At 39.0% G+C, this 144,179-nt stretch overlaps 3 protein-coding genes and 1 long non-coding RNA gene across 12 annotated transcripts in view; all 4 read right to left on the bottom strand.

Moving 5' to 3' along the window:
• Nucleotides 1-38,279: 38,279 nt before the first annotated feature.
• Nucleotides 38,280-57,985, bottom strand: LOC131538394 (uncharacterized). 2 transcript variants are annotated; one of them, XM_058772262.1, is made up of 7 exons: nt 57,885-57,974; nt 52,880-53,002; nt 49,100-49,493; nt 44,501-44,657; nt 44,074-44,143; nt 38,910-39,064; nt 38,280-38,651 (listed from the first exon to the last, which is right to left on the bottom strand). In XM_058772262.1, exons 3-7 carry the CDS (start codon nt 49,443-49,445, stop codon nt 38,489-38,491), a joined length of 891 nt encoding a protein of 296 aa, XP_058628245.1. In that variant the 5' UTR covers nt 49,446-49,493; nt 52,880-53,002; nt 57,885-57,974; the 3' UTR covers nt 38,280-38,488. The 2 variants fall into 2 exon arrangements, with proteins under 2 accessions (XP_058628245.1, XP_058628244.1); XM_058772261.1 differs by lacking the exon at nt 52,880-53,002 and having other exon boundaries at nt 38,282-38,651; nt 57,885-57,985.
• A 14,506-nt stretch (nt 57,986-72,491) lies between these two features.
• On the bottom strand, nt 72,492-83,300 carry LOC131538412 (uncharacterized). Of its 6 annotated transcripts, XR_009270568.1 has the most exons (6): nt 82,063-83,295; nt 76,972-77,250; nt 73,699-76,249; nt 73,574-73,606; nt 73,300-73,483; nt 72,492-73,220 (listed from the first exon to the last, which is right to left on the bottom strand). It is a non-coding gene; the product is annotated as an uncharacterized LOC131538412 (long non-coding RNA). The 6 variants fall into 6 exon arrangements; XR_009270571.1 differs by adding an exon at nt 81,175-81,349 and having other exon boundaries at nt 73,300-76,249; nt 82,063-83,300; XR_009270570.1 differs by having other exon boundaries at nt 72,492-72,888; nt 72,982-73,220; nt 73,300-76,249; nt 82,063-83,296.
• A 10,798-nt stretch (nt 83,301-94,098) lies between these two features.
• Nucleotides 94,099-111,205, bottom strand: LOC131538375 (gastrula zinc finger protein XlCGF57.1-like). Of its 3 annotated transcripts, none has more exons than XM_058772234.1 (3): nt 111,141-111,205; nt 110,586-110,726; nt 94,099-95,738 (listed from the first exon to the last, which is right to left on the bottom strand). In XM_058772234.1, the coding sequence occupies exons 2-3, from the start codon at nt 110,692-110,694 to the stop codon at nt 94,492-94,494; spliced, it is 1,356 nt and encodes a 451-aa protein (XP_058628217.1). In that variant the 5' UTR covers nt 110,695-110,726; nt 111,141-111,205; the 3' UTR covers nt 94,099-94,491. The 3 variants fall into 3 exon arrangements, with proteins under 3 accessions (XP_058628217.1, XP_058628216.1, XP_058628218.1); XM_058772233.1 differs by having other exon boundaries at nt 111,047-111,165; XM_058772235.1 differs by lacking the exon at nt 111,141-111,205 and adding an exon at nt 110,947-111,021.
• Nucleotides 111,206-132,511: 21,306 nt separating this feature from the next.
• The window catches only part of LOC131538384 (gastrula zinc finger protein XlCGF8.2DB-like), a 13,455-nt gene continuing 1,787 nt past the window's right edge, over nt 132,512-144,179 (bottom strand). The window contains exon 3 of the mRNA XM_058772247.1: nt 132,512-135,006. Coding sequence (XP_058628230.1) covers nt 134,093-135,006 — 914 coding nt within the window. The 3' untranslated portion in view covers nt 132,512-134,092. The remainder of the gene's footprint in view (nt 135,007-144,179) is intronic.

Genomic DNA, 144,179 nt, shown 5'->3' with positions numbered 1-144,179 from the left:
CCTGGATTCGTCCAGAAGACTCAGCAACCCCAGCTGCTCTCTACTAATTTCTCTTTCTCTCATACTTCGGCGTCAAGTTGGCGGGGTGGGGTACTGACCTGCTCGTTTCACACAATTGGAAATACTCAACCCACTCTACCCTTTGCAATTACAACTCATTTGAATGTCATGCCATTACTGTATCAGCTCCGATAAAACTCCAGATTGTGGTAATCTACCGTCCCCCTGGACAAATTCTAGCCACCTTCCTAGAGGAGCTGGACGGGTTGTTGTCCTCTTTTTTGGAGGATGGCACTCCACTCTTAGTCTTTGGTGATTTCAACATTCACCTAGACAAGCCTTATGCTACAGACTTCCACTCACTCCTAGCTTCATTTGATCTCAATCGCCTTACCACTGCATGCACAAATCAGGCAACCAACTTGATTTAATTTACACACGCAATTGTACTGCAGATAACATTCTGGTACAACCGCAACATATCTCGGACCATTTCTTCATTACATTTACACTACATTTTGCTACCCGTGTGCCACCAACCCCCCTACCGGTTACTTTTAGACGAAACCTGCGCTCCCTTTCTCCTTCCCATCTTTCCTCTGTAGTATCCTCCTCTCTTCCCTCATCTACCCATTTCTCATCTCTGGATGTAAACGCAGCTACTGAAACTTTATGCTCTACCTTAACTTCTTGTCTAGACGACATTTGTCCTCTCTCCTCTAGGTCAGCATGGACTGCCCCTTCTAACTCCTGGTTATCTGATGTTCTTCGTGAACATCGGACTAAACTCAGAGCGGCAGAGAGAAAATGGCACAAATCAAACAACCCGTCGGACCTGAGTAGGTATCAGTCTCTGCTCTCATCTTTCTCTGCTGATGTCCACACTGCCAAATCCTCACATTTCCACAACAAGATCAACAGCGCTCCAGACATGCGTAATCTCTTCAGAACATTTAATTCTCTCCTCTGTCCCCCTCCACCACCTCCCACCACTTCTATTACAGCTGATGACTTTGCTACTTTTTTTACAGACAAAACTAGATCGATCAGTGATCAGTTCTCACCTCCACGCACACAGGACCCCCAACCAACCACATCCACTGCTAAACCTCCCATTTTCTCCTTCTGTCCCCTGACGGAGGCTGAAGTATCCAAACTTCTCCTCTCCAATCATCCTACAACATGTCCTCTTGACCCAATCCCCTCACACCTTCTGCAAGCAATCTCTCCCACGCTCTTACCGACACTCACACACATCATCAACACATCCCTCCTCACAGGCATCTTCCCCACTGCGTTCAAGCAGGCTCGGGTAACCCCACTGCTCAAAAAACCTACATTAAACACTTCTCTTATAGAAAACTATAGACCTGTCTCTCTCCTTCCATTCATAGCGAAAACACTTGAACGTGTTGTCTTCAACCAGGTCTCATTGTTTCTTTCACAGAACAACAAACTGGACGCTAAACAGTCAGGTTTCAGGAGTGGCCATTCAACTGAGACTGCACTTCTCTCGGTCACTGAAGCCCTGCGAATTGCAAAAGCCTATTCCAAATCATCAGTCCTCATTCTGCTGGATCTATCTGCCGCATTTGACACTGTCAATCATCAGATACTCCTCTCCACTCTCTCATCACTGGGCATCGCTGGAATTCCACTTCGCTGGTTTGAATCCTATCTCACTGGTAGGTCTTTCAGGGTGGCCTGGGGAGGGGAGGTATCCAAAGCACATACACTGGTCACTGGGGTTCCTCAGGGATCGGTTCTTGGACCCTTCCTCTTCTCCACATACACTACATCACTGGGTCCCATCATACAGGCACATGGATTCTCCTACCACTGCTATGCTGATGACACACAGCTCTATCTCTCTTTTCAACCAGATGATCCAACGGTAGCTGCAAGGATCTCAGGTTGCCTGGCGGACATCTCGGCATGGATGAAAGAACATCACCTCCAGCTCAACCTGGCAAAGACTGAGCTTCTTGTCTTTCCTGCCGCTCCAACTCTACAGCATGACATCACAATCCAGTTAGGTTCATCAACAATTACCCCATCAACTTCGGTCAGAAATCTTGGTGTAATCTTTGATGACCAGCTGACCTTCAAAGACCACATTGCAAAGACTGCTCGATCTTGCAGGTTTGCACTACACAACATCAGAAAGATCAGGCCCTTTCTGACGGAGCATGCTGCACAACTTCTTGTCCAGGCCCTTGTCATTTCTAGGCTGGACTACTGCAATGCTCTTCTGGCTGGACTTCCATCAAACACAGTCAAACCTCTACAAATGATTCAGAATGCGGCACGACTGGTCTTCAAGGAACCCAAAAGAACCCATGTTACACCTCTCTTTATCTCATTGCATTGGCTACCAATCGCAGCTCGCATCAAGTTCAAGACACTGATGCTTGCTCATAGAACAACCACAGGCTCAGCACCCGCCTACATGCACTCACTATTAAGAATCTACATCCCCTCCAGAAGTCTGAGATCTGCTAGTGAGCGGCGCCTCGTGGTACCATCACAAAGAGGCTCAAAATCACTCTCCAGAACATTCTCGTTCACCATTCCTTGCTGGTGGAATGATCTTCCCACCCATATTCGGAGTACTGGATCCCTGTCAATCTTCAAACAACAGCTGAAAACTCATCTCTTTCGACACTACTTGACTTCAACCTACACATAAAAAAAAAACAAAACAAAAAAACAACTCTTTCTCCTTATTTATTCCTTCCCTTGCTAGCTTGTACTTATTTAAACAATGCCTGAGACTTGGTGTTACAAGCACTTCGTTTGTCGGATTGCCTCTTCAAGATGAATCGCTTCATGTGTTCCCCAAATTGTAAGTCGCTTTGGATAAAAGCGTCTGCAAAATGACTAAATGTAAATGTAAAGGCTAAAAAGTCAGCTTTGATTCTTCCTAATAAACTGTTTAACTGCACTCGCAAGTGAATCTCAAGTTATTTTGTGATAGCTTTATGATAGCTAAATATATTCTAAATAAACTACAAACAAAAAATATATTACTTTATTTTGTCCTCACATTCTTTCTTGTAACTCTTCTCTCTCAGTCACACACCTGACTAAATGGCTCATTATGGAGCTCATTATGTGGGCCTTTGTCTTTTTCAGGTGAGAATCACAGTATTATCCAGGATAGTTCACGCCCTCTCGCATAGACCCTACTCGAAAAGTGACTAAGAAAATTTAAATCAATATATTGTTTTCTGTGCGCAAGTAAACAAGATGATTTTCACATCATTTTGAAGCAAAAACTCTAGACTACAAGGTCCAGTTTTCAAAAGTCTTGTGAACAAATGTTCTGTATGTTTTTTTAATGGCCTTATTTCAGTGACTTCAAAATTTTAGTTTTTCACTAACTACGCATAAACGTTGCTTTCTCAAAAACACAATCATGTACATAAATGCTGCTAACACATTACTGTAGCCCAGTTTGTGCTGATTACAGTGTTATTAGCCATTTATATGTTTATAAGCAACTGAAAAAAGCACAAATGTCAGGGCATGTCAAAACTTCTCCAGGCCCCCAAAACACCCTCAGACCCCAGAGGGTTAAGGTTATAGGGTTATACGAGCCTGTCTAAATGGCTGAGGGAAAAACACCAGTGTGAAGGGATGAGTTAATGATGTGAGTGAGTGCAGGTGCAACTGAAGGAGAAATGGCTTGAAGGGAGATGAAATGGAATAGGATCAAGCGGACAAGTAGTAGGATGATTAGAAAGGATTAGTTTGGAGACTTCTGCCTCAGAGAGTGAAGAGAAGGATGTGAATGAATGTATGTTTGCTGGTAAGATGTGCTTGACAGATTGTGGTGTGGAAAATTGTGCACTGATGGTTTTAGTTAATGAAGAATTTAATTTTATTAATCGTCAGCTGTTAGAGTTGATGAAGGGGGTGGGGGGACACAGGAGCGAGGAAAATGTTTTAAAGAGCATGTGAGATTTAGACGAATTGTTAATTTTGTTATGATAGTATGTCCTTTTAGCAGTGGAAACATTAGCAGAGAAGGGAGAGAGGAGTGACTGATACACATTAAGGTCAGTAGGATTTTTTTTATATGCGCCACACCCTTTCAGCAGCCCTGAGTTTAGCATGATGTTCACAGAGAACATAAGACAGCCAAGGGGCAGAAGGGGTGGTACGGGCTGGCCTGGAAGACAAGGGGCAGACAGTGTCTAAACAAGATGTAAGAGTGGAGCAGAAAGTATCAGTAGCACTGTTAGCATCAAGAGATGCAAACTGTTTAGGGGGTGGAAGTGAAGACCATCGGCATGATTCTGTCATTGACATTACTAAATGGGCCCAGGAATACTTCCAGAAACCACTGTAGAAAAACACAATCCGCCATGCCATCTGCAGATGCCAACTAAAGCTCTATCATGCAAAAAGGAAGCCATATGTGAACATGGTCCAGAAGCGCCGTCGTGTCCTGTGGGCCAAGGCTCATTTAAAATGGACTGTTTCAAAGTGGACTGTCTGCAGTCCAGATCTTTCACCTATAGAGAACGTTTGGCGCATCATTAAACGAAAAATACGTCAAAGTCGACCACGAACTCTTCAGCAGCTGGAAGCCTATATCAGGCAAGAATAGGACCAAATTCCAACACCAAAACTCCAGAAACTCATAACCTCGATGCCCAGACATCTTCAAACTGTTTTGAAAAGAAGAGGAGATGCTACACCATAGTAAACATGCCCCCATCCCAACTATTTTGAGACCTTTAGCAGGCATCACATTTGAAATGAGCTCATTTTGTGCATAAAATTTCTCAGTTTAAACATTTGTTATGTTCTCTATGTTCTATTGTGAATAAAATATTGGCTCATGTGATTTGAAATTCTTTCAGTTTTCATTTTACTCAAATTTAAAAAATGTCCCAACAATTCCGGAATTCAGGTTGTAGTTATTATTTTAGGGAGTAAATGTGTTTTAGTCAGTATCTATTTATTGTTTTTCGTAATTTAATTTGTGACGTCATTCATTTTGTCGCATGTTGTGTGTAGTAAATAAAGAGATTGATGATGCAGAAGACTTTGAAAATGAAACCAACCTGTTTGTTGCTCAGTATCTTCATGTTTGACTCTGAAAGCTTCTTTAGTCGTCACATCTTCACTCTCCTCTTTAATAAGCGCCATATCTGTTTGTTCCTCAGTATCTTCTTGTTTGACAGTAAAAGCTTCTTCTATCTTCATCTCTTCACTCTCGACTTTAATAAACGCCATCTTTATAACAGTGACACGTGGATCTCAGTTGCTTCAGCAGGAGTTTTTCTGTGTGTTTAAGATGAGAATAATTAACAGACAGATCTCTGTGTGCGTCTCAATCAGCTCTAGTTCAGCAGCACACTAGTAAGGGAGTCAGTCAGACAGAGTTAATGGACTTAAATGACCTGATGAGACAAAAACACTCAAAACTAGCACATCAAAATAAAAATTAAAAACGAACACAGACCATACAGACATTTCATGTATAGGCATTTATGATTTACATTTATCATGCATTGATTTGTAGATTATGTTTAATAGATTGAACTTTCATGAAAACGGTCAGTTGATTTGTAGAAGCTGTCATGACACACAGGGGCGGATCTAGAGGATTATTGATAGGGTGGCAACACCAAAGCAAGTGCAGTTTTGGGAATTTATGGCCTGACATACACCACTGTGTTAAAAAATATAAAAAGCAATTAAAAATAACGTCTTTCTCATTAAATCTCATTTAAATAAATGAATATTCGTTTTTTATGAATGCAATATATTTGGAAAATGCCCATCCCTAGTTATTACAGTTATTCTTGATTGCTAACACACAATTCATGAAATAATAGCTTGTTTGCAATCACGTGATTCTGTTGAGGCACAAAATGCAGCTGGAGGTCAGGAAGTGATTTTTCTCTATAGCAGTGGTTCTCAACCTTTTTTACTCCAAGGCCCCTCTCTTCTCTGAATCCCCCCCCCTCACAAACCACTCCAAAACACACCTCTTCGGTGAGCATCCGATATAAAACTTGAGCTGCTCCCAAACACAGAATATCAACTCAGAACACGCACAAGAGCAGTGGTGCTGTTATGTTTAGAATTGTTTTAAATCTTCGTACACAATAAAAGCTCCTTGTGGTTTCTTGGTTTGACCGATTTCAGCATCCATAAACAACGCAAAACAGGCATTTTGAGTTTCTGCTAGCGATTCCTATAGAGAAAAATGACTTCCTGCCCGCCAGCTGGGTCATTCCGTGTCAACTCAACCAGAGGTCCCCAGCTCCAATTTTTGATTTTGCTAATATTTTTTCTGAAGAAAGTTGAACATGTTTAGTGATGAAAGCTAAAATATTAAATGTCATAGATGAATATTTATTGAGTAAACACGCTTTTTTGTAGCGGAGGGTCAAAATGGCAATTTTCTCCTGAGATTCAGAGCCAAATTACAGGAGGGTAAAAATGACTTCAGAAAGATGGCAGCATCATAATGTTAGTTTTACACAGAGATTGGTATGGCTGTTAGTAAAATCTGTTGACTGTAGCAGTCTTTGTTGCATTATGTGCCAATGGTGACCATTCAAAAATGGGGAAAAAGCTCAAGTTTTTCTCCAAAGTTTGCAGGCCTGTAACTCAAAAAGTATGGTAACACTTGACAATAAGGTTCATTAGTAAACATGAACTAAGAATGAACAATACTTCTACAGCATTTATTAACCTTACTTAATGTTAATTTCAGCATTTACTAATGCATTATTCAAATCACAAGTTGTGTTTGTTAACATTAGTTAATGCACTGTGAACTAATATGAATAAACAATGAACAACTGTATTTTCATTAACATTAACGAAGATTAATAAATAGTGTAATAAATGCATTGTTCATTGTTTGTGCATGTTAGTTAATACATTACCTAATGTTAACAAATGACACCTTATTGTAAAGTGTTACAAAATGTATCTTTAAGCACTTTTCGATTTTGGGTCTTAAACTTTTCTTTTGATGTCTTCATTTTAATATTAACCAATATGAAGCCTCATTGAGACCCCCCTATCTTTGGGACTGAATGATGTAGGGGCTTGAAAATAAAGATTCCAAAAGAAAAAGTTTATTAAGAACTAGAATCTAAAATCATATTGCGATATCTTTAATACTTCTTGAGTTATAAGCACGCAACCTTTGGAAAAAGAATATTTATGGCACTCGGACAGGTGTGTTCAATGCAGTTGTTTTGACAGAAGTAATAGAGATGCATCTCTAGTTTCAACATTATTTGTTCTTCAGACATTCCTCTTTAAAAGAAAAGTATCATCATTTTTGAAAAGTTACCCACAGTTGGTTTTTGACCACTGAAAATGTGTACAATTTAATGATTTACTCCTGGAGCCATATTGAGATCTCAATATCTCTGGAACCAAGCTATATAGGGCCTTAAAAATGACGATGCCAAAAGAAAAGTTTAAGACCCAAAATTTAAAAGGGCATTTGGATATCTTTAATACTTCTCGAGTTACAGACATGCAAACTTTGGAGAAAAAACTTGAAACGGACCATTTTTGAATGATCACCATTGGCACATAATGCAACAAAGATTTTACTAATAGTCCTACCAATCTCAAAAGTTTGTTGCATATTTGTGTATTTTAGTTTCCATGGTCTTCCTAATAAAGTTAATATTACTACTATTATTAAAATTGTTTTTTTGTTGCTTTGGCTCTTTTGGAAAAATGCATTAACCAGAAATAAAAAATGGGCTCTTTGGTCAAAAACGGTTCCGAGCCCTGCTCTTATAGGATTGCTAAAATCATGCAGTGTGTTTTGGGCTTACAACGTCATCAGCATGTTACATCAGATGACACACAAAACCTATCAAATAATACACAGACTACTTTCTGACAAGCAATCACGGGATTGAATCTCAGACACATCCAGACAAATCCCTCAGGACTTCTTAGCTGAGAAGCTGTAATTCTCCGATTCACGAACAAATGTGAACTTGACTCTCAAAGAACCAGTTCATTTGTCAGCGCATTTGATTTAACTGAATCTCATCTGGTTTTTAAAAAGTTCTGTTGCTCTGTCATTCCTTACAGGCCAGAGATCAGACAGTGTGTTCATGATGCACTGCTGCACTGCACAGGGAGCGAGATGAGACATCTTTACTGTTACTCATGTGTGATGTGCTTCACTATAAATAAAAAAGACATGTTCATTAGATGGATTATAATACTACATTAAAACGTGTTTAATTCATTTAAAAGTTCTCTATAAGACTGTCTGAACGGGTAGTATTGATTTAAATACTTTAAAAGATTAAAATAACAAACCTTTCTTCAGCAGAAACACAGATGCAGGAGCGCGGCGCAGACTTATGACGTCATGACGCCACACCAAAATAAAAGTCCTGTTCCCACAAAACAGAAATTCACATACAGAAAACACATTAAAACTACAAGATAAACCACAGATTTAGAAAGCTATGGATATTGATATTTTTTTCAAAAGCTTCTGGCTCATATCTAAAGGTAAGCAAGTGTGTGGTGATCGCAATTATAACAACAACAACAGAGCATTTGTGATGTTCTCAATCACAACAAAGTCAGATCTTGATCTTCATGTTTCAAAGGACTGTATTCAAACTCATGAAGAATTTACAGTTTAATTTAAAGAATTTAAACATTTTAAGTTAAATATTAAGCTTATGGTTGAAGAGAGATCTACTATTTAATTGACTAACTAAAACTTATCATGATGTAGACCTATTATACGAGTAGTGGAAAATATAGTATAACTATTGGATTTAGTGGGCCCTTTGGGCAATGGGGCCCCTATAATAGCGACGGCCCTGCAATACATCATTCCAATCTGTAAAGGGCCTACTTTTATTTGAAGAATTTGGTTCCAAAACGCTATAAATGCATTTTGATTAATTTGAGTAAAAATGTGTTTTCTTTACCAAGAAAGTGGCAAGATGAAAACCACTATTTTCTGTTTCAAACTTTCACATAGCATCTTTAGGTTATAATTACATTAAAAATTCAAATCCAGATTTTGATTTTCAAAGATTTATTATAAAAATTATTTTTTTTCCCCAAAATGCAATAAATCCATAACTCGTTTTTTTTTTTTTTTTTTCAAAATCCAATAAATCCATTGAATCAAGATAAGTTATTTGTCATATTGAAACTGTTGAAAATACACAACAAAGTAAGCTGATCCACATATGACAGCCTCTGAACTTCATCATCACTCCCAAAATGAATTCAACGGGTTATCTCACTAATGCTATAAATTAAATTACAACAATAAAAGAAAATTTCATCATGAACAAGAACAACATTATCACATTAGACCACAGAAATTTCAAAATGACATTTCCCTTTTATTCAACTTCCAAAAGTGCATTCATCTTTGCCACGCTACATTCATTCAGTAGAGTAGTGCTATACGCTGTATTAACAAAAACATCAATGGCATTAATAAAAACACTTACTTTGTCATATTTAGAACACTGTAAAGAAGAAAGATTCACATAGTATCAATTTTATATCACTTGTAGGCCTAAAAGATTCTTTTTAAAGATTTTATTCAACCCATATCCCTGTTGAGCAAGGTCACCACGAGTTATTGACAGGTAAAGGAAAAGCATTATTAATGAATCAAAATCACATTCATTTTTAACACACTGAATTTGATGTCTTGTGTAAATCCACTCCATTAATATAATATCTTTGTAAAACTGTGCAAAATAGAACTGTAAAGAAGATTGAAAACTGATTTGCACATGACACCTCTTGTATTAGACTACAGAAAACTACATTGATATTTAAGACATCTTTGTTGTGCTGAATTGATTGTCTTGTGCATACTATAAATCCATTGCATTAATATAATATATCAATGTAAACACATTCAACTTTGTCATTTCAGGAGTTAGCAGCACTACCACTTTTCTTCCCCTTTTTCCTTTGAGCTCAACCCGCTCAAAATACATGCACAATTTCTGTTCATACTCAGACAAATTCATTTCTCGTTCCAGGAAATTTTTCAGTTTTATTTTTTAAACTTCTCCAACACATCTTCTATTGAAAAGCACTATCTTCTGTGGTATATAGTTCTGTGGTGTTGCCGCTTCCTCCAGTGCTGCAGTTGCTGACTTTGCTTTTTCATCAAGATGCTTGTTAAGCTTCATGTTGTCTTCGGTGAGTGGTAGTTTCGTTGGCTTGTTATATTTTAAATCACTAATGGTGTTTAAGGCACTGTGTGAAATGTACTCAGACCACTTGTCTCGATAAAGCTTCTGGAAAGCATCTGAGGACTTGATTAGGTTTTCTTCTCCAGCCATGAGGGCATGGCAATGAATTATATCACTTACTTTCAACAGTGAGTGGCCAAATTTTAATGCAAGACTTGGAGTCTTGTAGCTGTTCTGATTCTTATCAAACCCTGCAGTCTCTTTTACAGCCTCAATCACATTCAGGAAATTTGATGGTTTAACCGCATCCTCTAAAGTTAGGACTGGAGACCTCTTGAGCATGGTCTGTAGAAATCTGCCAAGCTGGCGGATTTTTTGCCGAATGTAGTCGTGTTTTGAGGGGTCATGTCCGTGTTTACTGTAAAGGGACTCCGCAAATCTTTAACAGACAAAAGTCATTGCGAACGACACTTGCAATTTCATCATCTTAAGCACCTCTTCTTCAACAGCGGTTGAACATGTTGATTTGACCAGTGCTGCTAAGCCAAGTACTCTCTTCCTGCCTTGGTGGTCCGTCGGTTTGGAAGGGCACCTTCTCATGTGTCTCCACAGCTCTGCTCTCAAAAACATGCCCTTACAATGGAGACAATATTCATATTTTTTATAGTCACCCTTGGCTGTTCTTTTGACTTTAGGCAAACCAGCTCCGTCTTTTAGCACCTCACAGTTATTCATGAAGTTTCCTTATCATTCATTAAGAAATGAATGGATGGTCACTCTCAAAAGGCTGACACAATGGGCAGCTACTCTTCATGACTGTCAAAGTCAACATCGTTTGTCTGTGACTGAGAGAGTGCATTATCAGGCACGCACATTGGCACTCACACCAACTTCAGAGAGTAAGTTCAGCACATCCTTCCTTTTTGCATCTGTCACTGTGATTTCATTGGGAAGCTTGAAGTTTGCCCACTTCTTTCCTCTCTTCAGTATTGAGTGATAGCAGTATTCACTGCTATACACAGCCTTGAATCCCAGTTTGTCGTTCCTCAATTCCAGCATTCTTGCATCACTCTGTGTGCCTTTACAAAAACCTGTGTTTCCGCCTTGAAATCATAAGCCTTCCAGTGTTGCCCGTAGATGTGAACATTTCTATGGTTGCACAAAATTTCGTAATATTCCTCCGGCATAAGAATGGTATCCTTCTTTCGAACCTGTTGCTCAATCCTTCCAAATACACGGTCCACGGGCAGAAAACTGTGCCCCCTTATAGGAAACACATACTCGGCACTATGTATGTATGTATGTATTTATTTATTTTTTATTCATCTACCTATTCATTCATTTTCTGCTTCATTTAAATACGTCATATATTTTAACAAGCAAACAAACTAGCAACAAACATAAAACATTAAAGATTCAACAGAAAAGCTTATGTCTCATCTTGCAGGGCTGATGGCCAGCATAAGCGTATGCCTACATCTTCACAATAATGTTACTATGATGACAACTAAGAGCAGGATGTGATATAGTAGGGTAAGCTTCTATTGATAATTTTCAGTGACGGGCGCATGCGGAGGGAACGCCCCCTTTCGCTGCATCTCTATAGCTATCAATAAGCTATCTCAGAGAACTATCAATAAGCTGAAATCAAAGCATGATGCTCCCGAGTGCCTCATCTTCTTAATCTCTTCACCTAAATGATTTTTTCCCCACCGCAGAAACCATTTAAAAAAAAAAAAAAAAACTACCTCACGTTGTGTCAATCACCTCCAAAATTTTCATCCGTCATAAAAAAATTCGGATCGGGTTTGATTTTTTGCGTTTTTCGCATCCGTAGCAAGCATTTTGAGATGCTTTGAGAAGGTGTTTTAACAATTCAGAGCCACCGTACAAGCGTAAGCCAAAATCCAAAATGGCATCTGACAAATGAATCCACTTCGTCTCTCAGCACACAGCACTTTATGACAAACAAAGTGCGGAATACAAAGATACAGAATATAAAGACAGATGATTGCGGAACAGCTTGGAAAACAGGATGGTAGGTACTGATTTCAAAACAAAGGGTGTGTGCAATAGATTATACAGCATTGTGCTAATCAATAGCTTGTTGTTAATGTTATTCATCCATTCGTAGTGAGCAGTGCTAACGTTAGTTCCAACCAGGGTTTATTAATTCAGTTGCTAGCATGTTTGGACTATTAATAGAATGCATGCAACCCTGGTCACCTGAATGATTGCTTACATGTAATAATTTGCCTTGTTTATATGATGTTAGTTGAAGCAGTGAAGAAAATGTGGCATAACCTGCGGGACACATACGTCCGCTACAGGAAAGAGGGACAGGGCAGAAGTGGACGGGGGGCCAGCAAAAAGAAGAAGTGGATCCATATGGACGCAATGTCCTTCTTGCAAAATTCCTTGGCAAGGAGAACGTAATGTTAGCTTATCCAGAAATGCACCACAGAAAGAGGACACTTGCAGAGTGCAATGTAGCCTATCATTTCATTACTCAGATAGCCAGATAGTAGGATATTAGGTCAGATAGTAATATCCACATGGACAGTACCGCCACTCCCTATACGCAGAGTACGCAGTTTGCGTAGGGCACCATCTCCCAAGGGGGCACCATCCCAGTTGCTCAAAAAAAAAAAAAAATCGTTCTATATTAATATTAAAATTAACATATACATAAATAAAAATATAGATATAAACATGAACATATATATCATTTTAAAAAATGCATTTTACAGTGAACACAGTTGTCACATTACACGTAGGCACGGGAACCAGGAACGAGGAGACGAGGAATACACGAAATGAGTCTTTTAATAATCCAACAGGTAACACAGAGAACAGGCAGGGTAGACACTTGAAGACCGACCAACACTAACTGAAAGGACTGGGGCTTATAAAGACAAGACAATCAAGGGACTAAGGAGACACACCTGGAATCAAATTAAACAATCAAAGGGAGACAGAAACTGGGTCACAGGGCACACATGGGGAGCAAAACACACACAAGACAGTCCAGGGGCGTGACAACAGTAGGCAGCAGGCTAAGCACACGTGATATTTTTTTGTGGTTATAAAAACAGACCTAAGCCAACATCAGCCGTTAAATTACTTAAAATGCATTATATAAAAACAATGAGGCAATAATGATTGGTTAATTAATAATTATATGGTAATAACACTGTTAAAACACATAATGTAATAGAAAATAAACAATTTATGTACATTACATGTTATTACAAATGCCTGTAAAGGGCGCCAAATGGATCAAGTCCTTGTTTAATACTGACCAAACACACTGTAAAAAGTGAAAGTTGACTTAACTTAAAACCTTGCCTTAACCGTTGCCTTAAAATTATTATGTACATAATAATTAAAAGAAAAAAAGTTAAGTGAACTTGACTTTTTAATTATAATATACTTAAAATTTATAAGGCAGCGGTTTTGATTTATGGTTTTATCATAGTAAAACTGCTTAATTTTCTTTTGTGTGATTTCTGAATGCTTGAGACTGTAAAATCAATCAGACTACTGTAAATTGTAGCGGTAGGTAACTGTCTAGAGCTACAACTGTAATTTGTAAATAATGTAATTTAATTACAATTTATTTACTTTTATATTTTATTAAAGTTCTATTTTGATCCCTATATGCTTTTTTTTTTTACTCCCATAATATTTGACAGAGGGGGCACAACAATACAATTCTACTTAGGGCACCCATTTGGCCAGCAGCGGCCCTGCACATGGAGGAGGAGGAGTTTGGAATAGAGGAAGATGAGAGAACGCAGACAGAGAAGGAGTGTGACAGTGTAGTGATGGAGACAGAGAGTGAGCGCAGCACAACTCCTTCAGGTAACTGTGGTGCCAAACGCAAGATGCAGGCAGAGAGTGAGGATAGCCTAGCAAGGTACTGTCAATGGAAAGAAGCAAGGGATGAAAGGAGAGAGAAGGAAAGAGAGGCAGAGCGACAGCAGCTGCAAACTGATGAGGTGTCCACCCTTCTCTCCAGCATGGCCCCCTGCATGAGGAGACTCACCACAGAGAAACTGTCCTATCTAAAAATCAAAATGCAGCAATTGATTCATGATGTTGCCTTTGGAGGGGTTTATTCCCAGGATCCAACCTATAGTTCTCTGTGATTATAGTTTTTGTACAGTATAATGTTTGAATAATCTTTTCATAATCTTTTCATGAATAAACCATTTAAGATCACCAGTTTTAATTAAATTATGAATTATTCCAGTTTAACTAGGGCTTAAGGGGTTAATGTAAAATTACAGTTTAACTTTTTTTTAACTTTTATTATTTTTGATATGCAGAAGCAATTTTTTTATTTTGTTTACATAAATTCAGGTACTGCTCTTTTTAATGCAGAATAAACAAGAAACAAGTCATTCATTGGTCTTTTTGTCTTTCTTTATATGTATAATATATAAATTTTGTATAACAATACTAAAAAAAAATACAATGATACAAAAATATTACAAAAATTAATACATATTGTGTGTACAAAATATAACAATGTATAAACTATATACAACGTTGTGTTGTATAATGTGTATCTAACAATTTATGTTTCAGTGTTGAATTGAATCTAACAATAAGATAATAATAGTTATCGTAAAAATGGTAACTGATTGTATATATTTGGTTGTGTTTACAAGATATAACAGCTAATAACTCAATTGTATGTTTATGTGTGTGTGTGTGTGTGTGTGTGTATGGACATCCTTGCCTCGTAAATCTGAAGACGACAGCCAATTTGATCCTGAACAGGGCTGGCAGTATGTTTAGGTATGGAGACAGACGTTAATTGCCATTCCAAATTGTTGCATGTTAAAGCAAAGACTACAGAATACCCAAGACATGTCACTCATATAGTTCTGAATGGGGAAAAATGCAACGCTCAATATGGCCGCTCAATCTCAGTAAGCCCCGCCTTCTGAATGAAAGAGCCAACCACTAATATGTAAAGTCAGCGCGTCACTGCAGCTGCCGTTAGAAACCCCGGTTGCTATAGAAACAGTCAGCATTCTGAGACATGCGTTTAGGACTGCGCATGCGCACTGGCTGATCTAGCCTGAAAAAGCTTTTTATAATGCTATTTGAGCAAAAGAAACAACAGTTGTTGTCAGATTTCTTTGGTGATTTCAAATATGAAATTTAATCGTAAGCTTAGTGAACAGATTTGGAGAATTTGATGTTTCCCCATTCAAAGAGATGCACTTGGATGCCCGAGAGGCGTTTCAAAGATGGCCGCCGAGTGACATGATTAGTCTTAAAGAGACTTTGGTTAAAGGCCATGCTGGGTACCTCAGTCGTGCATGATGGCTGAGCTGCCTCATTGTGTAGTTCACACTTGCAGTGCTTGACACACCTTGACACACACACACACCAATAGTGTACACAATACATGAATGCAGCTCAGCCATTACGCACAACTGAGGTCTATACAGTCCACAGTTTAAACAGTCTATACAGGCGCACACAGTCGTACTGCCATGGTACCTCACCAGCAGGTATTTTCAATATTTTCTGAATGTGTCTCTAATGTGGAGAGCCTCTTCAGATGCACGGTTGCCCCTTGGCCTCTCGAACTCCTGTAGACACGCGGTGCCAGTCTCGTCAAAGTAAAAGCTGTCACCCTGGCCAGCTTGTTCCACTACATCATGGCGCAGATAACTGCATAAGATGCAGGTTGCCTTGACGATGCTGTCTTCCAGGTCAGGGTTCACCGCCATTGGTCTTTTGCAAACCCTGAATCTTTGGGTCAGAAAGGCAAACACATTTTCTGAGATGCGACGTGCTCTTGACAGGCGGAGGTTGAAGATGCGCTTGTCTTCTTCTAGGTGCTTTCCACCATAGGGTCAGAGCAGATATGGCTTCATGGGAAAGGCCTCATCTGCCATGATAACATGATTGATTCATTCAGGGTCCCACGCTGGAGGGCCCGTCCCTGTTTGTTAAAGTTGACCTTAACATACTTTTAAGTCATTCAAATTGTAAAGAATATCTGCAGTGACATTATAGCAAAGTGTGTTTGCAAAAAAAGAACAGTGAATGCTTAAATCTATCTTGAATTTAACTGTTCATAAGTTGGATTGCCTGGGGGAAGAAACTGTTCTTGTGCCTGGCTGTCCTGGTAATTGGGGCTCTGTAGTGCGAGCCAGATGGCAAAAGTTCAAAAAGGGGACGACTTGGATGTGAGAGATCCAGAGTGATTTTCTGAGCCCTTTTCCTCACTCTGGATGTATACAGTTCTTGAAGGATGGGCAGGGGGGCACCGATAATCCATTCAACAGTCCGAACTGTTCTCTGTAGTCTTCTGATCCCTGATTTTGTAGCTGAGCCAAACCAGACAGTTATTGAAGAGCACAGGACAGACTCAATGACGGCTGAGTAGAACTGTTTCAGCAGCTCCTGTGGCAGGTTAAACTTCCTCAGCTGGCGAAGGAAGTACAACCTTTGTTGTTGTTGTTTTTGTTTTTTTTACTATTGAGTTGATGTGAGTGTCCAAATTCAGGTCCTGAGAGATGATGGATCCCAGAACCTTGAATGTCTCCACTGCAGTCACAGTGCTGTCTATGATGGTGAGTAGGGAGAGTGCAGGGGGGTTTCTCCTGAAGTCCACGATCATCTCCACTGTTTTGAGCGTGTTGAGCTCCAGGTTGTTAAGACTGCACCAGACAGCCAGCTCTTTAACCTCCTGTCTGTAGGCAGACTCGTCACCGTCCTGGATGAGGCCAATGAGTGTGGTGTCGTCTGCAAACTTCAGGAGCTTGACAGAGGGGTCTTTAGAGGTGCAGTTTTTGGTGTACAGGGAGAAGAACAGTGGGGAGAGAACACATCCCTGAGGGGCACCAGTGTTGGTGGAGCAGCTGTTTGACATGAATTTCCCCAGTCTCCCTAGCTTCTGCCTATCTGTCAGAAAGCTTGTGATCCACTGACAGATAGAGCTAGGGACAGAGAGCTGGGTTAGTTTGGTCTGGAGGAGTGTAAGGATGATGGTGTTGAAGGCCGAACTAAAGTCCACAAACAGGATCCTCACATAAGTCCCTGATTTGTCCAGGTGCTGCAGGATGAAGTGCAGTCCCATGCTGACTGGATTATCCACGGATCTGTTTGCTGGGTAAGTAAACTGCAGGGGGTCCAGTAAGGGTCCAGTGATGTCCTTCAGATAAGCCAGTACCAGTTTTTCAAATGACTTCATGACAACAGAAGTTAGAGCCACAGTCATTAAGTCCTGTTATCTTGGGTTTCTTTGGAACAGGGATAATGGTGAAGCGTTTGAAGCAGGAAGGGACTTCACACAACTCCAGAGGTCTATTGAAGATCTGTGTGAAGACAGCTGGTCAGCACGGGTTTTCAAGCAGGATGGTGTCACACCGTCTGGGCCTGGTGCCTTCCTTCTCTTGCTCTTCCTGAAGACCTGGCGCACATCTTCACTGATCTGAAGTCCTGAAGTTGGGGAGAGGGGGGTTTCTGGAGGTGTTAACGGTTGTGTAAAGAGATGGTCAGGATTTATCTACAATAAAACTAATTCAAGTCTTCAGCAAGTTGTTGATTCACCTCAGTGCTGGGGGATGGTGTCCTATACTTGGTGATGGCTTTCAGGCCTTTCCACACTGAAGCGGAGTCATTGGAAGTGAACTGATCTTCCAGCTTTTTAGCGTAGGTCCTTTTAGCCGCTCTAATCTCCTTATTCAGTGTGTGATTGTACAAGACTCTGTCCCCATTTCTGTAGGCGTCCTCTTTGGCCTGACGAAGGTGTGACAAAGTTTTGCTGTAAACCATGGCTTATCATTGTTGAATGTTACATAAGTCCTGGTGGGAATGCATATATCCTCGCAGTAACTGATATATGAAGTTACAGTCTCTGTGAGCTCGTCTAGATTGGTGGCAGCAGTTTCAAAAACACTCCAATCAGCAAGGTCGAGAAAAGCTTGTAAAACCCACTCTGTCTCGTTGGTCCATCTCTTTACAGTCATTTCCAAAGGTTTAGCAGATTTAAGTAAGATCGAGTAAGATCGCGTGCGCTTGCGGAGAAATGTAAACACTCACGAGCAGAAAGGCCTACAGTTAATGAAGAGAGCTTCTAGATCTGAACAGCACATCTTTTAACACTGTTACATCTGTACACCACCTCTCATTGATGTAGAAGCATGTCCTGCCGCCGCGCGATTTCCCCATTGATTCTGTGTCGCGATCTGCTCTGATCAGCTGAAAGCCCGGCAGATAAAGCGCGCTGTCTGGAATGGCGTCATTCAGCCAGGTTTCCATGAAACACAGAGCAGTTTATTTGTCTTATTTGTCCAGGAGAGCAGTAGGAGTTTGTCCGTTTTGTTGGGTAGAGAGCGGAGATTCGCCTGATGGATGCAAGGCAACGCCATAATAGATCCACTGTGTCTGAGCTTCACGAGCGCGCCGGATCGCTTCCCCCGTCTGCGCATTACAGTGTAAATGCCAGGATCAAGACTGATATTATATATAACAGAAATTATAGAAACATTTAACCTAAATAATTTTTTTTAAAACATGGTAATGTTTAAATTAGGGCTTGAAAACGAAAAAAAAAAGTCAATGGGTTCACTCTGAGCAGAAATGATATTTTAACGTTTCTGTTCCTGCGTTCCTCTGTGTTATTACTGTTCCAAAACCAGTTTGAGTAGAAAAAATAATGGTTAATAAAGGAAAAAAACATAGGCGTCCATAAGTCGCGTCCCATTTTATTAGGCTACATTCAGAAATTATGTAGGTTAAAATGCCGGTAAATCCAAATGAAACAGTTATTAGTTTCTCTCCACAACAAATCCTCTAAACTTAAGGATATAGGCTATAAAAATGTCAATCCAAAAACAAATTAAAGGTGAAACTGAAGCCTACCTCTCTCATTTGGCACAAATCCAAAAATTTTCCATATTCGCGACGTATCTGGATGCTAAAATATTATTTATTGTAGGCTTTGTACTTTCATCTATGTAAAACATCATCCTCGGCTAGCCTATATTAGCACAGTGAGGCGGTAGTCACGTTGAATGCAACAGATTGGACAACGGAGCACTATAACTTTTTATACATTTCTTTAACTGTATTTTATTTTGATAATGAACTGGCTACAATTTCGCAACAATATGTTGTGTCTGAGTGCGCGTGAGGCTAGCGCGATATGGCCATACCAACGCTGGTTGGTTATACAGATGCAAGACATCATTCAAAACTGTCAAGCTTTTGCAAAACAAATAAAACTGTAAAATAAATAAAACTGTAAAGCTTTTGCAAAATAAAGAAAACTAATTTCTGCCATCAAGATTCATCACATTTGCATAGGCCGTACTATTTGAATTCCTGATTGGCTGACAGCAAATTTCAAATATTATATGGAACGATAAAAATAACATTATTAACCAGTTAATGGCCATTTCAAATGTTTGATTCTGTTCAGAACTATAAAATTTGATTTTGTTTCTGTTTCCGGTTCTGTTCCAGTCAAAATTTCGTTCGTTACTGAAAAAAAAAACACAAATATCAGAGCATATCAAAACTTCTCCACGGCCCCAAAACCCCCTCTGGAGGGTTAATAGAAAACACAATCAGGTTCTCACATTTACATGATTTGTCACATGAATGTGTTAATGAGATGTTTTAATTAGACTGATCACAACTGAATTGTCTTTCTTCAGAGGGAATGTGCAGATAACTGTTGAAATTAACATTTTCCTCAGTGTGACATGAGGTTTGGAATTTCTTTCCAGAATGAGTTTGCAAGTGCCGTTTCAGGTCTGTGTGATATGTGAAACTCATGTCACACTGGAGACACTTGTAAGGCTTCTCTCCAGTGTGAACTCTCATGTGAATCTTAAGGTTTCCTTTAGCTGTGAAGCTCTTTCCACACTGAGGGCAGGTGAAAGGCTTCTCTCCAGTGTGAACTCTCATGTGATTCTCAAAGTTTCCTCTGTGAGAAACTCTTTCCACACTGCTGACATATAAAACAGTTCTCTCCTGAGTGACTCCTCATGTGAAGATCAAGCTGTGCTTTATACCTGAAACTCTTTTCACACTGATCACAAACAAACAGCTTCTTTCCAGTGTGAATTGTCATGTGGCCATTGAGGTACTTTTTCTGTTTAAAACTCTTTCCACACTGAGAACATTTGAATGGCTTCTCTCCAGTGTGAATTCCTGTGTGAATTTTAAGATTTTCTTTTTGTGTAAAGTTCTTCCCACACAGTTTGCAGGTGTAAGGCCTCTCTCCAGTGTGAATTCTCATATGAATTTTAAGATTTTCATTTCTTTTGTAGCTCTTCCCACACAGTTTGCATGTGTAAGGTTTCTCCAGTGTGAACTCTCATCTGGAATTCAAGGTATCTAGCTTCTGCTTTTTGAGTCGGTGAGTAAGTAAAAGATTTTTCCCCAATCATGAAATCATGATGTATGTCATAGTGATTTTTCTCTTCCATTTCATTCAGTTCTTGACTCTCCTCTTTCAGCAGTATCAAGTCTAAGGTGAAAGGAAACAAAAACAATTTAGCACCAGTTTAACAGCACCAATACATGAAAGCTTTTAGACAGTAAAACATCAAATTTAACCACTAGATTCTATACCCACTAAACAAATAAAGGTAATCTCAGAAACTCTTGTCAATATTGTTAATTCTTTGCTTTCTTTAGGACACGTCCCAAATACTTTCAAGCTGGCAGTTATCAAAGCCCATATAAAAACCGACAGTAGAGCACTGGATTGGGATCCCGCGGGTCCCAACACAAATCAGGATCAGGTGGTTTTACATTTGCTCCGGATGGGAGTGGGGGATCGAAAATATACAGCAGTTACTGGGACTTAAAGAATGCAGTAAACAATAGTGATTTGTGTTTTGTGATCAAAAATAATTTTTTTGAACCAGTTGTTTTTAGTCAACCAGTTGAACCAGTTCACCAAATCGGATTGAATCGTTCAAAACGGTTCACGACTCGAGTCAGCACAATTTTCTAAAGTTATTTACTCAAATCACCAGTATACTGCTGCTAGAACTTTCTTTCGGACACGTTCGATACTGAGAACTGATGAACTGATGATACTAAGCATGCCTGTAATTTTCTCAGAGGGACAAAAAGCATTTTTCTGAAGTGTTTTGTTGAACATCAGAAAGTGTGACAAAATAAAACATGTTGGAAACATGTTTAACACAATTACCGTTGCATCAATGTATTTTTAAAGATAGGAAACACAATAAAAGGATCAGAAAACTGTCAAACTAAACATTTATTTGTTTCAACAACTATATATTTTTTCAGTCAAAAACATATAAATGAATTTTACTATTTACAATTGTATATGCACATTATATTTTAAGCTTTATGAACTGGATCCTGGTTTCTATAAAAAGCTGATGAAGGCAAGTTTATTCATGTTATATTTTTAGATATATTGTGTGCAGTTCTCTCTCTCTCACTCAGGCAGTGCTTAATTACATTTACATTTAGGCATTTAGCAGACGCTTTTATCCAAAGGTGACTTACAAACTTAAATTATTCCATTGCACAAGTATTCAAACAGTTGACAGATGAAATTTAACTCAGGAGCATTCAAATTGCTTGTAGATGTTCAAGTGAAGTTAACCTGTGGCAAATTCAATTGAATGGGTATGATTTGGAAAGTCACACACACCTTATTAAAAGGTCTAACAGCTTAAAATGCATTTCAAAGCAAAAACCAAGCCCTGAGCTCAAAAGAACTGCCTGTAGAGCTCAGAGACAGGATTGTGTCAAGGCACACATATTGCGAAGACTTTAGAAAAATTATGCTGCATTGAAGGTTTACAGAAGCATGTAGCCTCTATCCATAACAGAAGATGATTGGAACAATCAGGACTCTTCCAATAGCTGGCCTTTTGGCCAAACTGAGCAATTGATAGAGAAGGGCCTTGTCTTAGAGGTCTGCATTCCCGCGGCTGTCCTGCGGGAATCGCGGGACCCGACCAGATTTCTTGCGACGCGGGATTAAATTCCCGAATAAAACGCGGTTGCAGTCGGTAACTCTGGTGCAATTTGAACAGGAGCGGGCGGTCTAACAATATCCCGTTCCCGACGTCTTTTCAGAACAGCATATCTGCGCTTTATTCAAGCACCGGTACAGCCTGCACTGGACTGTTCTGCAGGTGCTGCACGCATGAACCAGTGCTTCGTTTTATTTGCGAGGTCTGTGCACAGCATACGCATAATGATGCTCAGAGCAGGCTACCAGTGGTGAATATGCGGCCCACAGACAGAACAGGCAGGTTGTCGATGAGTGACAGAGCAGAATAAAGATGGAGCAAAGTGTGGATGCGCTGTCCTTGAAGAACGCTCAACTAGGTTTTGTTTATATTTTGCTTAGCCTATAATTTTAAATGACAGATGTCGAATTTATTTATTTATTTTTCTTCCGCGACACTTTTCCTAGGCTACTGTGTTTAGAGCAAGATGTTAAACGAATTTAGTATTTTGACAAGACGAATAAAATTATAATAGGCCATTTTTGTACAACCTACATTTTTTTCCCTCTGCGACACTTGTTCCTATTGTGTTGTAAAGGTTAAATGAATTGTATCCTGACAAGACGAATAAAAATAAGGAATACAATTTTTGTACATTTTTATTTTCTCTGACACTTTTTTTTCCTACTGTGTTGGCAGCAAAATGTTAAACGAATTTCGTTTCTTAAGACACAAAATTCGTTTAACATTTTGCTGTCAATAAAAAGACGAATAAAATGAATACAATTTTGTGCAGACTACACTTTTATTTGTTAGCCTATCTGTCATTCTTTCAGTAGAGGAAATTTAAATGTGTGATTCTGGAAACGAGATCTAAATTTAGCGGGAACGGTCGGGTCGGGAAGAAAATTATTCAAAGCGGACAGCGGGTGAACAAAGAGTGAATATATCGCGGGAGCGGGTGGGTGCGGGATATAACCTCGCGGGAGCTGGACTTAAAAAAACAGTTCCGCGCAGACCTCTACCTTGTCTAGACTGGTGACCAAGAAGCTGATGGTCACTCTAGTTGAGCTCCACGATCATACATAGAGACAGGAGAAACCTACAGAAGGACAAACATCACTGCAACACTACTGGTGTGGCCAGACTCAATCCTCTCCTCAGTGAAGTCACATGACAACCCAACAAGACTCTCTTGTCTGATGAACCTCAATTCCAAGCATCATGTTTGGAGGAAAGCAGGCACTGCTCATCACCTGCAGAGTACCATCTCAACAGTAAAGTGTGCTGGTAGCAGCCTCATGCTGAGTGGCTGTTTTTCAGCGGCAGGGACTGAGGGACTCAGCGTAGAAGACAAGCTCAATGCACCAAAATATTAAGATAGCATTAATGAAAACCCAGTCCAGAGCATTCAGAACCTCAGACTGGGCAGAAGGTTCACCTTGCAACAGGATAAAGACTCTAAGCACACAGCAAGAGTGGCTTATAGACAACTCTGTGAATGTCCTTGAGTGGTCCAGCCACAGTCTGGGATTGAAGCCAATCAAACATTTCTGGAGAAACCTGAAAATGTGCGTCTTCCCCAACCAACTTGACAGAGCTTGAGACATGAAGAGAAGAATGGCAGATAATTGCCAAATACTGATGTGCACAGCTTGTCGCATAATATTCAAAAAGACTTGAGGCTGTAAAGGTGCTTCAAGTCAAGTCAAGTCAAGTTGAGCTTTATTGTCATTCCGCTACATGCGGGGCATACAGTGGAACGAAATGTCGTGCCTCACAGGACCACGGTGCTACATAAATACAGGCATACAACAATGGAGTAAGACAATAGAAACCTATACACAACTATCCTACTGATAGATTTTGACTATAAATATACTATCTATAAAAAGTACCTATACAAACTAAAAAATACAAACTATACAAACTATACGAATGCTTCAGATAAATACTGTACATGTGCAAGGAGAAACATTGAGTTCAAGCAGCTGGCTGGGGAACAGTGCAGGATGATTTGTAGTGCATGAGCATGTAAACATACATATATTACTGAGTTCTTTTTGTGGGATTTGTGTACACACAGCAGTGTGTGTGAAAAGTGACTAGTGCGCATAGAGGAGGAGAGTGAGCTACTACAGGTGGTTTGTACAGGCCCACTCACCTGCGTGTAGCACACTTCGAGTTACATGTTACAGGAGGTAGGGGGTTTGTATGGGGGTTCAGAGAGGGGCAGGGTGATTTGAGTTCAGGGCTCTCACAGCCTGGGGGAAAAAGCTGTTGAGCAGTCTGGCAGAGCGGGCTCTGATGCTCTGGTACCGTCTTCCTGATGGTAGGAGCTGGAAGAGACTGTGGGAGGGGTGTGTGGAGTCCTTCACGATACTATTGGCTTTGCTGGAGCATCGTGTGAGGAAAATATCCAGGATGGAGGGGAGAGGGGCACCGATGATCCTTGCAGCGGTGTTCACTGTCCGCTGGAGGGTCTTGCGGTCTGCTGCAGTACAGTTCCCGTACCAGACAGTGATGCAGCTGGTCAGCACACTCTCAATGGTGCCCCTGTAGAAAGTGGTGAGGATGGGTAGAGGGAGACTTGCTCTTTTCAGCCGGCGGAGGAAGTGTAGGCGCTGTTGTGCCTTCTTGGAGAATGACATGGTGTTGGTGGTCCAGGTGAGATCCTCTGTGATGTGCACCCCCAGGAATTTAGTGCTGCTGACTCTCTCCACAGTCGAGCTGTCGATGGTCAGTGGGGGATGATCAGCGGAGTTTCTCCTGAAGTCCATCACAACCTCCTTTGTCTTACTCACATTGAGGGACAGGTTGTTAGTGCCACACCATTCAGCCAGCTGTGCCTCTTCCTCTCTGTAGTGTGTTTCATCGTTGTTGCTGATGAGACCTACCACTGTTGTGTCGTCAGCAAACTTGATGATGTGGTTGGAGCTGGACTTGGCAGTGCAGTCGTGGGTCAGCAGCGTGAAGAGCAGCGGGCTGAGCACACGGCCTTGTGGGGCACCTGTGTTCAGTGTGGTAGTGCTCGAGGTGTTGTGGCCGACACGGACTGACTGAGGTCTTCCAGTTAGAAAGTCCAGGATCCATTTGCAGAGGGAATTGTTAAGGCCCAGCAGGTTGAGTTTATTTATGAGCTGTTGTGGGATTATTGTGTTGAATGCTGAGCTGAAGTCAATGAACAGCATTCTAACGTAGGAGTCTTTATTTTCTAGGTGGGTAAGAACCAGGTGGAGAGTGGAGGAAATTGCATCGTCCGTAGAGCGGTTCGGACGGTATGCAAACTGGAGCGGGTCAAGTGTGTTGGGGAGGCTGGTTTTGATGTTGTGAAAACCTTCAACTAAGTAATGAAGGATTTGCATACTTAGGCTCTGACTGATGTCACTTCCTGTTTGTTGCTGCCGCATGTTTTGTGTTGGATCAAGTTAATTCTTTATCGTCTATCTTTGAAAAATCTAAAATTTATTTTACACACCATCATTTTCATTTCTATAAAGTGTGAATATATCTCTTACTGTATTGTACAACAAAAACAATCAGAGCGCCTTATCACTAGTTTTTATTTTGATTTCCCTTAGCTTGTAGCCCGTTAGCATCGCCAGCATTGTTGCCGCTAATCTTGCTTAAATTGGAGGCCATGGAGAAGCAGATCCGTGAGCTGCTGGAGAAGCAGGACCAGTTGAGGGAATGGAGAGCTGTGCTGAAGACATCCCGGGCTGATGCTCACAAGACCGGGGTAAGTATAAAGCGTGCTGCTAACACTCCCACCACCTCTACTCTGTGTGTTTCTCTGCACAGGCCCTGTGCACCTAGGACGCGATCTTCCAAGATGTCCTTCACTCCGGCGCCGGGACACCACAGACCCTGGGTGCACCAGCAGCGGAAGATGCGAGCAAGGCCCCAGGCGCCGACCTCTCCCCCTCCGCCTTGAGATTTCCACCCGGAACCGCTTCGTTCCCCTCTGCGAGACTGAACGCGATGCTGTGAACTTCGGAGACTCCATCGTCCAGCACGTCCGTGCTACATTAGCTGAAGGTAAATTGCACACTCACTGTTTTTCCTGATGCTTGTGTTCTCAATGTTTCCGCAGCTGGAGTCTCTGAAGAGGGACTTCAGGAGCCTGATCGAGACGGTACGCAGAACATCGCCCATGACGTGGATAATCGTGTCAGGACCGCTTCCCACGTATCGTCAAGGACACGAAAGGTTCAGTACACTTTTTGCTTTAAATGAATGATTATTGTCATGGTGTAAAGTACAGAAAATGCTCTTTGTTACTAATTGGAATATTTTCTGGGAGCGTCCTAGGCTTTTTCATGCTGATGGCCTGCATCCCAGCAGAGTTGGAGCGGAACTCTTGTCGGACAACATCTCCAGGACGCTAGAATATCAAAATCAACTGCGGGTGGCAGATCCTTTTCCTATTTAGCGCCCGAACTCTGGAATAATCTACCTAACACTGTTCGGGAGGCAGACACACTCTGTCAGTTTAAATCTAGATTAAAAACCTATCTCTTTAACCTGGCTTACACATAACACACTAACACATTTCTATTATTCGAATCCATTAAAGGATTCTTAGGCTGCATTAATTAGGTCAACAGGAACTTCTTTTCTTATTCCGAGATCACCGTAGCCACCAGATCCAGTCTGTATCCAGATCAGATGGTCACTGTAGTCACCCGGATCCAGTCTGTATCCAAGCCGGATGGTGGATCAGCACCTTGAGATGACCTCTACAGCCCTGAATGTCAGCGGAGATCGGGACACCTAGATGAGCCCCAGAGACAGAGCCCCAGAGACAGATCCCCAGTGAAGACCTTGTCTCCTAGACGGCCACTGGGACAAGAGCTCGGGAGCCAGATGAGTCCTCAGCACAAACTGCTGGTTCGTCTGGTCGGAGGAGAACTGGCCCCCCCGACTGAGCCTGGTTTCTCCCAAGGTTTTTTTCTCCATTCTGTCACCGATGGAGTTTTGGTTCCTTGCTGCTCTCGCCTCTGGCTTGCTTAGTTGGGGACACCTAATTTCCAGCGATATCGTCGACTTGATTGCACAGATACTATTTAAACTGAACTGAGCTGGATGATGACATCACTGAATTCAATGATGAACTGCCTTTAACTGAAAATTGAGTGTTTACTATTGTACTTTTGCATTACTGACACACTATTTTCCTATTTGATAGGGTAAAGCTGTAGTTTTAAATGCTGATAAAACAAAATGTATGTTGTTTTCTAAATCAAAATCAATCCCTCTTAATCTTCTTTCTATTACGACTTCTCAAGATTTGGAGATTGAATTTGTCTCAGTATAGGTATCTCGGAATTTTAATTGATGACACTCTCTCCTTTGGCCCTCACGTCTAGCACCTGGTAAGAAGATTGAAAGTGAACTTGGGCTTCTATTTTAGAATTAAATCCTGCCTTTCCTTTGAGGCAAAAAAGAAGTTTGTTTCTGCCACTTTTATGTCTTTACTGGACTATGGTGATGTTATATATATGTATGCATCTTCTCAGAGTTGACATGCTATAGACACTGTTTATCATGGTGCACTGAGGTTTATAACAAATCTTAAGCTCCGCACTCATCATAGTAGGCTGTATGCCCGGGTTGGATGGTCTGCTTTGTCCATCCGTAGGTTAAAACACTGGCATGTTTTTATTTATTAATCTATCCTGGGTTTACTTCCCTCATATCTTAATACTTACATCTGTAAAACTTACGTCTGTTCCAGTGGTACGTACTGAATTAGGGAAAAAGTCATTTAAATTTGCTGCTCCCTTTGTCTGGAATAATGTGCAAATTAAATTACAGCTTAAGGAGCTGGTTTCACTAGACGTTTTTAAAGTGATTTTAAATAACTTGGAGATGGAAACATTGGGCTGTAGATGTTTTGACTAGTTATGTATTGATATTCTTTTTTGTGTGTGTGTGTATGCATGGATGTTATCTGTTAAACCCATGTGAGCTGTGTTACTGTCAATCTTGACCAGGACGCTCTTGTAAAAGAGATTTTTAATCTCAATGTGCTTCTTTTCCTGGTAAAATAAAGGTTATTATAATAATACTAATAATAAAAGCTGCTTTGACACAATCTGTATTGTTAAAAGCGCTATATAAATTCTCAAATAACTGCTATGATGGCTTTTGTTCTACCCACTTAAATGATAGAAGTACTTGCATTGTCCAGTCTATAAAGACTGTGTCTGTTCCCCGAATAATGAGGTCAACATATAGATTTGAAGGGAAAAAGATCATTATTTTAAAGATTGTTATTTTGTGCATTTGGTGTAACAGAATGTGTTGACATGCTTTAATGTTCAAAAAACACATTATTTTTCAAATACTGTACATTATTATAGTTCCTCTATGCCCCGCCTCTCTCAAACGCATCGTTTTCTACAAAGCCCTACCTTTCGACAAGTGCAGTCTGCTCTGATTGGCCAGCTGACACAGTGCATTGTGATTGGCCAAACACCACAAGAGCACATTGGAAATGTAACGCCCCTTACCATAATTGCAAACTTCAGTTTTCAAAATAAATATAAAGACAGTTAATAATGGCCTTTTACCATCAGTTCAAGCCCTAGAGGGGAACAGAGTCACGCGACAGACACAGTGCCGATGCTCGCATGTATTTGCAGTACACAAGCCGCGGTTAAGACAGCTGACTCCACTGTGATGTGACCCTGTCTCTCTCTCTCTCTTACGCCGGTTTCACACCGCAAGCGTGAGCGGCGCATATTTTTTCGGCGCCCATGTTAACAAGTGAGTGTATTCACACCGGGAGCAGGAGCAGCGCGTGAGCAGCGCTGCAGCGATGGTTTCGGTGCAGAGTCTATTTTTGCTGCGCCGCTCACGCTCAATTAAAGTGACAGCACACTTTTGATGGACAAAATAAATGATTTTCACACAAAACGTGCTAAAATGCACAGAATAAGCATGTCTAGTGTGTTTTAAGATGAATTGGAGTATGTCAGGAAAGAAAATGAACAATCAAAAATATGTATAGAAGATTTACCCATTTTAACTTGTTTTTCATTTTTAATCGCCGTAAGAAAATTATAATTAGTTTCTCAGATATAAAATATCATTTTTATAGTACAAAGTACATCCTTTTATTGTACAAAGCGTGTTTGAGTCTGTGGCTACAGAATCATATCATAGGCTACTATAAAATCATACATACTAGACTATATGACTGCAAAATCATAGTTGGGGTTTTCTAAGTATGTTTAGTACATGTTTATTATTAATAGCCTACTCTGTTCAGAAATAGATTTTAATAACGTGCTAAACAATTAGTTTCTCAGATATAAGATTTCTTTCTCTTTTTATGATAGTACAAAGCATGTGTGAGTCTATGGCTACAAAACACACACACACATATATATATATATATATATATATATATATATATATATATATATATATATATATATATACAGATGTTCCTGATATTAACATGCTCACAAATGTTTTTTGTTTGTATTTTATTAAATCAGATACCAGCACCAGATGAATCCTGATGTCTCTTCAAACTGTTTTCCTCTGAGAGCGCTGCACCAACATCAGATGTTCAACTACACTGATATTCTATGTTAAAACAAGCTCCTTCTCTACTGATTATGTTTTTTCTTCTTGAATCCATGGAAAGAAGTAGAAACATAAATAACACACGTAAATATCAGGTATGATTTACTTGTTTCACTTGTTGAACAGAATCTGTTGCAGGAATGACTCAAAGTCTGTTCACATCTCTGTGGTTAGATCAGTGTGCACAATAATGTGTCTTTGACCTTCATTATGTATGTTTTGATTATACTGTGTTGTAAATAAAATACAAATAATTTAAAAAACCCTTTTTTTCAATCTCCTCACATTCTGTCTTACCTGCCTCACAGTCACACTGATGGGCCATTAGGGGCCATTAGGGGAGGGCCCTTTGTCTCTCAGGTGAGACTCACTTAATATTCATGGCCATTGCCACTCCCTCGCATATAGACCCTCGATGACAAAACATGTCTTGAAAATTTTAAATCAATATATTGTTTTCTGTGAATGAGTAAGCAGAATGATTTTCACATAATTTTGAAGTAAAAATTCTAGGCTACAAGACTGATTACTCAAAAGTCTTGGTCAGGACTATTTAGTGTGGGTTTTAAGGCCTTATTTCAGCTAAATTTTTTTTCCCAAAACTTACTAACCACGCATAATATTTTTTTTCTAAAAAATGCAAACATGTACATCCATCTTGGTCACATATTATTGTAGCACAGTTTGTGCTGAATACAAAAAAAATTACATGTTGGTCAATAGTATGTTTTAAGTAGCTGAAATAAGCACAAATATCAGGACATGTCAAAACATCCCAAGGGCCCCAAAATGACCTCGGACCCCAGAGGGTTAAGCTCCGCACTCATCATAGTAGGCTGTATGCCCGGGTTGGATGGTCTGCTTTGTCCATCCGTAGGTTAAAACACTGGCATGTTTTTATTTATTAATCTATCCTGGGTTTACTTCCCTCATATCTTAATACTTACATCTGTAAAACTTACGTCTGTTCCAGTGGTACGTACTGAATTAGGGAAAAAGTCATTTAAATTTGCTGCTCCCTTTATCTGGAATAATGTGCAAATTAAATTACAGCTTAAGGAGCTGGTTTCACTAGACGTTTTTAAAGTGATTTTAAATAACTTGGAGATGGAAACATTGGGCTGTAGATGTTTTGACTAGTTATGTATTGATATTCTTTTTTGTGTGTGTGTGTATGCATGGATGTTATCTGTTAAACCCATGTGAGCTGTGTTACTGTCAATCTTGACCAGGACGCTCTTGTAAAAGAGATTTTAATCTCAATGTGCTTCTTTTCCTGGTAAAATAAAGGTTATTATAATAATACTAATAATAAAAGCTGCTTTGACACAATCTGTATTGTTAAAAGCGCTATATAAATTCTCAAATAACTGCTATGATGGCTTTTGTTCTACCCACCTAAATGATAGAAGTACTTGCATTGTCCAGTCTATAAAGACTGTGTCTGTTCCCGAATAATGAGGTCAACATATAGATTTGAAGGAAAAAGATCATTATTTTAAAGATTGTTATTTTGTGCATTTGGTGTAACAGAATGTGTTGACATGCTTTAATGTTCAAAAAACACATTATTTTTCTCTCTCAAACGCATCGTTTTCTACAAAGCCCTACCTTTCGACAAGTGCAGTCTGCTCTGATTGGCCAGCTGACAAAGTGCATTGTGATTGGCCAAACACCACAAGAGCACATTGGAAATGTAACGCCTTACCATAATTGCGAACTTCAGTTTTCAAAATAAATATAAAGACAGTTAATAATGGCCTTTTACCATCAGTTCAAGCCCTAGAGGGGAACAGAGTCACGCGACAGACACAGTGACGATGCTCGCATGTATTTGCAGTACACAAGCCGCGGTTAAGACAGCTGACTCCACTGTGATGTGACCCTGTCTCTCTCTCTCTCTCTTACGCCGGTTTCACACCGCAAGCGTGAGCGGCGCGTATTTTTTTCGGCGCCCATGTTAACAAATGAGTGTATTCACACCGGGAGCAGGAGCAGCGCGTGAGCATCAAGCAGGAGCGCCGCCGCGTGAGCAGCGCTGCAGCGATGGTTTCGGCGCAGAGTCTATTTTTGCTGCGCCGCTCAAGCTCAATTAAAGTGACAGCACACTTTTGATGGACAAAATAAATGATTTCACACAAAACGTGCTAAAAATGCACAGAATAAGCATGTCTAGTGTGTTTTAAGATGAATTGGAGTATGTCAGGAAAGAAAATGAACAATCAAAAATATGTATAGAAGATTTACCCATTTTAACTTGTTTTTCATTTTTAATCGCCGTAAGAAAATTATAACTTAAAGCATTTTATCAAACTCACAACGAACAATTCATCTTGCTCAGGATCTTAAGTTACAATGGAGTATATACAGTAGGCCTACATAAGAAATTCATTATTCATTCATTATTGACAGCTTTTATAAGAAATGGAGATTATGGGTAAAAGTATATATTATTTAAAAATAAATAAATAAATAAACAAACAGCACTTTCTATATTTGAGTATGACTGAAATGACATGATAGGAGCTGTTTTTGTTGTTTACTCAAGTTTATAACTGACCAACTTCTAAAAACAAATTTATAATTGTCTTTGTAAAGAAATATGTCGCTTTGGAGCCGCTGCTGTGACGCTGAACAAACGCTTCCAGTGTGAATACTCTGGCGAGTCTGCAGCTGCAGTGACGCTGACGTGACGCTGCCGCGAAGCTCACGCTTGCGGTGTGAGATGGTGTGCGGTGTGTACACACACACAACACGTTACTCTACACTGCGCAAAACTTCGCATTTGAACAGTCAATAGCAAATACTTCAACTAATAACAAAACATACTTACAGTCGCTGATTCAGAAGTACCAGATTTTCATAGTAAAGTTGGAATTGACCTTTTTTTTTTTTTTTAGTAGCAATACCCTTTGTGCACAGCCAGCCTTGTACTCTCCTAGGTTATGAAATTGTAATCCATAAAATGCATTGCACAAACATTTGGGTTGTGCCGTTCTGTTATAAACCAATCTTAATGATTCCTAATTGCATCTACTTTCGGAAGGCCAAATAAAGTGCATTTGCCATGTCCCAGTGTCTCCTACATGGCTGCATCAACACTACTATGGTTACTGAAACCACGCCTTCTTTCTTTGCATGAACATTTGGGCGGCATTACGCAAATATTTCCACATCATGACGTAGACATGTGGAGGTGTGTTTTAATAAGGCGTTTTAGCCCGGTCCGCATCAGCCTTCTCTTTTAAACAGAATAAATCCTTTTGTGGGAGACTGAGCTTTGTAACTCTGCAGATTGTATACATGCACAAACAGCTACATAACACACTAACGAAAAGGAAAACAAGAACTCGCATCATATGACCCCTTTATTGCAGGATCTTGTGATTAAACAGGAAAAATACACAATAAATTAACAAAAACTATTTTTAAAGCTTGGGCTCCTAAACGTTAGATCACTCACACCCAAAGCAGTTATTGTACAACCCAAATTCCGGAAATGTTGGGACATTTTTTAAATTTGAATAAAATGAAAACTAAAAGACTTTCAAATCATGAGCCACAATAGAACATAAAGGATATAAATGTTTAAATTTTACAGTTTTATCCACTAAATGAGATGGGCACTATCTTTAATAATTTAGAAGCTGTTGCCTCCGGCAAATTAAAAAAGGGTTACAGAAAAACGTACCACACCATGATACAACTGTTATACCCATTCTCTCAAGAAAGAAACTCTGGAATCTTGAGCGCAAATGGAGAAGAACTAACGTGGAAGTTTTTAGAATTGCGTGGAAAAACAGTTTGTCCAGCTATAGACAGGCTCTAAAAGCTGCCAGGGCAGAGCATATTCACAAACTCATAGATAATAACCAAAACAAGCCAAGGTTTTTATTTAGCACAGTGGCTAGATTAACAATAATCAGACATCACCCGAACTAAATATTCCCTCACAGTTTAATAGAAATTACTTTATGAATTTCTTCACTGATAAAATAGATAGCATCGGAAATACAATAACAAATATAGGATTTACATTGTCTTGTAATACAGTTTCATTCGTCACATCCAAAGAAAAACTGCAGTGCTTTACAACTACAGAACAAGAGGAGCTAAATAAACTTATCACTGCATTTAAGCCAACAACATGTCTATTAGATCCTGTACCCACTAAATTACTGATAGAGTTGTTACCTGTAGCAGAAGAGCCGCTTCTCAATATTATTAAATCGTTATATTTAGGTCACATTCCAAAACCATTCAAGCTGGCGGTTATTAAGCCTCTTGTTAAGAAACCACAACTAGATCCTAGTGAACTGGCAAATTACAGACCCATTTCAAATCTTCTGTTTATGTCTAAAATTGTAGAAAACGTTGTGTCTGCTCAACTGTGCTCCTTCCTGCAAAAAAAAAAAGATATCTAAAAACAATTTCAGTCAGGTTTCAGGCCCCATCATAGCACAGAAACTGCACTTGTTAAAATTACAAATGACTTGCTTCTTGCATCAGACCAAGGCTGCACCTCATTGCTAGTTTTACTTGATCTTAGTGCTGCATTTCACATTATAGATATTCAAGGAAAGGCTTTAAAATGGTTTAGATCCTACCTGTCCGATCATTATCACTTTATCTATTTAAATCTCAATAGATAATGTGCTGCAAGGATCTGTCCTAGGCCCTCTGCTATTTTCAATATACATGTTGCCCCTTGGTAATATTATTAGAAAATACAGGATTAGTTTCCATTGTTATGCTGATGATACTCAACTATATATTTCTTCAAGACCAGATGAAACTTCTAAATTATCTAAGCTAACAGAGTGTGTAAAAGATTGGATGACCAATAATCTTCTATTAAATTCAGATAAGACAGAGATATTATTTATTGGACCAAAAAACAGTACACAGAATCTCTTGGATTACAATTTGCAACTAGACGGATGTACTGTTACTTCCTCTTCAGTCAAAAAATTGGGTGTTATATTAGACAGCAACTTGTCTTTTGAAAATCCTATCTCTTATGTTACGAAAACAGTATTTTTCAAACATTGCCAAGCTACGAAACATGTTACCCGTTTCTGATGCAGAAAAGCTAGCTCATGCATTTATGACCTCTAGACTGGACTATTGTAATGCACTACTAGGTAGTTGTCCTGCATCTTCAATAAACAAGGTACAGGTAGTCCAAAACGCAACTGCTAGAGTCTTTAACAGGTCAAGAAAATATGATCATATTACCCCAATTTTAGTCTCTGCACTGCTACCTATTAAGTTCTGCATCAGTTACAAAATATTACTACTTACAAGGCCCTTAATGGTCTAGCTCCTGCGTACCTAACTAGTCTTCTATCACGCTACAATCCATCACGCTCCCTAAGGTCACAAAACTCTGGACTCTTGGTAGTTTCTAGTATAACAAAGCCCACTAAAGGAGGTAGAGCTTTTAGGAATAGCCTTCCTGATAACGTTCGGGGTTCAGACACACTCTCTCCGTTTAAATCTAGATTAAAGACACATCTTTTTAGCTAAGCATTCACATAATATATCTCATAACTTTGTACTTCAGCTATATCTGATGAAATGCACATTACCATTCTTTTGCTTGGGTTGAACACATCATCTTTGGTTGGTTAAAACAGCAGCTACGCTAATTTCTGCCACAGGACTTGCATCCCGAGACAACTAGGAATTACACAAACTTCAGTCTGGATCCAACCCTTACGAAGATCTGAGGTGACCAAACACCTGAGAAGAGATGATGCCAAACCCCCAGAAGACCTCAGATGATGCTAACCCTGGAACAACATATAAAACTACCAAATTTTGCTTAATCGCAACGTTTAGTCGCAATATATAATCACTGGAGTTAATAGTGTTCACCGTCTGTTTGATTACATGTAATTAGTAACTAACTGCATTATTTTTTACTGTACATTTCTGCCATAGTCACCACTAATAACCAGTATTGGGCAATGTAATACATTACAATATTACTGTCTCTGAATTGTAATGTGTTACACTACTTTTGAGTTACCAAAATATGCACAGAAGTATGACTAGGCATTATAAAATGCCAAAATGTAGTTATTGCTGCTAATTATACATCCAGTGGAGGGTAATGTGGTAGGTCTATATAGCATAAAATTATAAAATCATATTTAGATTCCGGTATGTAGGTCTACATTAATGTTATGTTGTAGTTTAGGTTAAACACATAAGCACAAACCACATTTTTACATTCATAAATAACACCTGTAAATAAAGCTAAATGTTTTAATGTACAAACAATAAACACAATACCTAGCCTATAGGCTATTCTGAACGGTTTTCAGAACAAATCAAGAATAAAAAAAATATAAGTTGCTAAACAAGTCAAAAGTTAAGCTAATTTAAAGCGAAACTGAAAGCAAACAGCGTTGTTCTCACACAGCCTACCTCTCATTCGGCATGAATCCAATTAAATGTGTCCATTTTCGCGATGTATTTGAATGCTAAACTATTATTTATTATGTAGGCCTAAACCAGGCTTTGCACTTAACGTGCAGAAAAAACATCCTCGTCACATGAGCAAATGTGTTGGGCCCTAGCTCAGGCTGAACGGCACGGATTGTACGCAGCACGCACTATTTAAATTAAGAAGTGTATCTATATGTTTGGTTGACTGTATTTTATTCTGATAACAAACAGGCTGCAACGCTTGCAATGTTATGTGTGTGTGTGTGTGAGGCACCGGCGTGATCGAACAGCGGAAACAAACAACAACAAAAAATACTCAGTTTTTGTCATACAGATTCTGCAATAATGTGTTTACTTTTATTTCTGTCATCTCGGTTTCCCTTCCGTGAACTTTCGCCTCGCCACACAAAAATGAACCAAACTCAGCAGCATGTCACTCAGTCTTTTCCTTTTGTTTTGTTAATCTGGCTATTTAAGTCAAATATATTTTGCGTATTCATTCATTTTATATATAAACTATGATTTAATACAAACAAATGTTGTAGTGGCACCAGTCCAGGTGTTTCCAGGTGTTACTCGTGCTATTTCTCCATGTTGAGAGTTTGGTGTCGCACATAGATTGCACCTGACTATGCATTCTTATCCTTTTCTCTGATGAACTGAATATTAATGGGAGTGTGTGTCTGTTTCACAAATGTAGAATCAGTCTCTGCAGTCATCTCAAACATCTAATTCCAGCAACAGGAAATAGACAAACTTTTTTGTCTCTGGTGTGGTTTTGTGGTGTGGTTAAATTCACCACTTAATTTTGAGTTAAAATATGTTGCTGTAACTTGCATTACCGAGATTGTAACGAGTAATAATATTACCCAAATTTTATTAGTAATGCTTTATATTACTGTGTTACAGCGAAAAGTAATATACTACTGTAATATTATTACTTTTGTAATGCGTTACTCCCAACACTGCTAATAACCTACTCCTAAATATAATGTAGAAACTTAAACTTTTCTGTAAAGCTGCTTTGCATCGTGAAAAGCGCTATACAAATAAACTTGAATTTAACTTATGCAATGTACTTATTTCAGTTTTACAATTTTTAATAAATTTACAAAGCTGTGACAATTCTGTTTTTGATTTTTCATCATGGTGTATGAAGTAGATTGATGGGGGGGGACATTTAACATAAGGCAGCAACATAAATTGTGAAAAAATTTAAGGGGTATGAATACTTTCGCAAGGCACTGTATGTAATAATTAGGATTAGAGAAGACTTAAAAACTTTATACCTCTCTTAAACTTTTCTGTGATCAAGAGTTTTGCTCTGTTAAATAATTATTCGTTATTTCAGAAACTGCAGGATGTGGGTCGCCACATTTTTATTTGTGAAACTGTTTTCTTCTGTTTATGAGTTAGCTAGGGAGTAAGGGAAGACTCCTGCATTTTATTTGGGATTTCCTTTGTAAGGCAAGTTACAGTTAACCCCGATCTGTCAGATTCACTTTTGTTTGTTATTTTGACCTGAATCTCTGTTCATTATTGTTTTCTAAATAAAGAACCACTGTTGTGAAGATTGTGAGCTCCCAACAGGAGAGGGAGAACACAGCTGTTAAAAATCATAGTCCCTCATTCTTTCATTTTATTCTTGTCACTGACCTCTCCAACTTTAGACTGGTTTGTGACATGACGGAAGAGGTGGTCATAGTTGCTAGTGATGCTTTTGGGAAATGCACCCTTGAGCGTTTATTTTAGCTCAGTCTTGTTCCTGATTATGGACATTCCTGTAAAGTTCAGCTCTAACCCTAATCAAACCCACTTGAACCAGCTAATTAAAACTTTTAGGACTCAACTCAATTTTATTGATATAGCACTTTCAAAAAAATTGACCAAAGTGCTGTAGATAGGAGAATATATCATAGTTCCCCCACTCTATAGGCTTTTGTTTCCCAAAGCCAAAAAGGTAGAATACTCCACGCAGCCATTAAAGTCACAGGCAACATATTGTAAGTTAAACAAATTTATTGATATTCACAGTAAAGTAACTAAAAAATCTAAACCATAAATATAATTAATTGCAGTGTCACTTGTGCAATTATATTTTTACAGACTATGTCATCAATCTGATGACCTTCCTTTATGAAAAAGTGATCCCAGACCCTCTTCCCTACATGGAGGGGATTAGCAAAATCAAGGTCCCTGAAACACTCTCAGCCCAGTGCGACAGATCCTCCGTGAAAGAAGTCATCGCAAGGTTCAGTCAAGGGGAGGTCTGAATCCAACGCAGCTGCCTGCAGCGTCAGGAAACTCTCGGCATATACGCAGGACAACACAAGACGGGATCGCCACCCTGATCGTCCTGCTCAGATAGCCCCAGCACCAGCTCACAAAACTCCTCTGCGCCAGGCGCCTGTAACGCCTAATGTGAAACACAGTGACAAAGTCAGAGAAAATGACTGTGAATTGATGACAAATGTTGTAATATTTATTTTGTTGATTTGTAATAAAACATTACAGCTGTTTTTGTCTTAAAATACTGTTTTCATTGATACATACTATTGTGTGTTATTTACTTAAATTTAATTGTAATGACCTGACTGCTTTACAAAATAACTATTGTATTGAACACAAAATAATTACATAGACTTCTGTGACATAATACATGTATAAATCTTACTGTTCTATTCCTCTGAGTCTCAAGGGGCCATAATCAGCTTTGTAAATATTAAGTGCATTCTGTAGTGAATACACATTCAGGCAAACCGGTTCGAAGCCTGGGTGATGGGTTATGCAGGTAACTGTGTCCGGTATCTGGTGAATCCTTCTAACAATCTAAAAAACAAAAACAATATGCTTCTATTTTATTATACATACATACATACACTGCCGCTCAAAAGTTTGGGATCAGTAGAATTTTTATAGTTTTTAGTTATTTCAACACTTTATTATCGGTGTTGGAACATTTGACTGTTTTCAGGATTCTTTGATGAATAAAAAGTTAAAAAGTTACTTTATTCAGCAAGGATGTGCTAAATTGACACAAAGTGATAGTAAAGACTTAGAAAAGATTTATATTATTATTATTACTTTTTAAATGCTGTTCTTTTTAACTTTATATTCATCAAAAAAGTATCACAAGTTCCAAAACAGATATTAAGCAGCACAACTGTTTCCAACACTGATTATAAATCAGCATATTATTATGATTTCTGAAGGATCATGTGACACTGAAGACTGGAGTAATGATGCTGAAAATACAGCTCTGATTCACAGGAATAAATTATATTTTAAAGTATATTAAGATAGAAAACCATTATTTTAAATTACAATAATATTTCACAATATTACTGTTTTTCTGTATTTTTGACCAAATAAATTCAGTCTTGATGAGAAGAATCCTCTTTAAAAGCCAATAAAAATCCTACTGATCTCAAACTTTTGAGCGGCAGTGTACATATATACACACATACATATATACATATACACACATACATATACATGCATATATATAAATTATATGAATATATACATGTAAATATTTTCAAAATATATACTATATGTGTGTGTATTTATATATAAATAATAAATATACACAGTACACAAACATATGTAAACAAAAACTTTTATTTTGGATATAAATATATAAATGAGCAATATCACACGAGTAGACGTGAGATACGGCCGTATATCAGCACGGCTGTGATTCTGTCGTTGGAAATCACAGTGTGCTATACAGCCATACCTCACGTCTACTCGTGTGATATTGCATTTATACAACAGTTCGACAGCACGAGTGTGTAAACACTAGGGATGAAACAATTCCTCGAGTAACTTGAATACAAAACATCATCTGCCTCGAGGCTTCGTTTAGTTCATTTACTGTAACTACACAGGGAACACTGTGTTTCCCCACGGACCATTATTACTGACGCACAACCTGATCAACACTGGACCATAGACTGTAAAAATAAAAATCACAGAACATATTTAAGACCATTAATCAATATGGTGGCTAGTTATGATGTCCCTAAGTTAGCTATGTTTTGTGAAAGACACACGCACACTCACACACTCCCCATACAGTTATGCATAAAAATAACACAGAAAGTAAGTTAAGACAGTGTCACACGAAGAGTGCCAGTTTTCACCTCTAAAATCAGCAGGACTACAAATGTGATACTGATTTCATACAACAGTTCAATAAACAAGAGATAAATTAAACAGTGTAAATATTCTAACAGATCGTTTAATGCACAACTAGCCGTTGATTACCCCGTTTATGTCATGGTCATTTACCAGCATTCACATATTAAAGATGTTAATAATATTTGTGCTGCAATATTTGACTGGAACGATAAAAATTACGGTTATTTTCGTCTGTATTACTATTCAACTGTAACTGTATGTTACTATAGTTACCAATGTTTATAGGAAGCGCATTAATATAGAACGTGATTAAACTGACCTGGAACTACCTGTGCAGTTCAACGAATTTAATCAACACCTGCCAGCCAATCAGAATCCAGTATTCAGACAGACCATGGCATAAGAGAATGTTCCGAACATGCCTCTCAGCTAATGGAGCTTAAACAAAAACAGAGAATAGGAGCTCTTATAATACGCTGTGTCATTTATTTTTTTAACACCATATATGATATTTTCTCACACACATACATCTGCTTATCTGTCATGAGATTTTCCGTCTTTCCGGCGACCTTCAGGTTACAAGCGCGACTATTCCCCATGGACCACGCCCCCCCACCCAACAATCACCTGCACTCAGAATCAAATTTATATTAACTAAAAAAAGTAGTATGTTTTTGAATAATTTAGTAAATGATAAAATAAGAACAAATAAATTAATGACAATCAATAGCACAAACAAAAATAATAACAAGATACAAATTAAATTATCAGTGCTTACATTTTTTCAGTTAGGTCTAACTATAATCTATTCAACTGTAAAATAACACTGGATAGTCTTCACTGTATAATGAAAGACAGCAGCAGGTTTATTTAGGCTGCTGTCTCTTTAAGACCTCATGCACGGATCTAATATGTTACACATAGCTCTGTGCTTACTTTTCTTTTTAGGAGTCTTGTCCTAAAAAAATTAGGAGCACCTTCTGATCAATAATCAAATTCTGATCAAAAATTTGCATTCCTAATACGAGACATTTGACTCCTTAAAGTGACTTACAGGGGTATTTTCTTTTTACCTTTGCAATGGCATCATTTTCATCTTTGTCAAATTCAAAAATTTATGGTTATAAGCTTTTTAAAATTTCTATTTAAAACAATATAATAAGTAGAATAAGACAAATAAGTTACCAATCATATGAGGCTCAGAGGTGGCATGAGTGCAATTAAATTCATAGATTCATGTGGACATTAATGTTTTAAAAATAAAATTTTGAATACAGAAATATTAAGTTAAGTTAAGTTAGTGACGTATTGTATTTAAATGATCTAATTAAATGATTTAAATAACTGAATTTATACGCTAAAAATTAAACTGAAACTGGTATGTAACTGATTTTATCACTGAATCATTCATTCAGCTGATTCATTCAGGGATGAAGCAAGTGACTGTCTTTATGAATCTGTAATCATGAATCACTGACTCACTAGATTCGTTCAAAAACACACTTTCATTCATGAATGAAACATTGCTGTGTTTGCTTTTAGAGATGCGCAGCGGCTCAGCTGTTACTTTATTTAGAACTATTTTCGTGGATGATATAGAGCAAAATCATGCAGTACTTGTTTATTGATCTGTTGTATTAAATTGAATTAAATGCAAACTCCCTTAATTATTAAAAGCTGTCACTCTCCTTATCACGATCTGTGCACATAGACAAGAGCGCGCGAGTGAGTTATCAAGACTGAAAATCACGTGCAGATGTGATACATTCCGTCGGAACCTGAGGGAATGAGTAGAATTATTAATAATAGCCGAAATCAAGTTCTGCTCTGTGTTCTCTGCTAATAACCCGGCTGTGAATGATGCGAGCGGCGTTACTATGTTGTCAGTGAGCAGCTGCAGACGTGGCAGGGATGATTTTTGGTGTGCCGGCAGAACAACAACAACAACGCACTACATGTTTCTTTCCCCCTCATTTTTTTCAATTGACTTTAACAAGAACAAGAGTCCATTAACTTTAATCCCTGACATTCTCGCCTAAAAAAAATATCTTAAAACTACATTCCGTGATACAAAAACAGTATTATTTTTAAATTATAGTGGATTTGGGCATCCGCCATGACACTCGCTGTGAAAAATATGGCAAGCGGAGTGATACATGACACAAACTGTGAAGCGGTTAGGGGAGCTCTGTTATCACTCTAATATCGCAGTCTTATCAGCAAATCAGACTCGAGGACCAGAAAGAACTGTTGTGTGTATATATATATATATGTATATATAGACACTTTTTCTTTTAGTAAACATTGTGAGGTTTTTCTGTGGGTGAGGTGGTGGCAGAAAGATTCCACTGACCGCTTCACTAACGCTAGCTATGAAGTTTGTTACCTTGTTTTTTTTAACAATGGCTGGAGAAAATCTGATTTTACCTGCATATGTAAGGTCACTCACTGTGCAGGACCATGATTAAGTTAACTTTAACGGACAAAATCAGATTGGCCGACCCTACGCTCATGGATGGACAATCTGACAGGATTACCTCCGATTGAGTGACTCGAGTCGCATATAGAGAAACCTAACGAGTAGTAAAGAAAACTCACCTGTGTCTATCTAGTCATGAAGATGTACATATATTTCAATTTCAGCAGGCAACTATTTTTACAGCTAATGAACTGGGCCAAAATACTAAAAGTAAGTTAAACATTCAATGTGATGGATATATTATTTGAAGATGAATATATCATGGCCAAATAGTTATTTTGAAGTATATACATCCTGTAAATTATGTAAGTTAAGTTTACAATACTTTACATACAGTACATTTAAGGAAAGATGTGAATAGTTTCTAGAAATAAAAATTCCAGAAATTAATTTTGAATTTTCTGTATTTGATTATTCGGTAACACTTTACAATAAGGTTCACTAGTTAAACATTAGTTAATGTATTATCTAATACGAACTAACCATGAGCAATACATTTGTTGCTGTATTTACTAATCTTCGCTAACGTTAGTTAATAAAAATACAGATGTTCATTGTTAGTTCACAGTGCATTAACTAATGTTAAAAAGATTTTAATAATGTATTAGTAAATGTTGAAATTAACATTAACAAAGAATAATAAACGCTGTATAAGTGCAGTTAATTATTAGTTCATGTTAACTAATGTAGTTAACTAATGAACCTTATTGTAAAGTGTTACCAATTATTCTTTCTTACCAAGTTCTTAGAAAGTCCAGCCACTATCAATCACAACAATGTATATTTCAGTGACATGTAACACAAACCATAATTCATAACAACAAAAGACAATACTTTATTTAACCTTTTCTAATAAGAAGTGTGCGCTGCAAACTCGAGCATTTTTGACGATCGTTTCTGTCCAGTCCGCTCGTTTTATCACGTTTAAACACAGCTGTCGTCGGTTTTTTGTCTGGCAGTGGCAGCAGGTATGCCTTAAAATTTCAAATTGGAGCCTGTACTACATCGATTCTTGTATCCAACATCAAACAAGATGATATTTTAAGCTCCTTACGTAGTCGAATCTGCGCTGGTTTGAATGGGCCGCCTCCAGTTTTCCTTTTGTTTTGCCTCCAGCTAGCGCTGTGACGTAATCATGACGTCGGCACAAAAAGAGTCTATATATTTACACATACAAATATACGTTAAAAAAAAACATTCTGTGCCTTGTACTTACCTCAGGAATCTCCAAACAGCATATATTTTCTTTTTCCGTTGGCATAACAGCACAGTTTTCACAGGTACACCTACAGATTATTGATAGCAAGTGATTTATTTTCATTTTATTTACAAGACAGCAGTGTGTAACTGACAACGTAAATGTTTCAATTTACAGAAAATGTTGAACAAACAATAAAGGTCCAACACTCGACAAACAATGCTTTTTTATAATATAACTGTGGTAAGTACGAGTTCATAAACCTAACTTGTCACATCCAAAATGTATAACCCTTATGTAGTACACATTATTGTTTCACATTGTTGGTAAATATTTTAATTTTGAGTAATAACTTTCTGTTATGTCTTTGGTTACATTAAAATAAAAAGTTAGAACAACCTCACAAATAAATTAGAAAGAAACATAATTGACAATAAGGACTTGCCATGCTGTCACAGGCTGGAGCATCCTTGGTGTCTGAGGTGTAGTCGGTTCATCGTCTTGAAATTCGGGATCAGACTCTGGCTCGAACATATATGGTTGAAACACTCCGGTTGCCATTTCTCCACTTTGGAAGTTTTCAAAACAATTCCCCTCGCGTACTGATGGGGGAGTCGAAAGTTAGTTTACTAACCAAAACTGTTTTCCAGTCATAACAGTGGGTTACTTCCAAGTCTTCACTGCGGCCCGCCCATAAAAACAGAGCATTTCTCGAGCCGGCCTCAACACCAGGGTGGAAAATAGTAGAGATCGACCGATATATCGATTTCCCAATATTTTTCCCGATATTTAAGCATTTTACCATAATCGGATATCGGTTTTGTAATATCGGATTTACCGATAAACACCACCATCTTGTGGGTGTTTTGAGAATTGCGCGCAGGATCGCCATTACAGCACATCTGAGGGGAGACGAGACAATGGCGTGCACAGGTAAAGTATTACTTGCTTTGCTGTAATTAGTAAACTTTACTTAACATAACAGCCATTAATGCACAAATTAGATGTGATACATATGCTTCTTTTGTAGTTTATGCAGCTTGCCTCTAAGAAATAGAGACGAGCCACGTAAGAATCAAGTCTTGTCCCAATAAAGACGTAACTTTGCATGAATTAAATAATACAGCCATGAATGAGCGCAAGTTGGAAATAAACGCGCTGAATTTAATTCTCTCTCTGTTGTATATGCTCATCATTAGTCTCGTGAAGCCACTTTCATATCGCTGTTCACTCAGCGGGTTGATGCTCAGGAAATGCTCCAGCTCGGCCACCGCATGTAACTTTTAACAAGATTCACTTGATTAAAACACCGTAATTATATAAACATTTACTATATAACCATTAATTCGCTAATAAACATCCAAGTAAACACAACTCTATGGAAATTAGTTATTTATTATCTCCGCGAGCGATCTCAGTTTGAGTATAGTTCTGTGTAATAAACAGCGCTTTCTCAGCAGGTATTTCATAATCTAGAACGACAAAAAACATTAATAATTCTGATATAACATACCAGTTGAGAAATGCAATAAAATACGATGTTTTGTTTGTTATATTCCAATATTACAGAGAATATTATTCAGTTATTTAACATTATCCAGCAAATTATTCTTCACTCTTTAGCCTATTAAACAGCTTATAAATCTACTAAAACTATAGTTTAAAATTAAGTATTACATTTCTGCAAAGTTGATACGACGCCTGTCTTTAATTTTTTTCATTTAAAAACATTAGACATTCTACATTTATTTTGCTTATATGTTAACATTAGTGTTGCTGCTGATGCTTTTTATAAATACAATTATTTTTTGTAATATGAAGATTTAAAATTAACATGAAAGACTACTAATTTTCAACACTTATTTTTAAGATGACTGAAAGGAGGAAAAAACAATTGGCAGTTTGCAAAGAATGCCAAATGAATGTGAGCATGGGGTCAAAATCTAAAACAACAAAAAATACCTCCAACCTGTGGACCCACCTAAAGATACATCACTCAACTATCTTTGAAGAGGCAAAGAAAAAAAAAAAGAGATGCTGAAGAGGAAAATACATCAAGCCACATTCAAGCTTCTCTTCCTATGATGTTTGATAAGCAGACAAAGTGGAAGACATCTGATGTCCGCTCAAAAAACTAGACAGGCTGATTACAGAAATGATTGCTACAGACAATCAGCCTTTCAACTTTGTTGAAAATAAAGGCTTCCAGAGACTCATGGCTACTGCAGAACCAAGATATACTCTTAAGAGGGAGAAGTTCTACAGAACAGAGGTGTTCCCCAGTATTCACAACAGTATCGTTGAGAAGGTTAAAGCACTGTTAAAACCTAATAAAGCAGGTCATAACTTGGCTTTTACCACAGACTGCTGGTCCGGTACAACTGAATCCCTCATGAGTCTCACATGCCATTTCATTGATGATCAATGGATTCGCAGACAAGTAATTCTAAACACAAAAGCAATGACTGGATCACACACTGGGGAGTACATTAGTGAAATGTTCTTGGGAATGCTGGAAGAATGGGAAATTGACAAAGACAGAGTGGTTCTAACATTGTTAAAGGTATGAGAATTGCTGAACTGCCTGACATGAGCTGCAGTGCCCACATATTACAGCTTGTTGTCAATGATGGCCTCAACTCACAAAGAGCGGTCCAAAATATTCTGTCAGTGCTGAGAAGCTGTGCTACCCATTTTAATCATTCATTACTGGCCAAACAGCGTTTAGCAGTGATCCAGCAGGACCTTGGGTTACCTGCACATTTCATCATTCAGGCTGTGCCAACCCGATGGAATTGCACCTTGCACATGCTGGTCAGGATGCTAGAGCAAAAAAGGGCTTTGAACATATATGCCAATGAGCATGGTGGGTTCACTAGCCTGAGCGCAGAGCAGTGTAATATTGTCAGTAATCTTATTGACACCCTTTGTCCAGTGGAAGAGGTCACTCTTGAGATGAGCCACTACGAAAGTTCATAGTCATGCATCATCCCATCTGTCAAAGTTCTGAAGATGTTGCTCAGCAGCCAAGGTCCCTCCTCTCATGGGATTAAAACAATGAGACAGGAGATGCTGGAGAGTCTCACCAGACGGTTTGCAAAAGTGGAGGAGGTGAAATGTGCAGTCCTTGCCTGTCTTCTGGATCCAAGATACAAGGCACATGCCTTTTCATCTGACACCACACTGTCAAATGCAAAAGAGTGGCTTAAAGAGGAGACAGAGAGCTTCGAGCAAGACAATGCACAAACCACACAATGTGAAGAAACACAGTCAGATGATTCTAGCACCCTTTCAAAAAGGTCCCGGACTGAAGAAAACCAGAAGAAAGTGATTGATGAGATGTATGACACTATGCTTGGCGCTAGTTCTGAAGTTGCTGTGTCTAGCCTTGAAGGAGAGCTTCAGCAGCACCTTCTGGAACCAGTGATTGATAGAAGGATGGGCGAGCCTCTTGAATGGTGGCAACAAAATGAGAAAAGGTTCCCCATTCTTGCTCCTCTGACAAGAAAGTTTCTTTGCCCCCCATCTTCTTCGGTGCCCAGTGAGCGAGTCTTCAGTGAAGTCGGAGCCATTTATGAAAACAAACGAAGCAGGCTTACGGGGCAGAACGCTGAAAGACTCTGTTTTCTACACTACAACCTAGTTCTGCTCAACTGGGAGTATTAAGCTAAATTAAAATAGCAATGCTATTTCTTCAGGTGGTTTCGATTGTTTTTTTGTTTTTTTAATTGGTTAGAATTACTTTTATGTGCTTTATTTATTTGACCTGTTTTTTTTGTTTGTTTTTTACCTCATTGAAGATTTTATTTTTAAACAAAAACAGTTTAGTAACAGTGCACTTTTTTATTTTTTGCACTTTCAGACCCCTCTATTTATTGGTGTATAAATAAGATTTGTTTTGTTTTCTATGCAAGGAGGGAGTGATTGTTATAAATAAAATGGTTTGTTCAGTTCAGTGGTGTTGTAATCGTGTCAAAAACAGAAGCATAACAGTAAATAAATATCGGTTCTGCATATCGGTTATCGTGCAAATATCGGTTCTAAAAAAATATATATATATCGGTCGATCACTAGAAAATAGCCTGGTTTGGCTGACACAGAACAGCGTACGCTATTTGCATCCAGTGGATACTCTCCAAAATGGCACTACGGTGACGCTACGGAATCGCAGAGGAGACGAATTGTTGAATAAAGTCGTTATTTTTGTTTTCTTTGCGCAGAAAAAGTATTCTTGTCGCTTCATTAAATTCAGATTGAACAACTGATGGCAGATGGACTATTCTGACAATGTCTTTCATACTTTGCTGGGCCTTGACAGTGGTATTTACTTGGCAGTCAATGGGACAGTCACAAACCTAGGTAGGTGATTAATGACAAAATTTTAATTTTGGGGTGGAGTAAACCTGTAAAACCACCTCAAGCACAGTTTGTTTCATTTGTATCATTTTATTTGTTGTTGTTGTTTTTTTAATAATATTAGATACCCTAGTATTCTGTGGTATTGAAAATTGTGAAATTTCGCTGGTCTCTAAAATGTAGATGTCATAGCATCCTTATTTACATAACATATATATTTGATATATCACTGTCTTTAAATAAATCACTCAAAGAACTTTTGGTCATATGGCAATTTGGTCATTATTACAATATTGATTTTTAATCATAGTGATTATGATTTTTGCCATAATCGAGCAGCCCTAGTGTCCCATGATCGTTTAGCTACAGGTACACTAAATATGGTCTTGTATTTGATTTTAGTAAAGCCATGGTTAGTCGCCAGAATTACGAGCCCTTTACACAAAACGATAAAACCGTACATATAAGCTGACATAAACAGCAGTAGCATTTACAATAACAGCGTAACTAAAAAGTATTAGACTACTACAAAGAAGAAGAAAGTCGTGCTTGCATAGGTCCCTCTTCGGTAATTTTTTTGAGGGTCTGATTCGCGCTTAAATTAATGAGCAATATTGATGCATTTGTTTACAATACACCAGAGCACATGCATACATGAGTGAAGAAAGACTTTTAGAATGAAACCAACCTGTTTGTTCCTCAGTATCTTCATGTTTAACTCTAAAATCTTCTTCAATCGTCACCTCTTCCCTCTTCTCTTTAATAAACACCATCTCTGTTTGTTCCTCAGTATGTTCATGTTTAACTCCAAAATCTTCTTCAATCGTCACCTCTTCCCTCTCCTCTTTAATAAACGGCATCTCTGTTTGTTCCTCAGTATCTTCACGTTTGACTATAAAATCTTCTTCAATCGTCACCTCTTCCCTCTCCTCTTTAATAAACACCATCTCTGTTTGTTCCTCAATATCTTCTTGTTTGACAATAAAAGTTTCTTCTATCTTCATCTCTTCACTCTCAACTTTAATAAATGCCATCTTTATAACCGTGACACGTGGATCTCAGTTGCTTCAGCAGGAGTTTTTCTGTGTGTTTAAGATGAGAATAATTAACAGACAGATCTCTGTGTGCGTCTCAATCAGCTCTAGTTCAGCAGCACACTAGTAAGGGAGTCAGTCAGACAGAGTTAATGGACTTAAATGACCTGATGAGACAAAAACACTCAAAACTAGCACATCAAAATAATAAAAGAACACAGATCAAACAGACATTTCATATATAGGCATTTCTAATTTACATTTATCATGCATTGATTTGTAGATTATGTGTAATAGCTTACACTCATGAAAACAGTCAGTTGATTTGTAGAAGCTGTCATTACACACGAGGCGGATCTAGAAAATTGATAGGGTGGCAACACCAAAGCAAGTGTAGTTTTGGGAATTTATGGCCTGACACACACTGTTGTGTTCACAAAGTAATCATCTATATATTGTTTTAAAATTAAAAATAAATAACATTTCAATATCCATGGCACCAAGTCAAACACATCAATAGATTGTAAATGTGTCTGAGCTTGTATCACTAAAGAAGATGAGCAATTTTAATATGAAATGACTACTTGGTTAGTTTAAATGACATTTTAGTGCAAGTTTATGAGCAACAAAAAAAATCTGAATTTCCTAACATTAGAAAGAAATATCAAAACACTGAGACTGGATCAGGGGTGTATTCCAGAAAGCAGGGTTAACTTACCATCTGCTAAACCCTGAACTCTCGGTTGATTAACCAAAACCTTGCTTACTCAAAGTATGTGGTTCCAAAAACGCGTCTGGGAGTGTTAATTCAACTCGGTGTAAGTTCCTGGTTAACACACAAGACGAATCGACGTATCACTATGAAAATGGACGCTAAGAAAAAGCGCACCATACTACTACTACTACTTTTGTTCAATGGCCATTTGCATACCTAGAGTATATCGCTACCTAACTGGTGGTTGTGCAATCATTTTTCAAACCATTTTCGTTCTCTCTTTAATATTTAGGCTAATCACTGACAATAAGAATTATATTGTTTGTTTGATTCTGATTAATAAGACATATGATGTATTTTTATTATAGAAATATATTATAGAAAACATTGTTTGAATGCAGATCCTTGTGTAAGGTGACAAAATAAATAATAAATATGTTAGAATAAATAAGTCTTGTTATTATAGTGCTTTATATCAATACAACTTATATATATATATATATGGGTCAGGTTCTGAGATGAAATCATAAACATCTTTCTTACAGCAGAAAATTACATCTGGAGTTTGTGCTTGAGCAAACTGAACAAAATGAACATGCTGCCTATGGCGAGCATTTATTTTACTTTGCTTGGCAGTGGAATCTGGTCAAATAGATTAAAATGGTTATTAGGAAATATATAATAAATGTATAATTACCAACCTAAAATTAGATGCTCTAAATTATTATTTTTTGCATTTGTTCTCATATTGTACAAAAGATTAAATATAAACCGCCCGAAATTACCCAAATGATATTAAAATAAAGTATTTTGTGTATATAAACCATTGATTGAATATAAAAGCACAAAAACTGTGAATCTGGGACATATGTCTATAATGAGAAACACTCTGCAGTGGTCGCACCACATGATATTTGGTCGCACCACGATATTTTCAAATTCAGTCCAAATTTACAAGCACAGAATTAGCCACCTAAACAAAATAAGCTAGCTTCCCATGAAAGTTCACTATGAATTTTATAATAAAAAATAAATACTTGTAGAAATAACTTAATATTCATCGTCTTTTTGAGGTCATATCACATGATATCCAAATGTGGTAACTACATACCAGCCATTAAAAAGGTTTTTTTTTTTCAAAATTTGAAAGAGTTACAAATCTGCTTGATGCTTCTATGGGTCCTTGGCAAATTGTTACATGATGCAACGTCCTATCTTTGAATGGATTTCAACATAAAAGTACCAAAATCGCAGTTTCTTGATGGTCGCACCACATGATATTTCATAAAATGGAGATTATCAGACAAAGTTTGTTTGAATATTATGATGGAAATATAAATACAAATGCTTTGCAATTTTATAAAGAATTACACACTTTGGAAATCACGCCAAATAGTGCATAAAATTAATCTGAATAAATTTAGGTTAATTTCAAAGATGTTTCCAAAACAAAAGTTATGGCCGGACAGTCGCACCACATGATGTTTTGACACTTTGAATAACAGAAAAATTACAAATATCTAATGTTTTTTGAAAAGTTAAAGTTTGTACATTAGGGCTGGGACGATAAATCGTTGCAGAATCGATTCCAAGATTTTCAGAGCGCATCGTGATTCCTCTGGAATCGATTTTAACAGCAGATGGTGCTCTAATCTCCACACTCAAATGCTCATGAAGAAAAGCGCTGAAGAGTGCTTGTGTGTTCGGCTAAGTTTGTAATTTCAACTCGACTCAGAATGCTTTTATGACGCGAGATTAATGTAAACCCTTGTAATTCGCTTCAACCTTTTCGAATTTTATGAATGATTATTTGAGGTTCAAGTATGTGTAAGGATTGGAAACAAGCAGAGTATAGCTGTTTCTAAAGCAGAAAAGCCATCTGCTGTTCAAAACTAAGCTCAGAATCGACTCAAGAAAGAATCGCGATGCATTTGGAAAATCTCAGAATCGATGCTGAATCATTTCTCTATTCACGATCAATTTATTTTTCCAGCACCTTTGTACATATGTGGGAAAGGTACTTCTTATATATGGCTTTTTTTTCATGCATTTAAACCAATTTTTAACTGAAAAAATTGCAATCAGCCAGAAAATTTAGGCGTCACGTCATATGTATTTACTAGATGTAATAATAAAATACTGTGCGCAATCTGTCTGGTCAGTAGGTCACGCATGCTCTGAAGTAGTCTCATGTAGCCAGACCTTCAGACTGATGGCAGAAGATCTGGGAACCTTGGCCTCTTTGAATGGCCAAGACCCGCCCAAGAGGCCATATGACTGACAGGCAAAGCAACCAATCACGTATCGTTTTGTGCCGCGTCATGTTTAGGGGTGCAGAAATGTCGCCACAATAATAGACAGACTCTTTAAAATACATCAAAGAGTTTTACACTATGTCACGAACTTTAAATATTTTACATACTTTTGAAAACCCAGCGTTTAGTTGATCCTGATAAGCGCTTGTCATCTCAGTTTTAAACATGATGGCTTTCTTTATCATGAGGGGGTTTGGCATCACAGCATCTTTGTTTCCAGGCAGAACGTTAAAGAACGTGACACGCGTCTCCCGGAAATGCTGTATAATTCAACCAATCTGATGACGACTTTGAAACTCCTGAAGTGTTTCCAGTTAATTAAGTGTGCCGTATACATCAGATGTTCAGCCAACGATCCGTGGACATGACGTCTGAGGCTGAGACTAGCTCTGAAGTAAACTAACCTCGAAACAGAACCTACTCCGGAGCATGTTATCTTCAGAGTATGGCTGGTTACATACAGTGCCCTCCAAAAGTATTGGAACAGTGAAGACAACATTGCTCTGTTGGCTGTGGAGTCAAGGCATCTGCAAATATGATGAAAAGATGAAGATGAGACAAAATTACAGAATGTCACATTTTATTATTAGCTGTTTCAACACACACATGTTTTACCAAATAAAAAGAACAGCACTTTTAGAGTTCATCCCACTCGTTGATGTGAGCATAAGTATTGGGACAGTTGAACATAAGGCAGATATAAAAGATTAAAAGCTATTATTTAGTTGCAGATCCCTTGCGCACAATCACAGCAGTGAGTCTGGGACCCATAGACATCACCAGACTCTTGCTCTCATGCTTTCAAATACTTTCCCCAGCCTTTAATGCAGCCAATTCCAACTGTTGCTTGTTTTGGGGAGTTTCTGCCTTTGCTCTCCTCTTCAGCTGCTGAAATTCATGTTCAATCAGATTTAAATCTGGAGATTGACTCGGGCAATCTAACACTTTCCATTTCTTTGCCCTGATAAACTCCTTGACTGAACTGGCAGGTGTTTTGGGTCATTGTCCTGATGCAATATGAAGCACTTCCCAATGAATCTGGTGGCATTTTCTTGAATATTGGTAGACAAGATGAGTTTGTACTCTTCCAAATTCATTCTGCTACTGTCATCATACATTAAGTCATCAGTAGTTGAGAGGTCTGTTCCAGAGACAGCCATGCGTGCCCATGCCATAACACCACCTCCACCATGCTTTACAGATGAGGCTGTATGCTTGGGATCATTGCAGTTCCCTTTTTTCTCCACATTTTTGCTTTCCCATCACTTCGATAAAGGTTCATCTGTGTCTCATCGGTCCATAAACACAGTTCCAAAACTCTTCTGGCTCACCTTTGTGCTTTTTTGCAAACTCTAATCTTGCCTTTCTATTTCTGGAGCTGGTCTGAGGTTTGTATCTTGCTGTGTAGCATCTGTAATTCTGTGTCAAAGTCTCCTGAGGACAGTAGATTGTCAGAGCATCACCCAGCTTTCTGGAAGTTGTTGGTGATTTTACAGACACGTCTTTTCATTTTCACAGCTTTTATGATTTGTCTGTCATCAACTACTGTTGTTTTCTCAGCTGATCAGGTCGTTGTTGGTTGCTGGTGTCGCTGGTGGTTTCCAAACTCTTGATTTCTCCATGCCCTTTGTTTTTGCTAGAGCTCAAAATGACTTCCTCTTTTCTTTTAGCATCCAAACTGCTTGCTTTTCTCTCAAAGTCAGCTCCCTCATCTTCATCCTGGTTTGTGTGCGTCATCATCGAATGCAAGATTCAGAATGCAGAAGTAATGGATATAACTGATGCGAAACATTCCCTGCTTTTAATATCTGAAGAATTAATGCAACAGGACACAGCTGATCACTCAGAAAGACCTGCGAGGCAACTGTTCCAATACTTATGCTCACATCAGATAGAGGGATGAACTCTAAAAGTGCTGAACTTCTGAGCTGGTAAAACATCTGTGTTGAATCACCCAATAATAAAATTCTGTAGTTTTGTCTCATATTCATCTTTTAATCATATTTGCAAATGTCTTAACTCCACAGCCAAAAGAGCCATTTTGTCTTTACTGTTCCAATACTTTTGGAGGGCACTGTACACTGTAAAAAATTACTCTGTAGGGTGTTAAATACAACCCATGTAAATCAGTTACAGTTTACTTAAGTATATGAGTTAGCAAGTAAAATACAAAATAATGGGTACATTCTACCTACACTATCTGTTTTTTAACAGTAATAACTGCAACACTAAAAAATTAAGTAAAATATACTTCGAAATATTAGTTTTGGCACCGCAAAGTGCGCATGAGTCAACATCCAGGCGGGAATCACGGGATTCAACATTTTGGCGGCAGCAGCGGTGCGATTTGTTGAGCTACAGATAAGTTTTTATTTAACTTGTTGATATCATCATGAATGCAAATGTTAAGTTGTTTAATGGTAAAATCTACCAGAAGATTAGTAATTTGCGCGCTTCTCTGTTGTCGGCACCACAGTCTGGTGACAGATTGACAGGTTAGAATTTGTGGTCAGTCAAGTTAGCGAGTAAACATCTACATTTATGATTAAAATATGTTAGCTTCCATGTTGTTATGTAGCCTACATGGCTGAAACCGGCTGAAACTCGTGAACGGCGAAGCTGCTGCACATGAGTGGTTGAACTTGAGCTTGTGAGGAGAGAGAGAGGAAGACGGTTGATAAGAACAGGGAAGGTGATCCGAGCAGAAAAACAGCAAAAGCTGTCGATGTGGTGTGATAATTACTGATAAAGTTTTATTGCATTTATCTTTTGATATACTGAGTTTTGTGTTAGAAGGGATCAATTTATAAAGCCATTTTATTATTGTTATCATTTACGGATTTATAATTAAAGTTTGCCTTTCCATGGGCATTTTTAATTTTAACGTCTGTTAAAAAGTGTTTTGGGGTTTATAAGAGGCATTATTTTACAGATTAGTAATTTTTTTTAAATTTATTGTTAAGTAATTAGCCTAGCTATGTTTGAAAATAGGTGTTTGTGTAACGTTAAGTGTGTGCGTCTTCCAATTCCTGTGTTCGCGCGATGTGCTTCATTCGTGATAAATTTGATTAATATTAAGTATTTAACCTTTGGTGGGGAACATTGGCAAGTTAATGTTTGATATTGATGGTTCAATATCGGTTAATATTGATTTGACCATACCAGAAATGAATAAAAAGGTACAGATGGGGGACATTTAATTATGAAAATTTGAAAGGTTCACCCATATTGTCAGGTAGTGGCAGCTCTGTTATTCCTTTGTTCTTTGGTGACATTTCTTTCCTGAAGAGGGTGATCTGTTCCAGCTAAAAATCTACTTAAAAGCTATTTCCATCCACAGCAAGGGGTTAAATTGATAATTGTGTCATTATGGGATACTGGGGTGAAGAATTTTTTGATAAGTTTTGATTTTTATTTGTTACCTGTTTATATTGAAGTGCTGATTAATACAGAAATCCTGCTTGTGTTCAAACAATTGGCATGAACCCAGAAAACTGTAATGAACAGCATGATAATTTGCTTGAACTAACAAAAATGTATTTGCTTTTATTATTTTCAACAGGAGGATGAACTTGAAGGCCACACCAATGAAATAATGAAGTCGGTGGTGATTCACAATCCCACAGTTGAGGAGAACCCAGCAGATGTGTGTGTTGTTATAGAGGGCACCAAAGTGCTGACCGGTTGTGGAAACAGAACCACAGCGTGCATACTGTTGATGGGATTGATCTATGCCTTCAACCTTGAGTATCCCAAAAAGTACACCTTTGAAGTGTTCCAGAAACTTTTTTTGGAACTTGACGGAGCAAAACTGCTGAAGAAGGTCCTAAGCCTCAAGCATAAACTAATACATCTAATGTGAGTTATATGATGTTGTATGCCACTTAAAATTGAATGCAAGTGCGTTTTTTGCACTTAATTAGTTTCAAATGAAGTTGAAATCGAAATGTTTGTGTGTCTCCTTTAATTTTCTAGTGTTGCAAGTATTGTAGTCACACATTAAATCTAAACACTTATTGTTTGAAATGATAACGTGAAGAAACCGTATTTAGGAATCTTGCTTCTAATGTATATTTTGACATCTCATGAAGACTTTGGTTTATTTTTGAATGGAATATGTTCAAGCAGCTTTATGTTACATTATGATATATTGTATTTCACTGTAAGGGGTTATTTTGTACCTACATTAATTAGTTTAAAATGTTTTTAAAAATAAAATGTTATTTGGTCAATAAAAAAGCAATTGATGCAATCTCCTGCATCTGACCATTTTTAAGTAAATTCAACCTTCCCTGAATAAGTAATGTGTAATTATTTCTATTGGCTAATCATTATTAATAATAATTTAGTAGATAAACTGTTGCCTGCTAACAATATAGTTAATGTTACTCAATTTTTATAAGTAATTAGTAATGTAATTTAATGAGAAATATTAGGTAGAAATTACCTAATTTCGTTTAGTTTGTCATAGCTGTAAAATTTAGGTACTGTTTACTCAATATATAGGATGGAATCTACCCAAACAAAGTGAGTGCAAATTGTTACCTCAATTTTATTGAGTAGATTCTATAGGTTGTTTTTTACAGTGTATATACACTGACAGTTACCTCCGTTTTTGGAGCCGAATGCTGAGTTTATCCGCTTGCTTACCCTTAAACATGCCTGGGTATGTCACATAACCTGCTCTCTGGAATAACCCCCAGTTACTGTTATTAATGTCCACAGCAAGAGCCTAGCAAACACCCGGAAGATCTATTCTGACCAAACCAACCAAAATATTTATGTTTTTTAAACAAGGTGGCTTCAAAACAAGCCAGCATAATTGTTTCTTTCAAATTTTTTGAAATTTTGTTTTTGCAATTCTTCATTTTCTCACACCTATAAACGCAATATCAAAACACCAACTTGCACAAACCTCAAACTTCCAGGTCAAAATAAAATATTCTAGTCAAACATCAACATTTCTTCTGTCTAAATCTGATGACGCACAAAACTCATCAAATAATACACAGACTAATTTAATTATCTGATTCACGAACGAATGTGAACTGCTCCGCGCTGTGTATTTGACTCGCAAAGAATCGGTTCATAAGAGTCGTTTGTCAGAGCATTTGATTTAACTGAATCTCATCTGGTTTTTAAAAAGTTCTGTTGCTCTGTCATTCCTTACAGGCCAGAGATCAGACAGTGTGTTCATGATGCACTGCTGCACTGCACAGGGAGCGAGATGAGACATCTTTACTGTTACTCATGTGTGATGTGCTTCACTATATATATATAAAAAAACATGTTCTTTAGATGGATTATAATACTACATTAAAACGTGTTTAATTCATTTCAAAGTTCTCTATAAGACTGTCTGAACGGGTAGTATTGATTTAAACACTTTAAAAGATTAAAATAACAAACCTTTCTTCAGCAGAAACACAGATGCAGGAGCGCGGCGCAGACTTATGACGTCATGACGCCACACCAAAATAAAAGTCCTGTTCCCACAAAACAGAAATTCACATACAGAAAACACATTAAAACTACAAGATAAAGGTTTGATTCAAAGGATAAACCACAGATTCAGAAAGCTATGGATATCACAGATTTTTTTTTTTTTCAAAAGCTTCTGGCTCATATCTAAATGTAATAAAGTGTGAAGTGATCGCAACACGTTCTCAATCATGAACTAAGTCAGGTATCATGATCTTCATATTACAAAGGACTGGATTCAAACTCATGAAGAATTTTCAGTTTAATTTAAAGAATAAAAAAACAGTTAAGCTTGTGGTTGAAGAAAGATCTAGCCTACTGTTTAATTGACTAACTAAAACTTATTATGTATCTTATTCCATATCAGTTTCTCCACAGAATATAAGGGAAATAAATTAAATCAAGTTGAAACTTTGTTTTGTTAAAGTGTATTTTATTAAAGGACTGTAAAGGATTACATTGATGGTGGGTTTAAAACAACTGATTTTGACTCTAAGTGGAAAACTTAAATTAAAATGGTCAAAAATTTGTATAAATGGTAATGAAATCTGGTTTACATTTCCCTTAATTAATTAGTTCATCTTTAATAAAAAAAATAAATAATAATAATAAAAAAATGGCATGGAATTTGTATTGAAATGTGACTAAATATCTTTTAAGCTCTCAGATTCACAAACAAGTTTTCATTTATTCTAAAATGATTTACACACATGATTTTACTCCTCATAATATCCCTCAGGAGTAAAATTACAGACACATCAAGAAAACAAACAAAGCTGTCTTCTATAATGAATATGGTCTATCTTTGATCTTATTGATTTCAGTGGTAATGCACTTTTATATGAGCAATTGTGATTTTAATTCACGAAAGGAAAATAGTTATCTGATTAAATTCTTACATGTTGATTTTCTTTAATTGACAAAATATTCAACTGTTACTCCTCATCTACTCTTATTAGTGAATGTGTTCAGTGTCTAAACACAAGATGCAGTGACCAGTTTACTAGAAACACTGTAACTCTGGAGAGAGGTCCATCACAGGGATACAGAAATACATACACACTACGGTGGCCCTTATTTGTGGACTTCTGAAATCTTCTGCTGATCTGATCTAGATCGTGATGACAGTCCGACACGTCGTTCAGCCGCAAAGTTCTTGCAGACGTAGAAGCAGAATGTTAAAAAGTGAGATTGCTGTGCTGGTGAGGAAGGTGAACTTGGAACAAAACTGAGATGTGATCTAGATATTTCTGATGATCCGACAAGTCCTTCAAACACAGTACTCTTGCTGGGACCTGGAAACAGATTTCAGTGCTCTCTGACTATCTGCATAATGAACTGCGTTTGTTCTTCAGTCTTTGAGAGGAGTCCGTTGTACTCGTAGATAAGCGCAACACCTCCTTCTTGCATTTGCATTGTTTGCCCATCTTCATTTAGGAAGTCCTGACGGAGAGCGTGACATGCTGCCAAGTAAGTGTTTGTTAACCAGTGACGTAATCGTCAGCACTGAAGATAGTCCAGCATGGACTGAAACATTTGCTCTTTTTTTCTTTTTATTTGTGTGCATTTTTGACAGTGCACTTTAGTTTTTGTTGTCACTTTCATGTAAATCTTAATATTTTTGTTCACAGGACCTTGAACTTTGCATTTTGTTTGATGTGCAGTTTCCATTTTGCCTCTTGTATTTTTCCCCCATTGATTGAATCTACGCACCCAACTATATTTTTTATTTTACTCAATTTGCGCAGAATGTTTAAAAAAACATTTTGGCCAAGTATGGTGTCCACCACTATCACCAAATAACTACTTCTGCTGCTCAGTTTGCATGACATCGTATACCATCAAAATGCAATGGGGTGTTCATTTGATTTTGACAATAGTTGCCAATATACTGTGTCTCTGTTAATCTATTGATCAACATAATTCTTTTTCTTTTTCTTTTTTTTTAGGTGAAAGATACGAATCTTGAAGATTCTGATGAGCTCTTTGATTCTACACCAGAGAGTTCAGATGATTATGTTCCAGATACTACTTCCGAAAGTGACGGTGATGTTAGCCTTACACTAAACCAGACAAAACGTCAGCTTCTTGATGAACTGGATGTTGATGGATCTGGCTCAGTGAGTTCCCCTGACTGTGACACAACAACATCAGACAAAATGCACAGCCTTGCGTCCGAAGCACCTGGAACAGGAGAAGAGCCCAGTTCAAGTCAGAACACAAAGACGGCGTAGTTATTAGTGCATACCAAAAAAGAGATGGTGCTAGAGTGTACAACAAGATACATTACTGCTTGTATTGCACTAAACCATATGCTAAGATGGCAAGGCATCTAGAAAGTTCACATGAAAATAAGTCTGATGTGGCTAGAGCTCTAAGCTTTCCAAAGGGTTCAAAGGAGAGAAAACGTCAGCTTGATTATACTCGCAACAGAGGAAACTATGCTCACGATGCTGCTGTTATGGAGTCAGGAAAAAGGGGAAGTAGTGCCATTTAAACGACCACGTAAAAAAGTGCAGGGAGAAGATTTCATGCATTGTGCATACTGTCAAGTACTTTTTACAAGAAAGGTCCTGTGGAGACATATGCGTACTTGTAGACTTCAACCACAGTCAGTCGCCCCCAAACCAGGAAAAAAACGTGTTCAGTCCGTGTGTACCTACACCGGGCCTGTGCCTTCAACTGTGGGGAGTAATCAGTGCCATTAATCCAGACCCAATCACAGATACAATAAAAAATGGCAGAGTAATTACTGAAATTACTTGTTGAACAAAGGTGGGCTATCAGATAAGAATAAACAATGTGTGCGGGAGAAGATGCGAGAATTGGGAAGTTTGATTCACAATGCCAGGAGATTCACCTCCTTAAAAACACTGGAAGATTGTGTAAATCCAGATAAGTACATGGAGACTGTCAAAGCTGGTATGACAGTGAAACCGACAAATTCATGATTCCATCACTTGCACATAAGCTTGGAAATTCCCTGGTTAAAGTAAGCAAACTCTTAAAAGTTCAGGGCTTAATCTCCAACGACAAACAGCTTGTGAAGAATGCCAGTGAGTTCCAAGAAGTCCATGCAAACAAGTGGAAAGAGATGATCTCTGCTACAGCACTGAGGAATATCAATGATATCGACTCCCTGAGAAGACCCTGCAACTTGCCAAGATCAGCAAAGTTTTAATGGCTCTTGAGCAAGGAAGATTAGCCGAGTTCCATGGCAAGATTTTTTTAAACCATCTATTCATATAGCATGTGAAGAACCTTTTTTGGTTCCCTGAAGAACCTTTTATTAAATGGCTCCTTGAAGAACCTTTTTTGGTACTGCAAAGAACCCTTTTCAAAGGTTCTTAAAAGAACCCCTTGCAGTTCTTCATGTCACTTTATTAGGTTCTTTGTGGAACCATTCATGAAAAGGTTCTTCATGGCCCCAATGTAGTTAACAAACATACAAAGAAATGCATGTTTATTACTTTTATCCCTTGTGCCACATAAAATCATATGAATAGGCAAACAAAATTAATAAATTAAACAAATTGCCCAAAATCAAACTGAAAACAGTATTAAATAAACACAAACCAGAAAACAGCAGAAAAAAAATACAATATAAAACAGTACTGATACTTGTAAGATAAACAGCAGCAGCAACAACAAATAAATATGCAACTTAAGATGATTAATTTTAACTACAGGGAATTAAAAACTTCCTTCACAGAGAAACGCATTTTTGAACGATTCACGGGCATTTTCCAAATGGAAGTGATCATTCCTGTCCCCTTGCAGTGGGGAGCGATGTAATTTCCTAATATTTATTTTTAATATGAAATCAAAGGGCATTTTGTAGTCTCTCTTATCTGATACACTCAGTTCAGTTCATAGATCACTCTCCTATTGAGCTCATTAATTGATTCAGGTGTGTTAAATAAGGGAGACACAAAATCGAAAACCACTATAGGCTATGCAAATGACATTGTGCTATTTATTATAATCGGATGCCTTGTGTCACATTATTTTTCTTAAGAATCAATAAAATCATTCTGGGATATATTCCAACAATATGAGGTCACATGTCACAGTGGATTTTGAAAGCAGCTTCCAAAAGACAAAAAAATAGCTGAATAATATTTTCTATTTTTGATACAGTCACATCATCATGATTAAATCGTTCAGTGCGTCATATCATCAGCAGCTAATTAATCTGATTTTGTAATTCATATAGATGCAAAATTTAGTGAGACAAAGTGGAATTTATATTTTAAGATTTTGTAGCCTATACCTCAGCCTTTTTATTTCATTTTAAAACATGATTGCAGACAAATTTTGATTTTGTTAAATAACTAGCCTAATAATTTTTGAGTCAAAAAACAGCATTAAAATAGAGATACTAGATATAAAAGGACTGATCTACTGGTCTTTCTTTAATTAATAAACACACTATTTATATAACTCTAAATTAATACTTTATATTGCACTATAACTGAACGCAACTAATAGAAAATTAGTTTGGAATGAGTTCTTGACCAGACAGGACAATTTAGTTTACTTTCCAAAAAAAAATAAATAAAAATATATTTACAACATGTTGAGTGTGAAAAACCATTAGTCTAAAGAACCTTTTGTGCAATGGAAAGGTTCTTTGGATATAAAAGGTTCTTCATGGAACCATACAGGGTCCCAAAGCACCTTTTTTTTTTTTAAGAGTGTATGTGTTCCCTCAGCCTTATGTTCCCTGAATCTTATGTTCTCTCAACACTTACTCTGTTAGAAGATTGTCAATCCACAAAAGCAAAGATGCTGTATATTTAGTATTTATACATTGTTAGAAAAATTAAACACTGTTTTATATTTAATATCATTAAAAATGACTTGAAAACCACAAAAATATGATGACTTCACGTTGAATGTCAGCTCCATCATTGGCCCGTCACCACTGTCAGACAGAAAATCTTACGGTGGTGACATCTGACTGTTACGTCCTGTGGACGTATTTGTAAAATGTGCGATCTTGGGAGAGTGACCTATTGGGCATGTTATGTGTTGCATGTTTGTTCTCTTCTCTTGCTCTCGTGCTCTCTCTCTCTCTCTCCCCCTGTCGCAGATCGCTAATTGGGTTCCAGCTGATACTCATCATCCATCAGTACTGCGTGAACACCGCAGAAGTCCAAGAAGTATAAGACCGCAAAGAAACAATGCCGGAGTGCTGACGGCTACGCGCTCACTCTTTGTCCTGATCCAGAAATGTTCTCTCGTGTAGTTCAGTGTGACCAAGTGCGGTCTTTACCTCTTAACTTTGTGAACGAATTTCTCAATCGCAAACTATGAGCGAGCGTGTGAACGTTATGGCGTATTTTCCGTATGTGAATGATTATTTTGGTTTCTCTCAATTTTTGTGTAAATACTTTTTGGAAGCGCTAGGGAGACGGTGTCATTTTCTTTGAACTTGAGATTTTGCTTATGTTTATGGTAGTCAGAGAGTAAGGTAAGACTCTGTCATTTATTTCTTTTTCTTTTGGGTTAAGGTTATTTAAAGCTTTCGTTAACAGTTAGAGAGTTTTGTTTATGTTGGCCTTGCCCTCTCCTGAAGATTTGCTTCCTTTGCTATTAATAAAAAAAAGCTATTTGTTTAATTTTGTGTTTGTGCTTTTCTGGATCAGGGGATTGATGTGACTGTCACACATTTTTATTTTGTTATGATGTTTTATTAACAAAGTTCGGGAGGAGCACGTCAGATACTTAGCCTAATTAGACACAAGTGGTACGCCATCAGGCTAATCAAAACAAGGGTATAAATACAGCCGACCTACCTCCTTTCATTGACGGCTAATCAGCATCCGGTCTGCACCTTTTGCCATTACTTCACCCGGTTTTTCCCGTCCAAACAACGAGACCCATGCTGGGGATCTTTTCGGATCCTCCGGCCAATCTGCCGGCCCCAGGATCGGTCTTTCTCCCCCAGACACGGCCGCCGAGCTCCTGGCTTCGTCGCGGCCGCTGCTCTCAACTCAACCAGCCACACGCTCTCTTCCACCGGCGTCACTTCCATGCTCTTATCATTCGGATACACGGATTTCATCCGCGCCAACAATTCCTCCGATCGGGAATTGGATCGTATCTTAAACATAAGCCAAACGCTGATTAATTCCGACGCACCGTCTTCTCGGAGGGTAAACAAGCGGATTTGCACGATCTTTTCGCCACCCCGCAAACCAGCCCCTAAAAACCATTTCAGCAGTCACAGATCGAGAAAAGCCCGAACTCGCCTCGCTCGACACCACCATTGTCCCGCCCAACACCCGCGAGCGTCAGGTCGCAGCAGCAGGCCTTCATCGAGCCTGGGCCGGGCCGCGCCCCAGTTCTCACCGCAGCAAGCCTCACTCGCTTCCCGCTTCGGCTCAGCCTTCACCGCGGCTCTCCAGGCCGCAGCGCCGTATGCAGCCGGGCCTCTAGCTTCTGTTTCCAGATGCTAGCGCGAGGCGGCCTACGCTAGCGGCGTAACCATCAGTGTTGCCAAATAATTCTCAGGTAAAATCGCTGAAGGCAGGTAATTAAGTTGTTAAAGGATGTCGCGACATCATTGGATGTTAATGTCACCATATAACCATGACAGCGCCTAGAATATACACAAGAATTACTTAAACTTTCCGTATTGTTCACCTGCATTTCTTACCACACTGTAAAAATGTTTAAAAACAAATACATAATAGCATGAACGGTTAAAAACGTTAAAATGCTACAGGAAAACCTGTTAATGGGTAACGGGAAGTTCCCCTAATATATACGGTAAAAAACTGTAATAGACATTTCAGACAATTTTAAAGACAAATGCCATCTTGGAAGTGAAAAAGAATATAAAATTTACAGGGAAAACCGTAAACAATGTTCCCAGAATTCCCCGCATTGCATTTCAAATCTTATCAGTTATGTTTATTAAGGTTGTCTGTTACTTCTAATGTTGTTAAACGAATGTTTATTGCAAATTTCAATTTAATGAGTCTCACCATGATGATGTTTAATGCTTGCGTGACTGATACTGTGCACCATCTATATATGTTATTTAAAAGCTGCCTGTAATGGGCTTTGGTGCATCACCTGACTTTCTCATCACCACCTGCATTTGGTGGTTATCAATGTATTTCAAAGGTACAAAACATATTTCAGTACTTCAATAGGTTGGTTTATTAACATTATATCAGTTAATGAAATTACGGTATTTTGACTGTAAATTCAAGTCAAAACTGTAAAACTTAAATGTTGCTACCGTGTTATTTACGGTACAATTCCGGCAAACACAGCTGCCGGTTTATTTTATGGAAGTGTTTTTACAGTGCCATACTCAATTTACACAGAGCAATGGTAAAATTTATTTGTTTCGTGGATAATTCGATCACAATTCAAAAAAAAAAAAAACAGTACATTCGTTGCTGAAGTAGCTAGGCTAGTGGCTAGCCTAACCCATCCAGCAATAAATGGCTAAATCGGCTACACTGTAACATTTGGTGGGACACGCTGGAATGTCCAGGTAACCTACAGCAGCAGGAGCAAGCACGAGGCTGCCTCCGCCTGCAACACAGGCCCACACATCTCAGTCTTTTTCTCCCACTACGAATAACTTTCTTTTTCCTTTACAGTGGCCTCCAGTTCCCGTAGCAGACACTAGCGTGAGGTTACTCCTGTTAGCAGAGCAGGACACGATAGCTCTTCAGGACTCCCTTCCTGTGGCCTACAGATACAGCAACAGGAGCTAGCCACAAGGCTGCCCCCGCTCACAATACAGACCTCTTTCTTTTACTCCTTTTTCTCTTACGATTCTATCAGTTTCCCACCCCAAGCCCCAGAGGCCGTTGTTCAGTGTGAGGCTGCCTCCACTAGAAATCGCGGCCCCTGCTCCTCTCTCTCACAGCTCTCTACAGCTTTCTACAATGAATAATTGGGTAACGGATGCATTGCAGGCCACATAGGCTATAATAATTATTTTGAACTAAGTATCAAAGTAAGTAACAAATGGTTCTGTTGAAACTTCTTATAATGTATTATACAATATCATGTAAATACTCATTACATCAAAGCCTAAGATGGCTCCAATGGCCTGACAATCGTCTATATCGGTGATTCTCGGGCCTGTCTTGTGGGCCCCGGCTGCTGCGCGGTTTGTATGTCTCTCTCATGGGCCGCACCCGTTTCAGGTCTTGCAGACTCTACTAATGAGCTGATGAGTTGTGTCGGGTGTGTTGAATGGGGGAGGCATGCGGGTTGTGCTGTGGCTGGTGGTCCCCGGGATGGGTTTACGAACCACTGGTCTATATGCCACTGTGCAATCTAATCCTCGTTCGGCTAAACATCCAATTCAAATGTCCACTTAACCTTTAACATTTGGCCATTTCTTTATGTCAGAAACTATCGTATTTATTACTATCATAATTATCGTAAATTATCGAATATGGACATCAAAGTTGCCATTTTTCCATTCACTACATTCAGCCGTTTCACAGAATTAATCCGTTTAGCTTTCCCCTATAGGCGGCGCAATTAAACGAGGGTTCATGATCAGATCTTTCGTCGACCGCTGTCTCAGCATTAGCCCATTGGAGTGGCTGCTAGGAAATCCTGGGGTAAGAACATTCTAACCGACTTCAGCTCCACATAATTACCCGTTCAAGCATAAAACACCTCGATGAATTTTCTCTCAATAGTAGGACAATGATCATGCAATCCATATGACAAATCATGAGTCTTAGCACCTGGCTGGCAAAGTCGACATCACTTCCAAGTCATGCCTGTCCATCCAGATTCATGGCACTTATTTGGGGTACGCTAGCAGGGAATCCCATTTCGTTGTACGCTTAACCTTTGGACGCAAGCAGCACCAAGATTTTCGGACGTATTATCAGGTACCGCTATTGGATTGTCTTACAATCACGCAAGCAATCCTCATAGCATCTACCCTATTAGACGACTATTATTCTGAGTATTGAATTCCCTGTCAGATGCTGTAAGAGCGCTCCCGGTGGAGCAATACCTTTATCTGTCGACTAACGGTGAGGCTCACCCATCTGACACTGCGGGTAGTGAACTCGCGTTAGATGCATGAGAGCCTCTCAGTTGAGCAAACCTTACATTTCCGTCTGACTATAGGTGAAACTCACATGTCCGACACCATAAATATTGATTTCCCGTCGGATGCAAAAAAAAAAAAATTACGAGCCTCTCAGACATTTTTAAACTTACCTTTTCAAGTCCACGCTCGGTGAGGCTCACCTTTCTGACACCGTGAATCTCCACAGCTTGTCAAACACTGGCGGAGCCTCCCAGCTAGACGACTTACCTTTTCCACCCTGCGGCCAGAGAGTCTCACCCAACTAGGCTGCGAGCTTCCATCTCCAGTCAAGATGACGGCGAGTGCCTCCCGGCCACCTAACTTTACCTTTCCATCTTTACCTGTTCGACATTGTGAGTCTTGATCTCCCGTCGAACGCCGGCGAGCGCATTCCCGGCCAGATAACCTTACCTTTTCAAGTCCCACGCTGGCGACGCTTACTCGTCCGACATTGTGGGTATTGTGCCCCCGTCGGGCGTCAGCAAGAGCCTCCCAGCTAGACAAACTCTCCTTTCCATCCCGTGACAGGCGAGACTTACCCATCCGGACCGTGAGTTTTCATCTCCGGTCGGATGCCGGCGATAGCCTCCCGACCACACAACTTGACCTTTTCCGTCTTTACCTGTTCAGCAGTGAGTCTTGATCTCCCGCCGGACGCCGATGAGCGCATTCATGGCCAGACAAACTTACCTTTTCAAATCCCTCGCCGGGCAAGGCTTACCCGTCTGACACAGCGAGTATTGAGCTCCTGGCGGACATCGGTGAGAGCCTCCCAGCCAGACAAACTTCACTTTTTCCATCCTGCGGCCGGTGAGACTTACCCATCCATGCTGCGAGTGTCCGTCTCCAGACGGATGTCGGTGAAGCCTCCCGACCACACAACTATACCTTTCTGTCTTACCTGTCCGACCCAGTGAGCCCCGATCTCTTAACGGACGCCGGCGAGAGCACTCCCGGCCAGACAACCTTACCTTTTCAAGTCCTACGCTCGGCAAGGCTTACCCGTCCAACGGAGTCTTGATCTCCCGTCGGACGCCGGCTAGAGCCTCCCAGCCAGACAATCTTACCATTTCCGTCCGCTCGCACCACAATATCAAACCCCCGGCGAACGCTACATACTCGGTCGGTCAAGTAATTTTAGTTTTCAGTCTGCCACCGGCGAGGCTTAACCATCCGACTTGCGAGTATTGATCTCCCGTCGGATGCCGCGAGAGCCTCCCGGCCGGACAACCTCGTCTTTTTTCCTCCTACGTCAGCGCCGCTGGCCCTTCAAACAGGTGAGCACGCTCACCAGTTGGATGACGGCTAAGCGTCCCGACCAAACTTTACCTTTCCATCTTTACCTGTTCGACATTGTGAGTCTTGATCTCCCGGTTAAGAATTCCATGATTCAAACTCAAAAAGCATGATACTGGTCTCAGAATTCCTACTACTACTACCGCTTATCCATTATTACCTTCACAAAGTTTGGAGCGCTGTGAAGTGAGCTTTGTGTGTGAAGCACACTTCACAGTGCTCCAAACTTTGTAAACTCAGTAAATTTCTTTTCTGCTTTCCTTAGGCCACTACCGTATTTGCAGAGTAGCTTTCCGGTAGAGAGCACCTCCGTCGTAGCTCCTCTGACGTCACCAGGTATCTGAAATATCAATTAAGTATCTATATTATAATGATCGTGAATAAGCTGAGGTGCTTTATAAAATGCATACGAATACAAAAGAAAGAATCATTTAAGCAATTTTTGGTTTTGTCCTAGATCCTGCTAGCAGTAGGTGATATGACCAAATTCTTATTTCACGATATAAGAAATTTTATTTCACAATAATTGTATATATGACAATATATTTATTTTTGTTATTTTACTTCATCCCTGTGATTAAATATAATCAAATATCAATTAAATGAATATCAGACATTTTATACCTTGGTAGAAATATATACCGTCACACTGCCCAGCCCTAGATGCTACTTGAAAGTTTACCTGACTGATCTTCTTGGCTGTTTTCTCCCTCAATTCCTGGATTTCAGTGACTTTCTCCACAGCTGTTTTGTGCCTCAATTCCAGTGTGGTTTTGCTTACTTTCTCCTTAGCTGTCTTCTCACAGAATTCATTTATTTAAAAACAATATGAATATTGACAGACTATAATTAAACTTAACTTCATGATCAGCATCTCAAATTGTAAAAACTGTTACAGTATATTAGATAGTTTATTTTACAATGTAGGCACAAGGATTTACCTACGCAAAAAAAGACACTTTGCATCCTCTCGATTATCAGGTAGGCCTTTTGTATGGACATTTACTGAACAAGCTGAGCAGTTTGGTAACACTTTAGCATAGGGAACACTTATGCACTATTAACTACAACTTTTCCCTCAATAAATTCCTAATTTGCTGCTCATTAATAGTTAGTAATGTAGTTGTTAAGTTTACGTATTGGGTAGGATTAGGGATGCAGAATAAGGTCATGTAGAATAAGGCATTAATATGTGCTTAATTACTACTAATATTCAAGTAATATGCATGCTAATAAGCAACTAGTTAAGAGACCCTAAAATAAAGTGTTACCAGCAGTTTTCCTAGGAATTTAATTTGCTAGAAAAATGGTTAGGTCAAGACGATCCAGTTCCTGAGGGCCATTTATAATTTTATTTATTGAGTCATTCCGTGTCAACTCAACCAGAGGTCCCCAGCTCAAATTTTTGATTTTGCTAATATTTTTTCTTAAGAAAGATGGGTATATATAGTGATGAAAGCCAAAATATTAAATGTCATGGGTGAATATTTACTGAGTAATCCACAGTTTTGTTGAGGGGGGGTCAAAATAGCAATTTTCACCAGATATTCATAGCCAATATACAAGGGGTTAAAAATAACTTCAGAAAGATGGCAGCATCATAATGTTACATTTACACAGAGATTGGTAGGTCTGTTAGTAAAATCTGTTGACTTTAGAAATCTTTGTTGCATTATGTGCCAATGGTGACCATTCAAAAATGGGGAAAAAGCACTTTGAAAGTTTTTTTTTCTCCAAAGTTTACATGCCTGTAACTCAAGAAGTTTTAAAGATATCTTAATGTCCTTTGAGATATTGGGTCTTAATAAACTTCATAATTTCTAAGGCCTTATATGGTTCGGTTCCAGAGATATTGGTATGTTAATATGGCTCCAGGAGTAAATTGTTAAATTGTACACATTTTCAGTGGTCAAAAACCAAATGTGGGTCACTTTGCAAAAATATGATACTTCTTTTCTTTTAAAGAGGAATGTCTGAAGAACAAATAATGTTGAAACTAGAGATGTATCTCGTTTACTTCTGTCAAAACAACCGCATTGAACATACCTGTCTGAGTGCCATAAATATTCTTTTTCCAAAGTTTGCGTGCCTATAACTCAAGAAGTATTAAAGATATCGCAATATGATTTTAGTTTTAAGTTCTTAATAAACTTTTCTTTTGGTGTCTTCATTTTCAAGCCCCTACATCATTCATTGCCAGAAATATAGGGATCTCACTGAGGCCTCATGTCCAGATTGTTGAATATTACCCATTTTCAGTGGTTGAAAAAGAGCTTTTAAGTCAGACCACAAACATCAGCAATGGCAAAGATCACGTTCACGTTCTTTATTGCAGATGAAGTGGATGCAATTGAAATATCACTGCTTTTACATGATCAGTGTTGTGATGAGAATCAACAAAGGTGAACAGTGCTCATTACTAAAAGGGCTTACTCTGTAGTGTAAAATATAAACAGCTCAGTTGAAAGGAATTCATTAAAAATGTATCAATAGTGAAGAGTAATAGTAAAAATGTAAATTTAGTCAAATTTATTGCTTTTGAGACGGAGGAATGTACCTAAAATTCAACAGTTTGTTGAGCATGTGGTCCATTTATACAGTCCTTCTGAGTTTCAAAGTCATTTCAGACTCTCTAGAGCAGGGTTCCTCAAATCTTTCCCTGGAGGGCCGATCTGCTGCAGAGTTTAGCTCCAACCCTGATCAAACTCACCCACCTGTGATTTCCTAATGATCTTGAAGACTCTGATTAGCATGCTCAGGTGTGTTTGATTAGGGTTACAGCTAAACTCTGCAGGAAAGTGGATCTCGTGGGCCAGATTTGAGGATCCCTGCTCTAGAGGCCAAGTGGAGCTATGCAGGTGCACAGTGTGAAAATCAAGTCATACTTAATGTTTTTTAAATATGCTGTATGCTGTACATAAGATTTTTTTTTAATCCATTATCAAATTTGGAATTATTTTTAGCTTTTTGAGTATTTTTCCCCATGCAAATAAACACAGCATGTACAAAGAACTGCATAGACCTAGAATATAATGTTATGAATTTTGCATAAAAACAAAGGCCTGGGCTGCATTTTCCAGAAGCATTGTAAAAATATAAGTAGAACATAGGTGGCAATGGTTCTACGATCAGCATTTGGGAAACGCAGCCCTGGTTAGGTCCAACTTTTGTGCTGTATTATGTGAGATAATCTTACTTATATTTTTCCTCTTAGTAATGCAGGATCTTATAAATATACTTGGGCCCTTTCTACATGAATACACAGCAGACCAAGGTGCCACTGACAACCAGTATTCTTGCCTCTCTATGGACTCTTTCCAACCGAGAAGTCATACAGACGAGTGGCAGACCAAATCTACAGTCTCAACACATCTGCATGAGTTCTGTTCTCTTGTGGTAACTCATTTGTCACTTTACATCTCCTGGCCCAGAGGACATGTCCTGAATATATCCCGAGCTGGGTTTCCTTACACTGTTTGTGCAGTTGATAGAAGCCACATTTCGATTGTCAAACCACACTGTGAGAATCCTGTGGTCTACATCAGCAGGAAACTTCTATTCTGTTATACTCGCAGTATTCTGTGACAGTCAGCGGCGATTCTGTCATGTCAGTGTGGGTGATAAGGCCATACAGAGACAATGGCCACTTAACTGTCAGACAGAGGCATTTTAATAGGAAACTGAATGCTGCTTGTGTATTTATCGAGCATGCATTTGATTTATTAAAATCAAAATTTAGGAGACTCAAATGTCTGCACATGAAAAACGTGAAGAACAGTAGTTTTGCTTCTTCATAACATCTGCCTAGAATCAGGTGACCACATGAAGGAGGACCAGCAGACAGATGATATGGAGGATGACCCATACCCACCAGAACACCACATTCGCAGCGTTACAGAGATACCATCTGTGGCCAACATTACATTGTCTCCGTTCTGCCAACAATTTTCTTTGGCACAAAACATTCATTTAATATTTTCATAAGCTGAATAATGAAATTGTACAGAATGATATCTAGAGCAAATGAGTGACTGCCCCAGTCTGGGGAGAATTATTTTTTTTTCTTTTGGAAAAACAACTTTCTTAAATACCTCTGTAGTACTGATATTTGATAAGCAATAAAAGAAATGATGTGAGATGCACAGAAATGTATAGTTATATTTTATTTTCTTAACAGATTAATGAGCATTTCTTGGGATTTAGCTTTTTTTTTAGTTGGTCAGTTATTTGCCCAAGGCATGTTAGTGTTTTTTTGTTTTTTTTCTAACACTCTTCTCCATCGTTCCATGTCAGTCTGTACTAGTGACTCCAGAGCAGCGGTTCTCCTCTCTGAATGCTCTTCAGAAACGTCACAGAACGTTGGTCTTGATTGTCTCTTTCTTTGTGGTTCTGTAGCGGGGACAGCAGCGGAGGGACCAGGTTGCTCTTCAGGGAGAGGCGGTTCCTGGGAGCTCGAGGCCTGTCCAGCTGAGGTTTGTGGAGTTGGACGTATTGTGCCTGATGGTGCAATCCCAACTCGGATTTTCCAAATAAGTCTTCCATTTGCTGTGGGAAAACATGAAACAAATGTGAATGGACATGCTTAAGATTTTATTTTTAATGTAAAACCAGTGATTGCAGTACATAAAACACACTAACCTTGTAATACTATCATGTTATTGTTACCTCTCCTGTTGCCCGACACCGGTCTTTAGCCCTTTTATAGGTTGTGAGCATGTTGCCAAATTTTTTTCTCAACTTATCATTACTGAATTTGTAACCCCTTTCTTTGAAAGCTTGCTCAAGTTTTTTGTAGAATGCCATTTTATTTCTGTGGCACATATGTAAGTACCTTCCTGTGAGGTCAAGCAGCAGCAGTGTGGTCTTGTGTGTGAATTCTGTGAAAACAGCAGTTTATAATTGTGAGAGATGATCTTTGCATGGATATTGGATACTACACTTTGAATCAGTACATACTATGTTGGGATTCTTGACGTTTCGACTTCATTAAATGAGACTGAGGATTGTGTGTATAGTAGATTTTGAAGGTTGTGGTGTAAGATCCATTTTGCTCATTTTAACGGGGCACTGGACAAGGGATACTGGATGATGGCAGTAACAGGAGGGGGGCAGATTGAAGTTGCTGGACAATGGGTACTATCTGCCAAGGGGAACAAAAGTATTTTTTCACATAACCATTTGAAATGTTAGCATGGTTAAAAATAAAATGTTTTTGTCCTGCAGTTCTCACTTGTTGCATTATATAAGTTGCATATTTTTTTCTCTGAAAATAAATAAATAAACACATAAATAAAAATTCAATCAACAAAAATAAAGTCAAATCATTCCATCATCAGTGAATAATTTTTTACTCACCATTCTTTATTCTTTCAGCAATTTCTTTGCTCACTGTCAAGGTTATTGCTCCTTGATGATCTGTTAGTGTTACTAACATATTCTCCAGTTGGTAGCTTTGTGGATGCCTTTCGTAATTAAAGCAGTAGCGGTCCATCAATTTCACACCTAGGCCTTCAGTGGTGTCCTACATGAATAAATCCACTTCTTAATACATCATAACGATGCCATGGCTATAGAAACCTTAAATATTATATAAAAAAATGCAGTATAACAGGGCATTGCATCACAGACAGGTATCTCGTAGTGAGAATGAAAGCAAGAAACCCAATTAACACAATTCAGCAAGTTGCCGCAGATGCGCAACGTACATCATCTCTAGCTGAGGCATTAAACTTAAACTGACTTAGGAAGTCGTTTGTTGCCATGACTTTTTTAATCATATTATTACCTGTAACATGTCTGTGTCGTACCTAAATCAAGAATTAATGACCATTTCTACAGCCATTGCAAAGATGCAGCAGAGAATGAGCGAGAGCGTCTATTTACCTCAGCAGCAAGTATTCTCGCATCTGCAGCGCTTATTTTGATCTTTAACGTTAGATCTTTCCTATTCTTGGAACAAAATTAATGCTTATGGTTGATTCAGGATTACACTTAATGAACAAACAAAATCCCACACACAACATCAGTAATACTACAATGACAAAGCAGCTTATATTAAACATAAAAAATTTATTAACTGAACGAGTAAGACAAACCCACATTTGTAACAAATAAATAAAAGGTTTTTGGATTTCCCCTTTCTTTAAAACGATCGTAGTTTGTGGTTCATAAAACACATCAGCCATAAAATAGTATAATGGCAAATTCGCATAGGCCTATATTAAACATCTAACTTTTATTAACAAAATGAATAAGCCTAGGCTACTTGCGTCGTAAGGTCTTTTCCCTCTTTTAAAACAAATGGGTATGGTTCATTGTTTTATTTATTTTAATTTTTTAATGAAAACAGCAACAATAAAGACAAACTCGCCTAAACAAATTTTCATTAAAATCACTGGACTATAAAAAGCTTAAGACGTTTCGGTGTCTATCCAAACACCTTCATCTGTTGTAAAAACAGGAAGTAACTGTCGTCGTCTGTAAGTAAGTAAGTAAGTAAGTAAGTAATCTTGCTCTGATCACTGGTGATCGGTTCTGCACAGATTTAGGTCATCTCAAACAAGCCTCTTGATTATCTGGTGCAGGTGTGTTTAATTAGGGTTAGAGATAAACTCTGCAGGACACCGGCCCTCCAGGACCAAGTCTGGTATTCTGTGGTAATACCAGACTCCACTTAAACCCTATTCAGACGGTAATTGTTTCTCAGGGGACATAAGTGATTTTCACCATACACAGGGGGTAGTAGGTGATCTTAATGCCGTCCGAATCCAGAATGTCAGTGTTTGTCTCTCACCACCCCCGTAGAAATTCCCGGCCGAATTACATACTGTTTTTTGACAAACACCAAGGCCGTGTGGTGATTTAATTGCCGTCCGAATCCACATCTCTTGAGTTTACGAGAAGAAATCGATTCAAAATTCAGTGTTTAATCCCTTTTTGAGCACTCCTGAACACCGTACGGTAAATATTGTACTTCGGTGTGATTTGCATACATATTTATTTCTGAAATGCTGGAAATACTTCACAACTGCTCCACCACAGCGACTGGGAGCAGAAAGAGAAGAAAAACACGTAAACATTCGAAATGGGTCTTTATTGTGGCAGCAGCAGGTATGCAATGCAATTTTTAAAATGTGTATTATAAACAGATAACTAGCCTACATCGCATATAATTATATACAACTATAGCACGTCTATTTTCCTATTTTTAAACAGGAGATTTAAATAATCAAATAATAAATAGGATTATATATTATAAAATATGCTTGGAATAATAAGAATACATTTTACATAAGTATTTTTTAAAATACAATTTACACAATAATAAGAATAATCACGTGACTGGCCATGTGAGCAGTGCAGAACTCGCTCCTCCACTGTAAATAAATCGCCATTCGAATCTATGAGTTTTATCACTGAGGTGATATGTAAATTAATTTTTACAGACATCCATATGAGAAACAATTACCGTCTGAATGGGACTTTAATCTACCAGTCATAATGATTTCAGAAGAGATCTGAATAAATAAAACATTTTATTTGTCAGGTAAAAATGTATCATTTCAATTACATAATTAAACACTAAGAATACAATTCAGAATTAAATTCAGTTCCAATTCAGATCATTACGTAACATCAGTTGCTCAAAGATGAATCTAAGAGTGAGAGATGCATACCCGGCAGCAGCATGTGAGAGCTCTAGTGCACTGATAAAAAAAAAAAAATCCAATTTACCTAATTTTCCTGTTCTGAATTTGGCAGCCCTATTTATTAAAGGTTACTGATCCACTGAAGTTGTTTCCAATCATTACAGGAGCATTTACACTGGTACCATTTTCAGCTCTGATGTTAACAACATGGGATTCAGGCTGAGCACTGCTTCTCTTCTGGACTGGAGCTTTGTCAACTGAAAGAGAGAGATTTATGATTCTTACAAAGATTTACATACTTGACAACTTATGAATAATAGTGATATTGTAGGAGCAGGCAATAAGACCAAAATCTTAAATCACAATATATATATATATATATATATATATATATATATATTTTTTTTTTATTATTTATTTATTTATTTTTTTGCTTAATGTAAGGTTATTAATATGAAAACTTTGATCACATTGGAACTTTATAATTCTCAAAACCCATTTTGTTATCACAGCAAAAACCAGTACTAGCCAAACTAAAATCAGTAAATAGTTCTTGGCTCTTAGACAAAAACGATGTAAAGTCGCTTGTTTTAAAACTGCAAGGCTTAAGAATACATTTGAATGTTAAACTTTTGTGAAGGCAGTCACAAAAGTATTATTAAAGGTTATTAAAAGTTTATTGATATATCAAATCACTGACATCTAGCGTGACGTGAGGATGTATTTTCAACATGTTTGTCCAACTTAATGTGAAGCTTTGCTTGTGTGATTGAAACTTGCCTTGAAGATACATTAATCAATTTAGCGACCACCTATTGGCCTGCCTTAATGAACAATTGTATCACAGAATAATAAGTTTTAATTCAGACTTTTAGACCATTGTAAAGTGGGTGTCAGTGTTAAATGTACTAGTATAAGATCTGATGCTGTTGGGCTTGTGCCTATAATCATGATACAGTCACTGTGAATTAAACTTTACCTTGCTTGTGATTTTTCTCTAGCTGGTCAGCCAGATGGTTGTGGTTCATCTTCCTCAGGATGACCACAGTGATCGTCACAGCTTCTTCTGGTCCAAAACATGCAACCACCTTATCCACTGTTTTTAACCTATTTGCATTCTCCATTTCAGACTTTGATATACACTCATGATCTTTCTCTAAGTACCACTGAAACTCCTTCAGTTCATCTTCCACCAGGTTCCTCAGTGATTTCAGGAGCAGATCTTCAACAGACGCCATCGTCCTTCACCAGTTCACAGCTGCAGGACAAGAAGAAATACATCTGAAGTAGTTTCACTCTTAACATGTGAACCTAAATGCTCAAGTGTTATTTGGATTATGCAGAGGTGTAAAGAGGACCTGAAAGAGTACAGAGTGCAAGTTCTCTGTAAGTTCACCAGCAAAGTGCTATCTTCTGAATGGAATGACTCAAGGGAGAGCACACCCTCACCCAACTGATTGCTCAAGCCTGCGATCAAACAACGACTGAGGTCCAAAGAAGGACTGAAGGTGGGTACACTAATCTATGGCACACTATTAAGAAGTGCTAACCTGCAAATGCTATCTTAGTCAGTTATTTCTACCTGTTTTATCCCTTAAATTTCATTTTATCAATGTAACCCAATGTATAGATTAAGTTGATACTTTTGGGTTGAATAAAATCAAATAAATTGTTACCACATGAGAAATTGTACATTCAATTAAGAAAAACACTTAAAAGGACATCAAGGCTTTACTCAAGTGAAAACACTTTCATCATCCTCATGAATGTATGCTGGTTTTGCGTTATTTGTTATTAAGGCACACTATAGAAAGCGCATAAAATTAAGTATAAAGAAGAGAAGAAAGCAGCCCTAGGCAGCTGCCTATACTGTACATGCCAGGATCCGCCACTGCCAGCAGTTAGAAATTTACTAAAACAAGCCTATCGTGAGATATCTGGTAGGGGGGCACCTGGGGAGGCCAACCAGATTTCAGAGGGGCAAGAGCCACCCCGTAGACACGCCCCTGTTCTAAAGATAATAAAGCTGATGACAATGCATTACTGATCCCCTTTTATACTTCCGGGCACTTTGCTGATGACCTTGTCCAATTAAAATAACAGTGTTTTCACATATGCTTCAGACACCAGTCACTTTAATGGCATTTCCCATAGCGTCCTCCCAAACGCAGTGTAGATTAACATTCAAAAGGGAACATGGTGAATACACTTGATTCAAACATGTTCCAATTTGCTCAGTGTTTTCTGGAAAACTCTACACAAGAACGGCATCATTTTGCACAGGTTTAACCATGTTCTCATTTTGAAAACTGATGACACACAGTCAGAATCAGTCAGACAAAATGTCTCCTGTTTCCCAAAAGGAGGTTTTTGTAACAGTGTTTTGAATTGATCTCACTAGTGTTATCTAGACAGGAATAAATAGTCTTGAGTATTTGACAGGTTTTTTGCAGTAGTGGACAGTAATGAAGTAAATTTACTTGAGTATTGTACTTAAGTACACTTTTTGAGTATCTGTACTTTACTCGAGTATTATTTTTTCTGGAAACTTGCTACTTTAACTTCACTACATTTGAAAGACAAATATCGTACTTTTTACTCAACTACATTTATATCAAGGTCCCCAAGTAGAAAGTCGTTATATGTAGCAGTAAAATTGCAGTAAAATCACAGTATCCACAAATTTACTATTATCTCACTATAGTAACCATAATTATGCTATTTGTAGTAACTTCAGTAACCACAAATTTACCATTATAGTAACTATAGTATAGTAACAAATTTTCATTATAGTAACTATAGTTTAATTTTTGTAGTTAAACTATGGCAATACAAATGTTAGGCTAATATATCTGTCAAAAATGACTGCCCTCACTTTACCATATACAGTGGGTACGGAAAGTATTCAGACCCCCTTAAATTTTTCACTCTTTGTTATACTGCAGCCATTTGCTAAAATCATTTAAGTTAATTTTTTCCTCATTAAATGTACACACAGCACAGAATTTTTAAAAAATCACATTTTTGCAGATTTATTAAAAAAGAAAAACTGAATATGTCCTATCAATATGGTCCTAAGTATTCAGACCCTTTGCTGTGACACTCATATATTTAACTCAGGTGCTGTCCATTTCTTCTGATCATCCTTGAGATGGTTCTACACCTTCATTTGAGTCCAGCTGTGTTTGATTATACTGATTGGACTTGATTAGGAAAGCCACACACCTGTCTATATAAGACCTTACAGCTCACAGTGCATGTCAGAGCAAATGAGAATCATGAGGTCAAAGGAACTGCCTGAAGAGCTCAGAGACAGAATTGTGGCAAGGCACAGATCTGGCCAAGGTTACAAAAACATTTCTGCTGCACTTAAGGTTCCTAAGAGCACAGTGGCCTCCATAATCCTTAAATGGAAGACGTTTGGGACGACCAGAAGCCTTCCTAGAGCTGGCCGTCCGACCAAACTGAGCTATCGGGGGAGAAGAGCCTTGGTGAGAGAGGTAAAGAAGAACCCAAAGATCACTGTGACTGAGCTCCAGAGATGCAGTCCGGAGATGGGAGAAAGTTAACCATCACTGCAGCCCTCCACCAGTCGGGGCTTTATGGCAGAGTGGCCCGACGGAAGCCTCTCTTCAGTGCAAGACACGTGAAAGCCTGCATGGAACTTTTTGGCCTTAATTCTAAGCGGTATGTGTGGAGAAAACCAGGCACTGCTCATCACCTGTCCAATACAGTCCCAACAGTGAAGCATGGTGGTGGCAGCATCATGCTGTGGGGTGTTTTTCAGCTGCAGGGACAGGACGACTGGTTGCAATCGAGGGAAAGATGAATGCGGCCAAGTACAGGGATATCCTGGACGAAAACCTTCTCCAGAGTGCTCAGGACCTCAGACTGGGCCGAAGGTTTACCTTCCAACAAGACAATGACTCTAAGCACACAGCTAAAATAACGAAGGAGTGGCTTCACAACAACTCCGTGACTGTTCTTGAATGGCCCAGCCAGAGCCCTGACTTAAACCCAATTGAGCATCTCTGGAGAGACCTAAAAATGGCTGTCCACCAACGTTTACCATCCAACCTGACAGAACTGGAGAGGATCTGCAAGGAGGAATGGCAGAGGATCCCCAAATCCAGGTGTGAAAAACTTGTTGCATCTTTCCCAAAAGACTCATGGCTGTATTAGATCAAAAGGGTGCTTATACTAAATACTGAGCAAAGGGTCTGAATACTTAGGACCATGTGATATTTCAGTTTTTCTTTTTTTAATAAATCTGCAAAAATGTCAACAATTCTGTGTTTTTCTGTGAACATGGGGTGCTGTGTGTACATTAATGAGGGAAAAAAAATGAACTTAAATGATTTTAGCAAATGGCTGCAATATAACAAAGAGTGAAAAATTTAAGGGGGTCTGAATACTTTCCGTACCCACTGTGTGTGTATATATATATATATATATATATATATATATATATATATTTATATATAAACTTAGGCCTACTGGTAAATTGCTGCTAAAAACTGGTCAGGGAAGTATATATATCTGAACATTATTTTATTGTCAAAACACTGCACATAAATACATACTTTTTTTTTTGCAAACAAATGATCACAAAGTAGGCTAAATGAAAACTTTAGAATCTAAACTGGGAATCAATAAGAATTGAAATCAATAAGCAGAATCAGAATCTGAATGGATAGAATTCAAACAATACCCAACACTAGCCACATGTTGTGAAGTTCACTGATTTCTGAGCATTTTCTGAACACTGATCAGTTGATGGCAAAATTCAAAAAGACGGTTCTTTGGCGCAACCTGCACACCCATGGCCATACTGAGAGTATGTTCCAGTTTTCTGAAGAGATTAAAGGTTTGTTTTCTTTTCAATGTTTGCTTTGTTTGCCTAAAATGAACCATATCATAGACTTCAGTATCTCTTTGAAAAAGAACTTTGTAACTTTTAAACAAGTATTAAAATGAGTTCAATGTAGTTGTTGGAATGTTAAATAAAAAAATAAAGATGATTATCTTCATTCAGTTGTTCCATTTCAGTATGTTTTGTAACATAAAAGCTCTTAATTTCAAAGATAATACAAGCTAATAAGTTTATTCAGTAGGTTGCATTAGTGGCATAAGGTATTGTAAGTATACAACAATGCGACAATAAAACAATGCATTTACTTACTTTTTACTTTTGATACTTAAGTACTTTTAAAAACTTAAGTAAAAATCTGTCTTTACAACTTTCACTTGTAGTGGAGTAGTATTTGACCAGTAGTATCTGTACTTTCACTCAAGTAATGAAGTTGTGTACTTTGTCCGCCTCTGTTTGTTTGTCGTCTGAGGTCAAAGATTAGATTCTGACAAAAGAGAATATGATTTTGATTAAAATATTTGACTTTGACCTGGAAGTTTGAAGTTTGCACAAGTTGGTGTGTAGTTTTGATATTGTGTTTATAGTTGTGAGAAAATGGTGAATTGTTTCATGAATAACATTATTATGATAAGCTATTTAGCCCTACCTTTTCAACTTCCCTTTTGAACATAGATCCATGAAGTTTGAACAAACTATATGTGTTCGTTATTTTTCCAATAGAGGTTTTGCTCTCAAGTGTTTCGTAAAGTGTTTAACACTTAAAATGAACTTAAGCAAAAGAGCATTACTGAAATAGAAATAATGCTCATTTTTATTGAATTAGTCTGTTTACTATATAAATGTAGTATTACATAAACTCTGTCTGCAGACGCATGAACCTGTTGCAGGATAGTTTCTCTCTCGAAGAGTGAAGAGCGCATGAGAAGACATACTGTTTGAGAATCACACACTCACTAATAAACACAATGAAATGAGGGGGAAAACAGTGATTTCACGTCATGTTAAAACGGTATAAGAATGTGCAGCTTCCTGGGATTCACTTACAAAGAAACGCTTGATCATCTGATGACGACATTAAGAGCATTAAATAAAATCAGGAAAATGACTTTAGCACAGTATTAAAGTCTCAGAAGCAAAAAAGTGATCATAAGACGACACTCATACAAGAAAACAACTAAAGAAAGATGAAACACTCACCTCAAATGATATTTGTACTGTAGATTCTTCTATTTCTTCTTAACTGTTGTGTTGAAAAGCAGCTCAGAAATCTTTCACTTTCAGTTGAACTGGTTTTTCAGGAAGAGAAGAAAGACATCAACACACACACATTTCCTTCCACACTGGTGCAGAGATCTTTAGGACAGAATGAAATAAAAAATATATATATATGCAAACACTATCCACGAAGAAGTCTAGTTCATTGAGTACGGGCTAGTTGCATCTCCGCCATCTTGGATTTCCGGTTGGGCAAGTATGTGCATAGCTACTTCTGGTTTTGCTAAACGCCGGTGCAGAGAACTGGAGAAATCCAGATATTGCCTTCTATATATGTTTACAGGATTTATATTATCACTTCAAATGCAAATAAGATCTACATGGCTATTATTAGGATACATCAGTTTGTTCCATCATCATTTTCACAACATATTTTAATATTTTACACAAAGTTAACTTAGCATCAAACATATTTTTTAAATGAAAAAAAAGGGATGTAAAAGGATGCAACTAATACGTGACTAATTTAAAGATTTGTTTTATCTGATAATTAATGCAAAAGAAATCATAAAAATATACATGCACTGCTTATAGACAGATAATGATTTATGCAACAGATCTTTCACTAAACAGATAAATATTATTAAAAATACACAGGGAAATGCAAACACCGATCTTTTAATTAATGAAAATCTACCATAATTACATTGTTAAATTGTACATTTACAGTTATAAATTATGTAATCAAATAAAGTTAATAAAACATACATGCAGAAATCTCTTGAGTGTCTTATTTGACAGTCATAATCCTCATGATCTTATAAATAGCAGTCAGAACGTTTTTTTTATCTACACAGAAGTGCGCAATAATGTAGGGAGGATGTTTTCTCTTGTCTTTGATATGCCACCATCTGCAATTTAATTTGAAAAACATTATATCTATTTAGCCAAGTTTCTTATGTAACTTTCCAGTACAGTGAATTTGAATGTCGCAAGACCGGAAGTAAGTATGCACACACTCGCGTCGCCGAAGCTCACCGGCGCCATCTTGTGCACCGAGCCAATTGTGGTTTAATTTGGTTTTTTTACAAAGTCAAAAAATTTCTCTATTAAAGTGTAATGAGTTGTATTTGGGGTTATTATAGCACAATTCTTAACCCTACCCCAGACCTCACTGATTTTAAAACCTGGATACGGCCATGGTGACATCATAACTTTTGAACAAAATCTATTCAATCATTCAGTCAGTCATCTGTTCAGAAATGTGTGGTTTAATTAATTTTTTTTATTTAATTTAATTTTTAACATTTAATTTAAGTGAATAATTGTGTACATTTATGAGATATATGTAAAGTAAGACAGAGGCTGTTTACTGGAAAACTAGGCTTCATTGAAGGGAATGCTCTCTCTCAGGACAGACTGTGACCAAAGGAAGTGAGCTGAGAAACCACTGGGTGTGTGTTTCCTGTTCTCTGTTGAAGAAACTGCAGACGTTGTCGGCCAAAAAAAGCCTGGTGTTGCTGCTTCATTTGAGATTTTCTGTAAAAAAAACTTGGTCCCACTTTATATTAGGTGGCCTTAACTACTATGTACTTGCATTTGAATTAATCATTTGATACAATGCGCTTATTGTGTACATACATGTTTTTACATTGTACTTATATTTTTAAAAATACCTATTTGTAATTACATCTGTAATTAATTTCTGTAATTACATTTATAATTACACTGTTGACCCATCCCTTACACCTTAACCCACTCTTAAACCTACCCAAACCACCAAACCTGCCCCTAACCTCACCCGTATCCCACCTCAATATCAGCAAACGTGTTTTGCAATACAGTATGAACACAACAAGTACATGGTACTTATTTTTTGATGAAAGTACATAGTAGTTAAGGCCACCTAATATAAAGTGTGACCAAAAACTCTTTTACAGAAGTTCCCCTTTTCATCCTTTCTATTCGACTGTCATCCTAAAGATAGAAAAACAAAACACTTAAATTGTGTCAACAAACTCATCTGAAATCCGTTTCCATTTGAACTGCTGTGGTGATGGAGATGCTACCCATAATTCAGTGACACCTGAAGAAATTCAGGGCTTTAAATGTGAAGTGAAACTGCAGTTAATTTCTGAAAAAGTCACCAGATGTGCAACAATCAGAGCGGCTGAAGCTCCAGTAGCTTCAGGAAATGAGATGCATTTGACTGCTAAATAAACCAAATTCATTCATTCATCTTTCAAGACAAATAATTAAGTATATGCCTCATTTACTCACTCCTACTTCTCTCCATGTTCATTTCTGGAGCCACACTAATATTCTGCATGTTCTGAAGCAGTTCAGCATAGAGACTCACCACTGAAAAAAAGCCTGTTGTGGAGGATCTACTGGAAATGTCTTGTTTATTTATTATCAAAATTTGTCATAAATATGACTGAATACATACAAAAAGTAAAAAAAAAATGTCTTCTATTATTTCTGTTGAGTTCATCTAAGGCTGTATCTGGAAGTCAGTTGTAGTTTCTGTTTGTCTCTCTTCTTTTTGTTGTTTCTCTTTCCTTCAGTGATTTTGCTTATTAACCCTCTGGGGTCTGAGGGGGTTTTGGGGCCCTGGAGAATGTATGACATGCTCTGACATATGTAATGGTTTTTGGACTTGAATATTAATATCGGTATTAATACTAGGGGTGTAACGGTGCGCGTACCGAACCGAGACAGTTCACATGGCAAATTCCAAATGGAAGTGATCATCCCTATCCCCTTGGAGTGGGGACTTTGGAGTGAACAGGGCACATGCGTGCCATTATGTAGTCGTTTGGAATGCACTTGGCAAAGGGAGAGACATAAGTTCCTCATTATCTGCAGCTGGGATGTTCCCGTGACAACGCAGGACGGTGTGCGTCAGCAGATGTCGCTGTTTTAATGGCATAAATGTCTTTTTAGTGTTGTTAGCATAACTGTTGCAAATGAACATACATTTAATATTTTAAAACGTTTTTTTTTTAGTTTTTTGCCATATAATATATATTAAAACTAATATGTATAAAACTTTAAAAAATATAAAATGTATTTTTTATGCCGGTGTCCGTCAGCAAACCGTTTTGGTTCGGTACACGTACCATTACACCCCTAATTAATACTGATATTAATACTTGGTACTATTAATATTGAGCTTTGGTCACACACAGTTACACTGTAAGAACAGTTATATTAAATGAACAATTCCTGTGGATTTACCATGTAATTTCTCTGGTGTTACACAGTTATGATTGAAGGATTACACTCTAAATTCAGTGGAGATCATTTGTAATGACACTGATGTTACACAGCAGCACCTAGTGAGTCAGGCTTTACATATACAGTACATTGTGGTTGTTGTGCAGAACTTTACACTTTACACTGAGTGGACAGTTCCTGAGAAGTTACCATGTAAGTACACTGCTATCACTAGGTGAAACTTTCTAATTCAGCCCGAGTACCGCCAGTCTAATTCTATTTCAGTTTTCACAAATACAACATGATTTCCAGAAATGTTGGGACGTTTTTTAAATTTGAATAAAATGAAACCTAACAGAATTTCAAATCTATAGAGACTATATTTTATTCACAACGGAACAAATTTTTTAACTGAGAAATCTTTACAATTTTATGCACAAAATGAGCTCATTTCAAATCTGATGACTGCTACAGGTCTCAAAATAGTTGGGACGGGGGCATGTTTACCATGGTGTAGCATCTCCTCTTCTTTTCAAAACAGTTTGAAGACGTCTGGGCATCGAGGTTATGAGTTTCTGGAGCTTTGGTGTTGGAATTTGGTCCCATTCTTGCCTGATAAAGGTTTCCAGCTATTGAAGAGTTTGTGGTCGTCTTTGACGTATTCTCCGTTTAATGAAGCCCCAAATGTTCTCTAAAGGTGAAAGATCTGGACTGCAGGCAGGCCAATTCAGCACCCGGACTCTTCTACTACGAAGCCATGCTGTTGTAATAGCTGCAGTATGTGGTTTTGCGTTGTCCTGCTGAAATGCACAAGGCCTTCCCTGAAATAGACGTTGTCTGGATGGGAGCATATGTTGCTCTAAAACCCTTATATATCTTTCAGCATTCATAGTGCCTTCCAAAAAATGCAAGCTGCATCAGAGATTGGCTTTTGAACTGAACCCTGATGACACGCTGGAAGGTCTCCCTCCTCTTTAGACACAGCGTCCATGAACAAGAATGTCAAATTTGGACTCGTCTGACCATAGAACACTTTTCCACTTTGAAACAGTCCATTTTAAATGAGCCTTGGACACGACGGCGCTTCTGGACCATGTTCACATATGGCTTCCTTTTTGCATGATAGAGCTTTAGTTGGCATCTGCAGATGGCACGGTGGATTGTGTTTACCAACAGTGGTTTCTGGAAGTATTCCTGGGCCCATTTAGTAACGTCAATGACAGAATCATGCTGATGAGTGATGCAGTGTCGTCTGAGGGCCCGAAGACCACGGGCATCCAACAAAGGTCTTCGGCCTTGTCCCTTACACACAGAGATTATTTCAGTTTCTCTGAATCTTTTGATGATGTTATGCACTGTAGATGATGAGATTTGCAAAGCCTTTGCAATTTGATGTTGAGGAACGTTGTTTTTAAAGTATTCAACAATCTTCTTACACACTCTTTCACAGATTGGAGAGCCTTTGCCCATCTTTACTTCCGAGAGACTCTGCCTCTCAAAGACATCCCTTTTATAGCTAATCATGTTAAAGACCAGTGTTAATTTCGTCAACGAAGACGACGACGAAAAATATTCATTAGCGAACCTTTTTTCTGTGACTAAGATGAGACGTTGACGAGCTAAAACTAATATCTGATGATAAAAACTATTACGCCGCGTCTTCGTTAACAAGACGAGACGGGACTAGAATTTTATTTGAAGAGGTGTTCAGGGCGGGTGTGGGGTGTTTTTTCAAACCTGCAGTAGAACTCATTCAGATCGTCTGCCAGTTGTTGATTCTCCACAGTGCTGGGGGATGGTGTCTTGTAGTTGGTGATCTCTTTCAGACCTTTCCACACTGATGCTGAGTCACTGGAAGAGAATTGAATCCTTATTTTTTCTGAATAATTCCTCTTTGCCACTCTGATCTCCTTTTCCAGTGTGTATTTGGCCTGTTTATACAAGACTTTGTCCCCCTTCCTGTAAGCATCTTCTTTGACTGACTTTATTCAAATTTAAATAATGTCCCAACATTTCCGGAATTCGGGTTGTACATGGTATGCACACAGAGATCATCAATGTTTTACAAACCTTATGGTTTCCAGTTGTGTGTGCATAAATATATACACACACACAAACAACCTGTAACCGAAAGGTTTGTAAAACATTTACAACTGATGAGTAGTTTACACTTTAGATCAGGGGATGCAGAAAGTGTTGTAAATGGCAAGTCCTAACACACTTCACAAAGTACAAAGTCCAGAAACGTTCAAACAGCTCTGCATCTCTGCCTGATGAGCTCAACCTCTTGTTTGCATGCTTTAAAGACCTGAATACAGAACCCTGGACAATGCTGGAAATGACTCCTGATTAGATGAAACAGACTCTTACACTAACCCTTACACAGGTTTACAAGTCACTGAGTAGAGTGAACCTTCACAATGTAGGCCCAGGTAACATCCCAGAACAAATTCTCAGGCAAGAAAGTCATAAACACCTAAGATGGCATGAGGGTGAGTAAATCTTGTTGTATTTTTCATTTTTGGGTGAACTATACCTTTATTTCATGGCAAGATACAGTGGGGCAAAAAAGTATTTAGTCAGCCACCAATTGTGTAAGTTCTCCCACTTAAAAAGATGAAAGAGGCCTGTAATTTTCATCATGTGTATACCTCAACTATGAGAGACAAGATGAGGGAAAAAAATCCAGAAAATCACATTGTAGGATTTTTAAAGAATTTATTTGCAAATTATGGTGGAAAATAAGTATTTGGTCAATAACAAAATTTCATCTCAATACTTTGTTATATACCCTTTGTTGGCAATGACAGAGGTCAAACGTTTTCTGTAAGTCTTCACAAGGTTTTCACACACTGTTGCTGGTATTTTGGCCCATTCCTCCATGCAGATCTCCTCTAGAGCAGTAATGTTTTGGGGCTGTCGCTGGGCAACAGCGGGTTGAGATCTGGACACTGGCTAGGCCACTCCAGGACCTTGAAATGCTTCTTACAAAGCCACTCCTTCGTTGCCCGGGCGGTGTGTTTGGGATCATTGTCATGCTGAAAGACCCAGCCACGTTTCATCTTCAATGCCCTTGCTGATGGAAGGAGGTTTTCACTCAAAATCTCACGATACATGGCCCCATTCATATTCCATTTTCTAATAATTGCTCCCACAGTTGATTTCTTCACACCAAGCTGCTTACCTATTGCAGATTCAGTCTTCCCAGCCTGGTGCAGGTCTACAATTTTAGAGCAGGCGCCATTATTCACGGAGATAGTCTCGGTCAAAATATCATTTTAAAGTCGGATTTCGGGTTTGGGGAACCACTCTTGAATTATTTTTTGTCAAATGTAACAAACTGTAACGTTAACTTAGTTGCTGTCTGCCTTGTTTGGCAAATGAATGTCGGAGCCGTCACATTTTACATTTTAAGCACACCGTCACATCTCACTTGACGTGGAGGTAAGTTTCGTGTTACAGTGTGCTCACTTTCAGTTTTATAAATAAAAGTTTCATAACTTTTAATTGTTGTTGATATGGTGTATTTGTTACTGAGCGTGTAGTAAAGCATCCGGTATATTAACGTTACTGAGGTGATGTTAAGCAGCTGTGATAATGTTAAATCTAAAGTGTGGTACAACTGTGTTTAGAGCGCTTTATGCCTTCAACAGGAGCTGGCAGAGCAATTGTCAAGAAAAGAAGATACTATTACGACTTTTTATTTAACCCTATAAAACCGACGGGAGCGCCCACACTCCGGTTTGCGTGTCTGTTTAAAAGTCAATAGAAACCGAAACCAAGAGGGTAGCGCAATAATTATTTTTGCATTCAAAATCAGAGACGTTACACAGTATTTTTTTTTTGTTTATTGTTATTGGGGTTTCCAGATTGCTGTCATTCAAGAAGTTATCATTTCCTCCCCCATTGTGGCTGAGCTACACATTCTCTTCATTTTAAGAGATTAACCCTAATAAAGAGGAGAATGGCACCAACGCTGGAATTCATACAAATGTAAGGAACATAATAATGAAACTGTATAAAGCATTTTGTTGTGTTGCTGTTTAGTTGAAAATAATCAAAGGGTTAGTTCATTGAAAATTGAAAATGAAAAATACAAAAAATATTCTCGTCACTTCATAAAGTTCAGATTGAACCACTGATGGCAGAAGGACTATTTTGACGATGCTTTTCATACTTTTCTGGGCCTTGACAGTGTCATTTACTTGGCAGTCAATGGGACAGTCATATTTCATCCAAAATATCTTAAATTGTGTTCCGAAGACGAACAAAGTTTTTACGGGTTTGGAACAACATGGGTGTAAGTGATTAATGACAAAATTTTCATTTTGGGGTGGAGTAACCCTTTAAGTACTGTATATCATAAAACATTGTCGACAAGATCACATGACAGATGCAATTGGAGACTGGAACTTGATAAGTCAATTTTAACCTGTTCTGCACATTACTTTGTACTTCACTTTCTTTCATTTCTTATCATTTCCAGTCTTCCTGTGAATAAATCCTGAACGAGGGTCAAAGGTTCAGATGAAGGGAACCTATGCTTCAAAGACTCATGTATGAACAACTTCGAGAATCCATGTTCAATTTGAGGTTTTTTCAAATCTCAACATGGAACTTGGACTGAACATGCAGCAAAAGTAAAAAAAAAAAAATAATAATTTCCTCAAGCTGGCACATGGCAAGAGATACTAAGAGCACACAAACACTTGGAGTCCTGCTCTTAATTTAGATTGTATAGTTCTCTTAGTTTCACATTGAAATGTCAGGCATGAGTGCATGAATCTTTGTTCTTTATTTTCAAATGCTGTACAAGAAAGTTTTTTTTTTGCAGTACCATGTCAGTTGTAGATGACAATTCACATTTTTGAGTGAACTGTCCTTTTAAATATCATTTCACTTGACTATTGATTATACGTCTATAGCAATTGTTATCAATGACAGCCCTGTTTTTGTATACATTTTTTCCCATGTATCTGAAAATGTTTTGAATCTTGACTGTTTCACAGTGAAGTTTATCTTTGTGACCACTATTTGGTGCAACACCAATATTGTACAAGTACCTGCTCATGTTTTCTTTTTTCTGCCTGTTGCTGTTTAAAACTAAAATGTTTTCCACAATACAAGCATTTTCAATGGTGCTTTACACATTGTTAAATTAATTGACATCATAATATTTTTGTCTTCACAAATAGTAAGTTTGTCTTGTTAAAGGCAAATAAAAGCTACTGCCTATCTTCACCCGGGACTTGACTCGAGACTTGAATGCAAAGACTCGAGACTTGTGACTTGCAAAACAATGACTTGGTCCCACCTCTGTGTACAGGCCCCTGGTGTTTTATCCCCAGAAACTTCTTTGTTTCACAGCACATTCAAAACACCCCACAAATACATTGCAAATAAGCTTAGCAACACCTCTATATCATTTAAATTAAAGGGCGACTACCTAAACTGCTAAAAATCAAAGTATAGGAAAAAAGATGGTCAGGTATTCTCACTAGGGCAGCGATGATAAATCGATGCAGAATCGATTCGTGGAACGATTCTGAGATCTTCCGAATGCATCTCGATTCTCTCTGGAATCGATTCTGATCTTAGATTTTAAAAGCAGATGCCGTTCTAATCTAGTTTTTATCTGCACACTCAAATGCTCATGAAGAAGAGTGCTGAAGAGCACTTGTGCGTTCGGCTGAGTCATGTAATTTCACTTTGTCTCAAAATTAGTGGTGGGCCGTTATCGGCGTTAACGTGCTGCGTTAACGTGAGACTCTTATCGGGCGATAAAAAAAATATCGCCGTTAATCTATTCTCAAAGTTGGGTTGGGAGCTGGGTCTATACTACGCAAACTATGATGACTTTCACCTTGATATTTTAGCGGATGTATACCTAGCGAATTGCACTGTAGGGGGCGAGAGCGAGTCTTGAACCTGTGTGTATGCGTGCTAACATGGATGCAGCTATGAAGCCGCCGGGTTTGCTTCAGGAAAATGTATTTTTAAGAAGCTTCCCAATGGAAATCGGCAAGTCATTTCTGTATCTACGTTACATGGTCGCTCTCTGTATCAGCGCACAGCGGAGTTCCGCCCGGTTCGCACACACACACACACACACACACACACACACACACAAGTGAGCACACTCCCACTCCTATTTGTAAATATTAAGCCGCAAAACGTCTATTTAAATATGACTTCTGTGTGTCTCTGTGTTAATGTATGGCGCAGGACGCACGGGTTTGTTCACTACTCATACAGAAGACCGCGTGGCGCTTGCGGCGATATTAACGCCTGTCGCCTCCTAAATGAGGACATAAATACACGAACAACATCTCCAGAACTGCTCTGAGAGTCACTTCATGAGCATTCGGCGTTTCATTTGAGAAAAACTATCCTCACGGCAACCCGTCAAAATAAAATTTCGGTTTCACTTGAAGACATTGGGCAGAACGTAATAGGCTACTACTACTAAAACTATTAAAATCTTATCTTTAAGGAATAATCATACAATGTCTTCAATGTTATTATCAATATTAAATTCTTGATGACTGCTAGTTGTTTACTACTAGTAGTGAACTTATTCTGATCTACTTGGCAGAATTCAAATGAGCCATTTTAATCTAGATTAATTCCAAGATTACAGTGAGATTAATCTAGATTAAAAAAATTAATCTATGCCCACCACTACTCAAAATGCTTTTATGACGCAAGATTAATGTAAACATCTTACTGTGAACAACTTCAACCTTAATGAATTTTATGAATGATTATTTTAGGTTCAAGTGTGTGCAAGGATTTGGAAACAAGCAGAGAATCGACTCAAGAAAGTTGCGCGATGTATTCGGAAAATCTCAGAATCGATGCTGAATCATTTCTCCATTCGCGATGCATCAATTTATTTTCCCAGCCCTAGTTCTCACTGCGGTAAAATGGTCGAAAGAAAACAAAAATACTCAAAAGGTAAAGTATAAAGAGATGTAAGATATAACTAACACAATAATACAAATAGAACAAGTGGTAATGAGGTGGATTCAGATGAAGCTCACATTCAGCTGCTTATTTCAAACGGATATGCATTTTCTATTCTCATAATCTTTAACAAAGAACAAAAACAGTCTCCCGCATTTACATGACTTTGCATATGCATGAATAAGTGTGATGATTTTATTGCACTGAATCCCAATTAAAGTCTTTCTCTTGCGCAGATGAATGCTGAAATTCGGAAAACAAATAATTCACTTCACAAAGGAAAACAAATTATTTCCAGAATGAGTTTGCAAATGATGTTTCAGGCTTATGTGATATGGGAAAGTCATATCACACTGAACACACTTGTAAGGCTTCTCTCCAGTGTGAACTCTCTTAAGGTTTCCTTTAACCGTGAAGCTCTTTCCACACAGTTTGCAGGTGAAAGGCTTCTCTCCAGTGTGAACTCTCATGTGATCCTCCAGGTTTGCTGTTTGTTAAATTCATTCCACATTGATGACACATGTAAGGCTTCACCCTGATGTGAATTTTTACATGATTCTCAAGGTGACTCCTGTCTGTGAAACTCCTTTCACACTGATGACATATAAAACAGTCCTCTCCTGAGTGAATCCTCATGTGATGATTAAAGTGTGATTTGTCATGTGAACATTAAGATTTCCTTTCTGACTAAAACTCTTTCCACACAGAGAGCAGACAAACGGCTTCTCTCCAGTGTGAACTCTCATGTGATCCTCCAGGTTGGCTCTGTTTGTTAAATTCATTCCACATTGATGGCACATGTAAGGCTTCTCCCCGATGTGAATTTTTACATGATTCTCAAGGTGACTCCTGTCTGTGAAACTCCTTTCACACTGAGGACATATAAAACAGTCCTCTCCTGAGTGAATCCTCATGTGATGATTAAGGTATTCTCTACATCTGAAGCTCCTTCCACACTGATCACAAACAAATGGATCCTCTCCAGTGTGAACTCTCATGTGAGTCTTAAAGGTGCCATAGAATGAAAAACTGTATTTACCTTGGCATAGTTGAATAATGACAGTTCTGTACATGGAAATGGCATACAGTGAGCCTCAAACACCATTGTTTCCTCCTTTTTATGTAAATCTGAGCGAAAATGGCAGATCATGGAAATAAATGTTATGTTCCAGGCTGTGCAGGGGATGTGGAGTGCAGGGATGGGTTGGTGTCTGTATTCAGAAAGGCACGGAAAACAAATAACACATTCTAATAAAATAATGTGAGCCACTAAAGGGACATGGTTAGCTTCTTGCTAGTGGTATCCTGTTACATTACAGTACATAAGATTTCACTCACCACATAAACAGAGTAAGGAGAGATGACTGAGGATGATGGCGAATGATTTACAGATCCTGAGCACCACTGACAAGCATCTGATCTTGTAAAACCTGTGGTAAGTACTGCCGCTCCATAGTATAAACGAAGTACGTGCGATCGCGAATTCCGAGCGATCATGCATTCAAAAGCAGTTTCAATGCCCCGCATATTAAAGGGATGGTTCACCCAAAAATGAAAATTCTGTCATAATTTACTCACCCTCAAGTAGTTCCAAACCTGTATGAATGCCTTTGTTCTGCTGAACACAAAGGAAGATATTCTGAAGACTGTGGGAGACAGAGCAGTTCTGGGGCACTATTGACTTCCATAGTATTTTTTTTTTCCTACTATGGAAGTCAGTGGTGCCCCAAAACAGCCTGGTTACAAACTTTTCAAAATGTCTTCCTTTGTGTTCGGCAGAACAAAGAAATTAATACAGGTTTGGAACTACTTGAGGATGAGTAAATGATGACACAATTTTCATTTTTGGAATAACTATACCTTTAATAGCGGCTCCCTGATGCCCGCATTTTATATCCAGTATAATTACCCAACGATGTAACTGCGCGAGAAAGTATTGAAATATAAATTTTCCCTGTGTTTCCTTCCTGATATGCGAGCTACTGAAATGCCCTGCACTGTAAAACAGCCAATCAGAGCAGAGCTCAACTATTAGCTGCACTGTGAAACAGCCAATCAGAGCAGAGCTCAACATTATTATTCATGACCCTTCCAAATAAGGTAATAACAGACCATTTCATTCTAGGGAGAAATCCTAGGGTTGTAAATGGACATGTAAAACCGTTTCTGGAGAATTTTTGCCCTTACCTAAGCCACATACCTTCTATGTAGATATCAGAGAACAATTTAAAATATTGTATCAATGCATTCTATGGCACCTTTAAAATGTTCTTTTTGCATGAAGCTCTTCTCACTCAGATTGCAGGAGTAAGGCTTTTCTCCAGTGTGATTTGTCATGTGATTCTTAAGATTTTCTTTTCGCCTGAAGCCCTTCCCACACAGTTTGCAGGAGTAAGGCTTTTCTCCAGTGTGATTTGTCATGTGGGCATTAAGATTTCTTTTCTGACTAAAACTCTTTCCACACTGAGAGCAGATGAATGGCTTCTCTCCAGTGTGAACTCTCATGTGATTCTTAAGATTTTCTTTTCGCCTGAAGCCTTTTCCACACAGTTTGCAGGAGTAAGGATTTTCTCCAGCGTGATTTGTCATGTGGGCATTAAGATCTCTTTTCTGACTAAAACTCTTTCCACACTGAGAGCAGATGAATGGCTTCTCTCCAGTGTGAACTCTCATGTGATTATTAAGATTTTCTTTTCGCCTGAAGCCTTTTCCACACAGTTTGCAAGAGTAAGGCTTTTCTCCAGCGTGATTTGTCATGTGGGCATTAAGATCTCTTTTCTGACTGAAACTCTTTCCACACTGAGAGCAGACAAACGGCTTCTCTCCAGTGTGAACTCTCATGTGATTATTAAGATTTTCTTTTCGCCTGAAGCCCTTCCCACACAGTTTGCAGGAGTAAGGCTTTTCTCCAGCGTGATTTGTCATGTGGGCATTAAGATCTCTTTTCTGAGTAAAACTCTTTCCACACTCAGAGCAGATGAACGGCTTCTCTCCAGTGTGAACTCTCATGTGACTCTTAAGATTATCTTTTCGTCTGAAGCTCTTCCCACACGGTTTGCAGTTGTAAGGTTTCTCTCTAGTATGAATTCTCATGTGGTCTGTAAGGATTTTCTTCCGTGTAAAACTCTTTCCACACTGAGAGCATATGAATGGTTTCTCTCCAGTGTGAACTTGCATGTGAGCCTTTAGATTTCCTTTTAGTAAGAAACTCTTTCCACACAGTTTGCAGGAGTAAGGCTTCACTCCAGTGTGGATTTTCAAGTGGGCTCTAAGGCTGTCTTTTAGACTGAAACTCTTTCCACATTGTTCACAGGTGTAAAGTTTCTCTCCAGTGTTAATTCTCATGTGGGCATTAAGGTTCATAGTTTCTGTTTTATCAGTCTGTGAGTAACTAAATGATTCTTCACCAGTCGTGAAGTTTTTCTCTTCCATTTCATTTAGTTCTTGACTCTCCTCTTTCAGTACCATCAGGTCTAGGGTAAAAAAGAAACAAAAACAAGTTAACACCAGTTTAATGTCACAAAGCATCATACAGTGGGGAAAAAATTATTTGATCCCCTGCTGATTTTGTACGTTTGCCTACCGACAAGAAATGATCAGTCTGTAATTTTAATGGTAGGTTTATTTGAACAGTGAGAGACACAAAAAATAAATAAAAAAATATCCAGAAAACCGCATTTCAAAAAAGTTATGAATTGATTTGCATTTTAATAAGTGAAATAAGTATTTGACCCCTTCACAAAACATGACTTAGTACTTGGTGGCAAAACCCTTGTTGGCAATCACAGAGGTCAGACATTTCTTGTAGTTGGCCACCAGGTTTGCACACATCTCAGGAGGAATTTTGTCCCACTTCTCTTTGTAGATCCTCTCCAAGTCATTAAAGGTCCCATAACATGCTGCTTTTTGGATGCTTTTATATAGGCCTAAGTGGTCCCTAGTACTGCATCTTAAGTCTCTTTCCCGAAATTCAGCTTTGGTGCAGAATTTCAGCCACTACGAGCCAGTCTCACAATGAGCTTTCCTTAGGACGTGCCATTTCTGTGTCTGTAGCTTTAAATGCTAATGAGGAGGAGAGAGGCGGGGCACGGTGGAGGGTGGGTGTGTGGCCTTAACCAGCTTGCGCTACCATGCGCTAATGTTGACAGTGGATGTATGGTAATGGCTCGTAGACACACAGTCCTTCAAGCTTTTCAGTTTGACCCAGAATCTGATCCGGATGGAGAAGCACCGGATAAAGAAGTTGCAACTCATCGGCTACAGCATGAAGGGACTAAAAAAAATACTTTGGTGTTCATTTGTACATCCAAACACTGAGCAACTGCCATGCTTCGCGCGTTTGCAAGCCATGATGTCTCTTGAGGGAAAAAAAATATTGCGCTAGCCTCGCACGCTAATAGCTCATTTTCTCATGGGCGGGCAAAGCAGAGAAAGGGGAGGTAACCTTTCCCCGTATGACGACATAAAGGGAAGATTCCAGATCGGGCCATCTGAGCTTTCATTTTCTCAAAGGTGAAGCAGGATACCCAGGGCTCGGTTTACACCATCACCATTTCTAGCCACTGGGGGACCATAGGCAGGCTAGGGGAACTCATATTAATGTTAAAAAACCTCATGAAGTGAAATTTTCATGCCATGGGACCTTTAAGGTTTTGAGGCTGACATTTGGCAACTCAAACCTTCAGCTCCCTCCACAGATTTTCTATGGATCAAGGTTTGGAGACTGGCTAGGCCACTCCAGGACCTTAATGTGCTTCTTCTAGAGCCACTCCTTTGTTGCCTTGGCCGTGCGTTTTGGGTCATTGTCATGCTGGAATACCCATCCACGACCCATTTTCAATGCCCTGGCCCTGACGGTACATGGTCCCTTTGATGCGGTGCAGTTATCCTGTCCCCTTAGCAGGAAAACACCCCCAAAGCATAATGTTTCCACCTCCATGTTTGGCGGTGGGGATGGTGTTCTTGTGGTCACTGGCAGCATTCCACTTCCTCCAAACACAGAGTTGAGTTGACGCCAAAGAGCTCGATTTTGGTCTCATCTCACCACAACACTTTCACCCAGTTCTCCTCTGAATCATTGGCAAACTTCAGATGGGCTGTACATGTGCTTTCTTGAGCAGGGGGACCTTACGGGCACTGTAGAATTTCAGTCCTTCACGGCATAGTGTGTTACCAATCGTTTTCTTGGTGACTATAGTCCCAGCTGCCTTGAGATCATTGACAAGATCCTGCCGTGTAGTTCTGGGCTGATTCCTCTTTGTTCTCATGATCATTGAAACTCCACGAGGTGAGATCTTGCATGGAGCCCCAGACCGAGCTCGATTGTACAGTTATTTAGTGTTTCTTCCATTTGCAAATAACCGCACCAACCGTTGTCACCTTCTCACCAAGCTGCTTGGCGATGGTCTTGTAGCCCATTCCACTCTTGTGTAGGTCTACAATCTTGTCCCTGACATCCTTGGACAGCTCTTTGGTCTTGGCCATGGTGGAGAGTTTGGAATCTGATTGATTGATTGCTTCTGTGGACAGGTGTCTTTTATAAAGGTGACAAACTGAGATTAGGAGCACTCACTTTAAATCCCAAAATACACTGCACGATTTTAGCAATCCTATAAGAGCACTGCATGTCACACTGTACACTGAACATAATTATAAACGCAGCAATTTAGTTTTTGCTCCCATTTTTCATGAGCTGAACTCAAAGATCTAAGCCTATTTCTCTCAAATATTGTTCACAAATCTGTCTAAATCTGCGTTAGTGAGCACTTCTTTGCCAAGATACTCCATCCACCTCACAGGTATGATGATATGCTGTATATTCTGTCATATCAATATGCTGATTAGACAGCATGATTATTGCACAGGTGTGCCTTAGGCTGGTCATAATAAAAGGCCACTCTAAAATGTGCAGTTTTACTGTATTGGGCGGTCCAAAAACCAGTCAGTATCTGGTGTGACCACCATTTGCCTCACGCAGTGCAACACATCTCCTTCGCATAGAGTTGATCAGGTTGTTGATTGTGGCCTGTGGAATGTTGGTCCACTCCTCTTCAATGGCTGTGCGAAGTTGCTGGATATTGGCAGGAACTGGAACACGCTGTCGTATACGCCGATCCAGAGCATCCCAAACATGCTCGATGGGTGACGTGTCCGGTGAGTATGCTGGCCATGCAAGAACTGGGATGTTTTCAGCTTCCAGGAATTGTGTACAGATCCTTGCAACATGGGGCCGTGCATTATCATGCTGCAACATGAGGTGATGGTCGTGGATGAATGGCACAACAATGGACCTCAGGATCTCGTCATGGTATCTCTGTATTCATATATGTATTCAATATCATGGTATTAAAATGCACCTTTGTTCGTTGTCCATAACATACGCCTGCCCGTACCATAATCCCACCGCCACCATGGGCCACTCGATCCACAACGTTGACATCAGCAAACCGCTCACCCACACAACTCCATACACGCTGTCTGCCATCTGCCCTGTACAGTGAAAACCGGGATTCATCCGTGAAGAGAACACCTCTACAAAGTGCCAGACACCATCAAATGTGAGCATTTGCCCACTCATGTCGGTTACGACGACGAACTGCAGCCAGGTCGAGACCCCGATGAGGACGACGAGCATGCAGATGAGCTTCCCTGAGACAGTTTGTGCAGAAATTCTTTGGTTATGCAAACCGATTGTTGCAGCAGATTGTTGCAGTGGCTGGTCTCAGACGATCTTGGAGGTGAAGATGCTGGATGTGGAGGTCCTGGGCTGGTGTGGTTACACGTGGTCTGCGGTTGTGAGTCCGGTTGGATGTACTGCCAAATTCTCTGAAACGCCTTTGGAGACGGCTTATGGTAGAGAAATGAACATTCAATTCACGGGCAACAGCTCTGGTGGACATTCCTGCAGTCAGCATGCCAATTGCACGCTCCCTCAAAACTTGCGACATCTGTGGCATTGTGCTGTGTGATAAAACTGCACATTTTAGAGTGGCCTTTTATTGTGGCCAGCCTAAGGCACACCTGTGCAATAATCATGCTGTCTAATCAGCATCTTGATATGCCACACCTGTGAGGTGGATGGAGTATCTCGGCAATGGAGAAGTGCTCACTAACACAGATTTAGACAGATTTGTGAACAATATTTGACAGAAATAGGCCTTTTGTGTACATAGAAAAAGTCTTAGATCTTTTGGAGTTCAGCTCATGAAAAATGGGGGCAAAAACAAAAGTGTTGCGTTTATAATTTTGTTCAGTGTATGTGTAGATTGTACGATGACTCGTAAGATACGATGCAAGTTACTATAGAAGAATAAAACGTCATCAGTATGAGCTAGTGCTAAACAAAAAGAGCATGATAGGTCACACTTTAGCAGTTGACTTTTTTGTGTGTGCTGAAAAAAAGTGGAATCGGCAAAAGAGGAAGGGATGAGAGCTCGAGGTAAGCAGTTTTAAGTTTTAATGCCATGTTGCGTTGATTTCATGTTGCATTTTTATTGGTTCGTCAGTAAACATTGATCGTATCAGTAAACACACAGTGCGATGATCATGCTGTATCTTAGGCTATCGTTGGTCGCAAGAGCGTGACACGGCCGTCTTTGAGCCTCTCTCACTGTATGACACAGGATTATTGATTAGGAGCCACGATCACAGAAATCGCCACGATTGTTTCACGATGCCAATCTTTCATCTGGGACAGCCGAAAATCGTGCAGTGAGTTTCGGGCATAAGAGAGTGCTCCTAATCTCAGCTCCTTACCTGTTTAAAAGACACCTAGTAGCCAAAAATCTTGCTGATTGATAGGGGATTGAATACTTTTTTCAAATGTGTTTTTCTGGATTTCTTTGTTGAATGAATGAATGAATGATGTTATTCTGTCTCTCACTGTTCAAATAAACCTACCATTAAAATTATAGACTGATCATTTCTTTGTCAGTGGGCAAACGTACAAAATCAGCAGGGGATCAAATATTTTTTTCCCCACTGGACATATAAGCATTTAGACCTGTAATCTCAGAACCTCTTCTTCTTAATACTGTTAACTCTTAACTTTCCTTAGCACGCATCCCAAATATACCCCCTCATTAAAACCACAGAAGTGCACTGCACACATTTCAGTTGGGATCCTGCGGGTGGTCAAAAAAATATACTGCAGGTCCCTTGATTTAAAAAGAAGAATGGAGTCAACATGTTCAGAAAAGACTTAAAGAGGGTTTTTATTATACAAATCAAAAACAAGGCAAGTCTGATATTCAGACAAATTTCCCCCAGACAGTAAAAATGTTAAAGGGCAGTTCCACAAAAAAATTATTGCACAGTTATTTACAAACTGTGTTTCCAAAACTGCTACATTTTCTGATGTCCAAAAGGCACTGAATACATGGTAAGCTGGCCCATATTGCAAAAAGTTACTTCGCTATATCTGCCACAACAGTGCCATGTGAAAGACTTCTTTTTGGAAGGCTACATTGTGCAGTAGAAGAGGTCATCGGAAAATGTGAACAAGCTAGTCTGCCTGAGCAACTGGTTGAAAAAAGTAGACTGTGTAACTGGTTTACAATGTTGCACAGATGCACACTGCTTCAAGTAATCGTCTCCAATCAATAATGTAGAGACTGTTCACTCGGTCTCTTCACAGACATTATGGAATTTCATTTCTATTAGAGACCTGCTTATTGCTGCATTCATTTGAATTGATGTTACTAATTAGTTGATATAACTGTCATATGCCCTGTCAATGTAAAATGCTACCCGGTACTTTTGCTCTCAACAATTTTAGAGATTGTTCTTGAATACTGGTTAAATAAATGCTCATGATTTAAACAAACCTGAACGATATGTGTCCTTAAACCAGTTTGTCATGCATTTCTTTATTTTAACACTGAACATTTACAACTAAATCCTAGCATTCAAAACAAGATAAATGGTTCATGTTTAATTTCACAATAAGGTTGCCATCAATCATGATTAAATCACAAAACAGGGTGCAATTAATCGCAATTAGAAATGTTAATATTAATTTTAATTTTAATTAATATTTACATGAATAGTTTAATGCAGTTCAAAAGTATGAAATGCTATAAGATACATTTTTTATATATAGAAATTTGAATAAATAGTCAGGTTCGGAAGTATTCGGACACTGACTGAGTTTTTGTGCATTTGCCTTTATACACCACAACAATGGATTTGAAAAAACAATCAAGATGTGATTGAAGTGCACACGTTTAGCTTTATTTTAAGAGGTTCCAAAAAAATATGACATTCAAGTACCTCCATTTTCAGGGGCTCAATAGTATTTGGACCCTGGTTACTTCAAGACAAATTAAGCAGATAAAAGATCTGGGGCCTCATTTATAAAACTCTCCGTAGATTTCATCCTAAAAGTGTTCGTAGGTACAAAAGCTGGTTACACTTTATTTTGATAGTCCACTTTAGACATTCTACTAACTATAAGTAACTTTGTAACTACATGTCAACTAGTTCTCATTAATTTTCAACTACATGTCTACTAACTCTCAGTAGGGTAGGTTTAGGGTTAGTAGAATAAGTTGACATATACTTGCAAAGTTTCTCATACTCAGTATGTTGTATGTTGTGGACCCATCAAAATAAAGTGTTAGAAGATATTAAGCAGACAGTCTACTAATACTCTAATGACTGCTAGTTGACATGTAGTTGCAAAGTTACTTACTGTTAGTCTGAATGTCTAAAGTGGACTATCGAAATAAAGTGTTACCCAAAAGCTTGCCGGAACCTGCGCAAAAATCCCTTTATAAATCCCAGTCAGGGGAAGATTGTGCATACGTGCATCTCCACCCCAACTCCTCCCTGAAATCACCATATATGGAGCTTACAACGCCTAGTTTTACTATGCATAACCTCATCTGCATGTCATTTCCATGCATATTCCCATCCATGTGACACCATGTTTAACACCGTCAAAGGTACAAAACATTAAGGAAATGTGAAATACGGACTATAAATGCCATTTGTGCCAAACATTATTTTTTTTGCTAAAAGTCATGCAATATCCTTATGTTTTAGAATAAATGTATAAAAATATTCATAAAAAACTAAATTGTTTAAAATAGTTATCAAATAAATATTTTAGAATAAAGTTTTAAAGTTATAAAGAATAAAGTTGATCTCATTCTTTTATACTGCCTATTTTTAGTGGAAACAGATCGGCCTATATTTATTGCAGTGTAAATACAGTTGTCTGACTCGGTGCGTCACTGACGTATTTTAAAAAATGAAATGTGCAAATCTTACCGTTTACTTCTAGTTGTATCCTTCAAATACAGTGGTATTTTTCATAATGTTGTGGAGATGTCTTCACACGACATAAACACCTCTGTGCAGCTGTGGTTGTACAGTAAGTTATTATCATTGGACCTATTCAAACCGGAGAACGGACCGTTCGACCACCGAGTATCTAGCAGTGTCCACCAAAATATCGAAGTAAATGTGCATCATTGTTCTCGCTAAAAATATTTTCTCAAAACATGAGATCTGCAGTTTAAAGATGAATTAGCCTATTGTGCACCTATAGCACTCCTCGTTGTCATTAAAACATAGCATGCCTCAGGAAAAGTGATCAAGCGCATCCACTACAAATAGGTACAAATATGTCTAAATTCATATAGCCTAGCCTAATTTTTGTTTAACTTCTGCATAATGACTTTATGTAATTTCAGTGCTTATTTACATTATGAGAGTGGAATATTTAATGTAAATGTGTATATCGACATGAAAACAGAGTGTAAAATAGTTGTTTACTTCATTAATTTTCTCACTCCTGGAAAAAGAGCTCATATTCATGGGTCAGGGGTGCACATTTTCCCGTCAAGTTTGTTTTTATAAATCCCATCTTTTGCGTAGGAAGTGGCGTACGACAACGGTTATAAATGAGGCCCCTGGAGTTGATATGAGGTATCAAATTGGCATTTGGAAGCTGTTTGACTGGTGCTACCGATATGAAGTCCAAGGACATCTCAATGAAAGTGAAGGAGGCCATCATTAAGCTGAAAAAACAACATAAATCTATAAGAGATAGCAAAAACCTTAGGTGTGGTCAGATCAATGGTTGATTACATTCTTAAAAGAAAGCACCGGTGAGCTTAACAAAATCAAAAGGCCTGGAAGACCACGGAGGTACGCACATCATTGTCAAAATCTATCATCAAGAGACGCCTTCATGAATGTAAATACAGAGGGTTTACAACAAGGTGCAAACCACTGGTAACACTCAAGAATAGGAAAGCAAGATCAGACTTTTCTAGAAAACATCTAAAATAGTTCCATGTTCTGGAACAAGATTCTTTGGACTGATGAAACCAATATTAACTTGTACTAAACTGATGGGAAGAAAAAAGTACAGCGAAAGAAAGGAACAGCTCACGATCCGCTGCTTGGAACAACAGTTCTACTTTGGTTTTGTTTGAAACTATTTTCAATGGCGAAAGAAAGCAAAAACACAATAGTGGGTAAAATATTAGTAACATTAGTAAGACAGGAGTCTTGGGCGCGTGACATTGCTTAACTATATATCATATGTAATAAATGTTAAAATCAGAAACACATACAGCTACATTTTTGCCCCATATCTCGAATATTGGTGGCATTTTTATTTGTTCCTCACATCTTTTATTGCACTTGCTGTTGACTGAATGCTCGCATGCTCTTTAAAACATTTTCCTCCCACCTTTGTCCACCTCCTCCCCCTCCTTCATCAACTCTGACAGCTGACGACTTTGCCACGTTCTTTTAAATTTAATTTAATCATTTTAAAATTAAAACCATCAGTGCACAATTTTCCACACCACAATCTGTCAAGCAAATCTTACCAGCAAACATACACTCGTTCACATCCTTCTCTTCACTCTCTGAGGCAGAGGTCTCCAAACTAATCCTTTCTAATCATCCTACTACTTGTCCACTTGATCCTATTCCATCTCATCTCCATCAAGCCATTTCTCCTTCAGTTGCACCTGCACTCACTCACATCATTAACTCATCCCTTCACACTGGAGTTTTCCCCTCAGCATTTAGACAGGCTCGTATAACCCCACTACTTAAGAAACCAACCCTTAACCCATCTCTTTTAGAGAACTACAGACCTGTTTCCCTTCCTTTCATTGCAAAACCACTTGAACAAGCTGCGTTATACCAAGTCTCTGCCTTTCTCACACAGAAAAACCTCTTGGACAGAAACCAGTCTGGTTTCAGAAGTGAACATTCAACCGAGACTTGCTCTCAGCTGTTGAAGCCCTAAGACTGGCAAGAGCGGATTGCAAATCTTCAATACTTATCTTGCTGGATCTGTCCGCTGCTTTTGACACGGTTAACTACCAGATCCTTCTGTCAACCCTAGTGGTAAAGGGCATCTCAGGAACCAAGCTCCAATGGTTTGAGTCTTAACCCTGAGATAGGTCCTTCAAGGTTTCTTGGAGAGGTGAGGATCCAAGTTGCAACATCTAGCTACTGGGGTGCCTCAGGGCTCAGTTCTTGGACTACTTCTCTTCTCTGTCTACATTGCAGAACTAGATTCTGCCATTCAGAAACATGGCTTTTCATATCACCGCTATGCTGATGACACTCAACTCTGCCTCTCATTCCATCCTGATGATCCGACGATAGCTGCCCGCATCTCAGCTTGTCTAACAGACATTTTTTGCTGGATGAAGGACAGTCACCTTCAACTCAACCTTGCCAAGACAGAGCTGCTTGTGGTTCCATCAAACCCATCGTTTCATCACAATTTCACCATCCAGTTAGGCACATCAACCATAACTCCTTCAAAAACAGCCAGAAACCTTGGAGTTATGATTGATGATCAGCTGACTTTCTCAGACCACATTGTTAAAACTGCCCGGTCCTGCAGATTTGCTTTATTCAACATCAAGAACATCAGGCCCTTTCTTTCAGAACATGCTTTACAACTCCTTGTTCAAGCTTTTGTTCGGTCCAGGCTGGACTATTGCAATGCTCTCTTGGCAGGTCTTCCAGCCAGTTCTATCAAACCTTTACAATTAATCCAGAGTGCAGCAGCAAGATTAATTTTTAATGAGCCGAAAAGAATGCACGTCACACCTCTGTTTATCAATTTGCACTGGCTACCAATAGCTGCTCACATAAAATTCAAGGCATTAATGTTTGCCAACAAAGCCACCACTGGCTCTGCACCCCTTTACCTAAATTCATTACTTCAGACTTATGTGCCCTCAAGAAGCTTGTGTTCTGCAAGTGAACGGCGCATTATTGTAACATCCCAAACGCACTGTAACGCACCGTTTGTTGTAGACCCACGAATGAGATGTCAAATCATGCGGCTTATTGAGGAGAGGTATGCGATGACTTTAATAAGCGATCGGGTGTACGATGTTCATACAATGGGCGAAAAAAAATATCCCATAGACTTAACATTGGCATAAAATTTGTGAGATCATATCTTTGGATTAGAATGTCATAGAGACTTGTGGGTGGGCCCTTTTGACTAGGCCTATCAAGCAGCCAATAAGTAGTGACATAACTTATTAGCCACACCCTAGCAACCACTTTTAGCACCCTAGCAACCATATAACCACATTTATAAGCTATTTATCAGCACTTGAACGCTATAGAAACACTGGGTTTGGCTTTTTGGATTCAGACTGGTAAATAGTCTTTAAATATTAAAGAAACTGTACAAATGAAATATTACATAAACTGTATAGCCACACCCTAGCAACCATTTAGAATACCCTAGTAATCGTAAAAACACATGAATAAGCCATATCTCAACACCAGAACATCATACAGAAATGGGGTTGGACTCTTTTGACTCTGGTGGGACATCACTCTGTAAATTTCACCATGGTAACTGTGCTCACACACCATAGCAACCATTTAGAGCATCCTAGCAACCATTTAGCAGTATGAAGAAGTCAAATATCATCTCTATAACACTGTACAAACATGGTGGTTGGCTACAGTGCCGAGTTTTGCCACGGCAAGCACCACTCACATTTTCATCAGGAATTCAAAATGTTCCCTCCTGGTGGAATGACCTGTCCAACTCAATTCCAGCAGCTGAATCCTTAGCCATCTTCAAGAATCGGCTAAAAACAGATCTCTTCCATCTTTATTTGACCCTCTAACTCTAGCACTCTCTATTCTAATTCTATTCTCTAAAAAAAACAAAAAAACACTTGCCCCTTTTAGACTTGCACTTTATTCATTTACTAAATGCTTGTTTTTCTTTAAAAAAAGAAAAAGAAAAAAAAACTAACACTAGCTTCTCTATTTGTTTTGTATAATATCGACTCATTTTCTTTTATTTATTTTACAATTAACAAAAAGCAAAGAAGGCCTCTAACACTAGCTTGTTCTATTCTAACTGTTTTATTTTTATTGACAATATAATAATTTAAAAATATTGCGTTAACTAACTGTCAACTGTTGCAGGAATGTAACTGAGACTTGTCATAGCACTTACAAATGAGGACAATGGAAGCAACCAAAATCAACAAAAGAGCAATATGAAAGTCGCTTTGGATAAAAGCGTCTGCTAAAAGTGAATGCATGAAAATCAGCAGATAACAGTGTGAAACGTAACTGTTGCTCAGTGTAGATTATTATTTTTATTTTTTTTAGTTGACAGGGGCATTGTACATTAATAAAACATTCCTGTAAATGTACCAGAATTAGCCGAAGGCTATTTTTCATCTGTAGTTCCTGGACAAGATGTAACAAGTAACCCTAAAGAAAATTTTATTAAAAATAGATACTAGAAAATGTATTACAATACAAATCATACAGTAGTCTATTGAAAACAATATAGGATCAATTAAAAACAATGCAAACTAAATACAAACAATAATAGGATAGTTAGCAGATATAAGATTCTAGTGTTGACAAATCAGAGTACAAATTAACCAATTCTTCAATTGAACCCTAAATAAAGCATGTGTGTCTAGATCTCTTATAGTTGTCGGAATAGTATTCCATTCTCGTGCAGCTTTGACAGAAAAAGCAGACTGACTAAAATTACTTTGTCTAAGCGGTATGATACAGTCTAGTCTCCTCTTGTAGAGCGATAATCAGTTGTTCTAATACGAACTAACTGACCAAGAGGGGGAGAAGATAAACCATAAATAATGTTATACATCAAGCATACATTTGCATACTTAATCATGTTTTCCCAATTTAATAAATTATATTTTTTCAGTATTGGACAATGATGATAATGTACCGATTTCTTATCGAAGACTAAGTGTCCGTTTGTATAAGGACTCTACTGGTTTTAGAGTCACTGAACTCGCCTGAGACCAGGTGGTTAAACAGTAAGTCGTGTGAGAAATAACCATAGAATACATATACATCTTAGCTGCCTCTAATGACATGCAATCTCTAATAAACTTAAAATGATAGAGATTAAACTTAACCCGCTTACAAACTTTTTTAACTTGAGCTTTAAATGTAAGTTTAGAATCAATCAGTATTCCCAGATATTTATATTGAGGCACTACCTGCAGCCTCACCCCTGACACATAAACATCCGGCTCTTTAATAATACTGTTAGACTTTACTGTTTAAGACACATTTAGTTGTAAGCAATTCTCTTTTAGCCATGCCGACACATTAACCATAGAATTCGTAAATTCATTTGCAACCCGTGTCAGACTATTACCATGTATATAAATTACTGTCTCATCCGCATACATTTGTATATTAATGCCAGGACATGAAAGATGAAAATCATTTATATACATAGCAAAAAGCATTGGACCCAAGATAGATCCTTGCGGAATACCAGTTGATGCACCTAAATCATTGGATAGGTGATTTTGTACTCTAACACACTGAAATCTATCTGATAGATATTACTCTATCCAGTTAAGTGTATGTGATGAGAAATTAAAACAAGATAACTTAGACATAAGGATTCTATGATTAACAGTGTCAAAGGCTTTCTTTAAATCAAGGAACACTGCTCTAACTACACCACCTTTATCTAAGACAGCTTTAATATTTTCTATAAAAAAAACAATTTGCGGTTTCCGTTGAGTAATTTGCTCTAAAACCAAATTGGATGCAATGAAAATTAACTGCTACTCAAGTAACTGCTAATCTGCTCCGCAACTAGTTTCTGCATAACCTTAGAAACAATGGGTAAATTATCAATAGAAAGGGGATCTTCACTTTTGAATATTGTAACAACAATCGCAGACTTCCAAACACTTGGGAATTTTCCCTGGGAAATTGAAAGATTAATAACTTTAGTAATAGGTTTAATTAGGGTCAAACTAGACTCTTTGAGCATAACAACATCCATGCCATATTTATCTTTTGCTCTAGATGATTTAAGAGATCTAATTGTTCTCATAACATCAGAATCACTAACAGGCCTTAATCTAAAAACAGGCTCCACTGTTGTAACTGGACAGACATCAGCATACGCAGGCGGAAAACAATGAGTAATAGTTTCTACGGAATCAACAAAATGATGATTAAAAATCTCTACCACCTCAGCTGGATTGTTTATTGATTTCCCTTTTACTTTAAGTTCTAGAATTTTCGGTAACACTTTATTTTAGGGTCTCTTAACTAGTTGCTTATTAGCATGCATATTACTAGAATATTAGCCATTTATTAGTACTAATAAAGCACATATTAATGCCTTATTCTACATGACCCTATTCTACATCCCTAATCCTACCCAATACCTAAACTTAACAACTACTTTACTGACTATTAATAACCAGCAAATTAGGAATTTATTGAGGGAACGGTCGTAGTTAATAGTGAATAAGTGTTCCCTATTCTAAAGTGTTAACAAATTTTCTTATCTTCATTTTGTTATCTTCATTCTAAATGATTCTAGGATTGCCTCTTGCTTTTTCTATCATGGCAAGGAAAAAAAATCTCCTTTACTTTTTGTAATTCACTTTTACTTTTTTAGTTTTAAGTGAGGTTTTCAAAGCATGATCTCTTTCTTTCATCAAATTCAGATGCAATTTGGGAGCTGTAGTTTATATTCTGATTGTTTCATATAACTGTAAGGCTGTCACGATTCCACGTTAATGCCTTATTCTCAATTTTAAAAATCCTCAATTGCAATTTACCTGTGTCGAATAACCGGAAAAAATACTGGATGTGGTGCATTTCATGGACGAGAATCCACAAACTGCATTATTAGCTAGGTTTCTAAAGCTGCGCAAAGTATTACAACAACTTAAAAACCTATACTATAGCATAGTACTATTGTGAATTCACAAACACTGCGATTCAGTTAAATAAATGAAGCGTTAGCGTTAGTTCTGGCAGGTTAAATGTGTCAAGCTTGCATCAGCTGATTCTCAGCTGATCACATCTACCTATAGGAATACGACACCTATCGCGGCATACCTATATAAGCTCTATTCAGTATTATTCAGCAGCTTTTTCCGCTTGCTCAGGAGCAAATCACCCTCCTCCATCCCCAACTCCTCCTTTTGCACAGTCAGGACTTGTCTTTATGATATTCCTTGCTGAATCAGACTTAAATATCATTAAGTACATTAATGATATCTGCTTGTTCTGTTCTGTTTACCCTAGGGGGGTTATTATTGCTGCTCTCTCTGCTCATTCAGGACAGGCTGCATGGATGGGCAGGGAGTTTTTGCACAGAACAGAACCATACCGCCAAACCAAAACTTTATGCTAAGTATCTATCATTTGACGATAGTGGTCCTGACAGAAATATATGTACTGCAGGTTCAATATATATGTGCTTTAATAATTTACATGCATCTCAGAGCGGCTCCGTTCACAGTAAATGTGGCTGTGTATGAACTGTTATCATTCAAACTCCATCTCTGCATATTGCTGTGAGTTTGGGTTGTTTATAATGTTCATCTGGGACCACGACGTGTACCATTTCATCAGATTTATAATGTACATCATTTATAAACATACGCCAACACAAAATCACAATGTGTAAAGTTAATCACTCCCATTTTACTCATGGTTTGCTTTTTTTGTTAAATACTCTTACATAATTAAATAACAGAAATTAATCCTTTTCATTGTTTTTCATTCAGAAGTAGATATTGTGTTGAATGTTACACACATTGATTGTTTTTCCCAATTTATGTGGTGATGTCACTGATTTTGTCATGAGAGAATGCAAATGCACCGAATTATCATTTTTCCTTACTTCTAATATTTTTCTCCACCACCATAATGACTCAGTAAAAAAAAAAAAGAAGAAGAAATGAACGAACGAAGAAATAACGAGACAAATAACAGAGATTCAAGACACAGAACAACCGAAGAAAGACTTTGAGAATGAAACCGACCTGTTTTAATAAACACCATCTCTGTTTGTTGTTCCTCAGGATCTTCTTGTTTGACAGTAAAAGTTTCTTCTATCTTCATCTCTTCACTCTCGACTTTAATAAACGCCATCTTTATAACAGTGTGCTTCAGCAGGAGTTTCTCTGTGTGTTTAAGAGGAGAATAATTAACGGGAGTCAGTCAGAGATGACCTGATTACACTAAACACTCAAAACTAGCACATCAAAATAATAAAAGAACACAGATCATACAGACAATTAATATATAGGCATTTATGATTTACATTTGGCATGCATTCATTTGTAGATTGTTTAATGGATTACATTTTCATGGAAATCTTGTCAGATTTGTATTAGTTATTACATGTTTGTGTTGTTGTTCTCGTTGTATTTCGATGCTGTAATTCGAGTCCTTATCAACAATGAGTTGGTTTTAAAAGCTCGGTTTCTCTATCGTTTCTTACCAGCGATCAAACAGCAGGTTCTCTATCAAACTGTAAGAACGGTGTATTGGTTTATACACTTTTTTTCGACCACACAAGGATTAAAAACCCAAACCTTTTTCTCCAACAGAATCGCGCCGCGCAGCCTTATGACGTCATACCGCCACGCCAAAATAAAAGTCCTGTTCAGACGAAATAGAAACGCACAGAAAACACATCCAAATGAAAGATAAAGGATTGTTACAAAGGATGAGTCACAGATTCCCAAAATTACTTTTTTTCAAAAGGTTGGCTTATTTCAAAATATAATTATACCAACTACAGTGCATTTGTGATATTCTCAATTCTAAATAAAGTCGAATGTCATATTACAAATTATTGGAAATAACTGTTGAATATTTCAAACTCAATAATAATTTGTTGTTAAAATTTAAGTTTGTGCTGGCAGAAAAATCTACTAACTAAAATTGTGATGTATAAATCTTATTTCATCTCAGTTTTTCCACAGAAAATATAAGAGCAATGATTCAAATAAAAACTTTGTTTTGTTAAAGCGCATTATATTAAAGGGCCATGATGACTAAAAAGGATTATATTGATTGTGGGTTTATAACAACTGATTTTGACTGAGTGGAAAACTTCAAATTGAAGTGGTTTAAATCAGTTGTGAGCCGTGCCGGTAAAATGACTCGGAATGCACACAAGCTCATTTTAAGCTACAGCCAAAAAAATAAATCAATCAATTTTAGTTGATTTTCATGTCTTCACAAAAACGAGTTCATTAAGCCCTCTTATAGTGATCCCAATGCTCCGAATAGTAATTAAACATCTAAATTGATCTTTATTTGTGTTTTTGAGAGGTGTACCTTTTTCTCTGGTCACTTCTGGACGACTGGTGCACATAGTCTATTATGTCTTCAGTAAACGTTTGTTAGCTGTCGGAGAAGACGCCTGATGTGTAACATTATATTAGATCCATCCATGCATTACAGCAGGTCTTAATATAATCTGTCTCGTTTATGTTACTCTAACAATAAAAGAAAGGAGGGAATCACTCGCTGCTCTTGACTGAACTGCTTTTGTAGCTTTAATAACCCGTTTATTTGGAATGAACACTACTTTTTACATTTGATTATTTTTCTTCCTGCTTAGATGTACAATTAAGTAATGCACTATTTGTTTCTATTTGTTCTATTGTTTATTTGCATCTTTGTTCTTATTTTTAACTTTTGTAAGACTTATTTTTAACTTTCATGATCATTGTTGGATAAAAAATGGGATGTGAAGAATGAGGTCAAAGGTCAATGAAGAGCAGAGTAGAAGAATGACAGACACAGGAAGTGAGGTTCACTCAAAGTCAGCTTTATTATGCTTGCGCTAGGGTTTATATAGCAAGTCTAGGGCGTTAACTAAAACTAACAAGTCTATATATAGATAAACAGAATAACTAATCAACTTCCTAAGAGAGATGAATATCAAATAGTTTACTTTTCTAAGAAATGTATGACTGTAGCATGCCTCTTGTGTTTTCCCTAATCAACTGAAAGCAATAAAACTTTTTTTTTTTTACTTTATTTGCTGGGATATCTAGCATGTTTTAATATTGCTGATCGTATTTATTTATTTTTGTTTTGTAAAATAAACATATTATGGTTTTGTGAATATTATATTTTTGTTGTGTTGCCCATGACTCATCATTTGTATTTTGTATTAAAGTGCAAAATAGTTTAAAACATGCTTTTTTTGGGCATTAAATAAATGGCACAAATACCAGTAATTTGACGAACGTAAACGTTAGTAAATCTCGTTGCGTGATTCATTTGAATACCAAAAATAAAAATAAATTTTGCGTCTGAAAGGAAAACTCCTACAAATGCATAATAAATAAGGTCAGGTGCAAAAATAACTCTGTCCACGCCTTTTCAGCGCTAATTCTTCAATGCGGGTCTTTAGTAAAACCCAACAGTACTATTTTAAGGTCAAAAGACAGTTTGCGCTGGCGCAAATTGATAGCCAAAATGAAGTTACGGATGGACATAACCAAAACATATGTATTAAGTCTGGAGGGGCCTGACGACAACGATCACATATAGGATCAACATCCTGCCAAATTGTTACCAACCTCACTTTTGTCCAATAGATTCGATTAATAAATTTTAATTGGACAAGACCATGCTGTGCATAAATAGAAGAGGTATGGACACGAGACAAGATCTGGCTTCAGATCTCACCTTCAAATGTGAGGCAAAGGTCCGACTCCCAGTGTTGCTTAATAAGTGAGAGAGGGGGGTGGGGGGGGGGGGAATAGAGGAGCCTGTATAAAGTAGAAAACTTTTTAATTTCTAACCACCTAGTCCCACTATCATCAAACAGCCAAACTACCATTGCTCGCAGCTGGGGATGCTATCCAAAAGTTCTTAAAATTTGAAAGCGCCCATCCTTCTTGGGACCTTGGCAACTGTAATGTTTTATATCGAACCCTGGGCCACTGAACATTGATATCAGTTGGAATATTGCTGGGAAAAAGAATAAAAACTGTGGTTCAATTTAATCTTTTATTTTCTGCCAGATAATGTAAGAGGTAATATCCTTAAATCTAAGTTTATTTGATATATTAGCCTTACATAATTAACTTTGTATAATTTAAGTCTGTAAAAGGGCTTAAATATTTAATCCCTCTTTTGGCACAGATGTTATTTGTTAGTCAGTGACATTAGTTAAAGTTGTACCTACAAAAAGACACAGCAGTACCAACAGCTACTAAGAGAAGATGGACTGGTCATATTAAAAGTATGTTAACCAGTAAAACGTTTTTCTTTTATAATTTAAAGTTTAAATAAGTTGTTTATATTTTGGGCCTGAAGCACAAAACTCTATTTGATGCTGTCCATTTTTCCATTAGATTTTAGGGGGAAAAAACTACAAAACATGGCTTCAACATCCAGCGTGTCAAGTCAAGTCAAAGTCAAAATGTATTTCTATAGCACATTTAAAAGCAATAGAGTTGCACCAAAGTGCTGTACAACAAAATACAGTATATAAAAAGCAGAAAAGAAAACATGCATCATATGAAAATTAAACACATAAAACAGGATCAGAGCAAATTGACATCATAGCCTTAACTAACATTAATCAAAAGCCAGAGAAAACAAATAAGATTTGAAGACAGATTTAAAACTAGCTAGTGAAGGAGCAAGTCTCACATTTACAGGCAAACTATTCCAAAGTTTAGGGGCTGCAGCTGAAAAAGTCCGACCACCCTTGGTTTTACAGCGACAACATGGGACAGTTAAGAGAAGCTGATTATTAGACCTAAGTGCTCTTTGAGGAGAGTAAGGAATGAGAAGGTCACTGATGTATTTAGATGCAAGGCCAGATAAAGCCTTGTACACAAAGACAGCTATTTTAAAATCAATTCTAAACTTTACCAGAAGCTAATGTAAAGATGCTAAAATTGGAGAAATGTGATCCCTCTTTTTTGTTCCAATAAGAAGCCTCGCTGCAGCATTTTGGACAACTTGCAGACGAGAAATTGCTGTTTGAGGCAGGCCACAATAAAGGGAGTAACAGTAATCCAGGCGTGATGTTATGAAAGCATGTATTACAGTCTCCAAATTTTTGTGGGGCAATGACTGTTTTAGTTTAGCAATTGATCTCAGATGGAAGAAGCTGCCCTTTACCACTGTGCTAATTTGTTTCTCAAAGTTGAGTAACGAATCGAATGTAACCCCAAGATTTCTTACATCGTGTTGAACACTGGCAGAGAGAGACCCTAAATTAAAAACAGATAAAGTCCTAGAGTGGCCTAAAATCATAATTTCACTTTTGCTTTCATTTAATTGAAGAAAATTATTAGCCATCTAACCTTTTATCTCCTCAAAACAGTTGTAAAGCACATCCAAAGAGTCACTGCTGTCAGTTTTTGCTGGAAGATAGAACTGTGTATCGTCAGCATAGCAGTGGTAGGAGATCTTATATTTCTTAAAAATGGCACCCAAGGGAAGCAAGTAAAGTGAAAAGAGAAGAGGGCCTAAAATGGACCCTTGGGGCACACCACATGACAATGGAGCACGACGAAGAAGAATACTTCCCAGTGCTCACTGAGAAGGTTCTGTCTTTGAGATAAGAAGCCAACCACTGCAAAGCGACACCCTGAATACCCACCAACTTTTCCAACCGATGTAGGAGAATACTATGATCAACTGTATCGATTGCCACACTTAAATCCAACAAAACAAGAACCGCATGTGAACCAGTATCAAGAACTTGCAAAAGGTCATTGCTAACTTTCAACAATGCAGTTTCTGTGCTGTGCAGAGATCTAAAACCCGACTGGAAAGGATCCAAAACATTGGACATACTGATGTAGGAATCCAACTGACTGAAAACAACTTTCTCTAATAGTTTGAGATAAAAGGCAATTTGGAAATAGGTCTGAACTTAATGAGGATAGATGGATCAAGATGAGTTTTCTTAAGCAGAGGGTGAACCACAGCATGTTTGAAACTCGCTAGTACAACTCCATTTGCTAAAGAATTATTAATGATGGTCGTTACGGCCGGACTCAAAGTTGCAAACACTTCCTTAAAAAGATGAGCTGGGATGACATCAGACTCCCAGCTGGACGATTTAACCTTAAAAACAATATCAGCAAGCTGTACGAAGGAAATAGGATGAAAACAAGTTAACAAATCTGTTGGTGAACAGATCACTGGGGGATCAAATGTCAATGGCTTAATAGAAGCCTTAATATCCAGTACTTTATTATAAAAACAAAAATTCAAAAGTCAAGTAAAACTTATTCATACGTCTGTGACCTACCCTTATATGATGCTACAATCCTTTTATCTTGATTATCATAACTGTTAGTGTCACCAAAGTGACTGTTTTGAGAGACTGTATGGCAAATGTCATGTCAGTTTCAATGTGCACATTTTAGAGCATGCTCTAAATATACACTATGGTGCCAAAGCGCTTTAATTTTAAAAAAATCATAATGGCAGCTTGCAAAAGCTCTTCCATGGCACATTTTTCAAAGCGTTCCAAGACTTTTGACAATCGTTTATAGCAATAGAATTAATCAACTAAGCAAGGACTTTGTTGAGCAGATATTACATGGGTACAAACTTGCCAAAAACTGCATCATTAAAACAAATGTAATCTTTCTGGGTTCACCAGTTGTAAGACCACCAACACCCAGAGAGGCATATCTTCTCAGCGAACATGGCGTTAATGTTCATGTATGTGAAGTAATGTACTGTATACTGTGGTACAGTAATTAGTACATACTGTATGTTATGTATTCTTACTCAAGTTTATTTTAGCATATTTAAGTGTTTAATAGAGTACACTTTGATTACTGTATAAAACACTTTTTCTGAGGCCACACATATTGGGTTAATTAGTACAATGGGCCTCGTTCATGAAACACGAGCAGAACGAATTTTTGTGTAAATCGTTCGTAAAGCCTACAGATGTCTGCTAGCGAGTTACCACGAGCCAGCGCCCAGGACGATGCGACACCCCTAGTGGAGTGAGCATGCAATCTGAGCGGGCAGGGCACACCTTGTGCTTCGTAGGCCAAGGTGATGGCATCCACTATCCAGTGGGCCATCCTCTGCTTGGAGACAGCCTTCCCCTTCTGCTGTCCTCCGTAACAGACAAAGACCTGTTCTGAGGTCCTGAAGCTCTGAGTTCTATCCACGTACTGTCGCAGTGCGCGTACAGAACAGAGCAATGCTAGGGCTGGGTCTGTATCTTCCAGGGGCAGCGCTTGCAGGTTCACCACCTGGTCCCTGAAGGGAGTGGTAGGAACCTTGGGCACATAGCCGGGCCGGGGCCTCAGTGTTGCACTGGAGTCAGCCAGCCCAAACTCAAGGCATGACTCGTCGACCGAAAATGCCTGCAGGTCCCCCACCCTCTTGATCAAGGCCAACGCAGTCAGGAGTAGGGTTTTCATAGAGAGAAACTTCAACTCGACTGACTGCAAAGGCTCAAAGGGGGCAGTTTGTAGGGCTCTTGCACCAATGCCAAATCCCAAGAGAGTTGGTGAGGGAGGCCTAGGAGGATTTAACCTCCTGGCCCCCCTAAGAAACCTGACGACCCGATCGTTCTTCCCCACCGACTTCCCCTCTACGGGGTCGTGGTGAGTGGAAATAGCAGCAACATGAACCTTAAGGGTAGAGGGGGACAGCCTACCCTCCAACCCTTGTTGCAAAAAGGAAAGCACGGCTCTGATCGAACATCTCCGGGGGTCCTCATGGTGAGAGGAACACCATTCGACGAGCAGGTTCCACTTCAGCGCATAGGCCCGTCTTGTGGACGGTGCTCGTGCTGAAGTGATAGTGAGAGCTACCTCCTGGGGCTGGTCACCTAAAACCTCCGCGTCCCATCCAGGGACCACACATGGAGTTTCCACAAGTCTAGACGCGGGTGCCAGAGGGTGCCCCGTCTCTGAGAAAGCAGATCCTTCCTCAGAGGAATCGGCCAGGAAGGGGCTGTCGCGAGGAGCATGAGTTCTGGGAACCAGGTCCTGTTGGGCCAATATGGAGCCACTAACAAGACCTGCTCCTCGTCCTCCCTGATCTTGCACAGTGTCTGTGCTAGCAGGCTCACTGGGGGGAATGCATATTTACGCAGGCCCTGGGGCCAGCTGTGTGCCAGTGCATCCGTGCCAAGCGTTGCCTTGGACAGGGAGTAGAACCACTGGCAGTGGGTGGTTTCCGGAGATGCAAACAGGTCTACCTGAGCAACTCGAACCGACTCCAAATCAGCCGGACCGCCTGGGGATGGAGTCTCCACTCCCCAGGAAGTGCCACTCCTGCCCGAAGGAACAAGTGATCTGTCCACAGGCTAAAGGTTTTGTGGCAGGCCGGTGTAATCTGAACCCGGTGAGTACCGCGTCTCCACTTCCACCACGGGACTCGGCCATGGAGCCAGTGCTGAAGCGGTCTCATATGGAGCAGACCAAGCGGAACTATCGCCGCAGCTGCAGCCATATGCCCCATATGCCTCGCAGATCCAAAATCGGTCATAACCCACCGCTTTTCTTGGGCACAATGAAGTAAGGGCTGTAAAACCCCAACCTCATATCGGCTGGAGGAACCGGCTCTATCGTGTCCTTCACCAGCAGGACTGCAATTTCCGCACGCAAGACAGGGGCATCTACGGCCTTGACTGAAGTGAACCAGATGCCCCTGAACTTGGGGGGACGCCGGGCAAACTGAATCGTGTAGCCGAGTCGGACTGGGGAGTGCAAGCCAGGCTCCGAGAGACCGTACCAGCGGGACCAACGGGGAACCCAGCTTGAGGCTTGTGACAGCCCGGCGTGTGACGACTTGAAGCGGGGACTCGAGTGCTACCGCTCTTACCTAGTTCCACGAATGGGCAGGAGGGGTGCTCTTGGGCAACTGCCTGCTGACTGCTGGCGAGAGAGGAGGAGAGGGAAGTGATCCCGTGATGCATGGTTCACCGCTCTCCTCCTCTTGAGACCCAGAGAATGAGGAAACTGCTCTTTTACTGATGTTTTGGGTACCAAACAAAAACAAAATGAAACAAAGATTCCGGGGGAGGGAGTGGTGCGGTCACCATCTCCCGATGAGCAGTCTCCTCCATCTCTGGGTCACCCGTCTCAGGGCCTTTTGCACTTGCCGCCAGGTTTGGCGGGGGTCTGGACGTGCAAGGGAGACACGTGAGGGAAGACAAGGGTCACCCCGCAGAGTGGTAACGGCTGTTGGACACAGTTGCATGGCCACAGACCGCTCCACCGAGGAGATGCCTGCATACCCCAAAGCGACCCCACCATCGAGGGTGGTGAGAGTGGAGGAGACACAATATTTGTTTCGGGCAGTGAAAGGTGCCTTCCACAATCTTGTAAGCTCCTCATGCACTTCCGGAAAGAATGGCACCGGAGTGGGGCACTGAGAACCAGCGCGACCCCTACCGAGAAACCACTCGTCCAGCCTCGAAGGATCGGGACGCGGTGGAGGATTCCACACAAGCCCGACATTCTCGGCAGCCCGTCATCTCTGGGTCTGGCTCGGACAACGCTACCACACCCGAAGGGGGCAACGCAGCCGAGCCGTCAACCCCAGAGAGAGAGAGCTCACCCTCCGATGCAGCGATCGACATCTGGTCTACACATTCTCAACAATTTTGCTTTAACTGTAACGTGTTTGCCCCTCTAGTTCCTGTTTACTCTTATTTGGTTTTGTTTCAGTTTTTGTCATTAGTTAATCATCGTTTATCATCCCCACCTGATTTGTATTTATTATCTTGTTTGTAGAAAAGTGGCCTGGAAGGGCTAAGTTTGCCCATCACTGCTCTAAAGGTATGCCTTAACTAAAGGTGTACCTGTTCTAGGCGCGTTCCCCGAACTATACCTTAGGATGCTGCTTAAGATATACCTTCTTACGTGTGACGTTATCAGGTGCTGTCCATGGTGGTGGTGCTTGTTACGTCCAGAGCCGTAATGTTCTGTTGTGTGAATTCCGTGCCTTGTTTTCTCTTTCTCTCTCTCTCTCTCCCTGCAGAACCTGTATCTCCCACCTGAGACTAATTAAGAGCTCTGCTGTGATTGGGGAATGGGAGAAGAGAGCAAGTATTTAAACTACAGCTGCTACTCAGACCAATAGGTGGTGGTGGCTGGATGGTGTGCGACGGCTGAGAACTCATCCTTAGACTTCAGAATTTATTGTGAAGCCCTAATTGGTGCTTTGGTGTACCAATATCTCAATTGAGTTGAGATTGTTGAAGTAGAGTTTCTACCGTTGGTTTCGTTGATTACAGCTAAGACTGATCCTTAATCTACAGAGAAGTGAGTGTTAACTTCAGTAGCCCATTATAAATTTTAAGCTTTAATTCATGTCTTTTGTTTTGGGTTTAGTAGGAAGGTGGGTGCTATTTTGTATTACTTATTCTCCTGTTTATGTTAGTTTAGGGAGTTATTTTAATCTGCTGTATTTTCTTTTCTTTTCTTTGAAGTTTAGTCAGTTGGTTTATACAGTTAGCTCCTTTTATGTTTGTTATTTTGGCCTTGCCCCCTTCTGAAGTTAATACTCCTTTAATGTTACTTTTGTTTAGACAGTAAATAAAAACTTATCTTTTTGCTGAACTACCATGGCTGTGTGGGTTATTGTAACCTTTTCTGGGTCTGGAGACGTTTTCTCTGCCGTCGCACAGTGCCTCACCACCAACCATTTTTAGTTCTGTTGCGGTCTTCCCTAGACCACTTTAGACCATAACAGTGCTAAATTGGTTGATATCAATGGTTCGAGAATCAGTTATTCACTCTATGCATGGGCTGGTTCACTGCGTTATGTGATAAAGTGGTGTTCTTTATAAAAGAAGTGTTCATTTTAAATAAAGACAAAAACTCTTTCCTGTTAGAAAGCAACGAACTTAAGAGAAACTTTTACATTCGCATTTCAAAATACATTACGTAAGGGAAGAAAAATATATGCCCAGAGCACATCCCAGTGGTCACCACATAAAATACAAGGGGGAAAAAAACTACATGACACACTGCTCAATAATTTAACAGCTTTTAACAAATGAAAAAAAAAAAATATATATATATATATATACACACAATTCCAGCAGAAAAAAACATTCTGGTAAGCGGGTTTACCAACAAGAAGCACTTCAGAAATAGTTGAAATTGCATTTATCAGGACTCATGGGATCTTATAAAAATAATAATAATCCAAATTGCAAACTACATCCAACCCTTAATGTTTTATATAATTTTGTGCAAACATGTAACCTCAGGCCCAAACATACAGTGCCCTCCAAAAGTATTGGAACAGTGAGGCCAATTCCTTTATTTTTGCTGTAGACTGAAAACATTTGGGTTTGACATCAAAAGATAAATATGAGATGAGAGATTAACATTTCATCTTTTAGGTACAGGTATTTTCATCTGGATCTGATACACAATTTACAAGATATCACCTTTTGTTTGAGCCCACCCATTTTTCATGTTACCAAAAGTATTGGAACATGTGACTGACAGGTGTTTTGTTGCCCTGGTGTGTCCTATTAATTGATTATTCAAACAATAAATAGCACTGAATGTCTGTGCTCAGTTTCAGATCCATGCAGACTGCATTTATAGTTAGTTAGACGTGTAACCAGAGAGGTGTCTATGGGTGAAAAATTAGCAATTGTGAAGCTGAGAGAAGATGAAAAATCAATCAAACCATTGCACAAACACTGGCAATAGCACATACAACCATTTGGAACATCCTGAGGTAGAAAGAAACCACTGTACTAAGTAACACACCTCGAACGGGTAGATCAAGGAAAACATCAGCAGTTGATGACAGAAACATTGTGACAGCTGTAAAGAAACACCCTGAAACAACTGTTAGTGACATCAGCAACAACCTCCAGTGGGCAGGAGTGAAGGTATCACAATCTACTGTTTGCAGAAGACTTCATGAACAAAAGTACAGAGGCTACACCAGAAGATGCAAACCACTCATTAGCGAGAACAATAGGAGACGAGCCTCAAAAATTCTGGGACAAGGTTTTATGGACTGATTTTATGGACCAAAGTGATGGAAAGGCTAAAGTTTGGAGAAAGAAAGGATCTGCTCATGATCCCAAACATACAAGCTCATCTGAAACACAGTGTACACAGGTAATGTAATGGTTTGGGCTTCCATCGCTTCTTCTGGGACAGGCTCAATAATCTTCATTAATGATGTAACGCATGACGGCAGCAGCAAAATTAACTCTGAAGTCTTCAGAAATATTTTGTCAGACAATTTACAGAAAGATGCAACAAAACTGATTGGGAGACCCTTCATCATGCAGCAAGATAATGACCCAAAACAAAGGAGTTCATAAGGGCAAAAAGTGGAAGGTTTTAGACTGGCCAAGTCAATCTCCACACTTAAACCCTGTAGAGTATGCAATTTACCTGCTAAAGAAGAGACTGAAGGGAGTAACCCCCCAAAACTGAAAGAGGCTGCGGTGAAAGCCTGGAAAAGCATCACAAAAGAAGAATGCAAAAGTTTGGTGATGTCAATGGGTCACAGACAGCAGTTATTGAAAGCAAAGGATTTGCAACTAAATATTAAGTCTTATTCACTTTAATCTAGTTTAAGTCAATCTGTTCCGATACTTTTGCTCACATGAAAAATGGGTGGGTTCAAACAAAAGGTGATATCTTCTAAGTTGTGTGTCAGATCCAGATATGAATACCTGGAAATAAAAGCTGAAATGCTGATCTCTCATCTCATATTCATCTTTTGATGTCAAACCCAAATGTTTTCAGTCTACAGCAAAAATAAAGGAATTGGCCTCACTGTTCCAATACTTTTGGAGGGCACTGTATCATGCCTCAACCTGCTACACTGGTAGTATGCCTTCACTGCCCTTTGAAAGGGTAATTTATATTATCATAATATATTTGCCATAGTGTATTCATTTATTCCACAACCAAGGTTGATTGTGCAGGAGCTGTATCACATTATTTGTGTAAATCACTAATTTCTGTAATTGAATGACATACTCAATAAAAGCACAAAACACAAAACATATAATCAACAGCTACTATGGCAGACAAAAAAGAAACATAGACGGGAGGCTTCGACCGGTGGCGATCAGCGTTAGCCTTGGTGCGCACCCCCACCCGGAGGAGAGTCTCTAGAGCTCTCGTCCAGGTATGGTGACACCTCTGGACGAAGGCGTGAGCAGAGGGGACCGCAACTTCGGATTCCATACTAGGAAAAAGAGGTGGCTGGTAACCTAAACTACATTCAAACGGTGAGAGGCCCGTGGACGACACCAGTAACGAGTTATGTGCGTACTCAACCCATGATAGTTGCTGACGCCAGGAAGTTGGATTCTGAGTGACCAATCGAAAACCCTTTTCATCTCCTGGGAAAGTGAGCGGAACGAGGAACAACATGGATGGCGATTCTCCCACACTGCCGTTCCCCACAATGCTGCCTTCCCCGACAGCAATGTCAGAACTAAGGCCACCTTCAACGCCTCCCTGGAGAAAGTCTGTGGCTGGAGGGAGAAAAACAGAGAACACTTAGTCAGGAACACTCCACAAAGGTTAGTGTCTCTGGCGTACACCTCCGGTGTAGGGAGTCTGGGTTCGTGCTGAGGGTCGTTGTTCACGGGGACTGGGAGAACAGGCGGTGGGGGTGGCGCAGCGGGTGATCTCAGCAGTTGCATCTGGGTGGTGAGCTCGGACACCTGCGCTACCAACGCCTGCACGGCTCGTCCGGTGGTCAACAAGTTCTCCTCCTGCCAATCCATACGAGCGTTGTTGTTGACTAACAGTTTCTGAAAACCGCGAGCCTCTGCTGAATCCATATTGTGGTCAGATCCTTCTGTCATGAATAAAGACTGGAGGATTCAAATGCGGAAAACAAGAGCAGTTTATTGAGGATCACATCAAGCTTACACAAAGTGAAAGAAGTGGGTCGTGCACCACGCAGGTAGGCAGGTAGCGCCGGGATGCAATGGGCAGCCAGTATCCAGTGACGGAGGCCAGGAGATGACGGAGAATCGGGAGATGAAGAATCAGGAAGCAGGAACTGATGGAAACCACTGACCAGGACACGGCAGACAATCCAAGGATCTGACAACAAAGGACAGCGTGAAAGGGTCTAATATAGCGCTGTAAATGATCCGCAGCTGGAGCGAATCAGCCTCAATCAGACACACACACACAAACAGAGTGAGGATGAGACCATGAGCCCATGAACCGTGACAGTTTTTGTTTGAATAAACACCAATTTGGTTAAGCACAACTATTGAACCAAGTGTTGACTCCTAACAATGTCATGAACTAAACTTATAAACCGTGACTTTTGTGTTGAGGTATGTGTATTCTGAAGCCACCTGGAAAACTAATGTACCTTTTGACTTCTTATAAATTTAGATTTGTTACAATTGCAGTGGGGACTGATGTAAACACTGAACTGGGCTGTGCACAACTGCAACAAAAAATGGCAGGGACATGTCCACAAAAAGGTGGAATGCTGTGTAGTGATGTAAAAAGAAAAATAGAGTGCAAAATATACTTTAACCAAAAATGGTGTGAATGAATTGCTGCCTCACTTGTACATCAGCAGCATGTAGAGCATCTCTTAGTTCAGGTGGGTTGTAGACACCTTCTTCCTCTTCTTTTTCTTCCTCCTCTTCTGGCAAAGCTGTACCTCCACTGACTGCAATGTTGTGTAGCATGGCTGCAACTATTGCACATCACTTTTATGGCTTCAGACGCAACCCTCCAGCTGATTTATGCAGGCACCAGAAATGCATCTTCCAGCGCCCAATTGAGAGCTCCACCAAGTTGCGGGAATGGACGTGTGCAATGTTGTAATTGTGCTCAGCCTGCGTGGTGGGCTTGGTGACTGGATTTAAAGGATAGATTCTTAGGGGGTAGCCACTGTCTCCTAAAAAAATGCTCTGCCCAAAAACCCCTCTTTCTGCATCTTGACCCACCGCTGAATTGGCCCACACAAAGCTGTTATGTGTTCTACCAGGCCACTTTGCCACCATGTCAGTAAACATCCCTCTTTTGTCTACCACCACTTGGACATTGATGGCCACAAAGCCCTTACGACAAATCAAGGCCTGATCGAGTTGTAGAACCTGGTCGAAAAGAACGCACACACGAGTTTAACTTAAGAACATTCCACTGGAACTGATCTTCCATCATCAGCTCGTAAAAGTTACAAATGACCAACCCAACGCCCAAAGTATCTGACTAAGCTTCCTGTCTGTTCCCCTTATCATCTCATGAAGCTGGGAGGAGAACATCTGGCCATCCCTTGAAGAACCAATCTTCAATGTTATTCCTGACCAGTTTACCATAAATAAAGTCGAATAAACAGACAGTACAAAGCACGGGGAATCTGGACATGCTCCAGCACAGACCCTCCCTGAGTCCCCTGACTGCTTTTGACCATAATTCAATGATGGTATCAACAAGGAAAGACAGATATACAGTATGTTAACCAGACCTCAACAAACCTACAGCACAGACATCCTGGTGACCTCATAACAAAACCCCTTTTCTTCACTGCATTCCAAGAGGATGCCACCTCTTTTACTCGGACAACAAAGAGACTCTAGTCGCACAGAGGATCTTCAAAAGGACAATTAAGAAAAGACTGCTGCTATTAAAGCAATATACTCAAGAGACAATATATATATGAATGTGGTATTTTATGTTTCGTTTATCTTGCTGTAGTTATTAGAACTTAGGATATTTTAATCTACGACTTAACCCGTATAGTAGGTAAAAACATAAGGTATGATTATAACACTTTATAAAAAATGTGCTAGGATATTTCCTCCAGGTGACATATTTATTAGCAGATAATGTATGCACGAAAAAGAAGTCGTGCTGGGCGGGGCTCCGTCCTACAGAGACAATGTGATTGGGTCAGACAGTGAACAGAATGGACTTAGTTCTGTCTGATAAAACAGACACCCAACTTTGCAAAGGTTGGGTTGGAACCACTGTTGAACAACTGGTGAAACTGCAAGGAAACTTGGCTGAAAGTCTGGGCGTTGCCCCCCCTGATCGTGCTGCGAAACATTTGGCTGATCATCTCAAAAGACTTTAACACCCTGTCCACGTCTGACCAAAGAAAACTTGCAAAGCCGCCGCGTAAGAACTTCAAACTTGCTATTCGCGCGCTGCCAGGAAGCCATCAAATCCAAAGGAGGAATCCCGAGTGACGTCACGTGACAACAACACGTCAGCAGGAAAGTCCAGGGCTTCCCTCCAGCAACCAACCCCCCAGAGAGAAGAATTGCCTTCAACTCAACTCACAGCAAGTAGAACAAACAAATCTCTAATTCTCTGAAGTTTGAATTGAATGAATCGTAAAAGATAACCATAAGTCGAGTCTTCTGTTTGTGACGTCCCAAGGTCGTCTTTATTCTCAGGAAAAGAGAATAGCTTAACTTTCTTCAAACTGCTTTTATCTTGCCATAAAGTGTGTATGTGTGTGTATGTGTTTTGTACCCTAGAATAGTAAATAAACTCTCGATTCATTTTTAATGAATAAGTCTGGTGCCGTGATTTTCAAATCTTAAATTATTTGCCATAGATCGTGTTACCTGTGCTCAAAGATTTCCCAATCAATTCTGTATTATTATCAACAATAAGAAGAATTGCTAAAATATACTGTATTAATACTCGCTGGTCGAGTCGTTAATAAGGTATAAATTATACAGTTTTGATTAATATCAATTAATCTATACATTTTTGATTAATATCAATTAATCCGATCAAAGGATTTCTACGATTTGATTCCCTAAAGCTAAAATTTATAAATAAAGGATAAAACCTTACAGAGTGCTGATGGGTTGGCGATGGGGATAAATGTCCCATCAACAAGGTCTATTACTTGTGGAATACTGGCAATAGCATGGAAGCCTAGATGCGTCTCCATCACTTCGTGCCTAGTGGAAGGCATCCAGATATAATCAGTGGCATGACGGAGCAGGATGTTCGTGACTGAGTGAACGCAGTGCCACACCAAGGTCTTACTCACCACATATCTATCGCCAGCCACCTCTAGAAAACTCCCCATTGCATAAAAATGGAGAGCTGCAAGCAGCTGAATTTCGGGGCTGATGGGGTAGCTCTGTCGAGTTTGTCTTGACCACTTCTTTTGTATTTATGCAATATATTGGAGGCCAAACTCAGAAGGGAAACAGAAGATCCCACAGCATTCCTGCACACTTGCAGGTGCTGTCCGTGCTTGTTTTTTTGGCAACAGGAACATTCCAGCGGGAGATTGCAGACAGGTCAGGGATATCTCAGTCATCCATGAGTCGCATCATCCCAGATGTTCTTGATGGCCTAATATGGCTACTGCCTCAATATATAAAATTCCCCTATAACCTGGTCCATCAGTTGGAGGTGAAACAGAGATTCTTTGCAATTGCAAACCTGCCAAACGTCATCGGGGCAATTGACTGAACACACATTCGCATCAAGGCACCATCAAATGATGCATTTGCATTTCTGAATAGGAAAAACTCCATCATTCCATCAATGTGCAACTAATTTGTGTTGCTAAATGTGCACTACTTAATGTAGTGGCCCTCTGGCCGGATGGAACTCACGATAGTTTCATCCTTCGGAGCAGCTCAGTTGGTAGATGTTTGGACAATGGTGCAGTTGAAGACGGATGGCTAATTGGTATGTAAACCCTGTTTTTAGAAATAACTGTTGGCCTATTTTCATTTTTTCCTCTCCCCTCACACTTAGGTGACAGTGGTTATCCCCTGACACCATGGCTTATGACCCCTTTGATAAATCCTGCAAAAACTCGGTCAGTTATTGAACGCTCAAACAGAATCTTAAAGGGACACTGGCGGTGTTTGGACACATCAGGTGGTACACTATTATACAGACCAGAAAAAGTTTGCGAAATAATACTGGCCTGCTGCGTTCTACACAACATTGGCCTGCTAGACCCAGAGGATATACTTAGACCTGAGCTTGGTATGGAGCCTCCAAGGTCGCCTATTCGAAACATGGTCATACATGTGGCTGCAGTTGCAAAGCGACAATAACTAATTCAACATTTCTAGGAGTGTATGTATGCGATTTAAAAACTCGCACACAAAATAGTTTCTGTAAACTTTATTCTTTATGTTTAATTGCGTCACATATTTCTCAGATGCTTGCATTTTTTCCTTTTAATGTGTTATTTATTGCCAACACAGCTTCACAAATTTTGTCTTGCTTATCCAGCACTTCTTGACTTAAAACCGTCTGTGCAGAGCCAACACTGCGGGATGGTGCGGAATATACTACCGGTCCAGGTGCTGTAGGATGAACGGGTCTGGTTGCCGTTTCAGTGGTCTCATGGGTGGACACAGTTGGCATTTGTCTTTACAAAGAATAAAAATGATCAAATCAGCTGAAGAGTGCATTTCCTCTAAATTTATTATCTCTCTTAGTTTTAACACTTTAAAATTGAGCAAAATTATTTAATAAAACTGTAGCCTTACCATCTGATTGTGGTGAAGTGCTTTCCTGCAAGGGGTGTTCATCACTGTCACCATTGGGAATTATACCCAACAGAGGGTTCACCAATTATACTGATGATGCGTTCACTGCATGCAGATACGCTTGATGATGGTTGTGGTCCTCCTCCTGTTTGTATACGATTTTGTCAAAATGAAATAATGCGTTTTTTGCAGTCAAGCTTCATGTTGAAACATTTCCTTTAACTTCCGGGACTGTTTGATTAACAGATGAAACTGCATTAACAGCATTTGTAATGTGCTGCCAAGCTTCCTTTTTTTAAGGAACTGATACTCCAGTATGTACACTTGAAAATAAAATGTTGCGTTTTGTATGCACTTCCGATATTAAAACTTCAATTTCTGCATCTGAGAAATTCTTCTTTTTCTTTTTGGAGAGGACATGTTGAAATCCTTATTTTCATTTCATAATATAATGCCCATATACACTCCTGAACAAAATCTTAAGACCAGGGGAAACATTACAAGTATTCACATTTCGCGCTGGTGGATCGTAACTAGGTTGTAAGTACTGCTTCAAAATGCCAAAAGAAAAAACAGGAGCAAGAGACAAAAAAAATAGAGAATAGGCAATTTATTGAAAACTGCATTTAAACTCAAACAGGCTGTTTCATCATAAGTTTAAGACCATAGCCTTAAAAAGTTAAAATCTGTGCAGACATATGGCTTTCATGTCATTGTCCTTCAGGCAGTCACACTGTCATGACCTCCTGATGGCAAAGGAAAAAATGCTTTCTATTTTTGAATGTGGCAGGATTGTTGAGATGCAAGTGCGCACACAACGCACCATCGCTGCCGAAGTTGGACGCAGTAAGAAAATTTCTTTAAGGATCCTGAGAGTTCTTGGACAAAAAAGTCAAATGGTAGAACCAAAAAAAAAAAAAAAAACTTTCTCCTGCACTGTGCCGGAGGACCCAACTTAACTAAGAATGTTTCGGGAAACACATATTAACAATAAGGTACAACTTAAGGTATAACTTAAGACCGACATAGCGTTAAGAAGGTTTAAGGAATCCCAGCCCTGTTCTCTAGATCGTCAATTTGGTCATGAAGAGGTGAGTTCTGTACCTTCAAGGCTTTAATCGTTGCTCCATATAATACAAGGAACCTCTTCTTCACCTGTTCCTGCTTCTGTCCTTTCCTTAGATGCTATGAAGGCGTTTGATCACCTGGAATGGCCATATCTGTGTTCTGTGCTGAAGGTCATGGCTATAGGGGCTTTTTACATTCGTATGATGCAGGTCCAGCAACCCCCATGGCCATGGTGCTGACAGGTAGGACTTGTTCCTCACTGTTTTACATAGCTAGAAGTTCCCGACAAGGATGCCCCCTAAGCCTGTTTCTTTTTGCGCTTTCACTTGAGCCGCTGGCGCAGACAATATGCACAGACAAGTACACTATGTGGGACCAGCCATCATATTTCTTTGTATGCAGATGATGTCCTTCTTTATTTAGTCAACCTGCTGCAGTCCATACTTTATATTCTATCTATCTTTGGCAGCGTCAGTGAGTTTTCGAGATATAAGATAAACTGGTCAAAGTCAGCAATCATTCACTCCCAAATTCTTTTACATTACGGGTCTCCATTATCAAAATGAATGTGCTCTTCCGAATTAACTTTGTGAGCTCTATGCTGCCCTGTCTCAGTTTTTGGGATAGGTTACAGAGCATAGTAACCAAATGTTTTTGAAATGGTAAACTTCCTCATCTTAAGCTCTCCACAATGCAAATAGATAGAACAGCCGGTGGACTTTCACTCCCCAATTTTAAAATGTATCATTGGGCTTTTACATTGTGTCCCTTGTTTATGTAGGGTTTCATTTACTTATCTGTGTATTTATTTTTTTTATTGCTGTTGTGTCTACCACTTACTGTTATATGACTGATTGTTTTTCTATGTGTTTTTGTATGTTTAAAAGAGAATACAATTTTATTAAAAAGAGAAATTGTCAGGGATTTGGGATGTGGGTGGAAAGATCATTCTACCAGCCAAGAATGGTGAACAAAAATGTCCTGGAAAGTGATTTTGTACCTCTCTGTGATAGTACTACGAAGCGTCACTCTCTTGTAGATCTCAGACTTCTGGAGGGGATGTAGAGTCTTAATATTGAGTGGAAGTAGGAGGGTGCTGAGCCTCTGGCTTTTCTATATGCAAGCATCAATGTCTTGAACTTGATGTGAGCTTCAACTGGTAACCAGTGCATGGAGATAAAAAGAGGTGTGACAGGGGTCTGTTTGGGTTCCTTGACAACCAGTCAAGCTGCTGCATTCTGAATTATTTGTAGAGATTTGATTGCACATGACAGAAGTCCAGCCAGAAGAGCTTTGCAGTAGTCCAGCCTAGAAATGACAAGGGCCTGTTCAAGAAGTTGTGCAACATGCTCCATTAGGAAGGGCCTGATCTTTCTGATGTTATGCAATGCAAACCTGCATGATTGAGTGGTTTTTGAAAGTCAGCTGGTCATCAAAGATTTTACCAAGATTTTTGACTGAACTTGATGGGGTAATTGTTGATGGACCTAGCTGGATGGGGAAATCATGCTGTAGAGTTGGAGTGACAGAGAAGATGAGAAGCTTGAGCTTTGCCAGGTTGAGCTGTAGGTTCTTTTATCCATGCCGAGATGTCCACCAGGCAGCCTGAGATCCGTGCAGCAACCGTTGGATCATTTGGTTGAAATGAAAGATAGAGCTGTGTGTTATCATACCAGTGGTAAAATAAACCATGCGCCTGTATGATGGGTCCCAGTGATGTAGTGTACAGGTGCTGGTCATATAATTAGAATATCATCAAAAAGTTGATTTATTTCACTAATTCCATTCAAAAAGTGAAACTTGTATATTATATTAATTCATTACACACAGACTGATATATTTAAAATGTTTATTTCTTTTAATTTTGATGATTAGTGCTTACAGCTCATGAAAGTCAAAAATCAGTATCTCAAAATACTGGCATGGCAGCCCAAATCATCACTGACTGTGGAAACTTCACACTGGACTTCAAGCAACATGGATTCTGTGCCTCTCCACTCTTCCTTCAGACTCTGGGACCTTGATTTCCAAATGAAATGTAAAATTTACTTTCATCTGAAAAGTGGACTTTGGACCACTGAGCAACAGTCCAGTTCTTTTTCTTCACAGCCCAGTTAAGATGCTTCTGACGTTGTCTCTAGTTCAGAAGTGGCTTGGTAGCCCTTTTCCTGAAGACGTCTGAGTGTGGTGACTCTTGATGCACTGACTCCAGCTTCAGTTCTCTCCTTGTGAAGCTCTCACAAGTGTTTGAATCGGCTTTGCTTGACAGTATTCTCAAGCTTGCAGTCATCCCTGCTGCTTGTGCACCTTTTCCTACCCAAATTCTTCCTTCCAGTCAACTTTGCATTTAATATGCTTTGATACAGCACTCTGTAAACAGCCACACCTTTCAGTAATGACCTTCTGTGACTTACCCACTTTGTGGAGGGTGTCAATGTTCGTCTTCTGGATCATTGCCAAGTCAGCAGTCTTCCCCATTATTGTGATTTCAAAGAACAAGAGATACCCAGAATTTATACTGTAGGGATGGTCATTTATTCAAACTCAAATGTAAATATTCTAATATTTTGAGATACTGATTTTTGACTTTCATGAGCTGCAAGGCTCTAATCATCAAAATGAAAATAAATAAACATTTGAAATATATCAGTCTGTGTGTAATGAATGAATATAATATACAAGTTTCACTTTTTGAATGGAATTAGTGAAATAAATCAACTTTTTGATGATATTCTAATTATATGACCAGCACCTGTATATGGAGGAGGTGTCCAAGAACTGATCCCTGAGGAACTCCAGTGAGCAGTTGATGTGCTTTGGATACCTCCCCTCCCCAGGCCACCCTGAAAGACCTACCTGTGAGATAGGATTCAAACCAGCGAAGTGGAATCCAGCTGTATATCCAGCAGAATGAGAACTGATGATTTGGAATCAGCTTTCACAATCTGCTGGGCTTCAGTGACAGACAGTAATACAGTCTCAGTTGAATGGCCACTTCTGAAATCTGTTTATCGGTTAATTTTAAGATTTTAAATGACATTTATCCTCTTGTTGACTTTCTAAGTCTGATCAAAATAACTGTTTTCAGTAATTATATTGAAACAACTGATCATCTTTCAGAAATAAGTGTGTGTCAAGGAGGCTTTAGAGTGTATTAATGTTAGGGGTTGCTGGATTATTTGTTAAACAATCAGTTTAATCTGTTAAATTGCTACGATAACTCAAATTTTCTGAACCGGATATGACATATTTTCTTATCCTTATCTAAAAGTTTACAACCTCTTTTACTCTTTATAAAAGTTATGTGTTAGTCCATTAGTTGTCCTCATTGTGAAAAGATGGATCTCAAAACCATGCAGTGTTGTAAAGGATTCATATATGCAGATGCTGGAAAACCAAAAAATGTGCAGGACCTTAAGGATTTTTCTGAAGAACAGTGGACAGTTCAGGACAAACGAGACTCATGAACATCTCATGAAACTCAGAAATCATTTGTAATCCAGGTCAACAAGGTAGAAACTTTTTACACAGTTTTGTGAATGTAGTGTCTTTATTGAACACATGCCATTAAATCAGTTCAAAAGCTTCCAAGAAACTTTTTCTTGCCTCTGTATATGTTGACACAAACAATACCAACATCCTCTGAGCTTGCCTCTTTTTTTTGTGGAAAGTACTTTCGGGGGCAGTCCTGGTGTTTTATCCCCAGAAATTTCTTTGTTTTACAGCACATTCAAAAACACCTCACAAATACATTGCAAATAAGCTTAGCAACACCTCTATATCATTTAAATTAAAGGGCGTCTACCTCAACTGTTAAAAAAATGAAAGTATTGCAAAGAAGATGGTCAGGCGTTCTCACTAGGGCTGCGATGATAAATCGATGCAGAATCGATTCGTGGAACGCTTCTGAGATCTTCCGAATGCATCGCGATTCTCTCTGGAATCGATTCTGATCTTAGATTTTAACAGCAGATGGCGCTCTAATCTAGTTTTTATCCGCACATTCAAATGCTCATGAAGAAGAGTGCTGAAGAGCACTTGTGCGTTCGGCTGAGTCATGTAATTTCACGTCGGCTCAGAATGCTTTTATGACGCAAGATTAATGTAAACATCCCACTGTGAACAACTTCAACCTTTTCGAGTTTTATGAATGATTATTTTAGGTTCAAGTGTGTGCAAGGATTTAGAAACAAGCAGAGTAACTGTTTCTAAAGCATGCAGCGCCATCTGCTGTTCAAAACTAACCTCAGAATCGACTCAAGAAGGAATCGCGATGTATTCGGAAAATCTCAAAATTGATGCTGAATCATTTCTCCATTCGCGATGCATCGATTCAAAAGGTAAAGTATAAAGAGATGTAGGATATAACTAACACAATAATACAAATAAAAGAAGTGATCATGAGGTGGAAATCAGATGCTCACATTCAGCTGCTTATTTCAAATGGATATACATTTTCTATTGTCATATTCTTTAACAAAGAACAAAACAGGCTCTCACATTTACATGACTTTGCATATGCATGTATAAGTGTGATGATTTTATTGCATTGATCCCAATTAAACTGTCTTTCTTCAGAGTGAATGCACAGATGATTGCTGATATTACCCCTTTTTCTAAACCATGTCACACTAAGGAAAACGATGAATTATTTCCAGAATGAGTTTGCAAATGATGTTTCAGGCTTATGTGATATGGGAAAGTCATATCACACTGAACACACTTGTAAGGCTTCTCTCCAGTGTGAACTCTCTTAAGGTTTTCTTTAACCGTGAAGCTCTTTCCACACAGTTTGCAGGTGAAAGGCTTCTCTCCAGTGTGAACTCTCATGTGATCCTCCAGGTTTGCTGTTTGTTAAATTCATTCCACATTGATGGCACATGTAAGGCTTCACCCTGATGTGAATTTTTACATGATTCTCAAGGTGACTCCTGTCTGTGAAACTCCTTTCACACTGATGACATATAAAACAGTCCTCTACTGAGTGAATCCTCATGTGATGATTAAAGTGTGATTTGTCATGTGAACATTAAGATTTCCTTTCTGACTAAAACTCTTTCCACACAGAGAGCAGACAAACGGCTTCTCTCCAGTGTGAACTCTCATGTGATTATTAAGATTTTCTTTTCGCCTGAAGCCCTTCCCACACAGTTTGCAGGAGTAAGGCTTTTCTCCAGTGTGATATGTCATGTGGGCATTAAGATCTCTTTTCTGACTGAAACTCTTTCCACACTGAGAGCAGATAAACGGCTTCTCTCCAGTGTGAACTCTCATGTGATTCTTAAGATTTTCTTTTCGTCTGAAGCTCTTCCCACACAGTTTGCAGGAGTAAGGCTTTTCTCCGGTGTGATTTGTCATGTGGTCATTAAGATCTCTTTTCTGACTGAAACTCTTTCCACACTGAGAGCAGATGAATGGCTTCTCTCCAGTGTGAACTCTCATGTGATTCTTAAGATTTTCTTTTCGTCTGAAGGTCTTCCCACACAGTTTGCAGGAGTAAGACTTTTCTCCAATGTGATTTATCATGTGGGCATTAAGATCTCTTTTCTGTCTAAAAGTCTTTCCACACTGAGAGCATATGAACAGCTTCTCTCCAGCATGGATTTTCAAGTGGTCTTCAAAGCCTTGTTTTTGAGTGAAACTCTGCCCACACGGTTTGCAGTTGTAAGGTTTCTCTCTAGTATGAATTCTCATGTGGCCTGTAAGGATTTTGTTCCGTTTAAAACTCTTTCCACACTGAGAGCATATGAACGGCTTCTCTCCAGTGTTAATTCTCATGTGGGCATTAAGGTTCATAGTTTCTGTTTTATCAGTCTGTGAGTAACTAAATGATTCTTTACCAGTCTTAAAGTTTTTCTCTTCCATTTCATTTAGTTCTTGACTCTCCTCTTTCAGTGTCATCAGGTCTAGGGTAAAAAGAAACAAAAACAAGTTAAACACCAGTTTAATGTCACAAAGCATCATACAGTGGAAAAGAAAAGAAAAAAAAGATCCCCTGCTGATTTTGTACGTTTGCCCACTGACAAAGAAATTATCAGTCTATAATTTTAATGGTAGGTTTATTTGAACAGTGAGAGATAATAGCAACAAAAAAATCCAGAAAAACTAATTTCAAAAAAGTTATGAATCGATTTGCATTTTAATGAGTGAAATAAGTATTTGACCCCTTTGCAAAACGACTTTGTACTTGGTGGCAAAACCCTTGTTGGCAATCACAGAGGTCAGACGTTTCTTGTAGTTGGCCACCAGGTTTGCACACATCTCAAGAGGGATTCTGTCCCACTCCTCTTTGCAGATCCTCTCCAAGTCATTAAGGTTTTGAGGCTGACGTTTGGCAACTTGAACCTTCAGCTCCCTCCACAGATTTTCTATGGGATTAAGGTCTGGACACTGGCTAGGCCACTCCAGGACCTTAATGTGCTTCTTCTTGAGCCACTCCTTTGTTGCCTTGGCCGTGTGTTTTGGGTCATTGTCGTGCTGGAATACCCATCCATGACCCATTTTCAATGCCCTGGCTGGCTTCAATGCCCTGGCCCTGACGGTACACGGCCCCGTCCATCGTCCCTTTGATGCGGTGCAGTTGTCCTGTCCCCTTAGCAGAAAAACACCCCCAAAGCATAATGTTTCCACCTCCATGTTTGACGGTGGGGATGGTGTTCTTGTAGTCACTGGCAGCATTCCTCCTCCTCCAAACACGGCGAGCTGAGTTGATGCCAAAGAGCTGGATTTTGGTCTCATCTGACCACAACACTTTCACCCAGTTCTCCTCTGAATCATTGGCAAACTTCAGACGGGCTGTACATGTGCTTTCTTGAGCAGGGGGACCTTGTGAGTGCTGCAGGATTTCAGTCCTTCACGGCGTAGTGTGTTACCAGTCGTTTTCTTGGTGACTATAGTCCCAGCTGCCTTGAGATCATTGATAAGATCCTCCCGTGTAGTTCTGGGCTGATTCCTCACCGTTCTCATTATCATTGAAACTCCACGAGGTGAGATCTTCCATGGAGCCCCAGACCGAGGGAGATTGACAGTTATTTTGTGTTTCTTCCATTTGCGAATAATCGCATCAACTGTTGTCACCTTCTCACCAAGCTGCTTGACGATGGTCTTGTAGCCCATTCCACTCTTGTGTAGGTCTACAATCTTGTCCCTGACATCCTTGGACAGCTCTTTGGTCTTGGCCATGGTGGAGAGTTTGGAATCTGATTGATTGATTGCTTCTGTGGACAGGTGTCTTTTATAAAGGTGACAAACTGAGATTAGGAGCACTCACTTTAAAGCCCAAAACACACTGCACGATTTTAGCAATCCTATAAGAGCACTGCATGTCACACTGTACGACATAGATTTAATACACTTGGCTACGACATGTGTATAGATTGTACGACGACTCGTACGATACGACGCACGTTACTATAGAAGAATAAAACGTCATCAGTATGAGCTAGTGCTAAACAAATGAGTATGATAAATCACACTTTAGCAGTTGAATTTTTTTATGTGTTCTGAAAAAAGGAAGCGGCGGAAGAGGAAGGGATAAGAGCTTGAGGTAAGCAGTTTTATGTTTTAGCACCATGTCGCGTTGATTTCATGTCGCATTTTTATTGGGTTGGTCAGTAAACGTGGATCATACCAGTAAACACACTGTGCGATGATCATGCTGTATTGTAAGCTATCTTTGGTCGCAAAGATAGCTAAAATGGCTCATTCAAACACGCCTCCACATGTCTACGTCACGATGTGGAAATATTTGCGTAACGCCGCCCAAATGTTCAGCAAAGAAAGAAGGTGTGGTTTCAGTAACCGCAGTAGTGTTGATGCAGGCAGTCATGTCAGGGAGACGCTGTGTTTCTAGGCGAAAGCAAAAGCACTTTATTTGGTCTTCCGAAAGTAGATGCATTTAGGAATCATTAAGATTATTTATTTACAACAGAACAGCACAACCCAGATGTTATCACAATGCATTTTATGGACAACAGTTTCGTGAACCTAGTAGAGGAGGTAATTTTGACTTCTGCATCAGCGACTATGTTTTGTTATTAGTTGAAGTATTTGCTATTGACTGCTCAAATGGGGATGTTTTGCGCGTCGCTCGCGTGTGTGTGAGAGAGGGAGACATGGTATATTTGACTTGGCCCTTGATGTAACTAAATGATGTACATTTTAGGTTATCTGAGAAAACATTTACTATCTAATCATCACCTGTGTGTGACTGTAGATGTCTCAGAGTTGTTACCGTTCTGTGCCCATCATCCGCTATTTCCAGCACTTAATCAAGCCACTCTTCTTTAATACACCAGGACGTTTTTTTTCACGTCATTGCGTTGGCTCTCGATTTGAGCTATTTCGTCTGCAACCATTGAAGTATTCGGTTTCTACAGCGACTCATTTGGCGCACATCATTCTCTGAAACCTGTAAACCGCATTCACTGGTTCTAACTCTATAGCGGTTTACCCGATCAATTCTTTCGTTTTTACTAAAATACAATCAAATGGCTTTCTCAAATCATTTTTGCGTGTACACGGCACATTATTTCTCTGCACGGCGACACGTGCAGCTTAGAGAGAACATTGCATACGAGCATCATCACTGCGTCTCTCACGCGACTCTGTTCCCCTCTCGGGTTTGAACTGATGGTAAAACTAAGGACATTATTAACTGTCTTTACATTTATTTTGCAAGCTAAAGCTCGCAATTATGGAAAGGGGCGTTACATTTCCGACTCGTGCTTGTGGTGTTCGGCCAATCGCAATTCACTGCGTCAGTTGGCCAATCAGAGCAGACTGCACTTGTCGGAAGGAGGGGCTTTGTTGAAAACGAAGCGTTTGAGAGAGGCGGGGCATAGATGACCTACAATAATGTACAGCATTTGAAAAATAATGTGTTTTTTGAACATTAAAGCATGTCAACATATTCTGTTACACTAAATACACAAAATAATGATCTTTAAAAAAAGCATCATATGACCCCTTTAAACCTACCCATACTACCAAACCTGTCACTAACCTTAAATATATCCCACCTCAATGGCAGCAAAAGTGTTTTGAAATACAATATCAACACAATAAGTACATTGTACTTATTTTTTGGTGTAAGTACATAGTAGTTAAGGCCACCTAATATAAAGTGTGACCATTTTTTGAAATGTTTTTCTGGATTTTTTTGTTGTTATTCTGTCTCTCAATGTTCAAATAAACCTAACATTAAAATTATAGACTGATCATTTCTTTGTCAGTGGGCAAACGTACAAAATCAGCAGGGGATCAAACCATTTTTTTCCCACTGTACATATAAGCATTTAGACCTGTAATCTCTGAACCTCTTCTCCTTAATACTGTTAACTCTTAACTTTCCTTAGCACGCATCCCAAATATACCCCCTCATTAAAACCACAGAAGTGCACTGCACACATTTCAGTTGGGATCCTGCGAATGGTCAAATATATACTGCGGGTCCCTTGATTTAAAAAGAAGAATGGAGTCAACATGTTCAGAAAAGACTTAAAGAGGGTTTTTATTATACAAATCAAAAACAAGGCAAGTCTGATATTCTGACAAATTTCCCCCAGACAGTAAAAATGTTAAAGGGCAGTTCCACAAAAAATGATTGCACAGTTATTTACAAACTGTGTTTCCAACACTGCTACATTTTCTGATGTCCAAAAGGCACTGAATACATGGTAAGCTGGCCCATATTGCAAAAAGTTACTTCACTATATCTGCCACAACAGTGCCATGTGAAAGACTTCTTTTTGGAAGGCTACATTGTGCAGTAGAAGAGGTCATCGGAAAATGTGAACAAGCTAGTCTGCCTGAGCAACTGGTTGAAAAAAGTAGACTGTGTAACTGGTTTACAATGTTACACAGATGCACACTGCTTCAAATAATCGTCTCCAATCAATAATGTAGAGACTGTTCACTCGGTCTCTTCACAGACATTATGGAATTTCATTTCTATTAGAGACCTGCTTATTGCTGCATTCATTTGAATTGATGTTACTAATTAAGAGTTGATATTACTGTTTTACTTACTAATGTCACTAACAAACAGTTAACAAGTAAGTTACTTATGAACTGCAGACATATCTAGCAGATACCAACAAATGATGCAAAGTAATGTCTGCTACAAAGTCATATGTTCATATGGTCCCTGTCAATGTAAAATGCTCCCTGGTACTTTTGCACTCAACAATTTTAGAGATTGTTCTTGAATACTTGTTAAATAAATGCTCATGATTTAAATAAACCTGAACGATATGTTTCCTTAAACCAGTTTGTCATGCATTTCTTTATTTTAATACATTATTATATTACAATAAGAGTGCGATTAATCATGATTAAATGACAAAACAATTAATCACAATTACAAATTTTAATCAATTGGCAACATTAATATTTACATAAAAAGTTTAGTGCAGTTAAAAAATATGTGATGCTATAAGATTAATTTTTAATATATAGATATTTGAATAAACAGTCAGGTTTGGAAGTATTCGGACACTGACTGAGTTTTTGTGCATTTTCCTTTATATACCACAACAATGGATTTGACAAAAACAATCAAGATGTGATTGAAGTGCACACTTTTAGCTTTATTTTAAGAGGTTCCAAAAAAATATGACATTCAAATACTCAATAGTATTTGGACAGTTGACTAAGAAGAGGTTAATTGACCAGGTGCTGTCCATTCCCTGGTTACTTCAAGACAAATTAAACAGATAAAAGATCTGGAGTTGATATGAGGTACAAATTGGCATTTCGAAGCTGTTTGACTGGTGCTACCAATATGAAGTCCAAGGACATCTCAATGAAAGTGAAGGAGGCCATCATTAAGCTGAAAAATCACCCCCCATAAATCTATAAGAGATTTAGGTGAAAAAAACCTTAGGTGTGGCCAGATCAATGGTTGGCTACATTCTTAAGAAGAAAGCACTGGTGAGCTCAACAACATCAAAAGGCCTGGAAGACCACAGAAGACAACTAAAGTGGATAATCGCAGAATCCTTTCCTTGGTGAAGAAAAACTTTTACTTTTTCTATGTACACAAAAGGCCTATTTCTAACTAATCTGTCTAAATCTGTGTTAGTGAGCACTTCTCCTTTGCCGAGATACTCCATCCACCTCACAGGTGTGGCATATCAAGATGCTGATTAGACAGCATGATTATTGCACAGGTGTGCCTTAGGCTGGCCACAATAAAAGGCCACTCTAAAATGTGCAGTTTTACTGTATTTGGGGGGGGGGGGTATGTTATGTATTCGTTGTCCATAACATACACCTGCCCATACCATAACCCCACCGCCACCACCAACGTTGACATCAGCAAACCGCTCACCCACACGACGCCATACATGCTGTCTGCCATCTGCCCTGTACAGTGAAAACCGGGATTCATCCGTGAAGAGAACACCTCTCCAAAGATTGTTGCAGCAGCTGTCTGGGTGGCTGGTCTCAGAGATCTTGGAGGTGAAGATGCTGGATGTGGAGGTCCTGGGCTGGTGTGGTTACACGTGGTCTGCGGTTGTGAGGCCGGTTGGATGTGCTGCCAAATTCTCTGAAACGCCTTTGGAGACGGCTTATGGTAAAGAAATGAACATTCAATTCAAGGGCAACAGCTCTGATGGACATTCCTGCAGTCAGCATGCCAGTTGCACGCTTCATCAAAACTTGCGACATCTGTGGCATTGTGCAGTGTGATAAAACTGCACATTTTAGAGTGGCCTTTTATTGTGGCCAGCCTAAGGCACACCTGTGCAATAATCATGCTGTCTAATCAGCATCTTGATATGCCACACCTGTGAGGTGGATGGAGTATCTCGGCAAAGGAGAAGTGCTCACTAACACAGATTTAGACAGATTTGTGAACAATATTTGAGAGAAATAGGCCTTTTGTGTACATAGAAAAAGTCTTAGATCTTTGAGTTCAGCTCATGAAAAATGGGGGCAAAAACAAAAGTGTTGCGTTTATAATTTTGATCAGTGCAAATATATGTAATAAATGTTAAAATATCTCGAATGTTGGTGGCATTTTTATTTGTTTGTTGACTGAATGCTCGCAATGCTCTTTTAAACATTTTCCTCCCTCCTTTGTCCCCTCTTTCATCTCTAAAAGCTGACGACTGGGGGCAGTCATGGCCCAATGGATAGAGAGTAACCCGAAGGTTGCAGGTTCGAGTCTCAGGTCCGACAGGAATTGGTGGTGGGAGTGAATGACCTGCGCTTTCTTCCACCAATCAATACCATGACTGAGGTGAGACCCTTGAGAAAGGCAACGAACCGCCCACTGCTCCGGGTGTGTGTGCACTCGGATGGGTTAAATGCAGCGGACAAATTCCAAGTATTCCAACATACTTGGCCACATGTCACTTCACTTTCACTTTTCCACGTTCTTCATTAACAAAATTAAAACCATCAGTTCTCAGTTTTCCACACCACAATCTGTCAAGCACATCTTGCCAGCAAACATACAGGTGCTGGTCATATAATTAGAATATCATCAAAAAGTTGATTTATTTCACTAATTCCATTCAAAAAGTGAAACTTGTATATTATATTCATTCATTACACACAGACTGATATATTTCAAATGTTTATTTCTTTTAATTTTGATGATTATAAAAAAAAAAATCCCAAAATCAGTATCTCAGAAAATTAGAATATTACTTAAGACCAATACAAAGAAAGGATTTTTAGAAATCTTGGCCAACTGAAAAGTATGAAAATGAAAAGTATGAGCATGTACAGCACTCAATACTTAGTTGGGGCTCCTTTTGCCTGAATTACTGCAGCAATGCGGCGTGGCATGGAGTCGATCAGTCTGTGGCACTGCTCAGGTGTTATGAGAGCCCAGGTTGCTCTGATAGTGGCCTTCAGCTCTTCTGCATTGTTGGGTCTGGCATATTGCATATTCCTCTTCACAATACCCCATAGATTTTCTATGGGGTTAAGGTCAGGCGAGTTTGCTGGCCAATTAAGAACAGGGATACCATGGTCCTTAAACCAGATACTGGTTGCTTTGGCACTGTGTGCAGGTGCCAAGTCCTGTTGGAAAATGTAATCTGCATCTCCATAAAGTTGGTCAGCAGAAGGAAGCATGAAGTGCTCTAAAACTTCCTGGTATACGGCTGCGTTGACCTTGGACCTCAGAAAACACAGTGGACCAACACCAGCAGATGACATGGCACCCCAAACCATCACTGACTGTGGAAACTTTACACTGGACCTCAAGCAACGTGGATTGTGTGCCTCTCCTCTCTTCCTCCAGACTCTGGGACCCTGATTTCCAAAGGAAATGCAAAATTTACTTTCATCTGAGAAACTCAGCAGCAGTCCAGTCCTTTTTGTCTTTAGCCCAGGCGAGACGCTTCTGACGCTGTCTGTTGTTCAAGAGTGGCTTGACACAAGGAATGCGACAGCTGAAACCCATGTCTTGCATACGTCTGTGCGTAGTGGTTCTTGAAGCACTGACTCCAGCTGCAGTCCACTCTTTGTGAATCTCCCCCATATTTTTGAATGGGTTTTGTTTCACAATCCTCTCCAGGGTGCAGTTATCCCTATTGCTTGTACACTTTTTTCTACCACATCTTTTCCTTCCCTTCGCCTCTCTATTAATGTGCTTGGACACAGAGCTCTGTGAACAGCCAGCCTCTTTTGCAATGACCTTTTGTGTCTTGCCCTCCTTGTGCAACGTGTCAATGGTCGTCTTTTGGACAACTGTCAAGTCAGCAGTCTTCCCCATGATTGTGTAGCCTACAGAACTAGACTGAGAGACCATTTAAAGGCCTTTGCAGGTGTTTTGAGTTAATTAGCTGATTAGAGTGTGGCACCAGGTGTCTTCAATATTGAACCTTTTCACAATATTCTATTTTTCTGAGATACTGAATTTGGGATTTTCCTTAGTTGTCAGTTATAATCATCAAAATGAAAAGAAATAAACATTTGAAATATCAGTCTGTGTGTAATGAATGAATATAATACACAAGTTTCACTTTTTGAATAGAATTAGTGAAATAAATAAACTTTTTGATGATATTCTAATTATATGACCAGCACCTGTACACTCATTCACATCCTTCTCTTCACTCTATGAGGCAGAAGTCTCCAAACTCATCCTTTCTAATCATCCTACTACTTGATCCTTTTCCATCTCATCTCCTTCAAGCCATTTCTCCTTCAGTTGTACCTGCACTCACTCAAATCATTAAAGCTGGCTGCACACGATTTTCAAATCTTAAACTATTTTAAAACCATGGGAGACCACAGACATGAAGACAGTTCAACCGATTTTTAGCCTTATAATCATCTGAACGAACACACTAGATTTTTGGACCAGACCACGAGACCACACACTTGAAGATTGTAGGAACGATTTCACAGTGACACGAGATCTCACTGACACTCGCGAGATCAAACGTGCCTAGAGAAGAAAAACAATTAGAGGACAATCAACGTTGTCAGCTGGCTCTCCTGGCTTGCGTTCTGTTTCACAGTGAAAAACAAAGTATTGAAAAGAATATGGGAGATATTCTCTACTTTCATGCCATGTTTGTGGCTGCCAAGTTTCAGCTGTAGAAGCACGCAACATCCGGTAGGTGACGCTTGCTCGCTCTCATTGGCTATCAAGTCAGAGGCAGCCCAATGAAGAGTCGTAAATATCAAACGTGTTTGATAATTACGATTTGAATTCGGATATGCTCTGTCTCGTTTGGGAACAGATAAAAATGCTTGCGACAAGCTGCGACAAATGATGCAAAGTAATCTGTTCAGGGGTGCAAATCGGCCTTAAAATCGGCCTTAAACTCCTCTAGTGTGCGGCCAGCCTAACACATCCCTTCACACTGGTGTTTTTCCCTCAGCATTTAGACAGGCTCGTATAACCTCATTACTTCAGAAACCAACCCTTAACCCATCTCTTTTAGAGCAGTGGTTCTCAATTCCAGTCCTGGGGACCCCCTGCTCTGCATATTTAACACACCTGATTGAGATCATCAGCTTGTTAGGGGAGAGAGCCATGAACTGAACTAACGAGCTGATGAGCTCAGTGCTCCCCAGGACTGGAATTGAGAACTAGGGATGCAACGTT

The sequence above is a fragment of the Onychostoma macrolepis genome, chromosome 04 (genome assembly GCF_012432095.1).
Source record: "Onychostoma macrolepis isolate SWU-2019 chromosome 04, ASM1243209v1, whole genome shotgun sequence".
Classification (NCBI taxonomy): Eukaryota; Metazoa; Chordata; class Actinopteri; order Cypriniformes; family Cyprinidae; genus Onychostoma; species Onychostoma macrolepis.
The sequence above is the reverse complement of the archived record's forward strand: the minus strand, read 5'-3'. Positions and strand labels throughout refer to the sequence as shown.

Coding starts and splice junctions, on each gene's coding strand:
- LOC131538394 (XM_058772261.1), bottom strand. CDS start 49,445: ATGGCATTTATTAAAGTTGAGAGTGAAGAGATGAAGATAGAAGAAACT. Junction 44,144..44,500: donor CTCCAGCCTGTGACAGCATG/GCAAGTCCTTAT, acceptor AATAATCTGTAG/GTGTACCTGTGAAAACTGTG. Junction 39,065..44,073: donor GCTGTTTGGAGATTCCTGAG/GTAAGTACAAGG, acceptor TTTGTTTTTTAG/ATTGTTAGAAGGATTCACCA.
- LOC131538375 (XM_058772234.1), bottom strand. CDS start 110,694: ATGGCGTTTATTAAAGTCGAGAGTGAAGAGATGAAGATAGAAGAAACT. Junction 95,739..110,585: donor GATGGTGTTTATTAAAACAG/GTCGGTTTCATT, acceptor TTTTTACCCTAG/ACCTGATGGTACTGAAAGAG.